This window comes from Barbus barbus (genome assembly GCF_936440315.1).
Source record: "Barbus barbus genome assembly, chromosome: 28".
NCBI classification, from domain to species: Eukaryota; Metazoa; Chordata; class Actinopteri; order Cypriniformes; family Cyprinidae; genus Barbus; species Barbus barbus.
The window spans coordinates 26,392,553-26,536,731 of NC_136756.1; the positions used below are offsets into that span (position 1 = coordinate 26,392,553).

General features: G+C 36.2%; 10 protein-coding genes and 1 pseudogene across 14 annotated transcripts in view; 6 read left to right on the forward strand and 5 right to left on the reverse strand.

Moving 5' to 3' along the window:
- Positions 1 to 605: 605 nt before the first annotated feature.
- Positions 606 to 27,488, reverse strand: LOC306848456 (sodium- and chloride-dependent taurine transporter-like). Its single transcript, XM_079383012.1, has 14 exons — positions 27,329 to 27,488; positions 22,593 to 22,822; positions 21,408 to 21,542; positions 10,553 to 10,796; positions 10,327 to 10,459; positions 8,845 to 8,979; positions 8,639 to 8,742; positions 8,428 to 8,552; positions 6,365 to 6,477; positions 4,254 to 4,391; positions 4,077 to 4,179; positions 2,570 to 2,670; positions 2,312 to 2,482; positions 606 to 1,393 (listed from the first exon to the last, which is right to left on the reverse strand). The coding sequence occupies exons 2-14, from the start codon at positions 22,819 to 22,821 to the stop codon at positions 1,238 to 1,240; spliced, it is 1,887 nt and encodes a 628-aa protein (XP_079239138.1). The 5' UTR covers position 22,822; positions 27,329 to 27,488; the 3' UTR covers positions 606 to 1,237.
- Positions 27,489 to 34,535: 7,047 nt separating this feature from the next.
- Positions 34,536 to 45,334, reverse strand: LOC306847929 (ankyrin repeat and BTB/POZ domain-containing protein 1-like). The gene is made up of 12 exons (XM_079382177.1): positions 45,065 to 45,334; positions 43,913 to 43,975; positions 43,761 to 43,816; positions 42,693 to 42,837; positions 42,454 to 42,613; positions 41,208 to 41,253; positions 41,010 to 41,126; positions 39,984 to 40,096; positions 38,105 to 38,203; positions 37,729 to 37,896; positions 36,717 to 36,917; positions 34,536 to 35,805 (listed from the first exon to the last, which is right to left on the reverse strand). The coding sequence occupies exons 1-12, from the start codon at positions 45,118 to 45,120 to the stop codon at positions 35,599 to 35,601; spliced, it is 1,431 nt and encodes a 476-aa protein (XP_079238303.1). The 5' UTR covers positions 45,121 to 45,334; the 3' UTR covers positions 34,536 to 35,598.
- Positions 45,335 to 46,899: 1,565 nt separating this feature from the next.
- LOC306848829 (keratin, type II cytoskeletal 8-like) lies at positions 46,900 to 50,473 on the forward strand (the record flags this gene model as incomplete). The annotated part of the gene is made up of 8 exons (XM_079383581.1): positions 46,900 to 47,121; positions 47,568 to 47,776; positions 48,491 to 48,551; positions 48,643 to 48,738; positions 48,825 to 48,989; positions 49,185 to 49,310; positions 49,488 to 49,708; positions 50,035 to 50,473. 8 exons carry the CDS (start codon positions 46,900 to 46,902, stop codon positions 50,045 to 50,047), a joined length of 1,113 nt encoding a protein of 370 aa, XP_079239707.1. The 3' UTR covers positions 50,048 to 50,473.
- Positions 50,474 to 56,619: 6,146 nt separating this feature from the next.
- LOC306848830 (NACHT, LRR and PYD domains-containing protein 3-like) lies at positions 56,620 to 62,887 on the forward strand (annotated as a pseudogene). The gene is made up of 6 exons: positions 56,620 to 58,174; positions 59,029 to 59,190; positions 60,046 to 60,084; positions 62,000 to 62,173; positions 62,278 to 62,445; positions 62,809 to 62,887. The product of its transcript is annotated as an NACHT, LRR and PYD domains-containing protein 3-like (transcript).
- Positions 62,888 to 62,955: 68 nt separating this feature from the next.
- Positions 62,956 to 72,326, reverse strand: LOC306847982 (glycerol-3-phosphate dehydrogenase [NAD(+)], cytoplasmic-like). The gene is made up of 8 exons (XM_079382263.1): positions 72,220 to 72,326; positions 70,861 to 71,038; positions 69,484 to 69,624; positions 69,197 to 69,335; positions 68,991 to 69,103; positions 66,062 to 66,298; positions 63,927 to 64,033; positions 62,956 to 63,840 (listed from the first exon to the last, which is right to left on the reverse strand). Exons 1-8 carry the CDS (start codon positions 72,261 to 72,263, stop codon positions 63,744 to 63,746), a joined length of 1,056 nt encoding a protein of 351 aa, XP_079238389.1. The 5' UTR covers positions 72,264 to 72,326; the 3' UTR covers positions 62,956 to 63,743.
- A 2,753-nt stretch (positions 72,327 to 75,079) lies between these two features.
- LOC306848642 (acid-sensing ion channel 1A-like) lies at positions 75,080 to 98,711 on the reverse strand (the record flags this gene model as incomplete). Its single annotated transcript, XM_079383303.1, is given in 12 exon segments — positions 75,080 to 75,199; positions 75,676 to 75,755; positions 76,267 to 76,358; positions 77,463 to 77,616; positions 77,719 to 77,775; positions 81,715 to 81,865; positions 81,938 to 82,065; positions 82,143 to 82,290; positions 91,644 to 91,839; positions 96,310 to 96,707; positions 98,432 to 98,492; positions 98,494 to 98,711. Coding segments are annotated over 12 exon segments (1,590 nt in total). The 5' UTR covers positions 98,499 to 98,711.
- A 4,737-nt stretch (positions 98,712 to 103,448) lies between these two features.
- LOC306848337 (WD repeat-containing protein 13-like) lies at positions 103,449 to 111,394 on the forward strand. Of its 3 annotated transcripts, none has more exons than XM_079382821.1 (10): positions 103,449 to 103,479; positions 104,474 to 104,553; positions 104,685 to 105,008; positions 105,214 to 105,323; positions 105,553 to 105,683; positions 106,986 to 107,293; positions 109,160 to 109,340; positions 109,452 to 109,593; positions 109,678 to 109,796; positions 110,795 to 111,394. In XM_079382821.1, exons 3-10 carry the CDS (start codon positions 104,955 to 104,957, stop codon positions 110,977 to 110,979), a joined length of 1,230 nt encoding a protein of 409 aa, XP_079238947.1. In that variant the 5' UTR covers positions 103,449 to 103,479; positions 104,474 to 104,553; positions 104,685 to 104,954; the 3' UTR covers positions 110,980 to 111,394. The 3 variants fall into 3 exon arrangements, with proteins under 3 accessions (XP_079238947.1, XP_079238945.1, XP_079238946.1); XM_079382819.1 differs by having other exon boundaries at positions 104,685 to 104,916; XM_079382820.1 differs by having other exon boundaries at positions 103,455 to 103,479; positions 104,454 to 104,553; positions 104,685 to 104,916.
- Positions 111,395 to 111,761: 367 nt separating this feature from the next.
- LOC306847835 (ankyrin repeat and SOCS box protein 6-like) lies at positions 111,762 to 116,046 on the forward strand. 2 transcript variants are annotated; one of them, XM_079382018.1, is made up of 7 exons: positions 111,762 to 111,811; positions 112,325 to 112,458; positions 112,534 to 112,706; positions 112,787 to 112,893; positions 113,037 to 113,145; positions 113,230 to 113,316; positions 113,935 to 116,046. In XM_079382018.1, exons 1-7 carry the CDS (start codon positions 111,779 to 111,781, stop codon positions 114,663 to 114,665), a joined length of 1,374 nt encoding a protein of 457 aa, XP_079238144.1. In that variant the 5' UTR covers positions 111,762 to 111,778; the 3' UTR covers positions 114,666 to 116,046. The 2 variants fall into 2 exon arrangements, with proteins under 2 accessions (XP_079238144.1, XP_079238145.1); XM_079382019.1 differs by having other exon boundaries at positions 111,799 to 111,933.
- A 5,963-nt stretch (positions 116,047 to 122,009) lies between these two features.
- On the forward strand, positions 122,010 to 134,249 carry LOC306847827 (NLR family CARD domain-containing protein 3-like). Its single transcript, XM_079382009.1, has 7 exons — positions 122,010 to 122,089; positions 122,917 to 123,034; positions 125,023 to 126,858; positions 127,495 to 127,668; positions 128,197 to 128,370; positions 128,569 to 128,615; positions 132,267 to 134,249. Exons 2-7 carry the CDS (start codon positions 122,919 to 122,921, stop codon positions 132,788 to 132,790), a joined length of 2,871 nt encoding a protein of 956 aa, XP_079238135.1. The 5' UTR covers positions 122,010 to 122,089; positions 122,917 to 122,918; the 3' UTR covers positions 132,791 to 134,249.
- Positions 133,963 to 137,975, forward strand: LOC306847828 (neurofilament light polypeptide-like). Its single transcript, XM_079382010.1, has 4 exons — positions 133,963 to 136,139; positions 136,385 to 136,509; positions 136,667 to 136,992; positions 137,255 to 137,975. The coding sequence occupies exons 1-4, from the start codon at positions 135,108 to 135,110 to the stop codon at positions 137,518 to 137,520; spliced, it is 1,749 nt and encodes a 582-aa protein (XP_079238136.1). The 5' UTR covers positions 133,963 to 135,107; the 3' UTR covers positions 137,521 to 137,975.
- A 3,525-nt stretch (positions 137,976 to 141,500) lies between these two features.
- LOC306848066 (neurofilament medium polypeptide-like) overlaps positions 141,501 to 144,179 on the reverse strand; it is a gene marked incomplete at both ends in the record, with an annotated part of 3,034 nt that continues 355 nt past the window's right edge. The window contains 3 exons of the mRNA XM_079382391.1: positions 141,501 to 142,515; positions 142,590 to 142,714; positions 143,533 to 144,179. The exon at positions 143,533 to 144,179 is cut by the window's right edge and continues 355 nt beyond it. Of these exons, the coding sequence (XP_079238517.1) occupies positions 141,501 to 142,515; positions 142,590 to 142,714; positions 143,533 to 144,179 (1,787 nt within the window). The remainder of the gene's footprint in view (positions 142,516 to 142,589; positions 142,715 to 143,532) is intronic.

Here is a 144,179-nt window from a genome sequence, read left to right on the forward strand (position 1 = left end):
GTTCAAGGAGAGACGAAAGGACAGAGCGTTAAGGTTTGCTTATGTCTTACGTGTTTGTGCATGTCTGTGCACAGCATCCGCTCAGAGCGGAGGTACATTCATTTTTCTTCAAGACAAAGAACATTTAAGAACCTCATCGAAAAAAGAGTTACTGCCACAACCACTGACAGACGTCATAATGTAGCTTATGTCACATTTAGTTTGTTGCTGTTTTACAGTAATTCTTTTTCTAAAAATGAAGCTAAAACTCACTCTCTCTGCTGATGAATTGAGTCCTAACCAGGTGCGACACAATAAAAGTCCTCACAAAAACTAAAACGCCATGCAAAGCGATAAAATCAGAATATAATCAATGATTTATGTATGTAAATCTATGCGGAGCAGGATTTTGGACCAATCAGATTTCACTGTGACATTGCATTCATTTATTTGAGTGGTATTCAAGAATATTATAAAAACAAAGCAGCCAATATTTATTTTTGGTATGGCCCAGAACTGAAATTATTGATGATTTTATAAACCTATTTCAAAATTTTGTTTTAGATTTAGTGTGAACAGTATTCACAATTAATCTAAAACTATAAAATTATAATTTTTTTTTTTTTACAAAAAGGGTATCTATGTATATCATATCAAATTAATTAAAATCTGAATGAATTTTTAAAGAAAGTAGAAATTTTCCTGATTTTAAGGCTTTTTATAATACATTTATTATTGAAGAGAAGTAGAAAAATCTGAATTCACTTAAAAATAAAATAAAATAATGACGTTTAATTAACATTTAAGATGATTGGAATAAAAAGCACATTAAAAAATATTATTCTATTCAGAGTGACAGGACCAAAGTAGAAAGCAAAATGTCTCATTGTGGCTGTTTAGGATCAAAACTCTGATTGATATGAAAGAAATCGTAATGCAGTGAGCAGTAAATCCTGTGTCGCTCCTGGTTAGGATGTGGTTTAATGTGAAACTACAGATTAAACAAACGCCCCAGACGGCTAAAGCTCACATCAGGTTATTACAATATCAGCATTAATGCTAATACCATTGATTACAATCAGAATACAAATCCTACATGGCAAAAAAGATATATCGATATAAGATAATTTCATAAAAACGCACTAGTGCAGAGCGAGAGAGAGGAATGGTGGGGAAGGGAGCGGGACAACAGGAAAAACGGGATCTCCCATAGGAGAGGACAGGAGCGGGAGAATATGGGAATCTCTCTTAGAGAGCCTCACATAGTAGTTTCTACGATGGTGTGGCTGTGTTTGGTGAAGGTGTGGATGCCGTTGGGGTCCAGCGGGTGAAGCAGCTCGCTGTTCTTCAGGCTGTACTCCTTCGGGCGAGAGCTCGCGCCTCCTTTAACCGGCGCCGCCACGGCTTTGATCCGCTGAACACAATGCATTATTTGATATGAATTAATACAAATTATAAATGCAGTGACACTTTTAGATGATAGCTAATAATTGCTGATGTTATGGCCCAGAACTGAACAGCATTCAATTGAATCTAAATCCTTTTTTTGTTTTGTTTGTTTGTAAAACCAGTATCTATATTTACAATACCAACTTAATTCAAATATATTCACAGACTTTTTGTTTATTTATTTATTTTTTAATTACATGTATTTTTTCTTAAGAATTTTGAAAATTGTAAAAAGTTTAATAAAATTTAAATAAAAAAATAAAAAGCCATAAGTTATTATAATAGATTATTTTAAATGAGACTGACTCTATTTATTATTATACCAAAGTAATTAAAATATTCTTTAAAAAATTTAAATATGCTTTTTGTCATATTTTTATTAAACTTTCTTTATACATTTATTATATAGGTGAAGTAGACAATGTTTTTTTCTTAAAAATTAAGAGAAAATTAAAGAAAATTTTTAAATATATATTTAATAAAATATAATATATAATGGAATAGAACTATTATATATAAATATAGAATAGCTTAATATAATACATCCTTTAAAACTAGAATGGCTGTTTCTCTGTGAACAATACAATAGTCAGAATTAACTTTTTAAAGAAAGTTTAAGAAACAGTCAAATAAAATTTAAATAAAACCCTTAAGCTATTATATTATACTTTAAATGTACTGAATGTAAATTACATTTTTACATATACCTTTTATAATATAAAATAGATACTTTTATATATACCTTTTTTTTTAATCATCCTAGGAGATACAAATGTTTCGCCCTAACTTGAGAATCATCCTAATGTCACAGATATATTGTAATTTTCTAATAAAAATATGATCAAAATGCCAATAGATGTGTATGTTCTCATGACTTTCTCACCTCTATCAGGGAGCCGTCTGATTGGATGATTTTGATGACGACCATCATCGGGATGCAAATCATAGAAGTCAGCGCAAGAGCCCAACCCAAACCAATGGACCAATCAGGATACTCGTAAAACTTGTTATAGGTGAGCGGCTTGTATTTCACCAATGAAAAGACAAAACAACCCTGAAATGGAACAAAATGAGAATAATCAAAAACCATTGCTGCTGGCCATATTTCTCAAGCAAAAGTTGCGTTCTTTCTCACACTTACCACACAAAGGACGGGAGTGATCAGCATCCAGCTCCATTTCATCCAGCTGTTGGGTCTGTAGCCAATCATGTCCTCTATAGCATCGTAGAAATTATCAGCCCCTGCAAACACACACATGCAGTCAAGATTAGTGCTGTGATCTTTATTACGCCGATTTCATGTGGGGCCAGTCATGGATGGAAAACAGAGATGCGAAATAAGCCCAGAGGACTGATGTGATTATATAAGACTAAATAAGATTATATAAGATTCATCTCAACCAACACTGTTAGACTGCTGATTGAGCAACATTAATGAGCTTAATGCATAGATCACAAGAGGCATGACGCTACAAATGAGCTCGGGATTAATGCTGTAAACACAAGTGACCGCAGCATCTGTTTTTAAAGAGACACCTGTTTAATAATAGTGTGTGTTTATGATTGTTTACAGTGTTTTATTACATGACTCTTTAAGGCCACAAATACCTTGAAACCTTGGTGATTTTTATGATCATTTGTGTATCTGGGTATCTGATGCATAATGCCCATAAGCTCTTTTATGTACCAACATGATGATTTTAGCTTATAATTTATATTAATACAGCAGCATTCAAAATTTGAGGTCAGTAAGATTTTTCCAATGTTTTTGAAAGTCACTTACACTCATCAAGACTGCATTATCTGATCAAACATACAGTTAAAAAAACAACAATATTGTGAAATATTACAATTTAATGTTTTAATATATTTTAAAATTAGGAATTCATTCCTCCTAGCAACCACCAAGACCATTTATTTGAAAAAGAAATCTTTTGTAACATTATAAATGCCTTTATAAAAATCAATTTATAACATCCTTACTGAATAAAATGATTTATATTTCGTTTAAAAAAATCTTATTGTCCCCAAACTTTTGAATGGTAGTGTATTTAAGGGAATTTTTAAAAACCTGCAATTTAATTTTTTCCCCTCTATTATTGAAACCCCATGAGCACTAGTGTGTGTGTATATATACATACACACACACACACACACACACACACACATATACATATATATATATATATATATATAAGGAATTAAAATTCTCAATATTTTTACTGTATGTATACAAATCACAAATGAACTATACCAAATGAATTACAATATGATTTGAAATATTTCTTTCCTTAAAGCAGAAATTCACAGATTTTAACAGTTTTTTAAATACATGAGTTCTAAAATATAGTCAAAATTAACTTTTTATCTTACATAAGAGAACATTTAAGAAAATTAAATTCAAATAAAAAGTCTGTTGTTATTATACAATATCCTTTAAAACTAGAATGACTCTTTTTCTATAAAATAGATATTTATATAATACCAAATTAACTAAAATATTTTGGACTGATTTCTTTTCTTGAAAAAGTTTTTGAAATTCCCTGATTTTATAGGTAAAGTTGAAAATTCTAAATTTAAGAAAGATGAAATTAAAATCAAAAGCTTATAGTGAAACCCCATCTGGTCGAGCACTAGTGCGTACTTACCGTAAACCCAGGCTACTGCAACACATTCAAAGAATGCAACCCAGAGAAGGCACACACCGCTGGCGGCGTAGTAGTCAAACAGCTGGAAGACGTACATGCCACCCTGAGAGACACAGACACACATTCAGCCGCAGATCAACGCAACACACTCATGCGTCTCCGTCCGCTCTCTCTTACTTTAGTGACCATGGTGAGTCCCAGCAGGTAACTGATGACGCAGATTACAGCGATGAAGATTTCTCTCCGGTATCCCTTCCTTAGGAGGGATGGGTACAGGTCCACCAGAGAGGTGATCTGACCCTCCACTTCTACAAACTGATGGGAGAAAACACACACACACACACACACACACAAGGATGGAACCGATTCAAGAAGTACCAGCGTTATTTGAGAATTATTTATGTACTATTGTAGTTTTCATCAATATTTTCTATCATTTTTATATTTTCAGTTTTAACATTTTAATTTAAGTTTGGTGTTTTGGTAGTTTTTATTACTTTATTTATTTTACTTTTTTTATATTTAAGTTTTTGTAATTTTAGTACTTAAACGTCCTGATTACAGTTAGTTACATGTTTTTATATTTTCAGTTTTAATTTTAGTTTTAGTGCATTTGTAATTTTCAGTACTGTTTGTTTTTTATATTTCCATTCAGCTTATTTATTTCAGTTAGTTTACTTATTTTCAGTTGTCATTTTAATTTTAGTAATTTTGTTATGCGCTTTTGTTAATTTGATTACTTTTTTAAATGTCTATTTAGCTGAAATGTATTTATTAAATTTTTAGTCATTTTATTTATTTCTAATTTTTGTTTTTAGTCCAATATTTATTTTATTTTGTTTCATTTCAGCTTTAATTCAGTGAACGAAAACGACTAAATTGTGATAAGTGATAGGTACTTGTGTACAAACCAGCGTGACACTGAAACTGAAAATGCTTTCTGAAAAAATATATAAGCAGCTGTAATGACCTGCCACTGGTCACTTGTTGTGTTTGTTTGGAGACATATATTGTATATATTCTATGAAAAACCACTGAGCATGGAATAGAGAGGTTTTGTCATATATTGCTATATCATGTTGTGCCTGGTTGAGGCCTGGCGCGACTACTGTTATAAAGACGCGTTCACACTGACTGATGTACAGAACAATGTGACCATTTAACTTTATGTAAATGAGAAGTGATGTGATTTGGACAATACCAATGTTTGTGACGCAGAGGTCATGTGATGCACTGGATACTGCAGACCAGTACAGATGCCAGACCATCAGTACAGCATTGTTAGTTTTTACAGTTTTTGTTTCAATCATAGTTTTTGCATTTTGACAAAAATATGTCATATTCATTCATTTCAGTGCTCTGACTGAAATGGCATATAATTTTAGTTGACATAGTAAATGACAAAAATGTCAAACAGTAACAACCTTTAAAAAGCATAAACATTAAACAAAAAATGTTAAACTCAGCCATGCTTAAACTTTAAAACGATGTGTTTTTTGAACCTTGAACTACGTAAACACATTGCATTACACCAAATAATGTTCTTTTTAGCAACATCATATGACCCCTTTAATGGGACAAGCCTCTTGAAGTCATCTGTGGTAAAGTGTCCTAATGAACAAACAATAGTGACATTTGACCCTGAACTGTGGAAAATCAAAACATGCGTGCAGCCTAAGGGATAATAAATCTTTTTTGACATCTTTGCCTTCTGCAGAGCGAATGACATTAATAATAATGGCACCCTTATTTATGTCCACACTGTTGTTGCTCTGTGTTTTGCTTGTGTGTGTGATGTAGGTGTAATTTCACACACACATACGCAAAAGCAAATGTGATCCACCGCTGGCTTTTCAGCAAGTCATATGAGACTGGGATACCTTCAGCGTCTCGTGATATGTGAGTGTGAGGGTGTGTTTGTGGGAGGGAGCCCAAAATATAGCGGCGTAATTCCTTGACGCTGGCGCACAGCCGCAGAGAGATGATGTTTCACATCAGGACTCAACGCTATGCTGTAAAGTTCTGATCTGCTGGCTTAACCATCTCAATGTTTGCAGTCTTTCATTCCAACACCAAGACACTCATATGTCACACCACCCAGAGGACATTTTCATTACTCAGAGACTTAATGGAGTTTCCAATTATGTTTCAGTGGCAAGTTCACCCAAAAATGACTTCTATCTTCTTTTGTGTTCAGCAGAAGAAATTAAGTAATTTTTGGGTGAACTACAGCTTTAATTTAATTGCAGCAGGAAGTGTAGGTGTGTGTTTGTGTGTGTTCATCTAACCTGACTGTCTAGGCCCAGCAGCAGAAGCATTATGAAGAAAAGTATGGCCCAGACCGTCGGCAGTGGCATCATTGTGACGGCCTTTGGATACGCGATGAAGGCCAGACCAGGACCTGAGAAACGCAGAAAGAAAGACATGTGGTAAAGAAAAGCCTATAACATGACATACTAGCAGACTCTCAAAAGAAAGGGAAGAAAACTTATTATACAAATATTATATATATATATATATATATATATATATATATATATATATATATATATATATATAATATTATATACTGTATACTGTAAAAAACATACATTTATATTATAGATAAAAAATTATAAGATACATTTATAAATGTGTGTATATATACATACAGTGCCTTTAGAAAGTCTTCATACCCCTTCATTTTTCTCACATTTTGTTATGTGTTATGTTAAACTGCTTTAAATAAGTTTTTTTCCACAAAAATCTACACCCCACTCACCATAATGACAAAGCAAAAACCAGATTTATCACAACTTTGCAAATTTATTAAAAAGGAAACACTGAAAAAATGACATTGCACAAGTCTTAAGGGTCTTCATACCCTTAACTCAAAACTTAAATCACTTTGGCAACAATTACAGCCTCAGGTCTTTTGAGGTATAATGCAACAAGTTTTGCACATCTGCATTTTTTTGTTTTTTTTGCCATTCTTCTCTTTAGATCATCTCAAGCTCTGTCGGGTTGGCTGGGGACCATCGGTGGACAGCCATTTATAGGTTTCTCCAAAGAAGTCTGATTGGTTCCAAGTTCCAGCTCTGGCTGGGCCACTCGAGGATGTTCACAGAGTCGTCCCTAAGCCACTCCTGCACTGTATTGGCTGTGCGCGTAGGGTGACTGTCCTGTTGGAAGGTGAACTTTCAGCCCAGTCTGAGGTTCTGAGTGATCTTAACCAGGTTTTCATTAAAGATATCTCTGTAATTAGCTGCATCCGTCTTCTCTGATCACTTCTCCAGTCCCTGGCGCTGAAAAACACCCTCACTGCATGATGCTGCCGCCACCATGCTTCACCTTTGGGATGGTATTATGCAGGTGATAACCAGTGCTTGGTTTCCCTCAGACATGAATAAGGAATTGAGGTTCATCAGACCAGAGAGTTATTTGGGTGTATTTTTGTAAATTCCAGTCATGGTTTCATGTATCTTTACTGAGAAGCTTGAGTTTGGTCACTTTGCCATCAAGCTCAGATTGTTAGAGTGTCATCGGGTGATGTTTGTCCTTCTGTAAGTTTCTCCAATCTCCATATAAGATCATGGAGCTCAACCAGAGTGACCATCAGTGTCTTGATCACCTCTCTAACCAGGCCCTTCTCCTTCGATTGCTCAGTTTGGCCAGGAGGCTAGATCTAGTAAGAGTCCTGATTGTTTCAAACTTCATCCATTAAGGATTATGGAGGCCAAATGCTCCTGTGAACCTTCAACACAGCAGAATTTTTTTGGAGTCTTCCCCAGATCTGTCTCAACACAATCCTGTCTCTCAGCTCTGCAGGCCATTCCTTTGACCTTATGGCTTAGTTTTTGTTCTGACATCCATTTCCGCTGTTAAACTTTATATAGACAGGTGTGTGTGCCTTTCCAAGTCATGTCCAATCAACTGAATTTGCCACAGGTTAACTCCAGTCGGAGTACAGAAACATCTCAAAGACGATCCAGTGAAACTAGAATGCTCCTGATCTAAATTTCAAGTGTCAAAGCAAAGGGTATGAAGACTTGTGCAATGTCATTTTTTCAGTGTTTCCTTTTTAATACATTTGTGAAGTTGTGATAAATCCGGGTTTTTGCTTTGTCATTATGGTGAGTAGGGTGTAGATTTATGTGGGAAAAAAAGTATATGTGATATGCACATGCTGTTGTTTTTGTTTTTTTATCTGAGACAATAATTTACATTCTGTGCTGACTGACACGGTGCCTGTCGAAAGAGCTTCATATAACATATAGCACATAAGATCAATGTCAATCATAAATGGACTTTCTCCCTCTCATTCCAAGAATTCTGTGTGAGCAGGTTGGTGACCTTTGACCCTGATCATTACCTGACTCGGCCACATCGGCGATGGCCACACCCTGCTCCTGTGCCATGAACCCCAGGACGGAGAAGATGGCAAAGCCTGACACGAAACTGGTACCGCTGTTCAGGCATCCGAGCAGCATGCAGTCCCTGGACACACACACACACACAATGTTTGTAGAATAAATAGACAGCATATAGCTATAAACATGCATTTAAAACATACGAGTCCTCACCTGTAACAGTTATACTTGTACTTGTTGTAGCTTCCCAGCGATGTCATCGCACCAAGACAAATAGCATATGAGAAAAAGATCTGAGTGCCTGCATCAATCCACACCTACACCGGTCCACAGAGACAGAGATTGCAGTTTGCTTCATCACATTTCCTTTAAATGAAAAACAACACTGCACAAACATTTCTTTCTGTGTGTTTCAGTACCTCAGGGTCTTTTAGGCGGGTCAGATTGGGGTAAAGGTAAAACTTGATGCCCTCGGCGGCACCAGGCAGAGTCACACCGCGAACCAGCAGCACAATCAGCATGAGGAAAGGAAACGTCGCTGTGAAATAGACCACCTACAGACAGACCGAGAAGAGGCCAGAGGGTTCGTGGATTTCCATAATGAATATAAAATAATTATACACCTACGTAAGGCACAAATGAAACCCGCAGAGAGCTACAAACTTTGAAAGGAAGGCTTGTGAACGTGCACATTAATTGGGTCTTCTTCACGAAACACGAGCAGAATGGATTTCTGTGTAATTCGCTCATAAAATCATTTTTTCCACGAAGTGCTGCATTGAATTGAATTTTACAGAGAATTTACACAGAAATCGGTTCTGCTCGTGTTTCATGAATGGGGCTCAGTGTGTGTCTGCGATTATAATCCCACACAGTTTCTAGACTGAAAAGAGAACACCAATCTACAGATATTATCATGTGCACCACCAAAACCTGCCTATCTAGTTCATTTTAGTAGATTGTATAAAGCCTTGGTTATCTTGAAATATCAGCTGTGACTTTTCACATGATGTGGTTGTATTTTTAATTAGAAAACATTTTAAAGGTTTGTTATAGACCCTGTTTTTGTGGAGTTTTTTTTTTTTCTTAAAAAGAAATGTTCAGCAAGCAGTAAAGAAGTATGTTTCACAAGATATTTCAAATGCTGTTCCTTTGAACTTTTTATTCCATAAAAATCTTAAATATTAAGCGGCACAACTGTTTTCACGATAAATAATAATAATAATTGTTTCTTGAGCAGCAAATCAGCATATTAAATGATTTCTAAAGGATCATGTGACACTGAAGACTGCAGTAATGATGCTGAAAATTCAGCGCTGCATCACAGGAATAAATTACTTTTTATATTATATTCAAATAGAACACAGTTATTTTGAATTGTAATAATAATTCACAATATTTCTGTTTTTCCAGTATTTTTGATTAAATAAACCCAGCCTTGGTGAGCCAAAATGTGTCTTATTTCACTTACTTCCTGTTACAATGGGCAATAGAGGAACAACAGGAAAGAAAGCTGCTTAGAAATTGGGTTTCTAAGTATTCAATATATGTTAAATTTCAAAGAATCCGATTTTGCTGTTCTTTGCTACTTCTGTAATTAAACACTTGCTAGGATTTCAAATGAACCAAGGAATTAGGACGTACTGAAAATTGGGGGAGCCATCTTTACTTATGAATATTAATTATTTCTGATTTATTGAAAGGCAAAGGTTATAGCTCGCATGTTGCTGGCAACACTCATTTGGCTTCTACTTGGTCATTTTATGTGGTTGGCTACAATTTTCACTCTTGAAACATAATGACCATTTCTCAAAATGTGGCGGAACAAACTTAAGCATTTCTAAAAGTATAATGGACTGCTTTGTGACGATGTAGTGGAACGTTCTCGTCCTCTCGCTCACCTTGCCGGTGGATTTGACTCCTTTCCAGATGCAGAAGAAGCAGATGATCCAGACGGCCAGCAGGCACAGCGCCAGCTCCCACTTCAGACCGCCGACCTCGTCGATCCCTGAAGAAATGCTGAGGACGTTCCGCCTGCAGGTGACATGAGAGTGATGAGAATGGGCGCAGAGCGTCTGTCCCGTACACACAGCCTCAGGACAACACTCCCACGCGCTCGATACTCACTCCCAGAATTCGGTGACCGGCGAGGTGAGGTTGGTGAGGTTGGTGATGTTGGCGGAGAGCCAGAGGCTTTTGTTCTTGCGGACGGTGTCCTCCACACAGTTTGCGGTGTTCCAGCTGTGTCTGCAGCGGGCCCAGGGCAGCTCGTGCTGGAAACACTGCAGCAGGTAGTACAGACCCCACGCCAGGATCACGATGTAGTAGATGTTCAACAGAGACACGATCACGATCGAAGCGTAGCCGATTCCTGATGCACATACAGAACACAAGTCAATAAGAAAGCAAAACTCACCCTGTTTGCTTTCACAGTCTATCAGTGTTTACTCTAAATTACTTCCTTGATTTGGTCATAATTATACATAAATTACATCTACATGTATATATAGGTTTTTTTGTATCTAAATATACATAAATTATATTATATAGAAATTTATTTGCACTATCGTTCAAAAGTTTGGGGTTGGTACGATTTTTTTTTTAATGATGCTCAACAAGGCTGCATCAAAAATACAGTAAAAACAGAAATATATATAAAAAAAAATACAATTTTAAATTGTTTATGCATAGGGTTTAATGGATCAGGACCATACCCTGATAAATAAAATCAAGTCTCACCCTGCATCATATTTCCCTCAGAAATGTCACATTATGAAAGTAAAACACCTATAAATTGGACTATCTATCTTGTCAGCAGATGCTTGTTCTCTAAGCAATCTGTAGTGCTGTCCTGGAACTAACAGTCCCGATGGACTAACCAGACCAACACAAACCAACAATGGCTCATCAAACCATTAGACTGCCAGTACTAGAGCTGCTCAGAGATGAGAAGACAAGCGCCTTGACTTTGTAACGGTGGTGCCTCCCCTGGCTTTCTACCAGATTAATTTTCATTTAAGTTTTTAAGTTCGGGCGCCAGACAAAGATAAAACTTTGTCAATTTTTTCCTCCGGATAGCTCAGAATTAAAAACCACTGATTACAAAAGATGCAGTCTGGGAGACAATGAAGCACATACCAAGAACCCATAGTTCATGTTCAAAAGTGTACATTTAATTCCTTCGACAATGAATTTTATCCACCAGACACATAATATTAATCCTTGTCATTTACACTACACCATAAACAAAAACAAAACAATGCACCATTCACCAATTTCTTTCCAGAGGATGACGAAAACTCAGTCCCACACGAGCCACTGGCAAGTTTAAGCGCACTTCAATATTTTTCAAAAACAGTTCAAAATGGGAGAAAAAAAACAACAACAACAATCCCGTTCAAAAAAAAAAAACATAATAAAAAAAACTGCTTATGAGCGTGAACAAATATGTAACTGTACGTGCGGTGCAAAAAGTCATGTATGTATGGCGTTTGTGTTTGGGGTGAGTGCATGGGATTTGTACCACGTTTTCCTGGACTTCGTCTTCGCTCGAAATTCCCGGATTTTTCTGGAGAGTACCTTTTGTTTGCGCAATAGATCCCAGAACGATCACTGTGGCGTCAAACCCACGGAAGCACAAACCCGTGCCGGCAGCTGGACCAGAGATACGGCATGTAACCATATCAGCCACTCATACTCCGGCTTCGTTGTCCGCTTCAGGAAATCAAACCACCTGTTCCGTTCACTGCTACTTGTTTCCCCTTTTCGATCTCCGTAGCAGAACGAATTCACTCGTGCATCGGCAGATCACAGCAAAAGAGCACACAGCAATAGAGCACACAGCCACCCACACCCTCTTACGCCACCTCTCATAACGAGCCACGCTCTCACATCAGGTGCGCTGGAAACGCACTCGCACCACCTCTGCTGTCGTCACATCCCTTCGTCACTTCTCCATTCCCCTTTTAAACAGTCAATGTCAATTTGCTGTCGAGACAACCAGTTAATTAGTGGCTACACGTTACGTTTCGCCACATTCCCCCCCCTTTGGAAAAACAACACATAAGTGTTGACTAGAATCCCAAGAAATCTTCCTCATCTGAGGACTCCAGGAATATCTCCTGCAATTTCTTCTGCTCTCTCAACTCCAACTCCTCTGCTGTGGGAAAACAGGGCTTTAGGTTGCACACATTCACTATTCGCACATCCTCTCCTGAGGATTCCAGTGCTACTCTGTAATTCAGTGATCCCATCTGTTGGACGATCCGATATGGGCCCTTCCACTTTGGGGCTAACTTGGCACTGAAATGGCGTTTAGCACTGGATTGTGGAAAATTCCGGACCCAGACTCGATCTTTCTCATGGAAGAATAGATCTCGTCTGTTTTTGTTGTAGTTTCGTAACTGTCTGGTCTGTGCTTTCTTACAGTTCTCCTTGGCCTTCCTTTGAAGTTCTGACAATTGGTACACAACGTCATATGAAGGACCAGAGGGAGTAAGATTGCATCCATGCAAAATTTTGTCTAATGGACTGTGGATTTTCCTACCCAGATGGAGCTCAGCAGGTGACATTCCAATAGATTCCTGAACAGCAGTGTTGATAGCAAAACGTAGTTCTGGTAAATAATGATCCCAACTCCTATGATTGTCTTCTACATAGGCAGATACCATTTGCTTCAAGGTTCTATTTACTCTTTCAGTCATGTTGGTTTGTGGATGGTAAGCTGTGGTTCGTTTAGGGATCACACTCCATTGGCTACATAGTGCAGTGAAGAGGGATGAGGCGAATTGTGTTCCTTGGTCTGACAAAATGTAATCAGGCACACCCCATCTGGTAAGTATTTCTTTCCTCAGAATTTCAGCAATGGCTGATGCTGTGGCATGTTTCAGAGGAAACAGCTCTACCCATCGGGTAAAGTAGTCTACAAAGACGAGCAGGTATTCATATTGTTTGGAACTTTTAGGTAATGGTCCCATGATATCTACACCAAGCATCTCACTTGGCCTTGAAGTGATAATGGGTTGCATTTTACCAGCAGGTTTCCTATTGTCACCCTTTATGGTTTGACATTTAATGCAGTTCTTGACATATCTTTTTACGTCAGTCCACATACCTTGCCAATATGCAACATCTTGCACTCTTTTGTAGGTTTTAAAGATACCAAGATGACCACTCAACGGGTTGGAATGGTAATACTGAAGAAGGGTGGACACCAGACTCTGAGGTATAACTACCCGATACCGACTCTTACCTTCTGACAGGTGAGTGATGTGGTATAACTTGTCTTCCAACACTGCATACTGTCCGTTTTCAGGAGTTTGATGCTCTGCTAAAAGCTGAAAAACCTTAGTGATTTCAGAATCATTATGTTGTTCACTCCAGATAGTTTCAGGAGAAATTGGGAATACCGAATCCTCTCTCTTATTCGTGTACATATTACACTCAGGTACATTATGTACTCGAGAAAGAGCATCGGGGGCAACATTCAACATTCCCTTCCGGTATTCCAACACAAAATCAAACCTTTGTAGTCGAAGTGCCCATCGAATGAGTCGACTGGTTGTTTTGGTGGAATTCATTACCCACTGTAGAGAAGAATGATCTGTGACAACGGTAAACAGTCGATGCTCCAGATAGTGTTGCCACTTCTCAAGAGCCCAGACTACAGCAAGGCACTCTTTCTCTGTAGTGGAGTAATTTATTTCAGCTTTATTCAAGCTACGACTGGCATACGCAATCACCTGTTCACTGCCTTGTTCTTTTCGTTGAGTCAGGATAGCGCCTAATCCATTATCACTTGCATCAGTATATACAGTGAATGGCAACTGCAACTGTGGATGACCCAGAACTGGTGGTGATGAAAGACAAGCTTTCAAGTGATCAAAGGCTTGTTGACATTGATGCGTCCACTGGAATGACTTGTTTTTTTTCTTCAGAGCATTGAGCGGTTCAGCAATCTGAGAGAAGTTTGGCACGAATCGGTGATACCAGCCGGCTAATCCCAGGAATCGTTGGACTTCCTTAAGATTCTTCGGGACTGGATAAGTATGAATAGCCTCTACTTTGCTTGAATCAGCAGTCACTCCTTGACTGTTGACAACATGACCCAGGAAGAAAATCTCATGAAGACAGAGTTTGCATTTTCTCAGGTTCAGTGTTAAACCAGCAGACTGCAACTTTTCCAAAACGACCTGAATGTCTGCAAAGTGTTGTTCCATCGTGGAAGAATAAATGATAATGTCGTCAATGTAGACGAAACATATGACTCCCAACAATTCCCTTAAGACAATTTCCATAAGTCGCTGGAACGTTGCTGGTGCATTTTTAAGTCCAAAAGGCATAACATTAAAATGATATAGCCCACCTGACGTGATGAATGCGGTCTTCTGTTTGCTTGCCGGTTCCATCGGAACTTGCCAATACCCACTGTTGAGATCCAAAGTTGAGAATATTGTTGCACCAGAGAGGGATTCCAGAATTTCTGTGATGTTTGGTAGTGGATATGCATCACATTCAGTGATAGCATTGACTTTCCGATAGTCAACACAGAACCTGAGACTTCCGTCCTTTTTTGGTACTAGGACGACTGGTGAGGACCAAGCAGAATATGATGGTTCAATAATACCAGCATTCAACATGTCTTTAATGTGCTCTTTAACTATAGTTTGCTTGACAGGTGAGAGTCGATAGGGACGCTGTTTAATAGGCACTTGCTGATGAAGGTACAGACAATGTTCCAGAACATTAGTTCGTCCTGGTCGAAGGGTGCATACAGTGGAGTAGAATTCCAGGATCTGGCGAAGCTGATTGTCTTCGTTGATTGGCAAGTTAGCTTCTTTGATCAATCTGTCAATCCAAACTAGATCCTCAGCAAGTGTAGAAACCATATCTCTTGATACTATTATAGGTAAGGGTGGTGGAACAGCACTTAGAAGGGTCAGATTCTGTTGAGATCTGGTTAACTGCTGGGGGCTCAATGAGTTCAGAGAATAATGTGTTCTGCTTGCCGGAATACTAGCAGGTCCTGGTTGGAAATAGTATTCAGTTCCAGGAGCACTCTTAAAGAAATATTTTCCCTCAGCAATATTAAGTTGAATTTCACTGAGGAAGATAAAATCCAGACCCAAGACAGTTGCATAGGTCAAAGATGTTGAGGTGAGTACTACTGCACGTGTTTTAAAACTCTGATTATGCAGTGTTATCAAAAGGTTGATCCATCCCATGGGAACTTCAGCTTGACCATTTGCCAAATAGAGGGGTCCAGAAGTCCACGGTTGAAGACTTTCTTGCGGGGTAAGTTCCTTCCACAAGCTCTCATGCAAAAGGGTGTAACTGGCTCCGGTGTCAAGAATGGCTTTTCCTTTCCAGGTACCAATGTTTATTGGAATAACCAGTTGTTGGGGTACTGTGCCTTGAATGCTATTGGTGACATGTTTCTTTTTAAAAGGAAATGCACTCTTTATAGCTGAAACCGCATTATTAGTGGATAAACCTGCAGAATTGTGATTCGGTAGATGTGATTTAGATCTCTTACTTTGAGAAGATTGCATTTGTGGGAATGATTGGGTGACGGATGAAGTGAAATGCGGACAGGTTCCTGGGGAATGATGTCCTTTACAACGCCAGCACTGAACTGCAGCCTTGTCCGATTGCCGGTTTAGAGATGTTTGTGGTGAGACAGATTGCGGTTTATAAGGTAAACTGCTTTCATACCGTTTTTGCTGCTCATAGTCCTTCTCAATTTGATGTCCTAGTTTCACCAACTCCTCTACGGTGAATACTCTGCTGCGGAGCTGACTGGCAAGGTGAGGTTTAATGTTTTTCAGAATCATCTTTACTATTTCGTTTTCAGTCAAGTTTGATTTCCATCTCTTGCACAAAGCTCTGTAACAAAAAGCAAAGTCTCTAATAGGTTCATTCTCTCCTTGAGTTCTTGTTCTCACCCTTTCCGCCAACTCATCTTCATAGTCCTCCGTGAGAAACGCAGAAAGAAAACCAGCCTCAAATTCAGTCCAGGTGAATACGGAGGCACGTGCAACTTCCCACCAATCGCGAGCAGTTCCATACAGGACTGTGCGAAATGTAGCTAAAAGATCTGCCTCTGCTAAAGGATGCAATGCCAGAAAATCGTGACATCGAGTCAGATAGTTTAATGGGTCAGTATCATCAGTTGGTTTTCCAAATGTGGGGAAGGTGAGTTTTAGATAATCCCTTTTAGTTATAGAAGAGGGGATATCTGCAATAGTAGATACTGGGCTTAATGAGGCTTGCACACTAATAGATGAAACTCCTGGTTGAGGTTGAGAAGTTGTCAACTCTTTGATCGGTGTTTGAAGATCTTTAGATAGACCTAAATGCAACTTTTGAGTGTCCCTGCACAAGTCATCCATTTGGGTTTTACATTGATGAAACTCTTTTGTGAGCTGCTGTTGATCGTCTTTCAGACTCTGAAAAGTGACTTTAAGATCCTGCTGAACTTCTGATTGAAACTGCTGGATAAGGAAATGAACTTCAGACACAAGAGTAGCCCCACTTTTGTTTAATTCCTCTGTGATGACGCGGTGTGTGACTTTAGTCCATTGATCCATCTCGGTCTCCATCTTTTGTTGGTTATCAGCAATGCACTTGAACAACTGTTTCTGATTGTCCTCCATCGTAGCGATTGCAGTTGACATTTGAGTTGAATGATAAACAAACTGATCTTTTACCTCTTGGGTGAATTCTGAAACTGTGGTCTCCTGTCGCTGAAAGGATTTCTTTACTGTGTCCAAGTCTTCTTGTACTCGTTTCATCAGTTGTTGTATCCCTTTTCCAGGTGTTTGTAACTCACGTGGTAACTCCTGTTGCCCCACAGATGAAGACAACTCAGGAGTGGTACAAATCTGCATGGGACTTGCATTCGGGTCCCAGGTGAGATGTTGTATTGGAGTACTGCCAGACCGAATGGATGACACAACCTGCACTTGGGTACCCGATTGCGATGTTTGAGTGTAATTTGGGGAATATGCTCGAGAGATAATAGGGACTGGTGGCTGCCAGCTGGGAGTTTCCACTTCAGGTACTTCCATCTCAACAAATGTTGAGGGGGAAGATGTATTAGACATGTCAGTATGTCAGTGTGTGAGGGAAAAAATTAAAATCAGTAGATAATCAATGGTCTTTGGGTCTTGTTTTTTGGGGTCAAAATAACAAACAGTGTCAAAAATAATAAACTTGGGCAAAACAAAAGTCACGTTTCAACTATGAACCAAAAAAAAAAATTTGACAATGCACCTCAAGTCCAATAGGCAACAACAAAATGGTAAAGATCACCCTCAAACTTAGCAGTTCAATTTTACAAATGTACAACATTCACAGCAAACCACTTTGAAGTGTTTTTGTAAGCATTAAACTCAGTTGCACAATTTTAGCTGCACAGTACACATTCACCATAGGCATGATTCAAAAGTTCATACCAACCCCCAAGTTCACAATTCGTTTGGCAGATCAAAATGAAGTGCAGATTTCAGAAATTTATACACATTTTTTTTTTTTTTTTTTTTAAACACTTTAAATTCAATACGCAGGTTACATTTTCAAAGCTTAATGTGATTCACTCTCCCCAGACTTCAAAAACAACCTATACATTCTTGAAATGTTAATTTCTTAGGATGTCTGTTTAATTTTAGTTCAAGGTCCCTGTTTGGGCGCCAATTCTGTAACGGTGGTGCCTCCCCTGGCTTTCTACCAGATTAATTTTCATTTAAGTTTTTAAGTTCGGGCGCCAGACAAAGATAAAACTTTGTCAATTTTTTCCTCCGGATAGCTCAGAATTAAAAACCACTGATTACAAAAGATGCAGTCTGGGAGACAATGAAGCACATACCAAGAACCCATAGTTCATGTTCAAAAGTGTACATTTAATTCCTTCGACAATGAATTTTATCCACCAGACACATAATATTAATCCTTGTCATTTACACTACACCATAAACAAAAACAAAACAATGCACCATTCACCAATTTCTTTCCAGAGGATGACGAAAACTCAGTCCCACACGAGCCACTGGCAAGTTTAAGCGCACTTCAATATTTTTCAAAAACAGTTCAAAATGGGAGAAAAAAAACAACAACAACAATCCCGTTCAAAAAAAAAAAACATAATAAAAAAAACTGCTTATGAGCGTGAACAAATATGTAACTGTACGTGCGGTGCAAAAAGTCATGTATGTATGGCGTTTGTGTTTGGGGTGAGTGCATGGGATTTGTACCACGTTTTCCTGGACTTCGTCTTCGCTCGAAATTCCCGGATTTTTCTGGAGAGTACCTTTTGTTTGCGCAATAGATCCCAGAACGATCACTGTGGCGTCAAACCCACGGAAGCACAAACCCGTGCCGGCAGCTGGACCAGAGATACGGCATGTAACCATATCAGCCACTCATACTCCGGCTTCGTTGTCCGCTTCAGGAAATCAAACCACCTGTTCCGTTCACTGCTACTTGTTTCCCCTTTTCGATCTCCGTAGCAGAACGAATTCACTCGTGCATCGGCAGATCACAGCAAAAGAGCACACAGCAATAGAGCACACAGCCACCCACACCCTCTTACGCCACCTCTCATAACGAGCCACGCTCTCACATCAGGTGCGCTGGAAACGCACTCGCACCACCTCTGCTGTCGTCACATCCCTTCGTCACTTCTCCATTCCCCTTTTAAACAGTCAATGTCAATTTGCTGTCGAGACAACCAGTTAATTAGTGGCTACACGTTACGTTTCGCCACAACTTGCATTGCATGTAACCTCTCTTTGCATTAGCGATATGAATGATACCTCACATTATGCGGTCTGTTGACGAGATGTGCCACATCTAAGCAGAGCGGAGCACAACATGAGACTTTATGAGATGGAGAGCCACTGTTCTCTCTGAGGGCCCTGCTGTGTGTTAATGAGTCAAACACAGCTGAAGCGATTCCATTCTCAGAGCAATGAAGCTTCACCTGTTGACTCTGACACTGCGGCTGAAATCATATTTTTAGTGTTAGGGCTGAGGGCAGTCAAAGGGCTGAATGCCAGTTTTATGCTATAATTAATACAAAGTGCCACAACCCTGCTCCGTGGTGCCAGGAGCCATTGTGACAGCTGACAACAGAATGCCAATCGTGCGTTTGAGTATTCAAGAGCAGGACTTCACCGTAGATGCATGTTCAAGAGAGAACAGTCAGCTGCCGCTGAGACTTATCATTGGGTGAAAGGGGACAATGGGCTCACGGTGGCAGGAAATATCACTCCTTTGCGCTGTATGTGCTAAATAAAGCCCAGCCACGTGAGCGACGTGCCCGTGCAAGTGTGTATATAGAGGTCAGGCACTAAATTAATAAAAATATCTCCTAAGACAGGGCTTTTGAAAATGAGGCCCAGGGACTCCCAGGGGTCCACAAGGGATTGCTGTGGGTCCATGGAAACGTTTAAAGAAAAGCAGAGTGAATAACTAACTAAATAAATAATAGGTTAACTGATTGAATTAATTAATTAATTTGATTTTATTTAAATAAATAATCCTTTATTAATATATTTTGTTTAAATAAAATAAAAACATATTAAATTAATTTGGATTTAAATCAAATAAATGTGAATTAAAAAAAAATAAGTATTAGAATTATACATTTGAATAAAATAAATAAAATGTGTTTTAAATACATAACTAAATAAACTAAATATTTGGATTATAAATAAATACATTTAAATATGATTAAAGTAAATAAAATTTGATTTAAATAAATAAAATATCAGATAAATTAAATATGATTTAAATAAATAAAAACAAGAAAAGCAATAGGATTAACTAACTAAATAAATTGGATTAAATATACAGTTTTATTTAAATAAAGTAAAAGTTAAAATAATTAAAATGTAAATAAATTAAATAAATTTTACATTTGATTAAAATTAATTGATTAAAATAAATAAATACAATTTGATTTAAATAACAGAATAAATACAATAATTTGATTTAAAATAAATGCATTTAAAAATTAGTAAAGTAAACAATGTTTGATTTAAATAAAATCAATCTGTTAAAAATAAATTAATAAACAAAATTCATATATTTTAATAAAATTGTTTTTTTTTCTAATAAATAAAAATAAAAAGGCAGTGTAAAAATGTAAAATACATACGATTGAACTAACTAACCAGTAATAATAACTAAATAAATAAATGTTTGATTAAAATAAAAAATGAAATTTGATTTAAATAAAAATGTAAAAAACAATTACAAATGAATACAAATAAGAGTAATAAGATAGCGAACTAAATAAATTGGATTCAAATAAAAATTATTACATTAAAATTAAATAAAAATATCTAAAAGATTGAAAACCTTCCTGTCCTGTTGTTTCTCATTGTTTCAATCGTTTCTGCTCTTAACACAACCAAGATTTTGGCTCCTGAGCTAAGACGAGACCCCATCGCAAGCATCTCAGTCACCTCTCACTGCTGTTGCCATGGAGATCAGAATACATGTCCAAATGAGGAGCGGGGTGTTAGTCACAGCGCTCTGAAGCACAGAGCGGCTCAAAGCAAACAAATCATGGGGAATTAAATGCACATGTAGTGTGTGTGTGTGTGTGTTTGTACGAGTGACCCCATCCCGCACACACACACACAGATAAGAACATGACAATGCGTTTCAAAAGAACACATCATCATCTAGTGTTACCTAGCAACCGCATCAGATGCTGAAAGCAGGTCAGAGTGAAGATGCTTTAACGAGCCACTTCAGCAGCCAATCAGACTCGAAGCGCATCGCAGTAACGGCCGTGCCGATTGGTCGACGCTGCTGCGAGGGACCGCAACTAGCCCGCAGGGGGATGGGAGCATTATGAAATATGATTTATGCTGATTAAAATGTGCTTGAGCCCGATGAGTCATTAAATATCATCAAAGTCAGACTGTCTCGTCCTCTCTCTCTCACTCGCTCTCGATCCGTCCGTTTGTCTCACCGGTGAAAATGGGGCAGAGTTTCCCCCAGCAGGTGATTCCTCCCTCAGAGGTGAACTGGCCGAGCGCCACCTCCAGAAAGAAGACGGGCAAACCTCCGCCAAACAGAAATATGAAGTAGGGGATGAGAAATGCACCTGGAAACACCAACACAAGATAAGGCAGGCATTACACAGACTCAGCAAAGAAAGCCACATTACAGGAAGCGAAATTACCAGAAACACAAAATCAGCAAAAATTATGTTTGTATTACAATGGAAAAGTATCACTAAAATTACAATTTATATTACTGTACTGTTTAAAAAATACACATTTTTTGTATTATTAAAGCACTTTAATAAAAATACAAGCTTCTCATTTTTTTGCATATTATGCAAAAATGATGGTAATATTGTAGTATAATAATAATACAACAGTATGTCACAGATGCTATTGAAAGCGTTTAACTGGTATTGAATCTGCAAGCTGTGATTTCATTGTTAACTAAAAATCATTTCTGTTAATTGGAATAAAGCTGAAATAAAATACAAATACCAAATGGAAAACATAAACTTAAAAAACTTGCCTTGACAGTTGCCATGGCAACTAACTAAAATGACAAAAAAATAAAAATTACTAAAGGTGAAATAAATAAAACCTAAATGGAAATTAAAATAAAATTCTAAAAGCACATAACAAAATTACTAATAAAATTTAAATTAAAAATATTAAAAGCTAATTCTAAATATTAATAAATACAATTGTGCATAAATAATACTATATATATTAATACTAATATAGTATTATATATTTATTAGCACAGAACAGAATACAATATATTAATATTTGAACTGTTCTATCTTTTTGGAATAGGAACAGATTTGCTCAAAGGTTTTAAAGCAATAGCTCACCCAAAAATAAAAGTCATGAAAGTCATTGGCTACCGGCAACTGTTTGGCTACCAAATTTCTTCCAAATATCTTCATTTGTGCTCAACAGAAGAAAGAAACTATTGTGATAGAAGAGTTTTAGAACAACTTGAGAGTGAGCAAATGATGACAGACGTTTTATTTTTGGGTGAACTATCCCTTTAATGTCACAAGACTATGTTTGCATGTGACATTAGCCACTATTTACAGTACACAAAGACTGAAAAGTGTTACCTCAAACATATTTTGTTGACATATTAAACACATAAACGCCCTCACCTCCGCCATTCTTGTAGCAGAGGTACGGGAAACGCCAAACGTTGCCTAAACCGACAAAACCTCCGGCCACAGAGAGCACGAAATCCAGCTTGCTGGCCCATTTCTCCCGCTGTGGCGCTTTGCCCTCCGCCTCGTCTTCAGCACGCGTGCCAGGACTCTTACCGGGAGACGGCTTCAGCGTGTCCTTATGGAAATCTTTGAGACACTGCAACTTTTCCTTCTGTGCCATACTGAGAACCAGAGAGGAGAAGGGGTTGAGAATGATCTATGCTACCGATCAAAAGAATATGCATTAAATTAATAAAGTGACAGCAAAGACATTTATGTTACAAAATATTTATATTTAATAAATGCTGTTTTTTGAACTTTATATTCATCAAAGAATCCTGAAGAAAAATATTAAGCAAATTAAACCGTTTTCAACATTAATAATAAGTAGAAATGTTTCTTAGATATCAGAATGATTTCTGAAGGATCATGTGACACTGGAGTAATGATGCTGAAAATTCATCATCGCTTCACAGAAATAAATTACATGTAAACATATATTAACATAGAAAACAGTTATTTTAAATAGTAAAATAATTTCACAACATTACTGTTTTTACTGTATTTCTCATCAAATAAATGGAGCCATGGTGACTTCTTTTAAAAGGCATTAAAAAATTTTTACAGACCCCAAATGTCTAAACAGTGGTGTATCATAAATATATATTTATATGTGTAACTGAGCTGGAGAACCTTCATGAAGACCCACGAGGATAGAATAAATCTCATAACAGATAAATAAACAGAAAATCTGAGCTATGAATTCACATCCACTGAGACTGTGCAATGCATGTACTGTTACATAAGACAGATCTAGAAGCAAAAGCTCAAAGAAAATTAGCAAATCTTAATGCTGACTGCTCCAAAGCTCATGCAAAACATTCCTAGGAATCATTTGGATAACAGAGAAGCCTCGAGAACTAATATGTACACAACTATGTAAAGTGTGAATGATACATACAGAAAATCGATATTTTTATCAGCAGCACATGACTTATTAACATCCTCTTTTCTAATCCTATTCCTATTTATCTAAGGATAAGCTTTCTGATGAAGTCTGGACAGATACGGCAGTTGTATTGCTCCTGTAAATCTTGAAATGTTTCCATTTTGCATTTGTTTCATTATTAATGATATTATCAGCACAAAAATACAAAATTGAGTTAAAAATGCATGAATTTGAAAATGTCTAGTCTTGGTCACTCTTCTTTACGCTATATAAACAAAATGCGATGATCGTGTTCTCCAGCATGATTTCAGATGATCCCAAGAGCATATTAAGCTTTGAAATATGAATTATTCCCCAGCTAACAGGAAATGTTCACACGACTTTGGCTAACATTTTTTAAAAGTTATATAATGTTCTTAAAGTACTGTTTATGGAACATTCTTATAATCGTATTAATATTTGTGACCCTGGACCACAAAACCAGTCTTAAGTGTCAATTTTTCGAAATTGAGATTTATACATCATCTGAAAGTTGAATAAATAATCTTTTCATTGATGTATGGTTTGTTAGGATAGGACAATATTTGGCTGAGATACAACTATTTGAAAATCTGGAATCTGAGGGTGCAAAAAAATCTAAATATTGATAAAATCTCCTTTAAAGTTGTTCAAATTAAGTTCTTAGCAATGCATATTACTAATCAGAAATGAAGTTTTGATATATTTAGGGTAAGAATTTTACAAAATATCTTCATGGAACACGATCTTTACCTAATATCCTAATGATTTTTTTGGCATAAAAGAAAAATCAATAATTTTGACCCATACAATGTATTTTTGGCTATTGCTACAAATATACCCCAGAGACTTAAGACTGCTTTTGTGCTTCAGGGTCACATTTGTTATATGTTCCTGTAACATTGAAAGAAAACATTCTGAGATTAACATTCTCGGAATATCCTTATGATATTAATAGTACTTGAACATTCTAAAAATGTTTTTATAACCTTTACATAATGTTCTAATTACGACAAGAAAACTGTACATTTTAATTTTCTTAGAATATTAAAAACAAACATTCAAATAATGCTATATTTTGGGTGAAAATAATGTTAGAATGTTTAAATGTCAAGAAAAATTTAAACATTCTATTTAAAATATAAATATAAAATATCAAACAATTTAACGGATTTATGATGCTGTTGACCATTGAAACGCGTCATCACAGTCAAAAGGGTCCATTAGGTTTTGAATCTTGAGTTCTTTCAACATCAGATTCCAACGAGCCATTAAATCTCAAAAAGTCCATTTTATTTCATCTGGAAAACAAGCAATGTGTCAATTCATTGTGAAATAAAACTGATAAGAACTCACACCAATAAGTGGAATGGGACTGGTTCGTCTGGTCACTTGAGTGTCAAAAAAGCTAGACTCATACGAGTCAGACGCCCTTGTGTCAGTGTAGCTTTGGCCATGAGCAAAGAAATACTGCAGGGTCACAGCTCAGCTTATCTCGGTCACCATCAGCCTCTTTCAACCTTCCTTAACCCCAATAATGACCTTCTAAACATGTCCGTATCTCTCATTAGCCTTCATATAGATAACCACGGATGGCTCACTATCAACAGCAGCCATAAAAGCATGTTTAATCAAGCAATGCCGTGAGCAGAGAAGAAAGAGCAGAGATTATGTATCAGAAGGCCACAACAACAGACAGCTGCAACTTAACCATGTCTGGATATTCAGCTGTGAAGGTTACAAATTACACTCTATCTGAAACACAAATTGGATGTATTAAAATACTCAAAGCATGTGGAAAGGGGATAAAAATATGGTCTAATGCTCTAATTATACCCATAAGCCAACAAAGGAAAACGCATAAAGCAAATGGGATATTATAAACTGAAATGACAACATTTAATCTAAAGCCATTATCTATGATGGAAGGTCATTTACTCTAATGTTAGTTCATTGTTGTCTAGTCATTCAAACAATGCTGTTTAAAAACAACAGAAGAAAACTATACCAACTTTGCACAATGCAAAATCAGTAAAGGTTAGGGATACAAAAGAACCAGATTTAGAACACGGTGCAATGATATTACAGTATTTTTTTGTGGTATTTTACCACATATTGTTGCAATACCGTGGTCTCTGAAGTACATGAATATGGCAGTCATAAATAACAAATAATATTCCCCTAATAACTTTCACTAATGTTTTATTTTTATTTTTTATGTTAGGAATAAATCTTGAAATAATGTTTATGGAACGTTCTTATAACATTATTAATATTTGATATACTTTATCGTGATGTTAAGAGGAAATGTTCTGAAAAAAAATGGGTGTTTTAAAAAAATTGATAATTAGAATGTAAAAAAATATATAATTCTCATGTTTTCAAAATAATAAAATGTAATGTTCCTGTAATGCTCGCACAACCAAATGGATAAATATAGAAATGGAGGTTTTGGACGTTTTCATAGCAGTTTCTAAAATGTTTTTTAAAACATTGATCGAATATTCAAATAACGTTCTTAATACAACGTTATTAATTCTTAATGCATTAACAAACTGGGCGTTAAAAAAACACGCAATATATAATTTTCATAGCTTAATATTTCTTCAAACATAGTTTTTCTAGCTGGGAATCAAGTGTATGGCACAGCCAGTACTTTTCTGAGGAGAAAGTGCAAAGCACTGTTTCTGCAAGGTCATCTCATGTCATGCATTATAAAACTAAATCTGTCTGCTCTCAAAATTAAAACCTGAAAAATATTCCGCTCGCTCGAGCGTCGCAGGTGCCCTAATTCTCTGGCGCGCGCTCCTGATTAAATTACATTTTTATGCGTGTTTAATTTGGAAACCCCAGCTACGGAATAAATTATAAAACCCCTAAACAAGTTTTTAGGATATTGCAAGTTCGCATGACAAACACGGGCATTGCACGAGCCACAATAAAAGGCTGCGCGTGCGGACACACCTAACTCTCATTCATCTCTAATGCATATCCATCAGCGAGGGTTTTGCATTGAACACACTAGACCAATAATGGACAAGATAAGAAGTTAAATTATTGGCAGTGCCCCAATAACCTACATTGTGTCTGTGCGGTGTTACATGAACCCAGATGACATGTTTGAGACAGATCTGTCTCCAGTGTTTACATGCAGGAGCAGAGCAGGATAAATTCACATTAACCTACATTTTTATTGAGCTGTTAGTCTGTGATGGTCCTGAGGGTGCTGTCACAAGCCTTTCGCTGGTACACTGTTAACCAGTACTTATAATTCATCTTTAAATACGGTGCATCTAAAATAAATTGATTGCATTTAATATTTAATGACACCATGCTTCCAAAAGCCTGTGAGCACGTGCACAAGACACATAGCTTCCAATACAATACCAGAAGCATATTACATTTTAGGAACAGTGTTTCTGTATTATATTCTAATTAGAAATGTTGAATGGCAAAACAGTTTAAAGTATTTTCCAATTCAAAGCAGAGACCATATATTGTTCTTTGATAAAAATAAATGCGTTAATTAAAAAAAAAAAAAGTCTAGACATAAAGGTGCGCTTCTCAAAGATGGAAATCAGAGTGAGTATTAATGTAACATTTTAATCTAAAAAATGACCGTATATCCGACAAAAATAAACGAGTACTTGAGATGTAGGCTACATAAAGATGCTCTTAAAGATACAGTTCAGCCTCCACTGACCTGTAAGGTGTCACTCACCTGACAATGCAATTTCTTGCTCAAATCCGTGTCTTGTTCTTTTGTCTTCTCCTACAAAGCGAGGGAAATAATCTTTACGCCCTCTCCCCCCGACTTCTGTCTTATATGCGAGCGCATGTAATAACGGAGAGAGTGGAAAAACACCAGGCTCTCGTGCAACAGGAGCGTTTCTTAAAGAGACAAGCACACGCTCGCATCGCATCGCGTCGCGCCACTGTTGCTTGGTAATGTGTTTATATGATAAGACACCAGCAGGGGGCACAGAAAGCTGCATCCACCATCGAGTCTTATGCACGCATGCATCACATAATATCATATATTAATGCATATTTAAAGCTGGCTTAGTTTGCAAAGATTAGTACCTGACATACTAAACCAAAATCCATTAAATCACAAACGACTGTGATTAGTCTGCGCTTAGCGGCGCTGAGAAAAGTAACAGTTATCACGTGATAACTGCGTGCGTCCAGGCTACTGTCTGAACGGTGATTTACATCTGAATAATGGTGCTGAAAACATTCTTATCCGTTTAATCAAAGAGCACCGAGTTAAGAGTTAAAAATAACATTACATATTCAGACGCGTCCAAACAAGCCAATCATATGCATGCATTTACTGACTAAACCCCGCCCATTCAACCCCCTTTCATATAGATTGCCCTTCTCTTGTATTTCTACACCTCACAGGATGAAGACAGCTGTTTGCGTCACTATACTGGCAGCAAAGCCTCATTCTCACATGCCATTCCATCATAAGTCCTCGATGACTGACAAACCATGCATTTTTTCCAATGTGTTTTTATGTTCCAGTCTGTATGCCAAAGCAAAATCTCCAGATGCTATGTGAGGTCACATGAAGGGGTCAGTGGCCTTGTGAGGGGATAATCTACTCAAAATGTCAGGCTCAACTTAGAGAGAGAGTAAGAAAAAAAAGGGCGTATGTTCAAAGTCTGATTGTATGGCAACAATGCTGAGCTAATCGTGTCTGCCGATCACAGCAAAGCCAAAAGATTGTGATCCTTGGTGGTGTTTTTCCATAAAGCTAGTGTGCCACAATGCCTTCGCATGTCCTCATTATCGTCCTTTAATAAAATCTTATGTTTGCGTGATCACAATCCAAGGTCACGGATATCAAGGTCTGTTATTATGGCATTTGAAGCTATTGCAGAGCATTTGTGCTCTTATAAAGAGTTTGGTCACCCAAATTCATGACATACACATGTGTGAGATTGTCTGCAGACAGATGGCCTGTCCAAGTGTCCACACTGTGCTGATCACGCTACGAGACGACAGCCTCTCACTGCTTCATTTCTATTTTTTTCCCACATACATGCAGTGCATGTAGATGTACATGCCACAAACATGTGACAATATCCAATCTGTCAATGCACAAATGTGTTAAATACTTTAGGAAACAATATATTGTTGTGAGAATTTAGTATCAAAAATGCTTGTTGAACGGTCAGAATACACTGTGATGCAATATTAATATAGCCTATAAACCAACTTAAAATGACATGCTTCTTAAAAAAAAACCTAATTTGCACTGTAGCATCTAAAATACTTAGCTCATAATTTTCTATTTCATGTAAATCAACCAACTTAAAATTACATGCATTGCCTGTTCAAATACAATTTATTAACTAAAAACCTTTGTTCAAAATACACTGTGTATATTATACAGCTCATAATTGTAAGAATTTAAATAATTTTTAATACATTAATCATCATAAATTGGCATTACATACATTTTAACTATAGCATCAAAAATACTTGAACTTTCAGAATACACTTTGATTATATATTTTATGGCTCATAATTGTATATTTCACTTTTAAATGAAGTAATTTGAAATGACACTGCCTCGTTAAAAACACAATTAACCAGCTTAAAATGACATGTGCTGCCTTTCTTAATTAATCAATACAAAATAAAAAAGTTTTATCTGAAATACTTGTTGAACAGCCAGAATACATTATACACCTGTTACACAGCTTATAACTGTTGATTTAATATTTAAATAATACAATGTTAACATATCAACCAACTGAATGGTCTGTGATTATATACTGTAATTATATATCTCATAATTGTACATAATATATCAACCAACTTAAAATGACATGCACTACCTTTTTCACTCTTGTCATTTTAAAATACTTGTTGAATAGCCAAATTACACTGTAAAACTGTAATATGGTATTATGGTAATATCCAACCTAAATTGACATGTATTGCCTTTTTAAATATAAAAATTTACTGTATGTTAAGGTAACTTGTGCAGTTAATCAGTCAACAAGTTTTCATTTTACAATCTTTTTCTAATAAAATGACATTTTTAAAGCATACTTCTAGAAAATTAACAAACAACATTTTTAATTCAAATGTACCTAATACCAATGCACAGCAAATTTGAATGTGTTTTGTGCACAGTCTTTTTTATTGAAATTTGAAAATGGGTCCCTTTTCTTTTATTCTCATTTCCGATTTTTTATGATTTTAGACTTTTTTTGTCTTTATCTTCTTTATGCATTTTGAATGACCGGCATTAAGACAGTGTTGTGCACCATTAAGACGATGTTGAAGTCAACAAGAATTCTAATAGTTCCCAGCAAGAGTATGTGAGTGTTTAGTGTGATGGTGAACGGGGTTGCCAGGTTTCCTTGCCGGTCTCTGGAGCCGCTGGTCACCCAGGAGGAGATTAAAGAGCGAGGTAATGGAACGGGTGGTTTTTTTATCCATGCCAAAATAATAGCAGTAAATCAGCTCAGCTCCAGAGTGCTGAGTCCAGCTGTATTCGGCTTGTGTAACGCTGACATTTGCATGTGATGAGATCTCTTTCCCTACATTTAATTGAAATCTAAGCAGCGGTATGCAAAGAGCTCATTGTTACTTGTTATGGGTGCTGTCATTAGATTCCCGGTGTCGTGTGGCTGGATTTGCGGTAATAGTTTTGATAGAGATTTTGGAGCTGTATTTTATGGACAAGTGAAGCAGGTGGACTATGGGAAGAGTCATGTGCCCCACAGTAAGCCTCTTTCACCCTCACATGCACTCTGTTTGTGTCACAGGGCAGCTGGGGAATACTGAAAGATTTCATTCACACGCTGACACACGCAAGCCAAAACGTAAAATACTCATTAAACTGCCATGAGACTGTGTCATACACATAGACTGACGCATGCTGTGCTCGATTTAAACTCTTTGAACAATGCAGGAGAACTACGACACTTCAACCTCCCAACAATGCTTTGATCGCAGCAGGAAATACATTCATGGAAAGTGAGTCTCGACCAGGGGTTTGTTGGAAAGAATGTGTGATTAAACCTATAAAACAGAAACTTAGCAGATTAAAATAAGCAGTCTGAATTAATATCATGCTTTCTTCGGTTTCCTTTAAAGGCATGAAAGGCCAAATATGTAAATGTGTCTCTATTTGGTCTGTTTTTCTCCCATGTATTTTATTAATACACATAATAATTTTGATATGGGAATGGATTCAAAAGGTTTAATTTTGATGTAGGGGTACTTCAGCCATACTGAAGACACTGAAATGTTGGGAAATATGCTCGTTTTCTTCTCAAGGACACTCGGTACTTCTGTAAGCTGCAGGAGCACTTACGTGTGACATTTTGGATATTTGTTTAACATTTGATTAGTATTTAAGCATTACGGATATTTGCCTAGACTTTGACCTGCCATTCTCCTTTCATTTTGACAGAAAATATGGCTACAATGGTAATACTGTGTAAAGGAAACATACATACTTTAGCAGAGTTAAATAAACAAGAAAACTCTGAACCTCACTTATATCAATCTCTAATGACCCCTCAAAATATTTGAAACTTAAATAAAAAATGTATTTAATTGTTATATTCTTATATTTTACACATTTATATTATATATCAATATAAAATAAAAAATAAATATTATTTTTATACAAAATAATGAATACAAATATTTTTAATAATATAAAATATTATAATAATTTATGTATATTATATAAATATACATGTATTTACAAAAATGTAATATTATTTAATATTAAATAATGAAATCATTTAAATATAAAAAATCTTAAAATGAATGTTTAATTAATAATATAAAATAATATTACACTGTAATGTATATGTAAATATATTATTTTATAAAAAAAAATCCAATCTATTATATATATAATGTTCTTATAATCATTTTCATTTTAAAATTTGTGATTTTTTTACATGAGTTTTTATTCATTTTATTTCAGTGTTACTTTTTATTTTAGCACATCGAGCTAAACTAAACGAAAACCAGAATTGTTGCTTAAGCAATTTATTTTATTTGAAGTAACAATGGTTTTTTTATGTAAACTGTACAAAATGTTCAGCATCATTAGTGTTCAGTGTGTCATGAAACTTCAGGAATCATTAGGCCTATAATATACTGCTTATTTTAGATTTTAATAATATTCTATTTTGATCAAATAAATGCAGCCTTGGTGAGCAAAAGAGACTTCATTCAAAGACATTATAAAGCCTAATTATTCCAAACCAGACTTAATTCATTTTACTAGTGTATTTACATATAGGCCTACCCCAAAACTCATTCATAGACAATGTAAAGATCTTCAGCTGTGCATACGCTATAACATACTCACATATTAGTAATAGCACATATTACCGTCTCAATCATCCAAATGTGCTTGTGGAGGTTTATTATTCCTCTTGATGTGAGATGACATCAGTAGATGTGGCCTGAGCTCAGCGCGTGCTGTGAAGCGGTTCTGATCTGAGGTCTGTGGGTGTAGTTTGATCACCGTGGATCTAGTTAGTATCTTCACGGTAAAGATCCAGCACTGCCAGGTTATTAGGGATTCACGGCGTGCCGGTGACTCAGGGATCACAAACACACACGGCTCTCAGGATAGATGTCAGAGAAACGCGATGCTGCTCTGACAGGCCTTCATCCCTCACTTGAGTCGGTTGTCATGGTGATTCTGCCTCCTGTTGCCTGGAGAAACATGAAAACCCAGACTGAAGCTTTGACAAGTTATGAAACTCCAGCAAACGAGTATTTTAGATTAGTTTTCACAGGTTTATAAGCTATTAGGACCACGTAGGGACATATTTGCTCATTTAAGAAATTTCTGCGTTCGTTCTCTCAAACATTTTAGGAGGAAATTGCTACTCATGCTCCAAATTTCGGACAATCCCTGGTAATTTTAAACGCACCAAATCAAATGTGTTATCTCTATCTTATCTCTATGTGCAATTACTGATATGAGCAAACGTTTGGGAAGTCCAGTTATGTAACATTTACAACTGATATGACACTTTATAACATAAATGTGTGATGAAAACGCAATAAATATATATATATATATATATATATATATATATATATATATAATCTTTTTTTGTTTTCTTTTACATTTTAGTTTTTTTATTATTAACAATATCAGAAAAAAACAAATATTAGAACAAGAACATTTAATAATTAAATAATAAAAAAAAACATTCAATAAATAAACTGTATACAGTCATACAGTTATAAAATCATTTTACAATGATAGATTTTTTTTTATTATTAGATTGGATGTTTTTGAGGCTTTTTTATTGGAGGAGATTCTTTGAAGTTCTGAGTAAAGTAAAAGTAAATCAGAAGTGAATATTTTATAATTAGGTTTTCCCATCATACAAATAAAGTCCAGGGCATCCTCTAGCTCCCTACGGTCAGAAACCACCTTAACCTTAAAGAGAAAGAGGACCTTAACTGTAGAAATGTTACATAGACGAATGATTACAAGAAGTACTGAAATTTGAAGCCAGAATTGTTTAGTATAAGGACAGAAATAGACTAAACGTGAGAGAGATTCTTCCTCCTCTTGGCAAAAAGAGCAGAGTGGAGAAAGATTTAGTATGAAGTTACTTAAATATTTGTTGCAGGGGTAATAATGATGAATAATTTTAAAATGAACTTCTGAAAACGCGATAAATATGGAACAGATCCAAGTAATCAGAAGCTTGTCCTTCAGTGCCATTGTGAAGTTGGAGTTGGACTGATACACAGCGCCTGCAGGACATAAATCAAAGATAGGTCAGATATTTCCAAATACTGAGAGATCAAAACCTCTGGGACCACACTGAACATTTGGGCTCTTAATTCAGATTTGGGAATAAAAAAAATTATGAGGATAAAAAAAAAAACAATAAATAAAAATAAATCAATCAATAATATACACTATTTCTAGATTTATTTTTCTGAGTGATGCTGTCAGGAGAAAACACCTATTAACATATTTTTTAACTAAAAAAAATCTACTTTTTATTCAATACGCTGACAATACAATTTATAATAATGCATTTGTATTAAATTAAAAAACAATTTCTAGGTCCAAATGTAAAAACATCATTAAAGAATAAAAGGAAGAAAAAACCCACTAATATACTGTGAAAATTATGCTTTTTTTAAACTTAATATATTTTCAGCTCTATACTCAATCTACTTATAAGATTTGTATTAATAAATATGTAAACACATTTGGTTGTGTTGATGCAAAAACACAAAAAACACTAATATACTCTGAATATTGTTTTTTTTACACTATATTTTCAAATTTTCACTCAAAATATATTGATAGCATTTGTAATAATTTTGCATTCAATTAAAGAAAATTTGGTTTACAAAATTGACCTAGAATTTTCGTGTTGCTGTCATTAAAGCACAAGAAAAAATACTAACATACTATGAAATATTTTGTTTTTAACTATATTTTTAACTTAAATACTATTAAATGTAAAAAAAAGTATGTAAAAATGTAAATAAATTTGGCTTGAGTGTTGCTGTCAAAAACATTGATGTATTCTTGTAATTTTTCTACTCAAAATATTTTAAACTTTTCACTTTTTTTTCACATACATTTTTAAAAAGACATACTAATATGCAATTTTTTACTCGGTATATTTTCAATGTATCACTCAAAATATACTGATCATAACATTTGTACTAATAAATATGTATTATAAAAAATACTTTTCATTGACAAAATTTGTAATAAACAAATTTGGCTTGAGTGTTGCTGTTATTAAAGCAAAAACTAATATACTAATAGAAATTTCTAGTTATAATAGACATTTGTATTACATTTAAAAATGCAGAATGGAATTTTTTCCCCCAGTGTTCTCTTCTCAGACTTCTCCGAAGGTAAATCAAACAGACCCACAAGTAATATGTACATTAAATAATATTTATATTTGCTCACGTATGTACATCCCATTCAGTCAGAGCATCCCACAATACATCATAGGAAAGGAAACGGCAATGCCAACGCATCAGCTGGTAAATGGACACTTCATGAAAGTTCATCCACAAGTCTCCTGTGTGGCATTTTCTCCTGAGCACCCCCCGTTCAGAAACAAACATACACAAACTGACCAAGTGCTGCTGAGCAAATGAGCACAGGATATGCTTTAAGACCGGCGTAAAATACAATAAATAAAAGGCTATGAAATAAAATCAAAGCAATGCAGGAAAAAAAGCAAAGCAAAAATGTTTAGGTGGACAAATATTAAATACTTAAGGAGCATGTATCCTGATTATATGATTGAGTAATGATATGCAAATATTGCATGCATATTACCAGAAGTCTGTGGATGCAAAGCTGGATAACTTCTATTATCAGTGCTGGAAGATACATTTGTAAGTGAACACACATTTCAAGGCATAAATAATTATCTATCTGCTTGAACAAATGGCAAAATATCCCACAAACTCAAGAGAGAACGCAAGTGAAATCCTTTGTAATTCATTCTTGGATCAAAATTGGACGATTTTAGAATTGTCAGTTCTATCACGAGCACCTAATATTTGAACATCTCAAAAAGGATTATTTTTAAATGCACTCCTTTTCTTAAATTTGACAAATTAATCATTGGCTCAAATCATATTCGGTGATGTAACAGCATTGTTTTGACTCTGACACTTCACAACTTAAAGTTTCCTATAAAGCTTGTTAAATATTCTGCTACATCTGTCATGATGCATGTGGAAGAATATCACAAAGATATAAGGCTCACTACCGGTGAAATGTCAAGCTTTCATCTCTTTTTGTTCATAAAAATAAACAACTAAAGACAGGAAGCTTCACTGCAATGTGACTCACACTGACTCCATATATGCATGTTTTTGGTTCGAATCGACCATATTAGTTTGTTACTGCTAATATGGTGCCAGTTTGCTACGGATTATTTGTGCATGTAAAGCATTTGGTTTTCGTGTTAGTTGTGTTTCTTAGCACTCCAGCCCGATGCTGGCCAGCAGGAGCTCCAGGGCGCTGAGTTTCTGGTTGGCCTCCTCGATGGCGCTGTACGTCTGAACGTTACTGGCGATGTGGAAACGGATCTCGTCTACCAGAGGGATGGAATCAGTTTCCTGCCTGGCGGCCACATTCCCAGCATCCTCTCTGATCATATCAGCAAACTCTGGCCTTTCCACCAGCTGAAACAAACATCACTTCATTATCTCCTTAATCCATGTTGAAAATATAATTTGGCATTCAAAACATCTGTAATGTGACATATTTTCAAGTGAAACTGAGCAGTCAGTGGAAAATAGGGCAGGAGTTCATTTCATATGGAGACTATTACACGCCTGATTTAGTTTAATTGCTTGTGTTTTTTTTGTGTGAAAAAAAAAAATATTTATTCAATATATATATTTCTTTTCATATTAAAAACTATTTTTATACATTAATATTACATAAATATATATTTATATAAACTTAAACATCATTCATATATGAAATTATTTCCATTTAAAAATATTTTTACATTAAAAGTATTCATTTCTTTCTTTTTATTTAGAATTAATATTTTTTTTACATTAAAAGTATTAATTTCTTTTTATTTGGACTTAATATTTATAATATAATTTATAAAAATGTAAAAATATATATTTAATATCAAATTAAATATTATTTTTACATATTTATATACAAAGTATAAATAAATGGAATTACATTTAAATTTATATTACAATTTTATATAATGTATCTTTTTTTAAATATTTACAATATTTAAAAAATTCTATTTATATCCTATAAATATATATTAATATAGAATTAGATATTAATAATAATGCATTTTTATATTTAAAATAATTTAAAATATATTAAAAAATATATATTTAAAAATAAAAATTTACATTTACATAAATTATGTCTAAATATTTTTTTAATTAAATTAATATATATTAAATCATTTACTTTTTATAATTAAAATTCAAGATATTTTTTAAATAATATTAAAATTATTGGATGAGTGCTTCACAATAACACCAGGTGCATAAATTATGAATGTAAATCAGGTGAATTATGATCATAAGCAGCATATTTGTGAATGAACACATACCCGCTCTATGATCTTGGCCATGTATTCAGTGCACTGGTCCTCCAGCCGCGAGAGCCGGAACAGTTTGGCTGTCTTCCACATGTGCAGCACGTTCTCCTCGTTGAGCAGCACAGCCAGAGTCCTGCCACACAGACGCTTCAGACCCGGTAACAGGTACATGTCAGCCACACACAGAACCTCATACACGTTCTCATGAGAGAGCTGGAAAAAAACAACCACAAAGGCTCCATTATTAGAACATCTGACAGATCGCTGCATTTATGAAGCTAATGAACACGATGAAACAAGATGACTCGCCTTAAAGGGACTTGAAACGGAGGGTGAAAAACTGTCCTGTAAAACTATATTATGCTTGTTTAAGGTGAAAGAAACCTGGACTGACATTGTCAATAATTTTCAGGAAGAAAAAAGTACAAGAACATGCCCTTATAAAGTGTGCTCTAATCATAAAAAATTTTAAAAAAGTAAATATAGGTTAAAATAAAATTAAAATATTCATATTGAATTTTTTATATATTCATATTTTAAATGTAACTGTTTTAATTTTCATATTTTCAATTCTCTTTAATTTTTGAAATATTTATATTTACCTTTATTTTTATTTATTATTTTAGGTACTTTAGTATTTTAATTTTATTTCAGCTTTACTTCAATTAATTTATTAATATTTTGACTTATTTGGGGATTTTCGGTTTGTTTTTGAATTTCAGTAATTTTATTATGTGCCTTTGTAATTTTATTAGTTTTTATATTTCTACTTAGCACTCAACACTTTTATTTTATTGTATTTTACTTCTGCTTTATTTCACTGAACTCATAACGGTTTTCATTTTAGTCAACAATGATAGATATCGGGTTGTTTTATGCCAGAACTACACAAACTTTTATTTGTAAGCCTTATGTTTGTAGAAAATTTAGTTGAATAACTTTCTTGTCGCACAATCCTCCACTGATGGGATGGGTCTTGATTGTTGAGTTTTAGTGTTTATTGTATGTTAGTGTTTGTGTGTACCTGAGTGTTATCACTGTAGATGTAGTAAAGGATTCTTGTAAACAGATCGTGAGACACATCATGAAGGGTGATGACAGGAATGCTGGGAAGAGTCTGCAGAGTTTCACCCTCGCTGAAATGATCCTCCAACAGGGCCTTAAAATAATCACTACGACCACAGAAAAACGCCTGCGCACATAAACACAAACATATTTCATCTGCACAAATGTGCTTTTCAATCAAGCCACAAATAGAATATTAAAGCACAACCATCATACTAATAATTCACTAAAAATATAGCCAAGAGGTATTAGATTGATATATTTATTTGCATGTGGGATGCCACTAAAATCGTCCTTCCTACAAAACTCTGGGATCATGAGTGTTAAACACTGACCTTATGACACAGGAAGTCATAGCCCTCCACCCGGAAGCAGATGTCAGGGTAACTCGGAAAACTATCAGTTAGATCGAAAGGAAGCTGACCGTATCCAACCTAAAGATCAAACAGCAAGAGTTTTAATCAGTACAGTAATATTGTGAACTATTAATACAATTTAAAATAACTGTTTTCTATTTGAATGTTTTTAAATGTCATTTATTCCTGTGATGCAAAGATACATTTTCAGCATCATTACTCCAGTCTTCAGTGTCACATGATCCTCCAGAAATCATTCTAATAATTGCTGCTCAAGAAACATTTGTGATTATCAACAATGTTAAAGGGGTCATATGATGCTTTTGTATTTGGTGTAACAATTTTTGGTGTTATTTTTCAAATACTGTACATTATTGTAGGTCCTCTATGCCCCGCCTCTCTCAAAAGCGTCATTTTTTACAAACTCCCTCCTTCCGACAAGCGCAGTCTGCTCTGATTGGCCAACTGGCAAAGTGCATTGTGATTGGCCGAACACCGCAAGCACTTGTCGGAAATGTAACGCCCCTTTCCATAATCACAAGCTTCATCTTTCAAAATAAATGTAAAAAAGACACAGTGATGATGCTCGTATGTGATTGGACCCAAGCTGCAATTAAGACAGCTGACTCTCTCTTTCTGTCTCTCACACACACACACACACACACACACACACATACACGATGCGCAAAACTCTGTATTTGAACAGAAAATAGCAAATACTAAACTAATAACAAAACATACTTGCAGTCGCTGATTCAGAAGGGCCAGAGTGTCATAGCAAAGTCAGAATTACCTCATGAAACGGTCGTCCATAAAATGCGTTGTGATAACATCTGGCTTGTGCTGCTCTGTTGTAAGTAATCTTAATAATTCCTAAATGCATCTACTTTCAGAAGGCCAAATAAAGTGCTTTTGCTTTCGCCTAGAAACACACAGTGTCTCCCTGACACAGCTTCTTCAACACTCTTGCGGTTACTGAAACCACGCCGCCTTTGCTTGTGTGAACATTTGGGCAGCATTATGCAAATATTTCCACATCGTGACGTAGACATGTGGGGGTGCGTTTAAATGAGCCGTTTTAGGGGGGCGTCGCAGAGTCTTAACTTTGATAAAGAATATCTCTTTGGTTTTGAGACTTCAGTCTTTGCAACTTCAGGGATCTTATCTATGCATAAACAGCTTGTAACACTCCAAGGAGAAAGGAAAATTGAAATCACATCATATGACCCCTTTAAAAACATTTGTGCTGCTTAATATGTTTGTGAAAACCTTGTTTTCAAGATTGATTGATAAATAGAAAGAACAGCAATTATTTGAAACAGAAATCTTTAGTATCGTCTCTACTGTCACTTTTAATCAATTTAATGTGTCCTTGCTGAATAAAAGTATTGATTTATTTCCAAACAAATACAAATCATCCTAACCCCAATGTTTGAACATTAGTGTATGGAGTCTTACATTTTAATTTCTAAATCCATAAAATCAAATACAGTTTTTTTGTAAGTTTTTAAAAACTATGTCTAGAAACTCATCTCCACCGGATGTGCAGTTCAAGAGAAAATTGGAAAGATTTTTTTTTTTTACCCCAAATACTAAAGACAATTTTCACAACAGTATTTATAGGTCCTTAAGGCAAATTTGTTCTCCATGAAGAGATGGAGCCTCATGTGAAAAGCCTCCAGCTCCAACAGGGCAGCAGGAACTGGCATTTAAATATTATGAATTAAACCACTAGTTGCTAGGCAACCGCACATCCCATAATTACATTTTTAAAAATGCAAGCAGCCACAGACCCTTCACATATGAATTTTCACCCTAGGGATAAAAGGTTATAGTTGGACTGGGTGCATCCTCTCACCCGCAGCTCAGCAGGAAGTGCGCTGTCAGCCAGCAGAGCCATTCCATCCTGCAGCTGAAAGTCATGAGGATCCAGAGTCAACACCTTCACACACGTCCCGGGCTTATTAGACACTGCCAGACAGAGAACAAGGGAGCTGAGAAGTCAAGATTTGTTTTAACGAATCAGTTGGTTCACCAAATAGTTTACCTAAAATCCTGAAATTTGATTTTTTTGTAGGAAATAAATAAATCTTACAAAATAAATACTGCTGAGGATTTTCTGTAGTGTTTTTTTTTAAATTATGCTATCATCACACTATTTTATTTATTCATTTTAAACATGGTTCAACATCTTATCCATTAAGTAATGTTAATGGATAAGGTTTCATTAAATAATATTAAACAATATTTTGTGCAAGATAAATACTAATCTAATTTCTTGAATAAATCATAGCTGCATTAAAATCAGAAAAATACTACTTCTCATAAATACACTACTGTTCAAAACTGATAGAAGTTCAAAGGAAATTATTACTTTTATTCATCAAAGATGCATTTGATTAAATTGATCAAAAGTGACAGTAAAGACATGTTACAAAAGATTTCTAATTCAAATAAACACTGTTCTTTTGAACTTCCTAGTCATCAAAGAATCCTAAAAAATTATTTGCACAAATATATGAACTGTTTTCAACACTGATAATAATCAGACATGTTTCTTGAGTAGCTTATCAGCATATTCGAATGATTTCTGAAGGATCATGTGACAGACTGTTTTGAATCACAGGAATAACTTATAATTTAAAATAGAAAACTATTATTTTAATTTTAAATTGAAATAATACTTGCTAATTTTTACTGATCAAATAAATACGGCCTCGGTGAGCAGAAGAGACTTCTTTTAAAAACAGTAGTATTGCTTTAATGCAGTTTTCTACTTTTTGTTAACACCTTGCAGTGAAGCTAATTATTCTTCAAGGTGTACATTAACATGAATCATTATGAGTTTCACAACGCTGTCACATGAACTAGACCGGCTCCTCACCAAACTCATAAACCTGTTTGCACTTCACTTCCAGCTCCTCAATCAGCTCGCTGATCTTGCACTGTTTGGCCAAACGCTTGCAGTCCTCCACGTAATTCACATCTATATCCAAACGGCCTGGAAAAAGACAGCACGTGGTGAAGAACAACACTGTCAGCCAGCAGAGTACTAACACCACCTACAAACTCTGATGCTCACCAGTGTAGAAATACTGCATGATTGCACCAAATGCAGCAGGGTTGACCTGGAAAAGGAAATTAAAATTGACACATTAGGATCATGAGAGTTTGAAGCATGCTGAAGTAAAAGGTTATAAGAGAGAAAAGACTGTTCTTCTTCATTTAACACAACCCTGGGGAGAAGATAATTAAAGCAGCCCAAGAAGATGTGAACAGTAGCATTAACACCTTTAGAAGAAAACATGATGAACATTAAAAAAAAACTATGCTTTCACTTTTTCTTGATTCCTCTTTAAATTATGTCTGAAATGTTGTATTATAAGCACTTCGTGTTTATTTGCCTTCCCTTTATAATGAATTGCTTACTGTATTCCTCATTTGTACTGTAAGTCACTTTAGATAAAAGCATCTGCGAAATTAATAAATGTAAATATAACATATGATTTCATGTTTCATCCTAAATTATAAAAAGGTGGCATAATTTACTATTCAGAAAAAAGTGACATTTCCCAATTTTTTTTTATTTCTATGAAAGTATGAAAAAGTATGCATCACAAATAATATGCCATCTGGGCTCCTTTGACATAATATTATTTGTATGGAAGCCTGTTTATGCCACAGAATAAAAAATAAAAAAGGTAATTGAGTTTATATCTCTTCATATCTCAGAATTATGGCATATAAATTCAGAACTGTGAAATATAAACTGGCAATTGCAAGAAAAAAGTCAGAATTCTTGGATGAAAAGTCACAATTACATGTGATTGTTTTATTCTGTGAAGTCAGAATTGCAAGATGTAAAGTCATTGCAAGCTATACACTCAAAATTGTGAGGAAAAAAGTCCGAATTATGAGATATAAATTTAAAATCGCAAGATATAAAAAAAGATTCTGAGAAAAAAAGTCTGAATTGTGAGAGAAAAATCACGATTACATTTAGTTTTAATTCTGTAGTGTAAACAAGTCAGAATTGTGAGATAAAAAGTCACAGTAACCTTTTTTTTTAATAAAAAAAAACTAAAAAAATCAAAACAGAAATGTGAGACGTAAACTCAATTTTGAGAAAAAAGTCTGAACTCCAAAATATAAACTTGTGAGATGTAAACTTGGAATTGCAAGATAAAAGTCACATTTGCGAGTTCTCACTATTCTCAGAAAAAAATCAAAAGAAAGCCGAAATTGTGAAATAATGGGCTTCCATGTGGCACAGAATGGATAGTATGCAGACAGTGAAAGTGATGTGTGTGTAGAGAAACAGCGCCTACCAGTGGATGTTTGAGGGTAATGTCACACTTCCCCTTCCACTTGGTCTCCAGCATGTGGGCAAAGTATTCTGATCGGGCACTCAAGATACAGCGGTGGGCCTTAAACATCTCACCGTGCACCATAAACGTCACATCGCTGTAGTTTCCCTGCTCCAAAAGCCTGCAAGGGGGAAAAGCACCAATCAGCAAGCTTGTGAAAGTGACCGTGGTTTGTGTTTGTATGTGTTGGTGGTCCTCACGTCTGCAGGAACTGGTCGTAATAGTCTCTCTGCATGGCCTTCGCCGTGATGCGCTTGTACTCTTTGAGCAGGCGGCGGATGGGGTCGCTCAGCGCTCCGTACAGACAGCGCTCGCCATCAAACGTGTTCGCCTCACACTTTGCTCCTGAAACAGCAAACACACTCCTGTAATGCACTTTCACATATACTGGTAATACAGACAGTGCATTTCTTTAAAAAAAAAAAAACATCACTGAGGACAAAAAAATCTATTTGATTTCTAGTGAGACCTATTATATATTATGGATAAACTATTATCTAAAATAAAATTTAACGTAGCATGAAAAGTTAATCAAACATCTTTAGGTCTTGACTGAATACAAATCAAATTAAATTACATAGTCCCGATTTGTGATATAACACGACAGATTGTTTAGCCATGCTCAAATTTTGGTAATAGGGTTACAAATATAAATATATATATATATATTAATAATTGCCAAAAAAAAAAAAAAAGCTCATGAAATTAATTTTACCACCTGAATGTTTTCTGAAGGTTACATGCCTGCTTTCATGGACCATTTGTTGGGTAAAAAAAAAAAAAAAAGAGAAATTTTTTTAGAAAATTCAAGAAAAAAAAAAATTAAGATTTTTTTTGACAAACAAATGTCTTCAGGTCTCAGACGTAACATACATAATCTATTGAAATAAAATAAATTATATTAGCTCTGTACCACACTTGCACACAACCTTCTCATGAAAAAACAAGCAGTGCAGACATATTTTGTTTTTAATGGGAATACAGATTCATTAATAACTACAAGCCAAGATTTAGTCCCAAAATTCTAAACAAAGTTTTTAAGTTCCATCTGAAAGTTTTCTATAGGTTGCACACCTGTTTACTATTTGTTGAAAAAAAAAAAAAAAAGTTTTTTTTTAAATGAAAGATTTATAGAATTACTTTTTTTTTTTTTTTTTCAAATGTGTACGTGTTTCATGCTTTATTTTGTACCATAATTGTGCAAATCCATCTATACAGTACAGGTTATAATGCCCTGTTTATGTATGAATTATCATTATAGCATTTACCGTTGGCAAGCAGGTACTGCACCAGCTCTTCATGTCCACAGAGACATGCATAATACCTGAAGACAAAGACAGAGAGAGATATCAGGCAGAGGCTTCATTACAACACGCACTGCAGACAATAAAAGGAAATACGTCTAAGTGAGCAGTCTTACAGAGGTGTGCTGTCCCACTTATCTCTGATGTTCAGTTCTACATCCCTCTGTTCAACCAGGTATCTGGAGAAGATGGAAAAAACATCAAAAGATAAAGCAGAGACCAGATACATTACAACCAACATAATAGCAAAAAATCATTAAATACAGTAAATCCAGTATGTGGGCCAATACAGTGACAACACGTTATCTGTCAGACTCACATGCTTTTCCGTCTAATTCTGAGGCCACACGGGGTGTCTGACTATTTCACAACATTACTTCCAAACAAACTGAAAAAACCCTGATATCTTACAGTGTTACAAGCATATCCATTAATATATGCAGTCTCACAAGATTACATAGGAAATGCACATTTGATTAAATATAAAGACTATTTTAGTTTTTATTTAAATAATAGATTTGGTAAACTGTGCATATTTGCTTCTATATTCATATTCTGCATCTATAGACAATAAAAGATAATACAGGTCAATTAAATGCATTCAGATATGCAATATCCACAAACTATATAGACTAATCAGCTTTGCCCTAGATATGCACATATGTACATGCAGCAAAAATATAGCACATTTGTTTACATTAGTACATACAGTATCTAAACTCAGATTTTTATATGAATAAACATATCAAATCTACTTAGGTTTTGTTTTAGTTAAGCATATGCAATGTTTAGATCAGTGCTTCCCAAACCTGTCCTGTGCATTTTGTATGTCTCCCTTATCTAACACACCTGATTCAACTCATCAGGTCGTTAGTAGAGGCTGCAAGACAGGAATTGGGTGTTTCTGATGAGGGAGACAGGTTTGGGAAGCACTGGTCTAGATCATTTAATACAAATTCGAAATGCATGTGTTTATATAAAGCATATATGTAGCCCATAGTGACATGTGCACATTAATCTAAAGATTGTAAAGTGATGCATATTCGTTCAGTTATGATTAAATATTATCTATAGGAATTTTAGGTCAGTGCATGTAAATCAGAGACTAGAGATTAGGCAAATTAATTTCCATATGCATATCTCGTGTATATCTACTCTACTGTATATATATGCATATAAAATATATTGAGAATAAACAGGCTATGCATATTTGTCCACATGTGAAACTTCAACCCAAAACAACAACAAGAAGCCATCAGCTGTCTGACCTCACTCTGGCAATGTCGCCCTTTCTGCAGCTTGAAAACAGATCAACAGCGTCCATCTGCGCGGCGGTAAAGCTTCTCTGAAATGCATTGAAACGGCCTGTCTCACAGACAGGATGGGCTCTGAACAGAAGTAACGCGGAGCCTGTTTCCAAGTGCAGTTCGCGATGTCTGCTGTTTCTTCTCGCACTGAGAAAGCTCAATAAACGTAAACAGGAAGCAGATTTGTGTACGTACTGTTGAGCTTTGCGTGCGTCTCAACAGCGCCCTCTAAAGGACCGGGCTGGAATATAAACAGTGGCTCCAGTGAACTACATGTTTATCAAACACATCATATTCCATTTGAATTATTATACTTTGTGCTACCCCGAGTAATAAAATTAAATTGGATTTGTGCATTTGATTGATCATTAATACAGAATTTGATTTATTATTTTAGTAGGCTATAATTAATATCTAATATAGTTTTTATATATTACTTTTTAGTTTTTTTAATTAGTTTTTAAATATGTCTATATAGTTTTAGTTTTGAGGTTGAGTTTTAGTTATTTGACTACTTCAACTTAAGTACTCAAACAAAAAGTAAGTTGAAAAAATAAATACGTTTCGTATATTTTATTTTATTTCAGTTAATGTTTATTTCATTTGATTGATGGAAAAAAAACTTCATACATTGCAAACATAAGAATATACGGTAATACTTAAAGACTTTACGTGTAATGCATTATTAAGGGTTATTAAATGGTTATAATTATTCATAACACGCAGTATGGGCTGCACCCAGCATTTGTGTTAAAAACAAAATAACCCAGCATTTTTTACTGTTGCAATACATTGTATCTTGTTGTAAATAATTATAACAGAATTTAAAATGCATAGTGTAAGAATGAATCGATTGTTATATTATTTTAACTGTGGTTACAATTATTCATTAGACTGTACAATGCATTGCAAGGCATAACTAATGCATATATACATATACATAATACATTATAAATTAATGATTAAAGAATTAAATATTTTAACAATTAAAGTTAATTTTTAAAAAAACTACTTTTTACTTAATTTTTTTATTATTTATTGTAAAATTATTGTGGCGAGAACTAATTTCTCATTAAACTGAACATTAAATGGTGCAGACAAAAAAATAATAATTTATCTTATATTCTCAGGCAGCATATATAAATGAATCATTTAAAATTGCTCATGTACATAACAACAGATAAACATATTTGTTGTGAAATTGTGTGTACATAAATGGCCTTCTATCATTAAAAAGAAAAAAAAACTGAAAAAGCGTTACACTACTGCAAATATATATACAAATATATAAACGCAAAACTTATTCAATACTGAATTGAATCAACTGCATTGAAACAATAAAGTAATTATTTCACTAAATCAAATTATTATTATTATTTTATTTTTTTTTGTGCATGAACGCAATATGCCACCAAAAATCATACAATATTAAGGAATGACTCAAAACAGCACATTCAGCTATTGCAGCCCTACTTTGCATTCATCACATATTTCAGACAATCAGGAACAGGAAATATTCTCATAATCAAAGGTAGATCCCTTGAAGTGTCTGTGAATGGTAGTTCTGCTCGTCGTTTCAGTTGCGTGAGCGTGCATGAATGTGGAGTGTTTGCTCTGGATGAGTGGTGGGCTGAACAGGTTTTTCAGAGTGAGGAATGCTGGTATTTTCTCATTTATACACAAAAGCACACCCACCTGTCAGCGTATAAGTAGCCGAGTTCTCAGGAAGTACCACCTGTCTTCCTGTCATCCCTCTGTAAAACACCTCCTCATCTCTCTCTGTCTGTCTGTCCATCATGAGCTCCTCCAGCAATAGCTTCAGCAGCCGTTCAGTGGGCTCGCACCCCCGAGCCGGGAACGTGCCTCCAGCTGCAGTCCCCATCAGGCCTGTTTCCGTTAACACAAGCCTCCTGACTCCCGTGGATCTTCAGCTGGACCCTGACCTGCATGCTGTGCGGATCCAGGAGAAAGAAGAGATCAAAACTCTCAACAATCGCTTTGCCTCCTTCATCGACAAGGTGAGACTTCTCTCTACCTGTTTCACTCTGCTTATCACTCATATCTATCTATCTATCTATCTATCTATCTATCTATCTATCTATCTATCTATCTATCTATCTATCTATCTATCTATCTATCTATCTATCTATAGATAAGAAAAACATGTGTCTTCTATAGAGTATCAGCAGAGATCTCAACTGTTTAAACTGTGCTCAGATTAGCCGAAACTATCAGAAATCTGAGATTTCAATATGAACTCAAATATTTCTCATTCCGTTCTCACAAGATCAAATGATCTGAGCTGCTATCCACATTCATTTTATTCTTACTGTATGACAGCTATTGTCTGTTGTGTGTGTATTTTATTACTCCTACGTCAAAGTTGATACTTAAATGAAACATAACTCTCAGTTATGTTGTAAGAGCAATATTTGAGCATAAAAATGTGTTTTGTTTTTTACAGGTCCGTAATTTAGAGCAGGAGAACAAGGTTTTGGAGACTAAATGGCAGCTGCTACAGAAGGAGACCGAACCCGAGTCTAAGCTGGAGCCCATGCTGAAGTCCTACATCACTTCCCTGCGCGCACAGCTGGAGCGGGTGATCAAAGACCATGAACACCTGGACGCTGAGCTCAGGAATGTCCACACACAGGTTGAGGAACAAAAACAAAGGTCTGTAATCACACACTTCATCTTCAGTCTTGAGCCCGACTCGAAACCTGACATTAGTGTTCAGTTTTAGAACAGAGCTAAGTCTCAGTATTCTTCAAGTCTCGGTCAATATTGAATATTATTTCAGATTTAAATGTAAAATCATGTAAACAACAACAACATTCCTCACAATCATTTACCACGATAACCACAGTTTCACACTAGTATGCCAAGAAATGCATTATAATATGTTAAGAATGTGTCAATTTAATCTATTCTTACTGCAGTATCCATCACTGTCATCAAAAAAGAAAATAAAAATACAGAAAGATTCTAAAACATTTTTACATGGTTTGAAGATTCAATACACTGTTATATTTTTAATACAACTATACTGTTAATATAGTAATATTATTAATTAACAGTTGTGATATTGTACCCATATTTATAGCCACCATTATAATATATAAATATAATTTAATGTAATTCATGTAATTATCAATATATTAATATTTTTCATGAATATAAATTATAACATTTTTGAATGAGTTTAAATATTTTCAGTTTTATATTTTAGTAGCTAATTTTATGTTTAGTAGCTTTTTTATTCATTTTTGTTGCTTTTAGGATTTCTATGTAATTTTTTTAGATTTTTTTTTCAGCTCAAATAATTAATAACAACGTTGAGTGAAGTTAACAAGATTTGTATGACAAAATTCAGTTTTCCTTCAACAGGTATGAAGATGAGATTGACAACAGAAACAAAGCTGAAAATGAGTTTGTTCTTCTGAAGAAGGTAAGACAAATGTATTTGCAGAAGATTATGAATAATGATAATATGCCAAGGATCTGCCAAGCTAACAGGTACACTGTACATGTCCTGACAGGATGTGGATAAAACATACTTGTATAAAAATGCCTTGGAAGATAAAATAACAGCAATCCTGGAAGACCTGAACTTTTTCAAGAGCTTCTATGAACAGGTAATGCAAACTCAGATGCATGAGTGAAGCAGCTGAACATCCTGAGATTAATCGGAGGACTTGACTTCACCTCTCTTTCTCTGTAGGAGCTGCGTGAGCTGCAGGCTGATATGAAGGACACGTCCGTTGTGGTGCAGATGGACAACAGCAGGCAGCTGAACATGGAGAAGATCCTCGCTGATGTGAAGAGCCAGCATGAGGAGATTTCAGCATGCAGTCGAAAGGAAGCTGAGGCCTGGTATAAGAACAAGGTGAAGATCACACCTCTGACTTTTTGAGACTTTTCTGACTTTTCTGACTCTGACTGAGTAGCTGTTGGAGCCTTAAGCAACCTGCTTATTATTTCCTGCAGGTTCTCATGTCTTAAACTAACGAGTAAGATTGTATTATTAATATATTTTATTTGTGCATAAAATATATTCATATGTCTGTGTTTTCCTCCACAGTTTGACTTGATTTCATCACAGGCTAAACAGTGTAACACTGACCTGAAAGATAATAAAGGTGCAATAGCTGATTTGAAAAGGCAGATAAAGCGACTGCAAAATGAGATAGCCTCAGCTAAATCACAGGTAAGATAATATTCATCTGTTCATTAGAGCAATTATTGGTGTCTGCTGTTGAACACCTGGGCAAACATGAGCATCCGCAGCAAACACACTGATAACTTTCTGTACTGTCTCAGATCTGTAAATGGACGTAAACAGCTTGTACAGTGACACTGTTTTAATTCTCTGAAATCATTACAGCGTGAGAGCGTGGAGGACCAAATCAAAGAGGCGGAGAGTTGCGGTGAGGAGGCGGTGCTTGATGCGAAAGAACAAATCAAAGCACTGGAGGACGCACTGCAGAAAGCCAAATGCGAAATGACCAGACACATTCGAGACTACCAGGAGCTGATGAATGTCAAACTGGCTCTGGATATTGAGATTGCCACTTACAAGAAACTACTGGAAGGAGAAGAGAACAGGTGAAGCTGTAGGGCTTCAGCAATTAACTAAGAGTTTAAAATAAAGTATTTGACTTCTGATTAATTTTAGTATTATTTATTTTAATATTTGTATTATATTCATATTATTATCTTAGTATATAATTAATCTATTATGTATTATTATAATTATTGAATATAAATATTTAAAGTTTTATTGCAATATATTAATCATTTTATTTTAAATGTTTTTTTTGTATACATTTCATTATATAAATTATGAATTAACTGAAAAAAGTGGTCAAAAGTAGGTAAAAGTGAAAGGTAAGAAGATAATAACTCAGTAAATCTGATCTCTTTCCCATCAGGCTTGGACGATAGTCCACTGTAAACATCCATCCAGCCCATAAACGCTGATGAACAGCAAGTATCTGATTGTCACGTCATCTCATCCCTGCTTGTCAATGCTGAATAAAGATTAGTAGCGAGCAACTGAAAAAAAAGAAGAAAATAAATCATGTTGAAAAAAAAAAAATTATATTCTGTTTTTTGCTTTCACGGCCTGCTCATACATAAAATAGTTTTTTTTTATGTTCTCAATGTTTTATTATAATTAACTGAACTCATTGTTTTCTTTTAGTCAAATTATTAGTACCTGCATGAATTATTTTTGCTGTTTTTTGATTGATTGATTTGCCCTTGTCCCAGACTCTGACTTGTAATCTTTTTTAAATTGTAAAATGTAATTAATAATGCAAAAATAAATGTATCAATAAAAATGTAGGGATGTTTAATGCAGTAAACTCGAAAGGCAGGGGTGAAGTGTGTCATTTTGTCTTCAAAGAGAGAAACAGGCCTGATCGGATTCCAAGGAAAGTAGCTAATGCTGAAACAACAACACCCCCTCGACACTTTTACAAACACACAACCATGATGAAAGATAACACATTTTTCAATTTTCTCATGTGACTGACTGACTCCTCCTATTCACGCCAACAAAAACACAGGGCAACATAAACAGCTAAACAACCATCTACAGTAATTGAAACTGTGAAATATTGATAGGGACATGTCATAGCATCCCTACCAAATCCTTTGCCCTTGAAAATTATAACAAGAGATGTCTGACTTTGGAAACTATAATTCTCTCCTTAAATATGAAGAGGGCAAGCAACAGATTCATAAATTAATCCAAATTTCACAAAAAGCTTATGGACATAAATAATAAGTCAGACATTGAAATGAGTTGCTGTTTTTGTCACTCTTCTGAGGAAGATTCATTTACTTCTTTTAGTAAATGTACCCACAAAGACAAATTTTTGGTCAGAATTTTTAATGTTCATCCAATCTCATTTTGTAAGAGACTTTTCTTTCTGTTTTAAAGATGTTTTCTTTGGATTGTTTGGCTACTCGAAAGAGACTATAGGAAAATATAACTTATATTTAAGCTAAATTTCACAATTTCTAACCCTTTTTTTATTCAAAGTTGATCTCAATATTCAACCTGTGACCTCTTAAAGGTGAAAAAAGGTAACTATACAAATACCATGGTTGTAGTATATACAAATTAACCTATTTTTTGCTACACTACCCATAGTTTAAACATGGTATTTGTAGTAAATATGTGGTTATACAAAAAAGGTCGCTACACTTCTACTATAGTAAAACCATAGTTAATTTTTTCTTAGGGCATTTGTATTTGTGTATACTTTCTTTCTTGTTTCTTTTTTATAACTGCACTGCCATAATGTTTTGATGTTTTGTACTGTTTAATAATCAATTTTTTTTTATAAAAAATAAAGCGTTACGATATGCTCTCCAAAGTCTCGATCTAAATCAAAAGATTGACAAACCCGCACCGAAGTCCCGATCTGAATCATATGATTCGCGCTCCCTGCTCTGAAATTCCAATCTAAAGCAAATTAGTTGCGTTATGCTCTCTTAAGTCCTGATCTGAATCAAAAGATTTACGAACCCGCACCGAAGTCCTGATCTGAATCAAAAGATTTACGAACCCGCACCGAAGTCCTGATCTGAATCAAAAGATTTACGAACCCGCACCGAAGTCCTGATCTGAATCAAATGATTCACGATCCGCACTTTATATTGAAGTTTCAATATAAAGAAATGATTTGTGATATATGCTCCAAAGTCCCACACATACATCACGGAGACGTCTATTTGACGTCTGCATTTACATCTGGAAGATGTATTTTTTGCTCATTTGGAGATTTCCTTTCAGATGTCAAATAGACGTTTATTAGATGTGTAGGTAAAACTGACATCTTACATCTGTCAGATGTTTCTACACAGCAGATGCTTTCCAGATCAAGTGATCTTTAACAGACATCTTGCAGACGTATGTGTCTGTGTGCTATCTGGGACATGAAGTTCTGATCTAAATCAAATAATTTGCGAACCCACTCAAAGTCCCAATCAAACTGATTCGCGAACCCATATTGAAGTCCCGATCTGAATCAAATTATTTGCGATACGCGATCCAATTAGAGTGCTTCGAATGTGAATAATTTTGCGACAATAGTTTAACAGATTCAGAGTTTTGAAAAACTCCATTTCACCATTTATCACAACATGTGCTTTTCAAAATCATCCCTGCAAACAAGCCTGCGGTGGCCCTTTACGGGCCCACTTAGGGCTAGCCTAAGGGCCCCCAGCGGGCTGCCAGCCCAGGGCCTCTGAGACTTTGCTCATTGGCAAAATGTTGGCCCCTTAGTGCTGGCCCTGCACGGGAACCCCTCACTATATATGCCCACACAGGGCCGGCACTACAACAATAAATCTGTTTCACTATAAATACTTTTTAGCTACTATAACTTAAGTCTTTGGGAAAAACTTAGTTATATGGCTGAAATGGAGGCAGTCACCACATAATTAATGTCTGTTTTGTCAAAAATGTATGGTAGTCAAAGGATTTCAAATCAATGGATTTATTAAATACAAAATACAAAACATTCAATTCAGGTTAATACAGCTAATTTAACACGCTGAAAGAGACTAAAATATAATCTATACAAATATAAAAATACTACAAATGAACAAAAATAAAAAATATAAAATTATTACGTTGACCTCTGCTGAAAATATGTTTTGATGTGCTAAACGGTATTCATTGGCAAAGCTCTTCCCCCGAGGTCTCTGGACTAGACAGCAGACGGTGGTAGTACTCCTTTCGTCCACCCGCTCTGTCTCTAGAATTCTTCAATAACACCTTTATCTCACTCTCAACTTCAGAATGCAGCTGAGAGGGGCATTTTCAAACAGCCTCTGAACAGCAAATCGGCCTAAATCAGGGATCCTCAAATCTGGCTCATTAAACTCACTTTCTGGCAGAGTTTAGCTCCAACTTTGATCAAACTCACCTATCTGTGATTTTCTTAATGACCCTGAAGACATTGATTGGCATGCTCAGGTGTGTTTGATTAGGGTTCGAGCTAAATTGTGTTGGAATGAATCATGAGCACCAGACGCATAACTCACTTTCTCGTTCCCCTGATTAAAGGAGTAAGGTGAAGCTGCAGGCCCGAAGGCCCAACTGCACGCTCAGACCTGCACGCTCACAGCAGCACTTCCAGAACTATCGGTTTTTTAGACAGTGTCTCCTGCTGTTTGGATGAACATTTGTTTTGTAGCGTGTGTACCGTAATAATTTCCAACATTATAAAACTGCTAGCAAGTAGCAACATCGGACACGTGAGTAAGGTTATTAATTTTATTAAAGCGATTCCTGAAAATGACCAGGTTTTATGGCATAAATCAATGTGACATCTTATTACACCAACAAACGAATAGCATATTTTAGTATTTAATGATAGTTTAGATAGAAAATAAGCTGTGAATTTAGTTCTCCCCAGTTATTTTCAAACACATGGTGCATGACCTATTATTGCTAGCTTAGTCAGTGTTTGATTTGATCAAAATTAGTGTCGAAAGATGGCATTATTTTATAATATTTACAGCTTGCTCTTATTTTCTGTGTTATTGCACCATTCTGGGATACTTAATGTTTTGTAACAAAATAAAAAACGTAAAAATGTTAAAATAAATGTATACTATATAATAAAATGTATTATTTGTAACATTTTAGTACTATGTAGGTCTACTGTACATATTACTGTATTAACTACTATTATTTCATACTAATATTACTACTACATATACTATTAGTAGTAGTATGTGTAAGAAAAATAATATTGCACGTTCTTTTTATTGTATTTTACAAATCTCAAGTGCTACCACAGACAATAACAGTAACACAATAACAGTGTAACAATTAGAAATAAGTTCTGTAATAATTGCAAATAAGATCTTTGGAATAAAATGCGGCCTTGAGTTTATTTTCATCAAAATATCAAATAATCTGCGTAGAATTGACAATATGAGCTCTGTTGGGTTGTCTAAATAATTTGCGTGTTTTTTTTTTTTGTTTTTTTTTTTTCCAGATGGTTTATTTGTACACGCCATCATTCATGGCCTTCGCGAGCTGCAGGGCTTGTCTTGGCAGGAGGTTGAAGAGGTGTTCCTCCAGGGCCCCGTTTATTACTCAAGGTATGTTTTCAATTTTTGTTTGTACAAAAACTGTTGGATTTTTGTGTTACACAACATTTCTGACAACAGCATTTATCTTTGCTTTTAGTGAAGTTGACAGAAGAATTGCTTGAGAAATGAAAAATCTCCCTAAAGAATACTAAAGAATGTGATAAATCTTTAATAATTAGGAAAACAATAAATGACTATGAAAATATTTAAGGAACTGAACAATTTCTATTTACAAATACAATTAATAAAAATAAACCAGACTTAATGCATTAAATCATAACCTAGTGTGTGTCATATTTTATATAATAATGCATTCAGTCATAGCGTAATATTTTATAGTAGAAAAAGTGTAAATTGCAATCTATCAGCAATTGAATTCAGGTTAGGTAATCTTATCTAATCAGGTTAGATAATCTTCCAAACAGCAGTTGGCTCTGTCTGAAAACACGATAGTTCTGGAAGTGCTGGTCTGGGCCTGCAGCTTCATAATGTTGGGGGATTGAACAGCATCGTCTGTCAGAAACACAGCACTCCATTAACTGCAGGATGTCTCACCATGTCAGGATCTGCAGCCATGCACTGCGAGATTTCATATGGTGAGCAAACTTTGAGTTTAAAACCTCAACTGTTTGTTGTTTAGCATGATGTTTAGTTTATGAGTTCAAATTCTAATAGAATTGGCAACAGACTACATGAAGTTGTTGGCTCATTTTTAATTATAGGAATGGCATGAATTTACTACAAGTCTACAAGTCTTCAGTGTTTCTCCTCAAAACTCTTTCAGAACTTTTGAGTGTTTGTAATAACTTTATATTCCGACCTAATGTAGATTTTGTAATAGCCTATGTCGCAAATGTATTTTGTAGCATTTTACAGATAAACACGTTTAAGCATTTCTAATTTATTCTTTTAAAAATACCCCAAAATGCATGGATGGATGGATGTATGTTTTATTTATTTTTTCCTTTTTATTCGAAATATTTCCAAACGTGTTAACTATATTATGAAATATCGCAATTCTCAAATATGTGTAAGTAAATGCGTTTTGCACCTTTATAGATTGTTCAATAAATGGTGATGGGCAAAGTAGACTAATAGTGTAATCTATTAACTACACATAAAAACCCGAGTTTTTACTTAAGTACCAGATATGGGTGTCATGACATAAAACGTTTTTTTTTAATTTTTTTATACAAACATGACTTCGTATTTAATGTGAATTTAATAATAACAATATTGTAAGTTACTAATTATAACACTTTTATTTTACAGAGAGTATAAAGAACATTTACATTATCAAATAATATTTTCTTTCAGTCTAGCCAGAGTTTAGGCACTCTCAAAAACTCCCATTAAAATCACTAAAGCTGTTTACACTGTGAAATGAATAGCTTACATTCCTAAGCGATTAAGTGATCAAAACCCGTTTCAGATGACTCATCCGATCGCCTGAGGGGGCACTTGCCCCTCACTTTGAATAGGCATGACTCCTCTGAGTCATCAATCTTGTAAAAGGGAGAGGCAGACCGTTGTTGAAGTTCATTCTTGTCAGATTACTAAATTAATGGAAATTAATAGAAATGATGCTTCTGTTGAAATACCACGAAGTAAACGTGTGAATGGCAATAATCATCCAATGTGCACACTTTTAGACTAAAAGCCCAAATGGATGCTGAATAGTGGAGCCCTTTAGTAGTGCTAACAAACGATTAATCGCATCCAAAATAAGAGTTTTTGTTTGCATAACGTGTGTGTACTGTGTATATTTATTATGCATATATAAATACACATACAGTATATATTTTGAAAATATTTCCATGTATATTTATATTATATATAAATATTTAATATGGGAACATAACATTTTTCTTAAATATGTGCATGCATGTATTTATATATACACAATAAACATACACAACACACACACATTATGTAAACAAAAACTTTTATTTTGGATTAATATAATTTATTCGTTGTTTGAATAACCGTGGAAATGAAATTGTTACAATTAATACGCCTAAATTACAATGTTTTTTTGTGATCACGTTAAAATATTTTTAATATGACCAAATTTGTATTTAAACAAGTAGATAATGGGTGTCATTATCTACTTGTTTAAAAAGACAGGTTTATGATGTGCATTATCGGATTACAATAACATTAGTTGGGTTAACCTTTGCCTATAGAGAATAAATAAATAAATATATATATATATATATATATATATATTATTATTTTTTTAATTTTATAAACAAATTTAAATTTCAGTTCTGCTACCTGAATTAAAAATAAATTATAGATAGATAAATAAATTATAGATAGATAGAATGACATGATTTATTTGAAGTACGTCTTCATTAATTCTTAACATTTATTTTTCCACAGATCTGCAGTAAATGCATAAGGAGACTCTGAGAAACACTGTGCTGAACTCAACTCTGCCCAATTCTCTTTTGGGAGGTCAACCTATGCGAGAGGTGATCCAGAGAGGCCACTACACGCCCCTCTCAGCAAGTGCGTACGAGGTCATCCGTGGATGGGTTAAGAGAGGAGATTGGGAAGCTTTAGAGGATGTCATATCTCGAGAGTTTGCTCCAGGATCTGAAGGCCATAGGCTGGTTCTTTATGGTGATGTTGGAATGGGTAAGACTACAGCAGTAGAGAAGATCATTTGGGATTGGACGACAGTAACGTGCCTGCAACATTATATGCTCCTCATGCGTTTGCCTGTTTGGGAGCTGGCTGCTCTTGGAGGGAAAGCAGAGAGTTTGCAGAGCATGCTGGGTCGCATGCACACTCACATCTCCACAGAGACTCTCGCTGGAGCTCTACAGAGGCCTCAGTCTCTTCTTCTTGTGCTTGATGGACTGGAGCAATTGCAGCACCTTCTATGCACTCCATCGCCCTCATCCAGTCTGATTAGTGACGTACAACAAGAAGCGACCGGCTCCTTGCTGTACAGTCTGCTTCACGGATCTTTGCTTGCTGAAGCTTCAATGCTGATCACGTCCCGAGAGCAAGTCGAGTCTTTGAGATGTTTTGAGGTGGTCGGGTTCTCCCAGACCCAGAGGAGAATGTTCTTCCAGCAGTTCTTTGGCGATGGTGGTCAAGCAGAGAGACTTTTTCGCCAATGTGAGCAGGCTTTGGGAGTGTATGAGCAGTGTTTTCGTCCGGCCTTCTGCTGGACGCTTTGCAATGTGTTAAAAACTCAGAGAGTAAAAATGCCCCACCTGAGACTCTTACTCACCTGCTCAGCATTATTACACACACGCTCCTGCAAAAACAGAAGATGCATGCAAAACAAACCAGAGCGCTTGTGTCCAGTTTGGGAAAACTAACCAATCCGGTTTGCTCCTACAGTGACGTCACATCCTGTGGCCTGTGTTCTTTTCTGCACCACCCCTTGCTTTCTGCTTTCTTGTGCATCAATGGTGATGTCACTTCCTCTGATACCACATTCTCCTTCCTGTCTCCCGTGATGCATGAGTTCTTATCGGCTGCCTCCTTTTATCTCAACCAGTCCGTGCAGGAGATCTCAGACAAGCGCTCGGATCTGTACTACACATTTCTAGCAGGACTGTCAGACTCAGTCCAGCTTAAACCAATAGCAGACTCTGTGGGAAAGTTTGATGAAAGCCAAATATCTGCATTCTCTCAGTGGTTGGTGGGAATGGTTTCTAGGGTGCTTCCAGATGTTTATGCAACAAAGCACTTTGGTGTTTTTCGGCTTCTGCATCATGCACATAACTCATCTCTGGTCAAAGAAAGCATTAGTAAGACCCAGTGGAGGCATGTGTCATATGGCTCCATGCAGGAGCCCGACTGCGCTGCGCTGTCATATGTCGTGAGTTGCGTAGGAGAGATGGAGCATATGAACCTGTACGGAGCAGAACTAACAGGCGAACAGGTCAAGAGACTTATACCAGCGTTACGGCTGTCAAAAAGCATTGGGTGAGTCTGACATTTTAAATATGCACATTGCACTACTAGATGCGTTTATAACTTTTTTTGCTTTAATTAGGCTATTCTTGATGACCTCGCAAAGAACTTACAAGGGAATTGTACCTGACATCAAAAGCTCAGGTTTGGAATGCGAACTTAAAGGTATAGGGTTCTTATAAAATATACAAACTTACAAAACCATTCAAAAGTTTAGGGTTGGTAATATTATTAAAAAAAAAAAGTTTTTGAAAGAAGTCTCTTCTGATTACCAAGGCTGCATTTATTTAATTACAAATAAAATAAAATTTAATATTGTGAAATATTATTACAATTTAAAATGACTGTTTTCTATTTGAATATATTGTAAAATGTAATTTATTCCTGTGATGCAAAGCTGAATTTTCAGCATCATTACTCCAGTCTTCAGTGTCACATGATCCTTCAGAAATCATTCTAATATGCCAATGTGCTGCTCAAGAAACATTCCATACTATGATTCATATTTGTTAGTCATAAATTAAACGGTTAAGACACAGGTAAGATTTCTGCACTCAAAACATGATGGCATAGTAGTTTACTAATCATATTTTTAAAATGAATTTAATTTTTTTTCCATGTATTTTTCAAAAGGACGAATATAGTTAAAATATGGCTAGCTGTGGAACAAGCGGTAATTAATTAGTTTAAATGTATGAGACTGAAATAAATAAAATGTATAAATGTAAAAACAAAGAATTAACTTCCAAAAAAAAATCTTACTGATCCCAAGTTTGTTTTTAATTTATTTTTTAATATAAAAACAAAAATTCTATTTTTGTCCTTATTAAAGTCAGTGGGGTTCAGTGTGTTATTTATCCTGTCAGTCTGTCACAGAGTCGTCTCAGTTTGACTGCCATCACCCACCTGTCAACAGCACTGGCTGAGGGACGGGTGAAAACGCTGGATCTTTCACACTCCACGTTGGAAAAAGAGTCGGTCAAACCCCTCTGCCACGCACTCAAACGCTCCACGCTGGAGTCGCTTAAGTAAGGTGATTTTTTTTTTTTTTTTATTTATTTTTTTTTTTTTTATGTATGTGACGTTATCAGATAGGACCATATCGTATTGGGAATTGAACTGTGATTCAAACCTGCGTCTTTTATGTGGAGAGCTTGTGTGCTATTGCTGTGCCATGGCTCCACCAGTAATCTACGTCTTTGGTACACTGGGTTAAAACATTCTTTGGATGACCATATGTCCTCTTTTTCACAGATATATCCTGGCTGCATGGCCGTAGCCAGGGTTTGAAAATTAGTGAGGTCTGGGGTGGGGGGAACTGTGCTATAATAACCCCTACAAATACAATTCATTATATACACTATGCCATTTTTGCCCAGTCTCTTTCTTATTGTTGAATCATGAACACCTTAATTGAGGCCTGCAGTTCTTTAGATGTTGTTCTGAGTTCTTTTATGACCTCCTGGATGAGTCGTTGCACTCTTCGAGTAATTTTGGTAGGCTGGCCACTCCTGGGAAGGTTCACCACTGTGATGAAGCAAGTACCACGACTCGCTTCAGGGGGAGGGGAAAAGGGAACGTGAGTCCGTGAAAATACAAAAAACGATGGCTCACTCGCACAGCACTGTCGTGCAGGGTGTAATTTATTTACAGTGCTAATAATCCAAAAGGTCCACAGTGAAGAATATATACAGGTGTGCACAAAAATATACCAAAGTAACAACAAACAGAAAAATAAAGATGAAACTATATTTACAAACACGCACTGTATCCACAATATACAAAAAATAAGGTTATATATAAAAAACAGTGCTACCACTGTAACACTCTCGCCGACTTGGTTAACAAGCAACTGTGTGTGAGTCTGGCCTCCCTTTTTATAGGCCAGACTCCGCCCCTTCTTTGGCATCAGTCACCAACAGGTAAGTATTCAGGTATGTTTACTCATTTTATATTCCCCACACTTCTAACATTCATTAAATCTTCACTATATAATAATTATTTACCGGTAATAATTCAAATACACATATTCATCATTATTGAAACACATAAGCACATAAATAATTAACACATAATTTACACATAACCCTGTTACAAACAGACGATGATTTCGCTGGTTTCCGGTGGCACTGCACCAGCGGTGAGAAGTTTGAGGGGCTAAAGACTCTCCAAGGACCACAGCTGGAGAATTGCACAAAAAGGTTGAGTCTCGGGGTCAGAAAACCTTAAAAAAAAATTCAAACAGCCCCTACATCACCACATGTTGTTTGGGCGGGCTTCAAGAAAAGAAAATGATTTCACCAAAAAACAATCTCCAACATATTCAGTTGTCAGACATAAGTGGAACTTCAAATGGGACCGGCTTCTATGGTCAGATCAAAATTGAGCTTTTTAGCAGCAAACACTCAAGATGGGTTTGGTGAACACAGGGATAAACAGTACCCCATGTGTACAATGAAATATACTGCTGTATTTTTGATGTTGTGGGCCTATATTACTGCTGGAGGTCCTGGACATCTTGTTTAGACACATGGCATCATGGATTCTATCAAATACCAACAGATAAAAAATCAATAAGTTACTGACTCCTTTAGAAATCTTATAATGAGCCATGTTTGGCTCTTCCAACCTGACAATAATCCAAAAACAAATCTTAAAAACAACACAAAAATGGGTCGCTGGGAATAAAACCAAGCTTCTGCTAGCCATTTCAGTTTTCTGACTCTCTGCACCCTGTAGAAAATGAGTGGCGTGAACTGAAGAGGAGAAGCACCGTCATGGAGCTGTGAATCTGAAGGATCTGGAGAGATTCTGGGTGAAGGAATGGTCTCTGATCTCTTGTCAGGTGTTCTCTAACCTCATCAGGCATTATAGGAGAACACTCCTATACTATTTTGGCAAATGGATGTTTCAGAAAGTATTGAATAAAAGGGTACACTCTTAAAAATAAAGGTGCTTCAAAAGGTTCTTCAAGCGATACCATAGAAGAACCATTTTTGGTTCCACAAAGAAAAATTCAGTCAAAGGTTCTTTAAAGAACCATCTCTTTCTTACCTTTTTAACCTTCTTTCACCATAAAGAAACTTTTGTGAAGCAGAAAGGTTCTTCAGATGTTCAAGGTTCTTTATGGAACCATTTAGACAAAAAGGTTCTTCTATGGCATCGTGAAGCACCTTTATTTTTAAGAGTATACCATTAATTGTGTCCAGTGTGTATTAGTTCTTTACTTTACTTCCATTTAGTTTGAAAATGGAAGTAAAGAATGTTACAAAAGATTTTTATTTCAAATAAATGCCCTATTTTCTAACTTTCTGTTCATCAAAGAATTCTGAAAAAAAAATGCACACTGTTTTCAGCATAAATAATAATATGAAATGTTTTTTGATCAGCAAATCAAAACACTAAAGACTGGAGTAATGATGCTGAAAATTCAGCTTTATCATCACCGGAATATATTACATTCAAAAATATATTAAAATAGAAAACAGTTGTTTAAAATTGTAATAATATTTCACAATATTCAACTGTATTTATAATCAAATATATGCAGACTTGGTGAGCGTAATACTTCTTTCAAAAACATTAAAACATCTAGATGACTGCAAACATTTGTTTTGCAGAGAAAATGTTGTTTCTGAGTCAAGAATGTTAATGCATTTTAATAAAAGGTTATGGAAACAATCATTTAAACTACTTTAAAATAAGATGCAGTGACGAATCATGCACAGTAAGACTAGGGACATTTACGTTTATGAAGGAAATAAATTTCAGTGCCATGCTGAAGTTCCAGGGGGCTTGATTATGTGAAATCTAAGCAGTGAGTGTGTTTTGGCGTAGAATGAGCAGATGTGAGCTAACCAAGGAGGTGTTTGGAGCGCTGGGGAGTATTTTGACGTCTGGTGTGTCAAAGCTCGTCAGTCTCTCGGTAGCAGTGAACGATGTGGGCGATGCTGGAGCCAAACACATGTGGGAGGCACTGAGACACAAACACTGCAAACTACAGCACCTGGAGTGAGTAAAATCCTCATACACATGCCCTCAGTAGCAGCTAACACAATTAGAGACTGACTGAAACACATTGATTGAATTGTCCCCGTCTCGTCTTGTTTCTTCAGTCTGGAGATGGTGTCGCTCACAGACGCTTGCGTCGAGGAGTTATGTGAATCTGTTGCTGCCTGTAGCACTTTAATGACTCTCATCCTAAAGAGCAACGTCATGACCGACTCCTCCGTTCCACGACTGGTCAAATTAATGCAGGGCCGTCCGCTAATGACCGAGCTAAAGTAAGTTCAGTCCATAAATGTACATTCAGAAATATAATATATTTTAGTTTTTAAATGCATTTGTGTATTTTTTGTGTTCATAAAAGTATAAAAATAAATGTTTAAATGTATTTTTAAATTATATAATAAAATGTAATAGTTTTAAAATATATTTTAAAATATATAAAATGATGTATGTATATATATTTACATTAATAAAAAAATAATAAAAAAATATCAAAAAGTACATTTAAAAAAATTATTTATTACGCTGTAAAACATATTTTTTAACATATATTTTGGCCAAATATACCTTATGATCTTGTCACATCTCAATATGATCTACTTCATGTGATGACATTATTTTTCTCTTATTTTTTCCAGTCTGAAGTATAATGACATCAGTGAAGATGTTTTTGAGTTGATGGACACATGCCCAAATATCGTTTACTAAAGAAACGCATCTCGGGTTGGATCACCTGCATATTTATCTGCATAAATATATTTTGTTTTTAAAATAGATGCATGCTTCAAGTATAAAAATGCTTTTATTAATGCATATTCTATTCCATTTTATTCCTTAGACCAAAAGACAAAGTGACTCCCTCTAGTGGCCTGTTTACAGTTTTATACAATGGCCCCATCAAGAATGAATGTCTTTGCATCTGTAACCAAGTATAATAAAAATAAGTATTCGTATAGGAAATGCATATTTAAAAAAAAATCACAAAATTCATATTTCATTCATTCATTTTTAATTGCGTCTTAAGTGTTCAGATACTTTTTGGGGCCACTGTATTCAGACTGTCATGTCTGGTTCTTACGCATACTGTACAGCCCTCAAAATACTATTTATTTCACAAAACGATTGTCTGAAAGAACTAGACAGCTAGAGCTCACAGATAACAGTGATTTATTTCACATTACATATAGAGAACATTAATTTCAGTGTGACTTTGAGAACCGTTTCACTCTGAATGGATGGTAACCGCTTTAGTGGCACTTAAAGAGGAGCGCTCAGACTGACATTTGAGGCTTTTCTGCAGAATAAAGTGGCTGAAAGTACACCGCCGCTGGATGGATTCATAAAAATGAGCAGCAGCTATGACCAAACCTGAGAGAGCATCCTTGTGTGACTTTGGTCACTCTTAATGTAACACCCTGCTGAACAGACCGAATGCTGCTTCTGTTTGACAAAGTTGGTTAAGAAAGTATTATCTAGTTAAGAACTAGATAACAAGAGCAATGCTATTTCGTTCAGCAGGGCTCACATATAAACCACACTCACACATACTCTGTACTGCAGCTCCGTTCTTCTTTCACTGATGTTCTGGATGATTTTGCAGGCAGTGGATGAACTCGGTAACAGGCCGACCCTCGTAACAGATCCCGTACACAGCATTAAAAAGAGGAAATCTGTGGGAAGAGAAAACAAATTGTTTTTAATATGTTTGGTCTTGGGCACAAGAGGTTTGGATCTGTAATGAAAGTTTGAGTCTTACCTGTCCAGTACACCTTTGATTTGAAGTATGGTGTGAACTTCAGCGGCCGTGGCTGGACCCTGTAGTTTCTGACCATTCAACATTTCCTTTTCAAGCTCTTCAAGAGACTGAAACACAGAGAATCGAATGACTAGTGTAAATATACTGAAAAAATTGTTTACTTTATTTGCTCTATTGTTTTTTTGAAATGTTATTTGACCTTTTTTCCCTATTCTCATTATGCACTGACTAAACTACATATTGTTTTGGAAGTGCAAATGCACCCTTTTTGCTAAACTGAAAATAGAATTGAAATACATTTTTGGGCGAAGATAAAAAAAATGTTTTACATCTTTGCTGGTCTCATATATTAAATACTTGGCAACACACATTGCACCTTTTTTTTTTTTTTTGTACCAGGCTAATTTGAATAAGATTCCGTATACAGTAATCTCAACTCTGTTTGACTCATTTTATTATATTTAATTATTTTAAATATATTATACATATTTTATTATATTTATCAATTCTGCAGGCCCCCCCTCCAAAAGAAGAAAAATTTGAAAAGACTTCAAATTGTGTCAGTCTGATTATAAGAGTTATTTTATATAACTGAGATACTATTATAGGTTTTATCAATATTTTGAATGGTTTTTATTAATATTCTGAAATATTTATCATTTTAGTTGAAGTTTTAGTAATTTGTGCATTTTTAGTTTTTTTGTTTTACTTTGGTATTTTAGTACATCAAGTTTAACTAAATTAAAATGCTGTCTTGTCAACTAGCTAAAATATATATATTTTAACATTTCATTTCACATTTACTTTATTTCAAATAATCCAAATGTTTTTTTTTTTTAATGGTTTCACTTTTAGTTTCAGTGTTAACTATAATTATCCCGAACTGTGATGTGCCAAATTTAAAGGAACACTCCACTTTTTTTGGAATGACAAAGAAAATGAAAAGTTTAAATTTTTTTTTAGGCCGATATGGATGGGAAATATACTCTCATTCCAGCGTAATAATCAAGGAACTTTGCTGCCGCCCCATGGGTAGTCCCCAGCTATTTCATAACTAGTTACCTAGCTTGGGACTACTTTCAGGCACTGTGTAATATCACTGCGCCTGCTGCACCCATGGTGCGGCAGCAAAGTTCCTTGATTATTACGCCGGAATGAGAGTATAGTTCCTAGCCATATCGGCCTAAAAAAATCTAAACTTTTCATTTCCGTCAGTCTTAGTACACACCCACATGGAAAGAACCTATATGAGGATATATGCGCATATATGAAACCTATATGCAGTATATATGCACATATATGATAACATATATGCTGCATATATGCCACATATAGGCAAAATTGAGGTGCATATATGTGCATATAAAGGCCATATAGGTCTCCTGTATTGCTTCTTTATATCCACATATAAGCCCTATATGTACATGTAAATGTAAATTTCGACATTTTGGGCTTTTATTTATGTTGTCTAGCAGCTATGGATTTTAATAATTTTACTAATATATAGGTAAACATATAGGTGCATATATGCACACACATATATATACATGCATATATGTACCTATATAGGTACATGTATGCACGTATATGTGTACATATATGTGCATATATGTACATATATGTACATATATTATAGGAAAACGACCAATTTTATATATGTCACATATATTAAAAACATATATCAAAACCTATATTAAAACATATATGTTTATATAGGTTATTTCCGTGTGGGACACAATGTAACTACAGAAGGGTCAAGTTTTAAATAGGAAAAATATTGAAACTCTTTTGTCACTTTTGAGCGAGGTGCTAATGGTCTAATCAGATTCAATGATCTATGCTAAGCTACGTTAAAATTGCTACCACCAGACCCGGAGATCTGCTGAATGGATTAAAAAACGGTAAAACTCAACTGCTTAACTCCACCTGTTTCCAAAAAAAGTGGAGTGTTCCTTTAAATATGTAGGCTGTAAGTATGAATAATTTTGATAACTTCCACTTTAAAAATACTTTCTGACACAAAGCTATTGTATAAGACTTGAAATACAGAGCTTGAGTCATATATGTTGCACATATCCTAATAAAGTTAAATGTTTAATTTCTGTGTGAATTGTCTTTATGTTTTGGTGTCTCACCTTGCCAGTCTTGGCAAAAGCCTCTGCAACTTTCCGGTTTCGTCCTCCGTAGCATGTAGTAATGAGATCAGCGACACCACAGCTCTCCAAGAAAGTAGCAGGAGACACCGAGCCGGTGTTGCAGAACAACCGAGCAAAGCTGATCATCTCCATGAGACCCAGTCTGATCACCGCAGCCTTCGTATTGTCACCAAAACCCAACCCGTCACAGAAACCTGCTCCCACTGCCACTATGTTCTGTAGGAAGACACAGAGGGTCTAAATGTCTGAGCTGAGTTCAGAGCTGGATTACAACAAATCTGATGTTTGGAAAGGTCCCATGATACTATATTTTATGGTGCTTGTGTTCTTTCAGTGCACTATGAAGCTTGTTTGGTTGACGTCAGCTGACATTAGGGTCAGTAAATGATGACATTCATTAATGAATGAACAATCTGTTCATTTAACTCTGCAAGCAAACAAACTTCAGAAGCAGTGTTTTCTCCTGTAGCTCAAACAGCAGAGCATGGCAAACCTAGCATGACACCAAAGTCATGGGTTTGATTTCCAGGGAATGCATAAACTGGCAAAAATGTCTACATTGAATGCAATGTAAGTTGCTTTGGACAAAATGTCTGCCAAATGCATAAATGTACATGTCATGTATTTATATTTACCAAAAATTCCCTAAAAGGCAAAATATGACCTTTAAATACAAAATATTAATGTAGAAAAAAAGAATATATAAAATGTAATGTTTAGTATCATTAATAATAAACCCAATAAAATATTTGGACACTTAAGCCTTAACTGAAACAGTTACTTTTGTTATCTAATATTAAAACAATACGAAAATATTAAAACAGTACAAAAATAATTATTTGAAAAGAAGTACATGTTAGCTGAAATAAATTAAAATATAAACTTATTTTTATTTAAGCTTTTCTTAAGTTGCAATACTTAACTAAAATTAAATAATATAGACATTTAAAAAAAATTAAAATGAAATGAAATTGTTAACATTTAAACTAAAATGAAAGTAAAAACAGAAAATCTATAAATAAAATATAAATTGATTATATTTAAAGAAAGATGGCAAAAGCACACTTTCAAGAAACATTTGAAAGAATAACTTTGTTAGTGGCAGTTTTACTTAAGAATTATTTATATATTATGATATTTATATTTTTAATTAGATTTTAATTTGTTTAATATTATATTTTAATATTTCTATTTAGCTTTATTTTTATTTTGGTTTTAAGTTTTGTTTTTACTAATATATACATATAATATAAAATATACTTATATATGTGCCTATAATATAAAAATACAATAGTTCCATATATACATATAATTTAAACTTTAATTATTTTTAATACAATACTGCTAATTTAATGGTCAATGAATGTGGACCTTTCAGCTTGATTGTTTTGTGTTTATACATCATGCTTCAAACAATAACCCGCTGTATTTACAGCAGAAGAGAACGTTAATAGACTGTAAAACTGACATCTCACACTTGCCAAATTAAAGCTGCAGTCCGTAAATTTTGCCTCGTTGTCGCCATCTCTGTTTGAAAACCTGGAATTGCAGTTACTTGCTGAATTATCTTCCTTGCGTGGGGTTGTGAGTCGCCACGGCTCCGGCGCGGATGAATCTAATGTTTTGAGTCAAATCACCTTTATTTATAGCGCTTTTAACAATACAGATTGTGTCAAAGCACTTAACCGTACCAAATTGGAGGATAGAGTGTCAGTAATGTATAGAAATAAGATTAAACACTTAATTTTCAGTTAAGGCATTTCATTATTGAATTCAGAGATGTCATTGTCTAGCTCAGTTTAGTTCAAATAGTATCTGCGAAATCAAATTGACGATAATTGCTAGAAATTAAGTGTCCCCAACTGAGCAAGCCAGAGGCGACAGCGGCAAGGAACCAAAAGTTTGGTTGAGGAGTATGTTTGGCTGTCCGTCACAGATGTTAGTCTACGTCTTGGAATATATGACCAAATAAGAATTTTCACCATATATTGCCATCTGAACAAGTAACAAGTCTGCCACGTTTGTTCTGACCAACTGAGGAACAACGCATTACAATAAATCGCGCTACCAATGGTGATTAAATCTAACGATTGGTTAGTTCATATCACATCAAACCGTGCAAAGTATTGTTATTTTTATACTTTATTCTCAAATGTTGTTAATATTAACAACATCAGCATTGCGTGACAATGGGTATAGTGTGTATTAGCGTGTAGTTTTCAATTTCTGTACAGTCTAATCTAACTGTCATACCATTCAAATTTCATATTAAGAAATTATTTTAACCCAAAAAGCAAATTATGCTCCCTTCGTGCTGATTTCTTTAAAATACAAATCTTGTGTAATCCCAGGCTATCTGTAATCAGAAGCACGTTTAAAACAGGAATATAATTTAATTTCATAAACGCGTAATCCTTTCTGGATTACAATCTGCCATCAAAATGATACATTTAATTATTCTAGCTGCTGTGAGAAAAGGCTATAAACGATCTGCTACCTGCAGGATCCTCACGTGCGATAACCTAGTAGCCGGGACAACTTCTTTATGTTTACAGACGTGACGTAATGACGCAGCAGCATGCTCGAGTTTCCCACGAAAACCTACCCGTACCACTCAAATGAGAAAACATTACTATAAGCTAACCGTTGTGAATCGGGCTGAAGTAAGGCGATAGTTTTGAACACTGGTTGGTTATGTCCTTGCTCAAATATTGATTTCGGATCATTTTTAAGTCCAGCTTTAAGACAGACCAGTATTATTACTGCGGTTGATAAAACAACTGCAACATTGCATGCAATGTCAAGCTAAAAATAGATTTAACCGAATATCACCCATGTGAATTGTTTACATATCCACTGCTTTGACTGTTTTGTGAGGGGTAAAATGAAGAAGTGTGAATGCGCAAACCTTCAGAGCACCACAGATCTCAACCACATCTGCTTCCTGTACGACCGTGACCCGGAAGTGATGCGTCTGCATGAGCTCCTTAAGCAAGGCCCCTTGAACTTGATCCCTGCAGCCTTACAAACATAAGACATACAAATGCATATAATCACCCGAAACACAAAAACGGACTAATCTGACATATTCACATAGCTTTTCATCAGCCTCACCAATGGTGGTTTCACAGAATTTCTCATCCGCCACCTCATTGGCGATATTTGCTCCCATCAACACACTCATCTTGATGCCCAGCTTCTCGTGAATAACCTCTGAGATCAGCTTCAGTCCGTCCGGGCCTTCATCCACCCCCTAAACCGACCACATGCAGAGTCATTGTTTGCTGTCTGTCTAATGTCTTGTGATCTTAGAAAGCAACTATCCTCTTGTTTCCCTACGAAAGACTGATGAGTAAGAGAGAAAACAGTACACAGTGCATATATTGACGAGTGTACGGGACCTTGATGAGTGACATTCCTAGCGCGTCCGGTTTGATTTTGCCCTTCATGGTGTCACAGACACGGCCGATGAACTGATGTGGAATCACAAAGAGCAGTATATCAGCGCTCTTGGCAGCGTCGAGCAGATCTGGCACCGCCACCTGTGAGCGCGAGAGAGAGAGGGTAATTGAGAGAAGAGTCTGTTTGATACTGAATGATGAAACCTGGAGAAACATGCATGCACTCAATATATTCACTATATGACTATATACAGTATGGTGCTCTGTTTTGTGTGACTGACATGTTGGCTGAGTTTGGGTCCACATCAAGCCAAAACCTCCTTGTTCACAAACAAATCCTTTTGGTTACTGTACCGTGTCTCTGTTGCATCTGCCAATGGTTTTCTAGGCCTCTAGCCCAGTCCTCTAGTGAACCTAGTTAGGCCGAAGCATTTGGCTGACTCTCCACCATTTGGACTACAGGTCATAACGATGGAGAAACCACATGCAGCTTCGTCAGCTTCTTATTAGTTGCTTGAGTGCAAATGGATGGGTTCCGTTGGAAAGCAAAGCAAAGCAGCAAGTGCCTCCCGGAGGTTTTGGGGGAGACTCTAGTGGCTCAGCACTCTTCTCCAGTCTTCTGCATTGTGTGTAACTTCCTCTAAAGCAACTATTTGCTGTTATAACAATTTTCCAGGCAAAACATGACATTTCTGTTTGTGTGGTTGAAACGTGTGGCTGAATATATATATATAATTTTATTATATATTTCATTATATTATTTTATATAACAATGCAAGTAAAATGAGTAACTTATATATGTATGTAGTGAGTATTTTTATGATACAATATATTATTGTATAATTTATTAATTAATATTACAATAATTTATATTAATTATATTAATAATAAATAATAATAATAATGCATTCTATTAATATATATTCATACAATATTATTTTATTTATTATATAAGAAACTAAGTATTCAAATAAAACAAGTACCTTTTTATTATTTACTATATATACAGTATATATATATTATAAAATAATGTATTCTTTATATATATATATTTCTATACATTTTATGCAAAATAACCCATATTTGCTTCAAAATATATGATTGCAACTTACAACAGTTTCTTACAACAGCTATTTATTATTATTATTATTTATATATTTTTATCATATTAAAATAATATATTATATATAATATACAAGTTATATACAACAACTGATATATATATACGTATGCATTTAGTATTTTATTATATAAGTATGCAAGTAAAACTATTGTTTTATTTTTATAATAGAATATATTATTTTATTAGACATTATTTATTAAATATATTTATATATAATAAATGATATGATCAAGTGTAAGATGCAAGTTTCTTACAACATTCTCCGGAAGCTTGTGTCCAGGCAAATACTTGACGTTCTCGTGGTCTGTGTTTATGATCTCTGTGAGTTTACGTCCGTTCACTGTCTCTTCAAACACCCACATATTAACCGTGGAGTCAAACTTTGAATTATTCCTTGCATTTGTGCCAACTATCTTAGCAATAGCAGAACCCCTGCGGACATGAGCGAAAGAGAGAAAGTTAATTATGTGAAAGGTTGCATGCAATATTACAATACTGTGAGTGAACACTGTGGGGTGAAATGTAACCAAGGACTTCACTCTCATTACAAACTCTGGGATCTCGCACCAAAAGGTACGTTTGCATTCCAAGGGACAGTGATGATAGTGATCAAAGCCTGTTGTGTAAGATCAGACGGTCAGTCTACTCGAGTAAAAGTGGGGGTTAACTAGTCTCTGTTTTAGTTTAGGTCAGTTTGATCCCAAACAAGGATCACTGTAGTGCAAAATACCCAGAAATAACCATTTTGTTTGGGGAAATGAATTATTTTGGGTTGGTAATGTGTGTAAACACTGAATTTAGATTTAACTAGAAACATTTCCTCTGTATATGCATTCACAAAGTTGATAAAAAATCCAATATGACTCTTAACTGGATGTATAAACATAAACTTGTATTGTTGTTACATAAACTACTACTTTTGGAATCTTGTTTAGTGTGACCATAAATAGGTGGTTTTAAAGGAACAGTAGCCCATTTCAAAGATTTCAAGCTCATGAAAGTCTCTAAATTATCAGCAGATCATATTTACCTTAATAAATGTCTATCAATGTGCACATTATTAAAATCCAAAAAGTTTAAGGAAGAGTCCCAGACAATCCTACAGTGAATATTTTTCATGCATTGTAATATTATACACATTTCTGCAGCTGTCAGTACATTAAAAAAAAATTAGAATTGGACATAATACTGAAGCACAGATGTGGTCAGACGTTAGTTAGCTGAAACTTATGGAACATAAATACTGAACCTAACCAGTGTGACTGACTGGAACATGTGTCCTACTTGGGTTTGCATTGCAGCAATGTAACAAATGCCTCATGTAAACAGTGATAAATAGTATTCAAGTCGGTCCAAAAGCACATTCACAGCAGTTGAACAGAACTTCTGAAGTGGATCTCATATTGTGCAACAAAAACTACATTGTATATATCAGTATAATCTCTATTAATAAGTCTGCTGTTATGCCCTTTCAAATGTCATAACCTTAAACTTGTTATAGCATGTGATTCATTAAGGGATTGTTTCAAGTTTAAACTAACAGTCTCATGCTGTCATAAGATCCTAAATGCCTACAGCTCAAACAGTCATTTCTAAAAGATGAAAAATGTTACCAGTTCCCAGAGCCGACGATGCAAACTTTTTTTGGACTTGACATTGCGCTGAGACACTTCACCAGATCCTTCGCTGAATTACAGACTCAGACCTGTCAATCAAACCTGCCCCGTGAGCGCACACTCGAGTGTTTTGTCCGTGAAGCCACGCCCCCGGCCGCTATTGGCCACTCAGATGGCGAAAATTCTGTTGACTCCGCCTATTATCAACTAGTGGGTGTGATTACGGATTCTCCAAAGCATGTGATTCACTTTTTAACGTTAAAAAGAGCAGGGGTGAGTAACTTAATTCAATACTAAGGTTATAAATATATAATATTACCATTTTATAGTAAAATATAGTAAAATAGTATTATTTTAGTAATAAGTATATAAAGTAAAAAGTTGTGTCAATAAATACAGTATGTACATGACCAGTTTTCATAATGTTTTATGCACTGACACAAACTTTCATATTCTCAGCCGGACATAATGACACACACTCAAAGCCAAGCTGTAACTTGACACTCAGCAAAAACAACACAGTTAGAGTACAATGCTGGATTTGTTTGCTAGCTTAAGGACTGATTGTAAAGCTTAAAATCTATTTTTAGCATGAGCAATCAATAAGTTATAAAGTGAGATGGGAAGCATAAAGTAGACACGCAACCCTGTCACGAACGGGAATTGTGATGCATTGTAATGCTCCTACAAATATGCTTCATGCAGACTATAATTTCTTCTTTTCTTTATCTTTTGATTGAAATGCGAGACATTTTTGTGAGATTCGGCCACACATGGAAGTAAAAGATCAACTGATTCATCAGAATAGGAGTTTAACAAAGGAACTGAGTGGCTTAAGATGGCAAAGTGCCCTTTGAACAATAGACTCCCCTGTTAAGGAATAAATGGAATGCCAGAAGTTCTCGGGGGCCAAAGGTCAAAGTTCCATGAGAGAAGGATATCGGCTCAGGACAGGAATTCCTCGATTCAAAAAGAGCTTATGGATTTTTTGGAGAGTTAAAACCTTTGTGTTAATTCAGAATTATTTATTTAGTATTAATTCATATTTTTAATTGTTTTTACAGAATTCAAAATATTAATTAACTTTAATTTTATGTTTTATTTCAATTTTAGTTCATGTTTTAGAAATTTTGTTGAATTTTTTTTAAATTTGTTTCAGTTTTAGTAATTTTAATGCTTAAACTTATTTCAGTTGCCAAGGCAACAAACTGGCCCAATATTACATCTTAAGTTGTACAGACACTCACACAGAAATATTCCAGGCAGGCAGGTAAGCAAGACATAATTTTATGCATGATTATTCATTAAAAAAAAACATTTTATTACAGCCACATGATAAACATCAAAATAACACAGAAATGTATCAGTTGAAAAAGTTTGATTTACATATTAATACTGTTGATATTTGACAATCCTGATTTTGTAGGAAATACTGAAAATTGATTGCTTGGTTTTCTGAAAAGAAACCAGACCAGAATCTTCTGTATATGAGATAAATATTGTGTCTAAAATGTAAATCTGACATGAAAAACAATTCATAAACTACCATAGTCCACAACAAATCACTGCGTACTATCTGCTGGCATTTGACACATCTTTCTAATGCATCAGAGGCTTAAAAATACTTCATTTCCTGTTTAAAAATATCTGCCACCCCGTTGCTCCAACTTTTCCTCATCCATTCCAGAAATGATCACATGTGATATATACATGCACAAAGACACACTTACAAACAGTCAAACACATCCATGCACTTGCAGTCAAGCTTGCGCGCACACACACACACACACCAATGGCACACAACGTTAACAGACGCATATACAGACATGCACACACATCCCAGCTCTCGAAACAAACATGACACTGCAGACAGAAGCCTTAGAGAGCTCACATGCACCCCTGGGAATATCTAGGGTTAGCCTCTCTCTGATCTGACATGGGCCGGTGATATCATGCTCACATCATGTAGCACCCACAGGCCTTCAAAAAAAGAGTTCACTCAAAAATGAAAATTAGCTGAAAATGTTGTCAACTTATAGGCCATGCAACATTTAGATGAGTTTGTTTTTTCATGGGATCAGATTTGAAGAAATGTAGCATTACATCACTTGATCACCAATGGATCCTCTGCAGTGAATGGGAGTCCAAACAGCTAATAAAAAGCCATCTTCATGATGGATTAGTTTCATACAAACACAGCTTTTCACTTCACAAAACATCCATTGATAGACTGGAGTGGTGTGGGTTTGATGTTTTTAGGTGTTTAGACTCTCATTCTGACGGCACCCATTTACTGCCGAGTATTTCCAAATCTGTTGTGATGAAGAAACAAACTCATCTACATCTTGGATATCCTGAAGGCGAGTGAATTTTAAAGCAAATTTATATTTTTGGGTTAAATATTCCTTTTAGACTGGTGTTCCCTCATGTTATGGTGTTCCCTTGTGTAATGAATCGCCGGTCATGATGCATTTACAGCCATATAATAGCCATTAAGATGCACAGAATTAATACAATATGACACATACAGAACCCTTCAAGCTAGTGGACGCAATTCTGCCGCAAAAGGCCAGGCACACATAGATCCAACCATTTAATTAATATTAAACATTTTTGACATTCCTGCCCTATAGAGACATAATCAAAAGCAGCTTATTCAGAAAACCACAAAACATTTTTGGAAAAATCCTAGAAAATCACACAGGCATAATAGAGAGAGAGAGAGAGTACAACCACAAGATGCCAGAACAATCCGTAGAAAACACAACCGTGCTGGTGTTGTGATGCCATCCGCTAAAATGTAGAACATAATCTGACTATGACTGGCAGGCAAACAGCTGGAATTTCTGCGGGAATGTTAATGGAATTTACTGACGTGACATTTGACATCATCCAGGCCGAGTACAGTGCCGTGATCAGTGTTGTTGTTGTTGTGATGTTTCTTGTCGGAGCAACGGCACAACCTGTATTTCATTACCTTGACCGACAAAAAGAAAGACAAAAAGATGTGACGTTGTCTTTGAAGAGTTAGTTCACTCCATCACTCCATCCTCATATTATTGCGAACAACCATTTTTCCAGGATTCTTTGCTCAATAGAAAGACAAAAGATCTTTACTGTCACTTTCAGTCAATTTAATGCATCATCGCTAATTAAAAGTATTAATTTCTTTTAAAAACAACTTTTATGGACCCCAAACTTTTGAATGGTAGTGTATTAAAGCTTGGCATATTGCAATGGGTAATGCAGCAAGAGATGTTTGGTGAATAGCGACTTTCTGCAGAAAAATCTGTGGTCCACAGAAGAAAGAAAGTCATTTGGGTTGTCATGAATGTCTTGAGGGTAACAGGATTTCAAATATTCTTTTTGGTAGACTATAAAAAAAGTTACTACACAAATCCCAGCAGAAATGTTAATGACAGAACAGCCATACACATACGTTATATATCTTACCTCATAAAGGTAGTCAAAAAGCTCCAAAATCGTAAGAATACTGGCTCCAATGAACAGCCCCATCTGTCCTCCGATATCACCTACCAACACAGAAACACACACACACATTGAGCTGAAAGGATGTACAAACATTCACATTTCTTCAAGAAAAACTAAGAGGTGAAAAACCTATTGCCACAATTTTCGGGTGTTGCTATACATTCGCTAAGATGTTTTATCTCACAGGTCTGTGATATTCTCTGTAGATATTACCTCTAATTCATTGTACACTAGCATTCAAAAGTTTGATTTCGGTATGATTTTGAGAGAAAGGATGCATTAAATTGATCAAAAGTGACATTTATAATGTTACAAAAGATTTCTATTTCAAATAAATGCTATTCTATTCATCAAAAAAACCTGAAAAACTGTATCAATTTCCAAATCAGCATATTAGAATGATTTCTGAAGCATCATGTGACACTGAAGACCGCAGATTTCAGCTTTGCATCACAGGAATAAATTACTATTTAAAATACATTCATATAAAATTACAATATTACAATAATATTTACTCTATAACACACTGTAGGCTATATAGTTTTTACTTACCCAACAGACCAGCCACCTCATAGGCTTTCCTCTGCTCAATGGTTTCATAGTTCAGAGCCTCAAAGAACACGTCCAGCACTAGAACATTCTCCCTGACAACACACACAACACGGTTTAGCATGAATTTAACAGTCCAGTATGGCAAATTACAAATTAAAATGCTAAAGTAAGACATTATCCAACACTTCTGTCTTTTGCTTCCCCTAAAGCAAACACTTCCCTTCCTAATGGTTAGAGAGTCGGACTCGTAATCCAAAGGTTGCGGGTTCGAGTCTCGGGCCGGCAGGAATTGTAGGTGGGGGGAGTGAATGTACAGCGCTCTCTCCACCCTCAATACCACGACTGAGGTGCCCTTGAGCAAGGCACCGAACCCCCAACTGCTCCCCGGGCACCGCAGCATAAATTACTGCCCACTGCTCCGGGTGTGTGTTCATGGTGTGTGTGTGTTCACTGCTGTGTGTGTGTGCACGTTGGATGGGTTAAATGCAGAGCACGAATTCCGAGTATGGGTCACCATACTTGGCCGTATGTCACTTCACTTTTTGAAAATGCACAGCACACTGTAGTCACTGGTATCTACACAGTTAATCGGTTAAGGGTGCAGTATGTAACCCGGCTAAAATGGGTGCTGCAATCTAAATTTAAAATACTGGAGATCGTTGTTTCTCCCGCACCCTTCTCCTCAGACTCAACACTAACACGGGCTGCCAGATTACAGACACGCAACAGGAACGAGCACAACTGACAATGGATGGACTGTAAATTGATGAGTTGATTTATCCATGTTTTATTATGCGTCTGAGCTTTTTAGATGGACGCCAAGGCTTTTAGGTCTGGTAGAATCTGTAATCTCTAACTCAGTTCTCCAATACGTAATTTCTTTCACCAACTGGCAACCTGAGGTGTCGAAAAACTATTGGTTAACCTGGCATTGGAAGGAACCACGCAGACCAAAACAGACAATTCGACACATTTCTAAGTAGACATTTCACACATTTCTGTGGCATTGTTTTTCAGAGAAACAAGTAGGCCTATGTGAACTACGTATGTTTTCTAAATATCTGTAAACATGGCATTTTTGTGTTTTAGTACAGTCAAGAAATTACATACAGCACCTTTAAGAAATGTTTGAAACAGTGTCACTGTGATGGAAAACAGGTACCACTGTATGCACTCAATGCTTATGAAACACTCACGTTATGTATTTCTCAGATTTGCTGTACTTCTTTGCGAGATATTTGACCGAGGCTTTGCTGGGGATCTTGACGAAAGACAGCTCTTTATTGTAGCGCGTGATGTTGCACGGAGTCTCGCATGAGCAGTAGTCGCTGTCTTTCTCCACCAGGAAATCTGTGCAACGAGATCAATTATAGCACTGCAAACATTAAAACATGGCTCATCTGAAAGATAAACTGTGTTTATGACACTGATTCGTGATAAAAGTTAACTTACCTAGTGCTGGATGTGCACATTCTTTATAGAGCACAGGAGTGCAGTACTGCGCATCACCTGCAGGGGCAGTAAATGTCTAAGTATCAATATTGGGATAAAAATCAATTCTGTCATCATTTTCTCCCTGGTGTTGTTCCAAATCTCGTGTTGTATTTATTTTGTGTAAATGTTTTGACTTAATTGATGTTTCTAATACAAAGCTGCTGTGAGGCTTCAGAAGACATGGAGTATAGTTCATAATTCACTTCCATTATATGAAGAAGAAAACATTGTATAAAACAAACTACACAAAAGAAAAAGGTCATATGGGCTTGGATGGACATTAGGGTGATTAAATGGCAGAGTTTTTATTTCCTGTGTGAACTTTGTGTTCAAAATTATCAAAAGGTGACTATTAATACAGTTTTTGTACATTGAAATAAAGCTGAAATAAAATAAAAAGTAAAATGAAATAAAAATAATAGATGAAAAATGCAACCTTAGCAACTAACTGAAGTTTAAGTATTAAAATCATGAAAACTAAACCTGAAATAAAAATAAAGCTAAATAGAAAATATATAATAAGCAATATATTTATATATATAAATTGTAACCACTGTACAGTAAAGGTTTCACTAGTTAACATGAACTAACAATGAATAATAATTATAAAGCATTTATTTAGCATTCATTTTTATTTATTTATTTAGTTAGTTAATCCCAAAACTTACTAATACATTACTAAAATCAAAAGTTGTATTTGTCAGTATTAATTTGCATAGTGACAAAATAAAATAAATAAATACAGACAAAATATTAAATTTTAATTGAACTGAAATCACCAAATAGCGACAAACCAAACAAACAAATATAGACAAAAGATTACTTTTAAGTGAACTAAAATAGTGATTAAATAGTGCTTAAACAAACAAACAAACACATACATACTGACTAAGTATTCTGTTTTAAGTGCACCGAAATCACCAAAATAAATGATTAATTACTGACTAAATATTTATTTTTAAGTGAACTAAAAATCATCCAAATAGTGACAAAATAAATTAATAAATACTGACAAAATATTTGCTTAAAATAGTGGCAAAATAAATTAAATGCATACTAAGAAAGTACTTAAATCACAAATTGGTGACAAAATAAATCAATAAATATTCATTTCAAGCTCTTTAAGGGAGAAATTCAAGCAATAGATTCAGGTAGGGGTTTTTTAGGAAGCTCTCCAAGCCTTTAACTAATGCACTGTGAACTAACATGAACATTTTTATAACTACAATAAATACATCGCTCATTATTAGTTCATGTTAGTTAATGCATTAACTAATGTTTACAAATCAGACCTTACTGTAAAGTGTTACCAAAAAACTAATAAAATGTCAAAAGCACAAAACAAAATAACTAAACAGACTAAAAATTGAAATGAAAACTGAAAATATAAAAATAAACTCAAAATAGAAGTACTATAATGCCATACAGATAATACTTCAATAACACTAGTTCATAAATGCACATGTAAAATCAAATAAATAAGTTTGGCTACATTTAGTAAAATCATAAGATTTGTAACATTTAGTAAAATCATAAGATCAAACATTATTAACACACAATTCATGTTCAATTCATATGAAATATTAAAACCTCCTATTATCTTCATTTTTTACCGTTTTCTTGCGCATCATAACAAATATTCAATGGCCAGAGTCCTTACTGCAGATATAAATTGCCACGAGTTAAAATCCCACACTAATATATGTTAATTTAGCTTTTTGTAATCAACTAAATTGCATTTCAGTGCCAGTGGCGGTTTAACAGGAGCAGGTTTAATTTGGTTTCACTGGCTTGATTAACTTGATCTCAAAGCAGCTGGGAACTCTGCTTTTTAGAGGCAGATACTTAAGTACTTATACAAGTACACATTAAAATACCTGCTAGTATGTTATAAATGTGACTATTAATAACAATTACTGTATCTATAAATGTGTGTAAGCACAATCATTAAAGACTTTGTTTGTGTGGTTTCAGATCCATTATATAAATGCTTCAAACTGACTGAAAATGAACTTTGTCATTATCAAGTGAGAAAACGATAACGTATTATTTTTATATACTATTTGTATTTAGTAATGTGTTGAATTGGCTTTTATTTTTATATTTTACATTTGATTTTAGTCATTTTATGTGCTCTTGTAATTTTATAAATTTTTGTAATATTTATATATAGTTTTAAATGATTTTTTATTTCAGTTTTTGTTTAAGCAATTTGAGTACTTCAGCTTATTTCAGTTTTTCAACCAGTTTGAAATCATTTCTAATTTCTGCGTTTGCTAATATTTAGCTTTTATTTTATTTCAGCATTATTTAAATGATCAAAATCGCTTTAATAGTTTTAGTTAACAGTAACAACACTGATAACAGAAGACACTGATGTTTTAGTATTATTTATATATTACAGTATTTGTTGAAATTTAGAATTTATTTTTACATTTTTTATTTCCTATTTGCATTTTAGGTTTTCATAATTTTATTATGTACTTTTGTCATTTTTATTATCTTTTTTATATATTTGTAGCTTGTGGTATATTGCTTTTGATTTCATTTTATTTTTGTAATCTTAGTAATTCAGTATTTCAGTTAGCTGCTAAGAAAACTTTTCTAATTTTCATTTAAGTTTCAGTTTTTCATCTAATATTTATATTCTATTTCAGCTTTATTTCAATTACCAAATTTGTTTTTAAAGGGGTCATATGATGTTGCTAAAAAGAACATTATTTTGTGTATTTGGTGTGTTTACGCGGTTTGAGGTTCAAAAAACCCATTATTTTCCACATACTGTACATTATTGTTGCTCCTCTATGCTCCGCCTTTCTGAAACACGTCGATTTTTACAAAGCTCATCATTCTGAGAAGTGAGGTGTGCTCTGATTGGCCAGCTATCCAGTGCATTGTGATTGGCCGAATACCTCAAGCGTGTGACGGAAATGTTACGTCCCTTGCCGTATTGTGATGCCGTGTCCCGGCACAACGAGACAAAAACAATAAAACCCATTAAAAAAAAGAGGCATTTATTGCATTCAGTGAGGACATAATTACTGATTATAATAACTCATACAGACTTTTTATGCGTTGCGCTGCGTAAATATAACACCATGTCTCCAATTGTGATCGTAGAAACGCCAAACAAGCACTACTTTACACCGCTCAAACCTCGCGTTTGAATAGTTAATAGCAAATTCTTTAAATATCCAAACGTACTTACAGGCTGCGAGTCAGAAGCGACAGTCCTTGCCCCACTTTATAGTAGGCTAACTTTACTCTCTGCCAGGTTCAGGACACAGTCCTCTGTAAAATGCGCTGCACACACTCCAATATTTGCGCTGTACTGTTCTGGAACAGTGTTGTAAATATAACTTTAGTTATTTTTAGTTGTGTACTCATTTGGAAGGCCAAACAAAGTACTTTTGCTTTCACAATGAAACACACAGCATCTCTACGACATGGTGGCGGCGGCAACAACACTACAGCGAGAATAAAAGTTACGCCTTCTTTCTTTGCGTATATGTTTGGGTGGTGTTATGCAAATCTTCCCACGCCGTGACGTAGACATGTGGGGGCGTGTTTGAATGAGCCGTTTTAGGGGGGCGTGGACAAGTCTTAACTTTTATAAAAAATATCTCTTTGGGTTTGAGAGTTTAATCTTTGTAACTTTACAGATCTTATATATGCACAACAGCTTGTAACACTCCAAAGACAAAGGAAAACATGAAATCGCATCATATGACCCCTATAATTGTTTAAAAATAACAAAACTGACAGACAGTGGATAAAGCCATCATGTAAAGCGATTTGAGAATTTCACAGTACAAACAACAAATGAACCTGTTCACCATGATGGACTCTTCTGAATTGTGTCATTACAGTAACTGCAGTATTAGAGTAAAATGCTTTTAATGTTGTACTGCTGAGTGAATGTGAAGTGCTGCTGTAATCAGTGCAGTGACTCACCAGGCATATGCACCATACGACATTTGCAGTTTTCCACCAAGTAGCGCGTCTCGCAGTCTGTTCGACAGGCGCTGATGCTGTACACATTGAAGTAATCGGAGCTCGGCGGAGTCGACTTGCAACTGCCCCATGGAGCAGGAAGATACACCAGCTGAAAAATAAATAGTACTAGTGTAAAAACAACAACCAATCAATTTAAAGTGCGTATTAACATGACACCCACTCGCTGCTCTTGGCAAGAAACGAACGTCTGGAATCCTGGTGCAACTCCGAAGCCTAGCTGATCTATAAACGGAGGCTCGTCCTGACTGTGAATCTGAACTTTGATTCCCGCCTCAAACGACGAGTCGTCTGTGAGAGAAAAAAGAGAGAGTGAGAGGAAGAATATAGGAGTAGTGTGCATCTGTTTGTCCCTCACGCAGTCTCACCTGTCTCTCCCCACACAGGTAAATATTCATCCTGCTGAATGTCCAGCATGATCTCCAGGCCGTTTCCCATCCCTCCCTTCACGCTGACCAGCGGCGCACCGGTGTTACCCGAATTAAAGGTGTAACACTTCCCATAATGCGTGAACACCTGAAAATACACAGAAGAATGTGGGTGGTGATGGCGCAGTGGATAAGACACATGCCTTTGGTGTGAGAGACCCGGGTTCGAATCCACTGTGAGACACCAATGTGTCCCTGAGCAAGACACTTAACCCCTAGTTGCTCCAGAGGCGTGCGACCTCTGACATATATAGCAATTGTAAGTCGCTTTGGATAAAAGAGTCAGCTAAATGAATAAATGTAAATGTACTGGGCCAATGATTTAGAAACAACGCACGCACTAGACTGTTCATTCAGTGCCATTTCTTACAGAAAAACTTTTATTTGACATAATTTGAAGACAATGTGAGAGATGCTTGCCTGTGCAAAAGTCTGCCTGAGTGTTTCTTTTTCACTATTTATCTCTAAATACATAAATTAATAAATAATATACCTAACCAGATGGTTCATATAATACAGTAACTAAAATGTATAAATAAAAATACATTTTATATAATATATTTGGTATTTTTATACTGATACTATTCAAATGTTTAGGGTTGCTAAGTCTCTTCTGCTCACCAAGGCTGCATTTATTGGACCAAAAATACAGTAAATTGTAATTATTATATTCTGAAATATTATTACAATTTTAAATGTTCTATTTATATTAGGGATGCACGATATTATCGGACCGATATCGAAATCGGCCGATAATGACTTTAAATGTAAATATCGGCATCGGCCTGACATGCAAAATTATGCCGATATGTCTTGCCGATAAGGGGAAGGGGTTAACTCGCATGTGCTCAGGGTGTGCTAGCGATTAGATCACGTCAGCAATGTGGCTCATTCTTGAAGCAAAGTTTTGTCTGAATGATGAATAGATTGACTGTTTTGGATCGCTGCATTTAATGTGTGAAGGCATGTACAGAATGACGCGTTCGGTGTGGGATAGAGTAAACAGTTATAGCACAAGCAGGGGCAGCAGTGACAGCCTCCCCCAGGTCCTAATGCCCGTTCGGTAAGTAGTTTTAATAGTAGGGGCGCAGTTGGCCTACTTCTAATTAAATTAAAAGTAAAATAGCCTACACAAATAACATTTAGACTGTGTTTCTGATTAAATAAAGCAGTAATTGATGTAATAAAATAAGTATGTTTTGATTTAATGGTCAGAAGCTATAGCTTACATGAAAAAAAAAAATCACAAACATGACACTTGTAAATTAAATAATTTTATATATACTGATTTATTCATTAATGTGTAACGTTTCATTTTTTAAACAAATCATGAGCTCTAAAAGATTTTCAGAATTTTTACAACTCTTTTGTTTTAGACCATCTACAAATGTTAAATCTTAAAATAAAATATTAGGGTTAACACTGCATCTTTCTGGGGGAAAAAATGCAGCGATTGATATAGTTGATTTATATTTATTTTCAAAGCTTCAATGTACTGTTAAAAAAACCTTTATTATTTTTTATTTAATTCTAATAAATAAGTTCTTGTTAAAAACTAACCAAAATTAATAATATTTTGCTTATAATTTCTGCACAGGAGAGACTTGGTGTTGTTTCCAAACAAAAGAAAATATATCGGTATCGGCATCGATATCGGCCAAAATGAGTTAAAAAATATCGGCATATCGAATATCGGCAGAATTCCAATATCGTGCATCCCTAATTTATATTCTATTTGTATTTATTTTGAAATAGAATTTATTTCTGTGATGCAAAGCTGAATTTTCAGCAGCCATTGCTCCAGTATCACATGATTTATTGGTCAATAAACATTTCTTTTTATTATCAATGTTGAAATAAAACAGTTGTGCTGCTTCATATTTCAGCATTTATTTGAAATGGAATTTTTTTGTAACAATACAAATGTATTTTACTGTCACTTTTAATCATTTTAATGTGTCCTTGGCAACTGTAGCCTATTTTGCACAGATTATTTGGTCAAGATAACCTTTTAATAATAACTTTTGTAATGTGAGACAAATAAATAATGATTTCTACTCAAGATTTTCGACTGGCTCTCAGCTGCTTTTGCTTCCAGACTGATATTATATTACACATTACATTACCTGAAACAATACAAATATTTGTTTGCATACAGATATTAAGATTTCCACAATATTTAATCTTGCAGCTTCACAGGCCAAATAAGCACAATCTTAACATGACAGTTGCATTGTATTCATTTTTATTGTATTCATTTTTAGTTTTCCCCTGCTGTCAGAAAAGACTGAATGAAATAAAGAGATATTACAGGAGTTGTAACAATTCTGTATACTGCTAATAAAACATCCTATTCTTGAAAACTGACACGAGACATAAACAACGAGAGAGCAGGAGAGGAATAAAAAATGAAAAGTTCATTGTAGCCCTGCTGAAAATTATTAAAGGGAGCCGGTTCCTATGGAAACAGAGACCCGAGTGTGAAAAACACAGAAACGCTCGCACGAACACACACCAGACTCGCTGTGTTCTCTTTGATTCGTTAATTAAACATTTAACGTGTTAAGAAAACTGTTATTTTATTTCAGAATATGACTATTTGTAATGTCATTTTTAAACAAATAAACGCAGCCTTGGTGAGTAAGAGTCTTTCAAAAGCATTAAAGAAATCTGTTCCCAGATTTGCCAAAATACTCATTTAAGCAAACAATCTTAAGAGATCTCAATATGATCTCAAACATTTCTCATCAAATTCTTCCAAGACGAAATGATTTGAGTGTCTATCCAGTGATTTTATAGCTGTATACTCCTACAGTGTGTCAAAAATGGTCTTATTTGTGTCTACTTTTTATTTTACGAAGAAATAGAGGAAACATCTCAGACATTTCTGAGCAATGCAAATCCTCTGGAGCGGTCTTGAAATGTGTTTTTAACTCTACATACAGACACAACATCCTAAAAATACCGCATTCATGGCACAAGATAGCGAGATGCATTATAACAGTTCAAACACATCCATTTAGCTCATGTTCACATAGAAAAATACCTAAAAAACTGAAAAGAAGAAACATTCTGCAGTTTAACATCACTCAAGAACCTTAATGCACAAATGTATACTGACATCTCACTCTGTCAGCTCATTCTGCTAAAAATAAATCTTCTGCTAAGATCATCCAGCCTTGTCAAACTGAAAAGCGGCACTGTTTTCCTGGTTTGGGGCACTTGTCAGCTAGGCCAGTTTGGGAAACCAGCTAAATCAGCACAAACCACCTTAGGCAGTTTTGTTCATCAGGACGGGATCAGATTTGTTGTCTAAAGGCACAAACCCCGTAGCAGTTTTTTTCCCCTTTCAATCTGTTTGACTGCCTGAATCATGGCTATGTGTGATCAGCGGGTCCTCATGAGGGCAGGTCTGCCCAACACAGCCGCCTGATTTAAATCCCTGGTGCATGAGAGACCTGTACGCCGCAGGAGCTGAGGACAAATGATTACACCAGTAAAACAGCAGAGAGAAAGATAGATGGAGGACACTGGCATGGCGAGAAACAGACTGATCTGGAAGATCATGTCCACTGGCTGATAAACTGAAAACAAGACACACTGCATCTCAAGAATAAAAGCTTTGGGGGATATTTATCCACAAAACTTCAGTATGATTGACTGTTAAAAAGTCGTGGGTGGTTACCATTACATTGCTATGCAGTTGATAGTGTGCTAAGATGTTGCTAGATGTTTTTTTAACGGCTCAAGTCAAATTAAGTGTAGCTGAGTTTGTTTCTTCATAGGAACAGATTTGGAGAAATGTAACATTATATCACTTGCTTGTCAATGGCTCTTCTGCAGTGAATGGGTGCCGTCAGAATGAGAGTCCAAACAGCTGATAAAAACATCACAATAATCCACACCAGTCCAGTCCATCAGTTAACATCTTGTGAATGAAAAGCTGTGTTTGTAAGAAACGAATCCATCATTTAGGTGTTTTTAATTTCAAACTGTTGCTTCTGGCTAAAATCTGAGTCTTTATCCCTAATATAACTTTCTCCAATGTAAAGCTGTCTTATCTGAATCAGGAGAGAAATCTGTACAGATCAGACCCAGTTTACAAGCAAAAACAGTCCAAAACAAATATTTTGATGTGAGAGGACAACAGGGGATGGACTTTATGGATAAAGGATTCATATTTTGGTCAGAAGCAATGGTTTACATTTAATGTCCTAATGATGGATTTGTTTGTTACAAACACGCAGCTTTTCACTTCACAATACATTAATTGATGGACGAGTGGTGTGGATTACTTGTAGATTACTGTGATGTATTTATCAGCTGTTTGGACTCTCACGGCACCCATTCACTGCAGAGGATCCGTTGGTGAGCAAGTGATGTAATGCTACATTTCTTCAAATCTGTTCTAATGAAGAAACAAACTCATCTACATCTTGGACAACCTGAGGGCAAGCAAATTTCCAGCAAATATTCATTTTTGGATGAACTATTCCTTTAAATAATGGGACCTTATCGTAAAGCATTGCCATTTATCACCAACAATACTTTTCATCCCTAGGCAAAACAGTGTGGTTGCTTAGAAAAGTAATAGCACACCTCTCCTTGATATGTCACATAAATAAAAAACAACCTACAACCACCAGAATACCCTTACATTTGCATAGCAACACTTAGAACACCCTAGCAACTGGATAACAATATCTTATTATCGTGGCATTGACTGGCATTGCACAAGCAAGCAGCACTCACTTCTGAAAATCTGCAAACTGTTCTTTGCATGAATTATTGCATCAGCATCACATGCAAAGTAAAAACTTTGGAAAAAAATGTCAGTTCTTTATTTTGTAACTACTAACTCTTTAATGTACGTCTTAAAAGCATTTTAATGGGTAATTGTGTTAAAGATGCATAGATTAGTCAGCTAGTGTTTAATAGCCTGTGCATTTCTCATTGGTCTTCATTCTTTATGCAAACACCCCCCACCGCCATCATCCGGTCTCTCCTTCGGCAACACTCTGGAGCCCAATTAGCTGTCATGATTAGCTGTAAACATCATTTATGTGGGGTGGGAGCACAGACGGCATGCAAAGGCACTTTAATCCCCATCTCATTACCATGTGAGATTATTCATTGCACAATAATTTATTAATCTGTGATTGAAGATCTGAAACATTGACTTTGGTTATTAAATCAATCTCCGTACAGAAAAGGGGACGTGTGTGACTGTGATCTGTTCTTTTTCTCATGCAGCTCTATATTTTATTACATGTCGGCTAGTATTTTATGGTTTCTCTTATGCTTTCCAAGGTTGCATTTATTTGATGCAAAATAAAGCAAAATTGTGAAATATTATAACAATTTAAAATAACTGTTTTATGTTTGAATATATTTTAAAAAGGTCATTTATTCCTGTGATTCAATGCTGAATTTCCAGTATCATTCAGTGTCACATGATCCTTCAGAAATCATTCTAATATGCTGATTTGCTGCACAAGAATCATTTCTTATTATTATTATTAATGTTGAAAACAGTTGTGCCGCGTCATATTTTTGTGGAAACTGAGATACATTTTTTCAAGTTTCTTCAATAAATAGAAGATTCAAAAGAACTGATTTTTTGTAACATTCTAAATGTCTTTACTGTCACTTTTGATCGATTGAATTGATCCGTTCAACCTTATTATTGTTACTTACTTGTTTTCCCACCATGTTTTTCAAAGAGTCCAAATTACGTTAATTGTTGGGTGTTAGAATTTTAAATAGTATCACAGTTTTAGAAATGGCGGGAAATTTGTGCGATAACAGATCAATTATTGCACAAATGTGACACTAAATATTACATTTTGAAATTATTAAAATAAGAACTTATTTTAAAAAGTTCTATTATAATACAATTATTAAAATAAGAACTTATAAAAGAACTTGTAGTAAAAAAAATTCAATTCAACAGAGTACATAAAATTATGACTATCACCTTAATTATATGTTGTCTGCACTATGTTTGTACTTTCTGTACTGGAAGCTCCTAACACCAAGACGAATTCCTTGTGTGTGCAAACACACTTGGCAATAAAGCTCTTTCTGATTCTGATTCTGATTCTGATTCTGATTCTGATTCTGATGACACAGAAATTACGAATACGGAACAGAAAATCAAGACCTCTGTTGACAGACCAAGAAAATCATCAGATATATACTGTATATATTTTTTTTAAAGAACTAGCTACTTTTGTGAAAACTTAGACAAGATTTCTGCCTTCAGTGATTAAAAAATAAATAAATAAAAATTCACCAAGTTCACCCTATTTGTGGAAAGTGCCAAATTAAACAGTTTGGAGAGTATAAACAACATTAGAGCCAAATGACTTTCGTCATCAAGGCCAATGAAGCAAGCAATTCCCCTCCCAGAACGAAACCCATCACGCATTTAATTGTAGCTACGCAGGGATGAAAACCACAAAATAGAGCCGACTGGCCGTGAAGACAGAGGAGACCCATCTCTCCAATTCCATTAACAATTACAAAAAGTCTGGTGCACTTCACTGGGCTATTTTTTCCCAAAGCACCGAGTCAGTAAAGACAGAGATAAAGAATAGACTGTCCCAGACACTCACACATCACACACTCTCACACATCACACCAAATCTAATATTTAACACTGACCTATTTTAAAGGCTGCAGGCTATTTTGAACCCGCTGTGGGAGTTTTTAAAGCTGGAGCAAACGTGTTTGTAGGCTTTCTTCAAAAGCCTGGCATGGAAGGTGAGCTAAAGTCATCGGGGAATAAGAAACACGCAGAGGTTTTGGGAGACTCTTTGCTCATCAGGGAACTACTAATGCTGTTATACAAGCATTTATATTTAGAGATGGAAAAATCCCTGTACAATATGCTCATGTTGGCATTTGGGTAAGTAGGGCATTATCACCAACACACACACACACACACACACACACACACACACACACACACAAGACTTCAGATGCTTCAGACGAGGATGGGGGGTTCAGTTCCACATGCCGCCATGAAAACTTGGAGAGAAACATGGTTACGTCATCAAAGCAACCTTTTCAGCACCATTGTACTCTTAGTGTCATAGTGAACTCTTGCTCCGACGGTTTCATATGGTAATACCATGGTACACTGATATATAGTATTGAATCATTACCACATGCATGTATCATGGTATTATATGCATGGCAAGTACACTGTAAAAAGAGATTTTTCAAGGTTGTAAATAAAACAAAAGATTGCTGGAATAGGTTTTAGAAGAAGAGCCTTTAGAGCAAGAGATGAATGGTTCAGGTGCCGCTTGAACTGAGGCTCTACAGCAAACGGTCACGGCAAATAAAGAGCCATAAACGGTATTCATAGTTTGAATTTCTTAAAAAAAAAAAAAGACAAAATTTGAAAGCTGAGGCTTTGTTTTGTTGTGTCTGCTGTGTCTTGTCTGTCGGCGTTGTCAGTTTCCTTTTTGCTCCGCAATGTATTTTCACTGTGTGAGAACATGGTGTGTGGCGTGAGAGCGGCATGGCTTGTCGGACATTAACTAAAGGGGCTTTGCGAAGGATCAATTCAAACTTTTATATTCAATTTAATCCTGAGTTTATATCTCGTAATTTAGATTTACTCTTCGTAATTCTGAGTTTATATCTCACAATTCAGTCTTTTTCCCTCACGATTCTGAGTTTACATCTCGTAACGTAGACAATTTTCTTACAATTCTATTTATATCTTGCAATTTTGACTTATTCCTTGCAATTCGGAGTTTATATCTCAGAATTCTGACTTTATTCCCAAAATTCTTATGAGATTTACATCTCATAATGCAGAAAATTCTCACAAGATTATATCTCGCAATTCAGATTTTTCCACAAAATCTTAATTTATATCTCACAATTCAGACATATTTGTACCAATTCTGAGTTTCTCTCTCATAATTCTGACTTTATTCCCAAAATTCTGTTTATATCTCAATTCAGACATTTTCTTTCGCAATTTTGAGTTTATATCTTTTTTCTCACAATTATTATTTTATATCTAACACTTCAGCCTTTTTTTTGCAATTCTGAGTTTTTTCCCCCAAATCTGACAATTCAGAGGAAAAAAGTCAGAATTTCATTATTAATTCATTGTTACTGGTTTACTTTCTTTGTAAATATTTGTAAAAAGTAATTTCTGAGTTAAAACTGTCTCAAAGTAAACATACACCAATTTCTTTTCAATGCGCTTAAAAGACTGCATTCTACAGGCACAAAAAACATGGTATTTATTTTTATTTTCTGCTGCAGTGTTCGGGTCAACAGTTCAAATTTAAACTTATTGCAGTTCAGATTTGACACACTTTAATTTGCATTCCTGTAGTTCAATTGGAAGCGCCTGGTACTAGCACTGCTAAGGTCATGGGTTTGATTCCCAGAAAACAGCTCACAGATCAAATGTACCCCTTGTAAGGACCTTCATTTGCTTTTGACAAAAGTATCTGCCACACACATAAATGCATGTGCCCTGGCAAACATTTGAATTTACTATCTTTTTTAAAGCTGTACAGAAGATTTTCTGGGCAAAGATAAACAAAACTGTGTTCTTTCCTAACACGATTCACTACGGAAAGCCTACAGTATGAAAATATATATTTTGCATGTTTTTGTCTTTTAAAGAATATAAATTTCTGCTACTATTCTGATGGATACTTTTTTTTTCTTCAGATAATGCATCAAACCATCAGAAAAAAACAACAACAACTCCACAAGCCACAACTGGTGATGGAAAGACTTGTCTTTTGAACTTTCGTGATCTTTTGAATTCATTCACTGATAAAAGTAAGAAATGTTTCTAAGATGCAAATCAGCATATTAGAACGATTTCTGAAGGATCATGTGACACTGAAGACTTTACTGTATTTTTAAACAAATAAACGCAGCCATGCTGACTTCTTTCAAAAACATTTAAAAAAAATTTACCGACCCCAAAATTTTGAACCATATTGTACAAATTTAAATTTCAATGCACTTCTACTCACACAACAGCTGCTCTGCACGCAACTGAACTGAATTGACAGTTCTGGCCAAACCTCTCTCACATTAGCCTCAGGCCATCACGCCATCCTTATAGTTGAGCTCTGGTTGTACCATGTAGCCGGACACATAAAAGGGTATTTTTTTTGGTGCTTTTTGATAGCGTTGCTGAAATGAAAGCCATAAAACAACTCAACAGCACAATGTGAACCCTGGGAAATCTCGAGAACTACAAACTTCATTCCAGCGGCGTAAATGATTGGACTGTCAAATATCACACCCCAGCATTTGGCTGAAACCTAGAAAAAGCCTCCAGCGCTCCAAGAGATTCGCATCAAATAAATACACCAGGGCTGCAGAATGGGACTTGAAATGAAAAGAGCTCAAAGAAATCTATCACTGTGCATCCTTAGAGTGCCTCACCACGCTGAAGTCTTCGGGTCGACACGGAGCACCTCTGAACTGGCAGGACAGCAGCATGTCTTTTATGTCGTGTCCTGTTCTATTATAGAACTCCCACATGTTGAAAGGTCGCGGCTTGAAGGAGCGAAAGTTTGCTTTGCTCTTGAGAACCTCCATCACGCTTTCTTCAACCAGGTGAGCGTCCCGAATCTCATGTCTATAGAGACAGGCAACAAAAAAACAGATGAACATGAGAGTGCACTTTTAAAAATAAATAGGTTTTATTGCAGCGCTGCCATAGAAGAACCATTTTTGTTTCCCAAAAGAACCTTTCAATAAGCTTAGTGTGAAGAACATTTCACCTTTTAAACTATAAAGAACCTTTAGAGCAATGAAAAAGTTCCATGGATATTAAAGCTTTTATTTGTCAAGCTGTCAAACTTAGTGCAAAATGCATTGCTTAAATTAACTTTTTATTAAGAGTTTGCTTGTTTGTGTTTAACGTCATGCCAGCTTCTGTGGATATTTTCATGGTGATAAAAATGTATGGCTTAATTATATCAGATTTTTACTATTTATTTTCACTAAAACCTATAAAGCTGTATTTTGCTTAACTCTCTTCAAGAAAGATAACTGAATAAAAACATTCTCTCACAGGGTTAAAACCAGCACAATGCTTCATGGGTTTTGGCAGAGAGAGCATGTTGGAGGATCTTCTCCTAGTATTGAAAACTTGACCTATTCTAAAGTGGTGGGTATAAACAAACTGCTCCCATCAGTTGGAAAATCTTTTTCCAACATTGGAGCTAATTTCATGGATTAATTTTATTCATTGTATATAGATCTTTTTATTAACCCTAGTATTTAAAATGCATTCATTTCATACTAAGTATAGTTCAGATCTATTAAAGGGGTCATCAGATGCCCATTTTCCACAAGTTGATATGATTCTTTTGGGGTTTTAATGAAAAGTCTATAACATACTTTGATTAAAATTTTTCAGTGGCAGTGTAAAGCAACAAACCCTGGCAAAAACAGCTCTATTCAGAGCAAGCCGTTTTCTTGCATGCCACTTTAAATGCAAATGAGCTCTGCTCATTCCACCCCTCTCTTCCGAGCCGCTCTCTGAGAGACGGTAAACTTTAGCCGCATTCATTGTGAAACTTGCTAACTAGCACGTTATTAGGAAAGGCGATTTGAAAAGATTAATAAAAAATAATGTATACTCACTTCTTCTCTAGGTGAGGCTGGATCACGAATGATTCGCACGAACAAACGTATTTAGGTAGATCAGAAGGGGCATTCCCTTCAAAAACAAACGTAATCCACTGCATCTTCAGCGGCTCAGATGTCAGGAGTAAATGACGACTGCTATGTCCATTATTACATCCAACAACAAAACATCTCAATCGCTTAGGAGACATTCTTGTCTACATCTGCTCCAGCGTCGAAACAATGGCAGACTAATGACAGCTCACTCAGGACGGGTCTAAGGTAAGACACCAGTCCAGTCTATCAATCAACTATCGTGGGAGGGATTAAAAAACCCCCATCTTTTTATCATTATAGGGTGGTTGTGTACACACACTGCCAACACACATGTATGTTCACACAACATGTAAAAGTGCATTTCACATCCGATGACCCCTTTAAAATATTTACTGCCATATCACTTGAAACTTACTGATATAACAATTATAATTAAACATCACATGGAGTACTACTTGTGCACAATGCACATTTCTTAATATTAAGCCTAAAACGTGTTTTAATGTCACTATTGATGAGGATTGCTTAATATTTGAATAATATTGGTCTTTAAATGCAAGATATTTAAAGTTTACCTGAAGTATACTTGAAAAAGCTCCACTTTAGCACAATCAGATATACTTCAGTTAATCTTTAGTTGGACTTCAGCTCTACTTCTGCACAATTAAAGCATATTAAGCACAAAATTAGTTTAAGTATACCAGTTTAGTATACCAAAATTAAAACTGCAGGGTATTTTTTATCAAGCACTTATATATGCAAATATATTTGTAGTATACTTAGCATGAAAATAATAAATGTATTTCAAATACATTTTAGTATATTCATTTTTCACTAGGGAAGAGTTTACCTGCTGAAATTGACAGCTTAATAAGACAGTCTAATGTGGTCTGTAGCTGTCCACCAAACCAGTTTCCATGAGTCAGGATGGTCTGGTTTTATGGTTTCAGAGCAGTTTTGTCAGCTGGTCAACATGGAAGACCAGCTAAACCCGTTTAAACCAGCTAAGCCAAGCAAACCACTTAAGCCTGGTTTAAGCTTTCTAATTTTAAAATGTATATTAGTCATCTTATTATGAAATATTACTTCATGCATTATTTATTTCATAATTCTCAATCGAAATGTTCATTGTGAAATGACAGACATTTTTCATACGTTTTTCAAAATATCTTCTGTGTTCCAAGAAAGGAAGTTATGCAAATCATTAACTAAAGTTATTAAAAAGCTTTTTGTTAACTGAAATAAAGCTGAAATAAAATATATACATTAGATAGTGGAAAACTACTAAAAATTAAGTTATAATTCAAATGAAAACTGAACGTACAAAAATAAACGCTAATTAACATTAATACAAATTAAATTGTATATAAATAATACTAAAATAACACTAGGATGTAAGTCACATTATGGAAGAAAAGAGCTGTCATTCTTCAGAAATTCTTCAGCTTTTTTTGTGTTCCACAGAAGAAAGGAAGTCAGGTTTGAGTAAATTATGACACAACAGGTGCTATAAAAATAAAGAAAGACTTTAGAGGCAAACTCTAGATTGAATCTCAATTTGACTACACCCATAACTGATCCCAAATAATGGCACAATGTCAACATTTATTTTGTGCCCTTGATGCAGCAAAGCTGTGCATGTTCTTTTCAGCTGTCCTTTCAGGAAGATGAATAGTCAAGGTTAATTCTCTGTAAACATGTCGAAAAGTGCCACACTAGACCAAATACAGAATAAAATTGAGAAAAAGAAAGACAGTGTGTGTGTGTCACTGTGCAGAAGCACTTGGAATGCAGAAGCAGGCATGACTGAAGTCCAATTCAAACCCACATCACATCACAGCTGCCGGGTAACACTGCAGTAACTAAATCACGACTTCCTGAAGCCAGATGGAAGCCGATACTGATGCTCATGCCAAAGATTTCATTTTACTTAAACATTTTAATATGGGAGTTGCACCTCAGCAATTCAGAAAAGACCTGTATAATCTGATGATACCCGATCTACATGTCTCTTAAAAATAAAGGTTCTTTATTTGCATTTATGGTTCCGTAAAGAACCTTTAGCATCCAGTGAACCTTTCCACTGGACAAAAGTTTCTTTATATTAGTAAAATTTGTTGAAAATTTACTCAGGCCATCCAAGATGTTTGATGAGTTTGTTTTTTCAACAGAACAGATTTGGAGAAATTTAGCATTACATCACTTGCCCACCAGTGGATCCTCTGCAGTGAATGGGTGCCGTCAGAATGAGAGTCCAAACAGCTGACAAAACATCACAAAAATACACACAAGTCATCTTATTAAGCAAAAAACAGTGTCTTTGTGATAAAAACACGTGTTTCTGGCTAAAATATGAGTCCTCTATCAATACAATTCCTTCCTTTAGTGAAAAAGTCATATCATCTGAATCAGAAGAGAAACATGCTCAGATAAAGCACTGTTCACAAGCCAAAACAGTCCTAAATTATTATGTTGGTAGATTGTGATGTTAGAGGATTGTGAAGTGAAGTGAAGTGACATTCAGCCAAGTATGGTGACCCATACTCGGAATTCGTGCTCTGCATTTAACCCATCCAACGTGCACACACACAGCAGTGAACACACACACACCGTGAACACACACCCGGAGCAGTGGGCAGCCATTTATGCTGCAGTACCCGGGGAGCAGTTGGGGGTTCGGTGCCTTGCTCAAGTGCACCTCAGTCGTGGTATTGAGGGTGGCGAGAGCGCTGGACATTCACTCCCCCCACCTACAATTCCTGCCGGCCCGAGACTCGAACCCGCAACCTTTGGATTACGAGTCCAACTCTCTGACCATTAGGCCATGACTTCCCCAAAAAATTGTGATGTGAGAGTCAGCTGTTTGGACTCTCATTCTGACGGCACCCATTCACTGCAGAGGATCCATTGGTGAGCAAGTTATGGAATACTAAATTTCTTCAAATCCATTCTGATCTACAAACTCATCTACATCTTGGATGGCGTGAGGAATGGCCTTAACTCTTGGGTGAACTATTCCTTTTGATCACTGATTTCTTTGTGAAATCAAAAATGGTTCTTCTATGGCATCGCTGCAAAACCCCTACTGGAAGCTTTATTTTTAAGAGTGCACTTTCCACGATTAAAAAATGAACAATAATCAGACTGCATCTTTCAATTTGCCAAAAAAGCACTTAGGATGAAGAGGCAAGGAGCGACAGGAATATATACAATATCATGAGTTCAGCATCAGGGACTCTCCAGAGCTCTGCATTTTCATTTCCGCTCCTCAAGTTCAATAAAAACACGCTAATCATTTACACTCCAATGTGCTTGTGCATTCATGCAGGGAATATGAGAGCATAATCTACTGAGCGAGTGACTCATGCTCATTATTAAAACTTAACCACAGCCCCTCGACTGATACACATTCACCAACCTAGAGTTGAGCAGAGCCAGCAGCTCGCCTGCGTGGTAAAGGTCGTTACGTGTGATCCTGCTGAAGCGGATGGAGTTGAGATTGCAGATCGTCACCGCTGGGAAAATCATCACGGGCGTTGTGATCTCGTCCAGCTTGGTGACGTGAGGGTACTCCAGGTAGAACTGAATCCGATCGACACAGACGTACATGAGAAAGGTCAGTGAGCTGAGGAAAAACACAACCCAGAGGCAGCATTTGGCCGTGATCTTCTCATAGGAGAAGATATGAGAGATGCCGTGTAGAGTCGAGGTGTGAGCGAACACTTGGAGGGGAGGCGGCTGGTCGTAATCAAGGTCCATAGGTTCCACTTTAAGATCCATCACTGATGTCTTCATCGCAGTTCTTCTACTGCAAAGCTGCGAAACTCTCCCTAAGACATTAAAAACAGAGACACACATTTTACTTCAATAGTTCTTGTGATCATAAGTGAGTCATCATTCAGCAAAGATGTCATTTTGGGATGAAACTATTAAGCTGGGCTGGAAAATCCCACAAGGGTTGATTTGTGAAATGTCACTATTTTGACAGTGTATTTTAGTGCGATTAATTTACCATCATAGCTTTTTTTTTTATGAGTTTTTTACATTTTTATTGAATGTTTTAGAATTTTTTTTACATGCTTTTAAATGAAAAATTTAGCTTTAATTATTTTTTAAGTCATTTTAGTACTTCCAGTACCTTGGATTCCAAGTTAACATTTCAAATTTTCATTTAAGCTTTTCATTTTATTTTTCAGTTTTCAATATTCATTTTAGTTCATGTTTTAGTCATTTTACTATATGATTGTCATTTTTAATAGTTTTTTTAACATTTATAGTTATCTTTCATTTATTTTTAGCTTTAAGTACTTTGAGTACTTCAAATTCAACTTATTTCAGTTAGATTCCAAGGCAACATTTCTCAAGTTTTTCATCTAATATTATATTTTATTCATTTTTTATTTTCATATTTTATTATATAATATTTTATTTAATATTTTATTTCAGTTGTATTTCCCAAAATGATTTTAGACCGTGAATTGTCATTTCTCATCACAGACAATAAATGATTCTGTTCACTATATTTTAAGATTACATTTTGCATCTTATATTAATATTTTATAACTGATTAAAGAAAATAAAAACGGTTTTATTTTTAATCAACAATAACATGGTGACTCTCAGAGGACTGTCTGTAAGAAGTGAAATGACACAATCTTGCCATCTCATCTCCCAATATCAGGGGTCTTCAACAGGGGGCTATCAATTATTGTCTGCAGCAGAAATGTAGTAAAATTAAAACATAATGTACAAGCATAAGACACTGTACATCCATGCTTCTTCTCTGTATATAGTTCAGACACCTACAGAGAGCTTGTAAAGGGCAATTTGCTGCCTACGCCAAGTTCCCAATAGCATTTAATTACAGTCTACAGACCAGCTGACAGGAAAATCTCATAATCAGAACAACATATTGCAGCCTCAAATCAAATATGTTTTCATAAAGACAACTAGAGCCTTGGCATTCATTTGTGACATTGTTTTCATAACAATTAAGCAGGCAACTGTTCTCATAAACATAATGCAAAATAAGAATAGATAGATAGATAGATAGATAGATAGATAGATAGATAGATAGATAGATAGATAGATAGATAGATAGGTTTCAGTTGTAAAATAGGCTTATGTATAAATAGTTTATGTTTAATTAGTAAAATTCAAATATAATGCGTACAGGACAATTCTCATTACTGCATTAAAATCTAATGAGAATCATCAACGAGAATAAAAACTCAAAAGCTAAACATCTGCGCTCATTTAAATAAATAAAAAATTGTGAGTGAAAGCTTAATTTTCACAAAAAAGTCACAACCCCCAAAAATAATAATAGTAAGCTACAAAAAAATCTTCCTATTAATTTTTAGGGTGAAATGCGAGCCGGACTTGTTTTCGTGAGAAGCACAGAGTCTCAGGTGAAACGCGCCAAATCACGATTCGATGTTTCGGCTCGTTACATTGTGTCACTCAACAGAATCCCACAGACGGTCAAAGCGCGACAGTGACTGGAACAGAAGCGTCACTTGTAGCACACGAGCGTTTACCTGAAGCACTTCAGAAGAAAGATGCTGGACCTGAAACCCAACCCCAGTTATCCGAACATTTCTCCATCGTTTGCGCAGAAATCAGCCGATGCCGCCGTCCATCCGACAGACTGAAGGAAAGCCATATCTGTGAGGAAATGATGCTTCGCGCGCTGGATGCTCTCGTGTGACGATCCTGAAGCTCTAATGGAGGAAGCCAAGGATCGTGAGTGTAAGAGAGAGAGAGAGAGAGAAAGAGAGAGAGAGAGAGAGAGGGTTGGTAGGAGGGAGTTTTGTGGGCGTGAACCCACACAATTATGAATCCATAGTAGGCCTATATAAGAAAATGTACCATAATCGTATTACATGTACCATGGTAATGCCAGGGTTTCAGAACAAGTACCTACTATGGCAATATCATAAATAATAAAGCATCATGAAAGTAGCCTACTGCGACTATAGCGTGCAGTAATGGTATCATTACGTTGACACCTATATCCACGTACCATGGGATCTACATGGTACTCCATAGTACTATAATTACACATGTCTAAAATACTATGATAGTACTATGGCAGCAAACATGGTACTTTTTGGGCACATTTTAAGTATAGCCTATTTTGTTTTTTGGATACCATGGTATTCCATATACCCTGGAGTATGCAAATGCTATGGTATAGTACATAGTAATTGAGTATCAAAAGAATATGGTACATTATAGAATACTGTGTTAATATTATGGTATTTTGGGCTTGTTTTTGTAATATTGTAGCCTATTTTGTTTATTGGACATGTACCGTGGTAATACCGTGGTATTCTATTATGTAGCCTACCTTGGAGTATGTAAATACCATGGTACAGTGCATAAATAAAGTTATTTAGTATTGTAGTACAGTATATGGTACTTCATATAATATAATAGAATAGAATAAAAGTTTGAGCCAGTATACCGGTTTATACAGCTCTGACCATCGCATGACATCTTTGGTTAAATGGCCACATATCATAGCATTGCTGCTGTCAGTAAATATTCATTACTTGAGATTAAATATGAATGGCATATTTTTTTTGGAGTGCATCCCGAGTGAAATGCTCACTCTGACAGGTTTATGGCTCTGCATATGTGGCTCTGCATATATGATCACACACTCACAATCTGTCTGATGTGGTTAAGTCGAGGGAAAAATGACGTTCTGCTTTCTGACATTCCATAAAGCAGAAGCACTGTATAGTCAAATACTGGAGTACATTTAATATGCTTTATTTCCAGAACCAACAAAACCCCTGATCTAGTTAAAAGACTACATGCACCTCCTAAAACACTTGTTCTCTGCCACAAATATATCCTATGGGTTTGCTGCCTCAGCCTAAAACAGTATTACAAACATGCTTTATATTCCCTGAGTGCTGTCTCTAATGCATGGTTACACCACACATATTTCTCTCTGCTGTCTAGGCCAGATGTTGGAGCACATGGGGCCGGTCAAAGCAAGAGTCTACATGTCTAATCCTTCAAATGTGCTATAAATAAAACAAACTTGGAACATTTTGTTATAGAATTATGTAGCTATAAAATTGATTGCATGAGGAATTGAGATTGTTTGAATACATGTCAAACAGCATAAAATTATAATTGAACCTATTAATTTCCTTTAGTACATGCTCCTGGTTTTGTTGCAAATGATTTATTAGTGTACATCTTATAAAAAAAAGCCTTTTGTAATTTTCACAGTCTTTCATCAGTATACACACCAGGATGCATTCAACTGATCAAAAGTGACACTAAAGAGATTTATAATAAAAATGTAATCTACTTAATAAATGCTGTTGTTTTTAACTTTATATTTATCAAATGATTTTCATTAAGATTTCCCCCCCAAAAGGAAACAACTTTTTTTTCTTAAACATTGATAATAATTAGAAATGCTTCTTGAGCAGCAAATCAGTGCATTTGTATCAAATTGAAAACGGTAATTTTAAATTAGAATACAAATGATAAATAATATTAATATTAAATTATAATATGAAATAGTATTGTAATCATAATAATGAGCATGAGACTACTTTCAAAGACATTTAAAAATCTTAATGGCCACAAACTTTTGAATAGTATTGTGTGTAAATAAATAAATAATTAGATTTAAAAATCAGTCAAAACTTCAAATTATGGCCAGTGTAGGAAATCATGTTTATTTGTAAATCAGTTCATTTATGTACAGCACAGCTGAGATCTATGACATGGCCGAAGTCAAATGAACAGATGAGGGCGGGGAGTCTTTATATTGGCCCAACTTCAAATGAGCAAATCACCATTGTTATTCAAACGTGAGACCCATGTGAGGAGGTACAGAAGGGACAGACTACGGTGGCGTAGGCCAACCTCTGTCTAGTGACGGTCAGATGGATGCTGGTGATTGGCTGGGTGGTGGGAGGAGCAAACCTTAGCCCTGCCTACCCCGGGGGCCCCCATGCTTGCATCGACAAGAGCCCAGGAGAGTCTCCAGAGCCAGCTTCACGAAGGCCTGGAAATTATTGCTTCTCTCCCTTCGGCTGTCCTGCGAGGGGAAGACACAGAGACAGATACCTTGACTGGAAACATACAGCAAGTGCAATTAAATCCACTTGTCCCTGAGAGCAAGAAATGTGCAATCTTCTCTCTCATTTGTGTCAAGATAACGTATAGTGTTTCTCCCACACACTAAATATCGTTTGACACTTTATTCTATTGTAATCAATCAAACATTTACTTTCATAAGCCATAAAAAGCATTTTACATTTCAGATATTTGTGGTGTTATTTTTGCTATGCATCTAAAATGCCTTTTTTCTCTTGTGTCTTCTATGCTCTTGCCAGTATTTACCTCCTTGCTTTTTGGCATCGTCTCCTTTCTGATCATCTTTCTTCGGCTGCTCCTTAGGACTCTGAGGTTGCTACAGGGAAAGATAAATAAATAAATAAAATTCAATTTCAAAAGAAAGCATTTAAAGATCTCAGTTATCCCAACTAACAAAAGTATTTTCTAATAGCGTTTTGCTAACGTTCCTATTAAGTTATGAAAACATTATGTCTAAATATTCTTTCAATATTTAAAATGACCGTTATTTAATATATCTAAAAAAAATTTCTTGGTAAAGTGAATGTTAGAGAAAACTTTGAGAGCATGTCCCATTTATCATTGTGCAAACATTATAAGAATGTTTCTTTTGAATCATATATTCTGAAAGAAGTAGTAACAATGTTTAACAACGTTCCATGAAAAATGTATAAATAACGTTTTTGTGTGAACATTAAAGACCAACAGCTTTAAATGAACGTATTACTATTACTGGAAGAACATTTAAAGATCTAAGTTATTGCATGTTTTAAGAATGTTCTCCTAATTTTCTCATTAAGTTATGAAAACGTTATTTCGGAATGTTCCATTCATCATTTTGCAAACATTATATGAAAGTTACTTTTGAATGTTCTCTGATCATTCTGAAACAAGTAAGTAATATCATTTAAAAAAAGTTTCAGAAAAAGACATTCCACGAACAATGTATTTCTGTGCACGTTATTAAAGACCAGAAAACTTTAGATGAACATTCTGTGAATGCTACTGGAAGAATGTTTAAAGAACTCAGTTAACCCAGCGAATAAAGGTTAGTTTTAAGAAAACTGTGCAAACATTATAGGAACGGTTCTATTTAATGTTCTCTGACCATCCTGAAACAAGCAGTAACGTTTAATAAAACATTTTAGATTTTTGCGAAAGTTATTAAAGCCCAGCGAACGTTCTATTAATGTTACTGGAAGAACACTTTTTCCAAACATTTGAGAGAACCTTAGAACATTAGCCAAAACTTACAGTGACTGATTCTGAGCAGGCTTTATGAATTATGCATGTGTAATTTTCCAATATGTGCAGTGGGTCTGCTGTGGGCAATTTTTACCTTTGTGGTGGATTTCTTGTCCGCCTTGTTACCTGTTAAATGTTCAAATATTCAGGATATTATTTTATGCATGCCTGGCTTAATCTACTAATATTATTATCACGGCAGTTTTGCATATCATAAGAAATCATAAAAAAAAAATCTGCATATTTCATGCTTTGCTTCAATATCTACCTTTTGTTCCAGGCATTTTGGCTGAGCTCCAAAGTCCTTGTGTCCTTTTAGAATAAGCAGTGCTGAGGCGCTGGTGCGACCCTCATTTATGGCCCCGGCCACTGAATGACTCCATGTTCAGGCCCCCTTCGGAAAAGAGCATCAGGAACAAGCAAAGAGCCCCGTCAGCTGTGCCTCTGCACTGTCCTGCCATGGGCCTCTGCTGAGCTCAGGTGAAATCATGGATATGTGTATATAGCTTTTGTACAGTTAATCCTTTAATTTTGCTGAACACAGATCAATAGTTGTCTCCCACAGCCTTTCCCTCAACACAGATATACTTACTAATTTTTGAGATCTGAAATGCAGGTTACAAGACTCGGATACCACTTCTGATGCTTTATGTTATAGTTTTACAATGTTGTATCTTCATTATAGATGTAGTGAAGAATTGACTAAGAATTGTATTGACATGCACAAAGCAAAATGTTTAGACATATCTAAACCTGGCACAAATCAAATCAAATAATAATAATAAAAAAGGTGTTAATAATATAAATATGTAAAATTAAAAATAGGCTAAATCTGGTTTAGAAAATAATGGAATCCCTGCTTTACATTTTTAGTTACATATTTAAATATGTGTTTGTATATTAATATGGATATTTGTAGTTTGTGAACACTTCTCATGAGACATTTGTCTGTTGAACTTGAGATACTTTTCTGATGGTATATTGACTGATTCTAAATGCACTAAAATAAATGTAAGGAAAACACTGCTGTTTACTGTAGGCTACCTACATGTACACATCAAATTTCGTGGCCAAGTGACACAGCAGGACCTGTCCATCTTCAACATCATACAAATCATAGGACAGTTTCATCACACGCTGGAATCAGCAGGATCAGCTGTTTGAAGGGCGGGTCGGTCACGTGATCACGCCACTTCCTTCAGACAGAATGAACCGGTGAGAGTCTCGCACGGTAGGTGTCCTTTAGATACAAAATTATGCATGACATTACGTTTCAGTAAGTTTAACCCATTCAGAAATTGTTATTAGCGAAATATTATAGCCACAGGCTGACTGACACGATATTTTAGGAGGATTGTTAATCGGTGTGTAAAGGCTGTTGTTGTTAGCATCTCTGCTAACTGTGGCTAATGCGTCAAAAATAAACGATTTGTTTATGCTGTGCATAAATATGAATCATTTTTTGTTCTTATATATTTCTTATAAACGTTGTGCTTACGTTAGTCATGTTGTATTGTGCTAGTGTGTTGGATACTTGTACTATTAAACTTTTTTTGGTTTATTTGTTTACAAAATATGTTTTAGGACTGTTAATGTGTGCATTTAAGGTATTAATGAAATACGTTTAACGTGTTTTTTACGTTTGCATTCCCTAAATTTAGTCATTTCATTCTACTTTCCAAAGAAATCAAGACATGAATTGCTTTTTTTTGTCATAAATGTATGTATATTATTATTATTTTTTTTTTTTTTTTCTAAAAATAATTGTTGTCAAGTTAATTAAACGTAAATCTTTCCAGATAACATTTTAACATTTTGTTTTAGTAAAATGACAATGCAAAAGCCAAATATTTCATTTTTGGAAACAATTATTTAATTGACTTTATTCTTAATAATATAGCATAGAATAGTTTCCTTCCACTATAGGATTTTGCACATAAAATATGCAGCTGCCTTTATTTTTGTAAATGCATATTTATTATATTTAGAGTCTCTCATAAGGGAATCGCCATATTTGAGGGTCCTTAACTTCAAAAAGTTTGAAAACCTTTAAATTAAATTAATTGCATTTATTGTTTATATTTAGGGTCATTAGTGTTATTTTATGAAAACTTGTATCATATCTCAACTGAACTGAATGATACAAATAATGTTTTGACATCTTTAGTTGCTTTATATATATTAGTTTTTTTAACACTATAACAGTGTATTTGTGTCTCTTGCAGCTCTTGTGTTTCCTGCATCTCTCTGTGTTTGTGGATCTCATGGCTGCTGTTTGGCAGCAGGTGCTGGCAGTGGATGCAAGGTGTGTACATGATTATCATTGGAGCAGGACTCCATGTATTTATATGTACATTTTTGACGTGTAGAGCCTAATCATGTGTTATATTATTCTTTATTTTCTGTCTTTCTGCCTCTTTTTGTTTTTTTCCTCAGGTACAATGCTTACCGCACACCTACGTTCCCCCAGTTCCGCACGCAGTACATCCGCCGGCGCAGCCAGCTGCTCCGCGAGAATGCCAAGTGTGGCTTTGAGCCGGGGCTGCGCAGGCAGTATCTGCGTCTGCGCAGTCAGTTGCTCGCCCTGCGTTACGGGCCTCTGTCAGAGCAGAGCAGCTTCAGAGCCAGCAGTGTGCGCAGTTCCCGCACCACACTGGATCGCATGGAGGTTAGGTGCATTCAGAAACAGGGAAAAGGGTTCGAGAAATGCGGATAAGGAGTTCTGGGCTGAAATATGCCCCACAAAAACACAGACAGAGGGCAAGATAGAACATCTATATAGTCCTTGATATAAATAGCAATCCAGATCCAGGTCATTGTGTTGTGTGAGAGCTGCAGTGCATGTAGTTTGCGAGCATGATGGGCTTTATGTTGCTGAAGTGCTAAACTCTAAAATCATCCTTTATTACTGGCTGCTTTTCTCTTTTCGTGGTCGTTTTTATCCTCTTTTCTGTCTTTCAATCAGGACTTCGAGGAGGATCCCAGGGCTCAGGGTGCCAGAGGCCACCGGAGATCAGTAAGTCGTGGTTCATACCAGCTGCAAGCCCAGATGAACAGGGCGGTGTATGATGAAAGGTAAAGACCACTAAGTTCTTCATCTGACAAAAGTTATGAAATGTATAATGTTTTGTGAGAAAGTGTGACATACTTAAGCAAAATAGGTACTATTTGTTGAATCAGCATTCCAAAATTAGTAAGAAACAAGTATTGGATTTCATTAAGCAAATATGATGCTGGGTATTATTACCGTTTTGTGCACTGTGTATCGGTATGAATAATTCTCTGGTTTTATCTTATATGCTAGGCCTCCAGGTAGTCTGGTGCCCACCTCGGTTGCAGAAGCCAGTCGGGCCATGGCAGGTGACACCACCCTCAGTGAGAACTACGCCTTTGCCGGCATGCACCACATCTTTGACCAGCATGTCGACTCAGCTGGTGAGTGAGCTGTCAATGACACGACAAAAGGCGGTGACCAATAAAAATTAGGGTGAAAAAATGTCAATACCTAAAAAAGCCTATTTAATTTAAAAATAGTAAATAACAAATGCTGCATGCCACAGATTTATCAACATAATACTTAATAAATTAGAAATAAATAATTTGAAAATGATGCAGTATGAACAAATATTTGATCTAGATGACAAAATAAATAAATAAAATAAACAGATTTGTACTTTAGACAGCGACTGCTTCCTTTTTTCCCCAAGGAACATGTGGAAAAGTTGGAAAATTTAGGAGTGCATTTAAAAAAAAGTTATAAAAAGGACTTTGACACACATGCTCATAAATACATTTTACAGTTTGCACACATCTATTTTTAGTCACAAATGTGAGTGAAAAGCTTACACTGTTGAGACCTGAAACCTATTATAGTTATAAGTGAAGTGACATTCAGCCAAGTATGGTGACCCATACTCGGAATTCGTGCTCTGCATTTAACCCATCCAACGTGCACACACACAGCAGTGAACACACACCCGGAGCAGTGGGCAGCCATTTATGCTGCAGCGACCGGGGAGCAGTTGGGGGTTCGGTGCCTTGCTCAAGGGCACCTCAGTCGTGGTATTGAGGGTGGAGAGAGCGCTGTACATTCACTCCCCCCACCTACAATTCCTGCCGGCCGGAGACTCGAACCCGCAACCTTTGGATTACAAGTCCGACTCTCTAACCATTAGGTCACGACTTCCCCTATAAAACTTTTTTCTATATAAAAGTCTTGACACTTTAGTGCTCTCTTCCACCTTCAGTAACGAGGGCACCACAGCAAAGAAAAAACAGGCTGCCAGCTGCTGTGGGTGTGTGCACTTGGATGGGTTAAATGCAGAGCACAAATTCTGAGTATGGCACACCATACTTGGCCACGTCTCACGTCACTTTCACTTATCAGCCAAACAATGACCAAAAAAAATGAAAAAAATTACCAAAAAAAAAAAAAAGCAGTGACTGGATTGCTATTTCTTTTTAAATATTGTTTGATTTATATTTTTGTAAAATTTTTGCTTCGCCACATCTGCTAAATGACAGATCTGATACTTTGGTATACATCCAATCTGCACCTTAGACATAACCATATTTAGATGAATGCTTCATCTAGACCAGCATTTTGACCAAGAAGCAATTTTAATCCTTTTCCTTTGCAGTTGCATTACCACTGGCCTGCTTCAGTGCATGGCAGTGCTGGCTCAGAACTGTTGTTTTACCCTCTCATTTGAACCTGTTACTATTTTATCTCCTCAGTTCCTCGATTACAGTTTGCCAATGATGATAAACACCTCCTTGCCTGCTGCTCGTTGGATGGGACATTGTCAATCATGACGTTGTCTCCGCCTCCACCAACTGTAAAGGTGACACTAAAGGGCCATGCTGGTCCCGTGACTGACTTCGCCTGGTCGCTTAGCAATGACATCATTGTGTCCACGTCAAAAGACGGCACTCTGCGCATCTGGAACACAGAGGATGGACGCTGCATCCGAGAGGTGGCCGACCCAGAGGGCAGTGAGCTGCTGTGCTGCACTTTTCAGCCCATGAACAACAACCTGACTGTGGTAAGTCCAAATGCCAGCCGTTTGTGTTTCCTCTGTACACCTCCATTTAAAAGATCAGGTCAGTAAGATTCTTAAATATTTTTTAAGGAAGTCTCTTATGCTCTAATCTGATCAAAATACAGAATTAGAGCATAAAAAAAGAGTAATATTGTGAATTGTGAATCATTTTTTCCCCCTGTTTTAATGTATTTTAAAATGTAATTTATTCCTGTGATGCAAAGCTGAATTTTCAGCATCATTACTCCAGTCTTCAGCATCTCACAGTCTTTCAGAAATCAATCTAATATGCTGATTTGCTGCTCTCGAAACATTTCTTATTATTGTCATATTTTGAAAACAGCAGAGCCACAAAATATTTTTGTAGAAACCACAATGAGTATTTTTTGGTGAATATAAAGTTAGAAAGGGATTATTCAAGGTGACAGAGGATATGGAATTGTTTATGCTGATGAAACACTGCAGACTGCTGTAACAAATACCATCAGCCCTTTCAGTAATCCTATTAGGGTGTGAAATTAACATGCGCCACCAGCCAAAAAGAGTAATTTGTGTGCAGTGATGGGAAATTTTACTTACCCACCAACCACTGTGGTAGACCTATAAAATATATCTGAATGACATTTGACAAGAAATGCAATTGATGGATTGATTATATCTCTTATACTTTCTTTTTTATGTGGCTTTTAAAGCAAGTTTGTCTTGTATGTGAACACTCCATCTAAATTCAGACAATCTCAGGAGGTGCTATGAGTTTGATTTATAACATGCATTGTCAACACAAAATAAGTTGAAGAATAACTTTTGTATGGTTGTTAGGTTTACTTGATTACCCATGCATCTGTTTTTAGAAAAATTGTCATAAAATGTGAGGAAAAAATGATGATTTTAAAATTGATGCATCAGGATTTTAAAGCCCGTTCACACCAAGCGCGATAAAGATAATGATATTAGCGTCCACACCAGCGAATGATATCGTCTGTTTATTCTAAGCGCACGTGCGTCTGCTGCTTTAAATTCTCGAGCTCGTTATAGCATGATTGATTCTGATTGGCTGTCAGTGTTTTTATCGTTCATCAGCTGGAAAAAAAACGTTCTGGAAGTGATTCCAACGATATTGTTTCTCTGTGCCTTTACCATTATAGTTGTGGTGTGGACGCTGCTATTCTTTAATACTGAGAACGATTTTTAGAACTATATCTTTATCATTATCGTGCTTGGTGTGAACGGGGCTTTAGAAAGGTTTATTTGTTCATATCTTAATCATTGTATTGAAACTACAGAGCATTGATCATAAAACTAAGCATTTAAAAATCATGTTACAATAGGAAAATATTAGGAGAGATAGCGTGGCAAGTGATATTTATATGCATTTTATATGAGTAGTCTGCTATGCTATTATAATTATCTCATTAATTTACATTAGATTTACATCAGAATGCCATCTTACATTAATTAATCTTTTTGGCCATATGAATATCATATATAAAAATAGCATAAATCAATGTCATAAATTACAATTGCATATTTTGATTGATTTGGACCACATCTCATACTATGAGCCATGAACACATGCAAACTTTTTTTTTTAGATTTTGTCTAAATAAATAATTTGATAATTATCAATGTCAGGCTTTTCAGGGTTAATAAATACCCCAACAGAGATTCATTGTACTTCTGAAGAAATATTAAAAAATATTCACTCTCTCAGTGACATCTGTAATCTAAATATTTGCTTTTATACAATGCTGCATTATAAACTAAAATTACTGATTGCAGCTTTAACCAAGACCAAAAAAGATGATTTTGCTGTGAAGTGTTTTCAGTTGATATGATGCATCAAATGTGTCCTTGATTGGCTGTCCCCAGGTTGGCAACAGTAAACACCACCTGCAGGTGGTGAACATCTCCACTGGGAAGAAAGTGAAAGGAGGCTCCAGTAAACTCACCGGTCGGGTGCTTTCTCTCTCGTTTGATGCTCCAGGGAGAATCCTGTGGGCTGGTGATGACAGGGGGAGCATTTTCTCCTTCCTCTTTGACATGGCCACAGGTACAGTGCAAATATATTTTCTTGCATAAAGCATGAGTGGAAAATCAGGTCAACATAATATAGATGAGAGTATAGTTTCTATGTTGTAAAGCTGAGGTTCTTTTTCCACAGGAAAACTGACCAAAGCTAAGAGACTGGTGGTGAATGAGGGCAGCCCTATCTCCAGCATCTCAGCCCGCTCGTGGATCAGTCGAGAGGCACGGGATCCGTCGCTGCTCGTCAACGCATGTGTCAACAATCTACAGCTCTACAGGTTAGAATGCACCTACAGCAACTCAGATTGTTACTTTCTCTTGACTGAGATGATTATTGATCAGTGCGGAACTGGTGTTGACAGGGTTGTGGATAATGAGGGGACTCTACAGCTGAAGAGGTGTTTCCCCATTCAACACGGATCCCAACCGCTGCACAGCATCTTCTGTCCTCTCATGTCCTTCAGACAGGGAGCCTGTGTTGGTAAGACCGCAATCATCATATTACAGGCAATTTCTGTCTGTTCTGTGTGTTATATATTCACTACTGTTCCAAAGCTTTGGGTTGGCATGATTTTGAAATGTTTTTGAAAGAAGGCTGCATTTATTTGATGAAAAATACAGTAAAACTACTGTTTTGTGAAATATTATTACAATTTAAAATAAGTGTTTTCTATTTCAATATATTTTAAAATGTAGTTTGTTCCTGTGATGCAACGCTAAATTTTCAGCATCATTACTGCACTTTTCGTTCCATTGACCTCCATTCATATATGCAAATGCGTCAGACCGGAAATGCAAGCTTGTGCAAAAAGTTTTGCATTTCGCTGCATGCCAAAGTTCAAGCTTTGTGAACTCTGACCTGCCTCACGTGAAGCCGCGTGACCAACAGCAGATCGATACGTCACAGCATGACCTCGTAACTGAATTAAAAGAACATAAATCTAAAACTGCAGCGCCACTGCAGGAAAGTGGAGTAGATTGTATATTTTTACATTTCAGATGTATTATGAATTGTTGTTGAATTTAAGTTTTTAAAAAGACGTTGCTCAGCGTGATGTCATATCACGATCGTTGCAGCATTCGAAACAGTTCCGCATGCTCAGCTTAATATGCTGATTTGCTGCTCAAGTAAATAATAATTTCTTATTGTTGATGTTGAAAACAGCTGTGCTGCTTCATATTTAATTGAATATTAAGTTCAAAACAACACCAATTATTCAAAATAGAAGTCTTTTATAACATTTAAAAGCCTTTACTGTCACTTATGATCAAATTAATTAATTAAAAAATCTTTTGAATCATTTGTTTTTAAGTTGGCATCATGTTAATGACAAACTTTTGGAATCAATTTTCTGTTTGAATGGCACATCACAATCACTTATGAGGTTCCTTTTCAGTTAGGATGTTGCCTATGTAGGCAGCTCACTATGTTTTGGAACAAAGCCAAAGTGAGTGAATCCTGCTCTTTCCCTCTTGTAGTCACTGGCAGTGAGGATGCATGCGTCTACTTTTTCGACGTCGAACGCAACACTAAGGCCATCGTTAACAAGCTGCAGGGCCACAGCGGGCCCGTCCTGGACGTGAGCTTCAACTGCGACGAAAGCCTGCTGGCCTCCTCTGACACCACCGGAATGGTGATCATCTGGAGACGAGAGCAGAAGTAACCACGGCAACTCCAAGCTTTCGCTACCTTGGCAACAGCATCTTCCGTGCAGGCTGGCTTGAATCATGTGCAATGAAACCCCTACTGTAAATGTCAAGATGACTAGTGTTTTGAGTGAGTCTGAACTAAATCACGTGGACCATGAAAGAATCTTTGTTTTAGGGCTGATGTTTCTGTTTTTGGTTTTGTGGGACATGTTGCTTGTTTGTGGAATTCACTAGTGCTTTGTGGTCATAAATGTGCAACTTAAGAGAGGAGATATTAATATAATACTTTGTTCACCTTCGTGCATTGTGTGAGAATGAGAACGTTGAGTCTGCGTGTCACTGAAGTTGTGTTGGCTTGCACAATAACACTACTGTATTTATGCCTTGTTGAACTCAATAAATTTAATCGCGCTAGCTAAATTAAGCTACATTTGGTCTTTCTGTTTTCCTTCATATTTTGTTGTCATGTTTTTTGGATGTATATTTTTCACTTTTAAAGATTGAAGCACGTGTTTGATGAAAACCTAGTTGTATTTCAAATTTGAATATGAATAGGCCTCCTCAAGTGAATAATATTATTGAACTTTACCCTGTGTTAATACAGTTTGCAATATTTCTTTAATATATCTTAAGTATTTTTGATTGTAAATATGATTTTTGGTGACTTGAGAGACTTGTTTCACATGAAAGACTAATCTCGTTGCTATTTATTTGAAATGAACGTTCATTAATTATTCAGAAGCCCACGTTCCTGCGTGTGCTTTTATTTTGAAAAGGAATAAATTATCTTACGACAGTTACTTTCGCTGTAACATGTGGGAGGAACTACTTCCGGTTCTACAGTGGGTAAGTTAAGGAATAACAAACATAAGAATTAAACGCAAATTATGAATTATATTTAAATTACAAAGATTTCCGGGAGCTTTGATTACACATGAATCATAAAGAAAGCGGTAGACAGCTAGCAGGCAAGTAAAGATCCCACATAAAACAAGAACAATAAGAATAAATCTGCTTCATAGGTTTATTTTCTGCTAATTCAGACGTTATAATTTTTAAGACATCTTATAAGGTGTTACATTAATGTATATTTTCATTCATGTGAATATTCTGCTCTTTCAGAGGTGTGGTCCATCTGATAAACTGAGTCTCTTCTGAATGTGCATTATTTCAAAACGAGGATTCAGTTATTGTTTCTTATAATTATAGCCTTACTATATATTTATACATAACTACTACATACCATAATTGCTCCATAAAGAATTTATAACATTGTTTAATTGATCTGTGTTGTATAAAATTGTGTAAAGTTATATATGTTATGCTTTTCTGTTTACATGTGTCTGTGCTGTTTTACAGCGTGAGGAGATCGTGGCACAAAGGGAACAGACTATGCCTTTCCTGCACGGCTTCAGGAGGATCGTGTACGAGTACCAGCCGCTGGTGGATGCTGTGATGTGTGTCCTGGGAATAGAAGGAGAAAACCAGCGCAGGTCAGCAAACCACCTGCGTTTTAAAGATGATGACAGAATTGTATGAACTGCATTTTAACATCCTGCATTTGACAGGCAAGATGATGAAGAAAGCCTCTCTGGGGCTCTTGTGGAGCTGCTGGACAGAGAGTCTCAGTCTCCCGTCTTCATGGAGGGAATCAGTTATTCTCTGTTTCGAGTGGCTGATCTCGGGTTGGTCAGCGTGGCACAGGTGCTTCTGCGTTACGGAGCTGATCTCAACTTTGAAGGTTTGTGGATGTTTGTGTGATTCTGATAAACCTCATTATAATCATGGAAACGTAATCAGACCCTTTTCTTATGGATCCAGACCCTGTATCGTACTACAACCCCTTACACATCGCCGTGTTGAGGAACAAGCCAGACATGGTGCAGATGCTGATATCTCACGGAGCTGAAATCGAAAAGAGGGACAGGGTGAGAATTTATGCAATTTTCATAAATTTTCACATTTTATTCATTGTAATTTTGGTTTATTTTGAATACAGACATTTTCTACATTTTATGTCTATTTTATATATTACAGGCATTTTAAAAAAAACTTTTTGTCTGTGCAACAGATTCATGAAAGCAGCCCTCTTGATTTGGCCAGCGAGGAGGTGGATAAGCTGCTGTGTCTGCGTGTGCTTCTGGATTTGGGTGCTGATGTGAATGCAAAAGACAAGAACGGTATTTCAGCTCAATTAACTAATAAAATAGAACGTTATAATAGAATGGTTTCTTATTATATGCTACACATGCTTGCTTTCACAGGAAAAACTGCACTGCTTCATGCTCTGGCCAGCAGTGATGGACTCACAGTCAATAATGTGGACAATATACAGCTGCTTCTAGACAGAGGTGCTTCACTGTGCATGTAAAACATCAGCTAGAGAATTGCTAGAGAAAAGTTTTATTCAGAAATTTTTATTAATAGGTGTTTTAAAAATGGTTTCACCATGGAAGATGGCATTTCTTTCAAATATTAAACAAAGATTTTATATAGTTATAATTGCAATGTTGAAAGAAGTTTAATTTGTATAATTTCATATATAAATATGAACATATATTTTCATATATATATATATATATATGAACATATGAACATATAATAAAAAAAAATTAAAACTATATACACAAACATACATACACACACACACACACACACACACACATATATATATAATGCGTAACCTTTTATACAAATTATTACTCCCCACAAAATATATATATATATATATATATATATATATAATTTTATATAATGTTATTTAAAAAAAATGTTAAATAATTTTTTTTTTACACACACAGTAATTATTTTATTTGATATGTTTAATTATATTTTTATTCATTGTGTTTTTTATTTTTTAACAGCTTTTTTTTTTTTACATTATACATGTTTTTTTAAAGGCATTTTTAAAAATATTAATTTATTGCTTGTTGTTAATGCTATAATCGTGTTTTTTTAATCCCTTGCAGGTGCAGATGTGAACGCCACCACACATGATGGGGAGACCCCCATGTCCTCGCTCACGTTCCTGGTGAAGGAGGCTCTGGACAGCAGCGCGGAGGATGCGAAGGAGATCGGGCACTTCTGTACCCGGGTGGCACATCTTCTGATCAGCCACGGAGCCGATCCCAGCTGCTGCTTGAACGCTACCGACGGGGAAGTGTGGGAACAGTCACTAACCTACAGTAGTCTGGAGAACTTCGACTTGCTATTTCCCCTGACTGCGCTTCTCCTCCAGCATGGCGCTTCCTTCGTCTGCTCTCACCACAGTACCTCCTACTGGACGGGTCAGCAGTTGATATTCACACGTCTCGCTGAAGCTCTCCGGGAAGCTTTAGATGCTGCCGAGGCTGCTGATGTTTTAGCTAAAGCTGAAGTGCTGTTGGATCTGGCCAGGATCTGCTCTCCGGTCGTTCCTCCCCTCTTCCCTCGCTCACAACTGCCCGTGCTGGACCAGGCCTCTACCCATCAGCCCCTGCTGGAGCTCTACAGCAGGCTAGAGGAGCAAGAAACGCGGCCGCTGCCACTGAGGTGCCTTTGCAGGAGACTCATCCGCCGTTGTCTGCAGCCCTGGCCCTTTGAGGAGAAGGTGAAAGCCCTGCCACTTCCAGACAGACTGAAGGACTCACTGCTCCCAGAGAACAGCTGGAGGGACAGAGCTGGCTGGGACAGATTCAAACCTCGACGTTCTCCACGCTGAGAAACACTGTTTATGTGTGTGCTTGTAAATATGGAGCCCTTAATGACCACTGCATTCATTAAAACTAAGATAAAAGATACTCTGTGCCTGCCTCCTTTGATCGACATGCAGAACGATCATTTTCCTGGTGATCTGAGAGTGAGAAATGAATAAAAACTATATGAAAAAGTGTTATAAATGTCATGCAAATGATGTGACTTGGTGTTTTCTGTGTCAAAATGAGAACTTTATTACACATTACCAGGTAATTTTCTCTCAATTTTGTAGTTTCTGTATATCTTTCAGTATGAAAATTGATAATTGTTTACAGTTTAATCTTTAATATCATGTACAGCTTCACTGCCGTATGTGCATTTTTTCCCCCCATTTTTTTGGTGTGTGTTGTGTGTTTATATTTAAGCTTGATTTGGAGTTGCTGATTGGAATCAAATCCATCTACATTTTCTTTATGATGATTTATGTGATACTCCGGATGTGCCTTAACAAGATCAACTTTGTAGTTGTAGTATTAAAGAAATGTTTGAATCTCTTTCATTGTACAGTGTGAATATATAATATAGTTTGGAGCTGCTGAAATGTGAGTGGTGTGCTCACACTGAGAATTCCAACAAGAAGTGTAAATGCAATCTGTGCTGATAAAAGAGATAAAACTATTTTCTGACATCAATAGATTAGTGTTATTTTTCCAATTTTTACCTAAAATAGGGTGTTCTGAGCATTAGTTGTGAGTACACATAATGTAATGGCTGTTTTTATTCATACTCGTAGCCAGAGGGCGGCCTCATGCAGAAACTCCACAAGTGAGACTTACAGAAGTAATAGAACTTATGCTGTTCCAGGAAATCCCTTATATGGACAAAATAATTCAATATCAACAAATGTTCTCTTGGTTTGACAACAGGTTTTTTCATGCTGTGGTAAATTTTTTAGCTGGGCAGACCGATTTTTTTCATATATGTCTCACTGTACAGCTCTGTAAAACAACTATTAATCTACTATGCTGACTGTTTTGCTTCATGGATTTCGAATACTTGAAGAAATTAAGTTATTAAACATTTTATTTGGGAAGTTAAATAAACGCTTCAATGTGGCAATATTTGTTTTTAATTAATTATATAGAATTCCAAGCACCACAAAACTGCTGGTACCCACAGCCATTTACAGAGGGAACGTGCTTTATTTTGAGTTCAAAAATTTAAAATACAATGATAATGTATTTACAATGAACAATGTATTCATAACTATCAAATATATGATGTACATGACATATAAAAACAAAATGCCAAATAAATATTATAAAATATGCAATGAAAGTAGTGTTCCCTGGAGTTGTGTCCATAAAAATCATTTATTTTGAAATAAAAATCACACTGATGACATCACTTGACTTCCTTCTTCCTATTTCCTGACGATCTATGAAAAAAGGCTCATAATAAGTCCACTGTCTCTTTTCAGTTATCATAAATTTTCTAATTTATCTCATGATTTCATATGAAGCTTTTAGTTGAAGTCACTGGTATGACCTACTTTATTGTTAGGGAATTGTAAAAAACTAGAATACAAATGGATTAAACTATTTAATTTAGTGAGTGAGATTGACAACATGTGGTTTGATACCTTGTAGCAGACTTTTTGTAAAATGCATTTTGCATGAAATTTGTCACTGGTGTTACCTTCCTTATGGGTAACAACAGTGAAGATCAGTTTATGTTCTTTTACCAACTGCTTTCACTAATTGCCAAATGTAACAATTTAGTCTCATATATTAATTATAATTGAAGAATAAGGATCTTTGGTCTAATGTATGTCACTGGTGATTCATTGTGTCACTGGTGTTACCATGTTTTTTTGTCTGTCACATTAAATAAAATGTGGCACATGTGGCATGATAATAATTTTACATCCATTGAATTCTGCTACACTCGAGAGTTAAGATTTAAAGGATTGCATCATAACTTGATTATTACTATTTGGTGGACATTTTGAGCCTCAATTAGCATATTAGCTTACAACAAAGTGTGACTAGCTACATAGTTAGCCTGCTTGTTGAAGAGAATTTGTAAGCAAACTCAGACGAAAATTTGTCACTTGAAAAGTCACGAATTTATTCAGCTCATCCGTTGAAATTCCCAACACTAAAAAGACAAAAAATCTGTTGTCCTGATGTCACTGAAGGGGATGGCCTTTTCTTAAAGGCGGATTCCCCAATACGACAGGGTGGACATCCATTCAAGGGACATGGACAAACTCTTCTTTTTTATTAAATAAATATATTGTTTTTATTACCAAATGATCAATATACTCAAATTGGGTTTAACAAAAATGTAACAAAATATTAAAAGAGAATACATTTTTTTAATTCTATGACTATGTTCTACTCTATTTGAATGAGAGTAGAATATAGTCAAGTCATAAAATAAAAAAAACAAAACCAAAATCTTTGTTGACCCACTGCTGCGAGACGAACAGGCAGGCTTCCGGCAAAACAGATCCTGCACGGATCAGATTGCAACGCTTCGCATCATAGTTGAGCAGTCACTGGAATGGAACTCCCCATTGGACATCAATTTTGTCGACTATGAAAAAGCATTCGATAGCGTGGCTCGAGAGACCCTCTGGAAGCTCCTTAGGTTTTACGGCATTCCAACAAATATGGCCAACCTAATCAGGAACTCCTACTATGGCATGTCCTGCAGGGTTATCAATGGAGGGCAGCTTACCAACAGCTTCCAGGTGCGAAGCGGAGTCCGACAAGGATGCTTGTTGTCGCTGTTCCTCTTCCTACTGGTCGTTGACTGGATAATGAAGTCGTCCACTGGTGGGCGCAGGAACGGGATCCAATGGACTTTGTGGAAACAGCTAGATGACTTGGAATTTGCAGATGATCTTGCCCTCCTTTCACAAAGTCAAAAGCAGATGCAAGAGAAGATAAACCTTGTGGCATTTATGTAATCACAAATTGGCGTCAATATCCACAAAGACAAGAGCAAGATTCTGAAGGTCAATACCACCAGTACAGAGCCAATCATTCTGAATGGAATTCCCGTGAAAGAAGTGCAGTCCTTCACCTACCTGGGTAGCATCATAGACCAACAGGGCTGCACAGACGCAGATGTTAAGGCAAGGATTGACAAAGCAAGAGCGATCCAACTGTTCAATTCCAACGTGAAAACAGTCTTACTGTATGGAGCAGAGACCTGGAGGACGACAAAGACCACCCTCAGGAAAATCCAGACCTTCATCAACAGCTGCCTCAGATTCTCCAGATCCGCTGGCCTGACACCATCAGTAACGGCAACCTTTGGGAGAGAACCTGCCAACTTCCTACTGAGGAAGAAATCAGGAAGAGGAGATGGGGCTGGATAGGCCATACCTTGCGCAAACCCCTAACACAAATCACCAGGCAGGCACTGAGGTGGAACCCTCAGGGAAAGTGCAGAGGCCATCCAAGAAAAATCTGGCGGCGTGATCTTGAAGATGACACCACAAAGATGGGTTATACCTGGCAACAGCTGGAGAGAATGGCCCAGGACAGTGGACTCTGACAAGCATCCTCTTATACAAAACTAAAAAAATCTAGAAAATGTATCTAAAAAGTCAAGTAATGCTTTTGTTATGAATATAAATGCTTAGCCTAATATAACACACCCTTTCATAGTTATGTACAGTTTACCAAAAGGCACCCTACAGTGATATTGACCCGTATGCAAACAGGTAAATTGAACATAATGTAGTTTTTAAATTAACTTAGGCTATAAATGATAACATTTCTATTTGTTAAAATATATTAAATTAGGCTACACAGTGGCTGTCATAACATGTTTAATAACTGATTAATTTAAACATACATTAAATAATTAAGACTAACAGATAAAGTAAAATTTTACAAATATCACAGCCATATCACCCTGCAGCCCAAGACTGCTTCCCACGAAGCTAAGCAGGGCTGAGCCTGGTCAGTACCTGGATGGGAGACCACCTGGGAAAACTAGGTTGCTGTTGGAAGAGGTGTTAGTGAGGTCAGCAGGGGGTGCTCACCCTGCAGTTTGTGTGGGTCCTAACGCCCCAGTATAGTGACGGGGACACTATACTGTCAAAAAGCACCATCTTTCGGATGAAAAGTTAAACCAAGGTCCTGACTCTCTGTGGTCATTAAAAATCCCATGACACTCATCATAAAGAGTAGGGGTGTAACCCCGGTGGCCTGGCCAAATTGCCTCCACTGGCACCTATCTATCATGGCCTCCTAATAATCCCCATACACTTGATTGGCTCTATCTCTCTCTCCTCTCCACCTTTAGCTGGTGTGTGGGGAGCGCACTGGCGCCGTTGTGCTGTGGCTGCCGTAGCATCATCCAAGTGAATGCTGCACACTGGTGGTGGTTGAGAAGAGACCCCCCATATGATTGCAAAGCGCTTGGGCCTACTTATAGCAATCCACAATAAAGCGCTATATAAATGCTTCATTCATTCATTCATTCATTCATTCAAATATAGTGTAATATTTTGCGAAATGCTCTTTTCTAGACTTAATTTCTCTGGTGAACTGGCGAGCTGTAATGACATGCTTGACATTTTGTGATTGAGCGATTGGTATGGGTTGTTAATTCATGTTTATTTGTGTTAAAACTAGTAGTAAACTGCTAAAGTCCGCACAAGTCTGCGGCGTGAAACGGCTCACACACGAGAACCGGAGCTGAATGTGGCCACTCTAGTCAATGCTTGTCCCAGAATCGAGGCATTTATACAGCGATCTGTCATGCCACATCAAAGACGGTCAAAACGCCATTCATTGTTTAAAATTTATTGTTTGGAAAAAAATGCTGTATTTCCGAAAGGCTATGTGTACCGTCACACCCCTAATACAAAGGAGTGGAATTTTTTTTTGCCCTTTCCTGATTTAATTTTAAATTTTTTGCATGTCGCACTTGAATGATTCAGATCATAAAACAAATTTTAATATTACACAAAGATGATCTGAGTAAAAATACAAAATGCAGTTTTGAAATAATGATTTCATTTATTAAGGGAAAAATCCTGTCCAAACCTGCCTGTCACACACATGAAAAAGTAATTGCCCCCTAAATCTAATAACTGGTTGTGCCACCCTTTTGCAGCAACAACTGGAATCAAGCCTTTGCGATAACTGGCAATGAGTCTTTGAGGAATTTTGGCCCGCTTTTCTTTGCAGAATTGTTTTAATTCAGCCACATTGGAGGGTTTTCGAGCATGAATGGACTGTTTAAGGTCATGCCACAGCATCTCAATTGGATTTAAGCCCGGACTTTGACTTGGCCACTCCAAAACCCTAATTTTGTTTTTCTTGAGCCATTCAGAGGTGGACTTGCTGGTGTGTTTGGGATCATTGTCCTGCTGCATAACCCAAGTGCATTTGAGCTTGAGGTCACAAATTGACGGCCGGACATTCTCCTTCAGGATCCATCAACTATGGCAAGTTGTCCAGGTCCTGAAGCTGCAAAGCAGCCCCAGACCATCACACGACCACCACCATGTTTGACTGTTGGTATGACGCTCTTTTTATGAAATGCTGTGTTGGTTTTACGCCAGATGTAACGGGACACACACCTTCCAAAAAATTAAACTTTTGTCACATCAGTCCACAGAATATTTGCCCAAAAGTCTTGGGGATAATCAAGACATTTTTTGGCAAATGTGAGATGAGCCTTTGTGTTCTTTTTGGTCAGCAGTGGCTTTTGACTTGGAACTCTCCCATGGATGCCATTTTTGCCCAGTCTCTTTCTTATTGTTGAATCATGAACACTGACCTTAATTGAGGCAAGTGAGGCCTGCAGTTCTTTATATGTTTTTCTGGGTTCACTGTAAAAAATCCAACTGCACATTTTTCAAATTACAAAATCTTTTGAGTCTCAAATACTAAAAAATGCAATTTTCTTGAAACTACATAAAACCCCTTGTCAGTCCAACACAATTACCCCAAATGTTGTCCCAACTAGTCAAACACAGTTGTCTGAACAAATATTTTCATATTGTTGAAACATTAAGGCTTTGTGAGTTTCCAGCATGCATTGCAGCATAAATAAATTATGCAGTTACTGTTATAGGATTATTGTTTTGCTGTTTGCTGACTTCTTTTAAACATGTTTTGTTGTTGTTTTGTCATCATTGTTAGTTATTTTTTGTACGGTGATGAAAAGAGCTCATTTGTTGATTGCCATCATTCTTGTGGTTAGTGTGTCTGGTTTTGAGGCCTAGAGTATGTTCAACCAGTGTCCAATGTCCATTTGCTGGATAACTTAGTCTTGTAGGTTGTTTTACAAGCAAAGACTGTGTTGTCTACATATTTAGACTAAGTTATCCATTAAGGTTGATCACTTGTAAATAAATAAAGTCAATAATGGGGTGACTTTTTCACATTCTTTTTTTCTTCCAGGAAACAGAAAACAAAATTAATTACCTCAACGATAGTAAATGTTGTTTCAGTTGTTGTGACAATATTTTTTCTATTAACAAAATAAGACAATCACCATTGCATGAACAAACAAATTTACGTCGGCTAAACAAAGTATCTTTACTGAGAAAAAAAAAAATTGTTGTTGCGCTCTTGGAGTTATTTCGGTAGGCCGGCCAATTCATTTGAATCATTTGAGTGCATAGGATGATATATACGATGACTGAATGTTTATAATCAGTTTGATGTCTGATTCCTTTATGTTACTGCATCTGAATGGTTCTAAAAATTGTGAACAGCAAATGAAATACTGGACAATTCACACTGTTGATATTTGAAATCAACACCCATACAAAGTAACAGGGATGACAGGATACACATTCTTCAGCACACTGCGCATATTTGTTCAAATATACTGATCTGGTTCAATTATTAGGCAAGGAAGATGATCAGATCTTGATCTTTCTGTGAGCATCTGAATCCAGATCTTGATGCTGAAATTTGGTTTCACTTTCTTGAATATTGCAAGACTGGGGTGCGGGCCTACAGTCATCTTGCTGCTCTTGTTTTTAATTGAATTTACATGGATGCATTATTGACAATGAGTTATGGGGAATAAAAGTGTTTTATTGAGCCGATTTTGCAGAATGATCCTTCAGTGAAAGGAGCATATACACCCGTACTGCTGATTGGTTAAGAGTCTTTTGTTGCTCAGTCTAAACAGCTTTGTTTTTTTCTCATATTTACACAGCCAAGACTATGTACAAACAGCATATTTTTTCAGCACACACACACACACACACACACACAAACAGAGAGCTAGCAAATATTCACAAAATTACCACTACCTGGCTATATGTTTCACAAAATACGGAAGTCAGTTGAGCATAACCCTCATTAAAACCAAAACCGAAAGTAACAGATTGAAAGCTGTTTTTCATCGACGTTTAGTTTTGGACAGGGCTGAGGATCAAAAGAGTGATAGAAATTCCCAGTAAGTTCGTTTTCTCATTGTCTGATAGCACACGTACATCTAACATTACATGTGTTTGATGTCAAATTTAAAACTGCACTGTTGCAGTAGATATTCAAACAAAGTGAATATCTCCATCTCACTTGATTTTCATGGTATTGTGGAATTTAATTTCTAAATGTTTGTTTCCCTACTTTTTAAAGATTTATTAAACTTTTCAAGATGTTTTCAAGAAGATATAGCACGTAACAAGAAAAACCTCTTTGTAAACAAAAAATGGAGGTGGAGAATGTTAACGTCATTAGCACTTTCAATTCTAGAACTCTAATTTTATCCAAAGTACCAATTCACTTAGAAAAAATAAATTTGACAAAGAACCTAAAATAGTGTTTTTGTGGGCCCTTTCATTTTATTTTTTATTTCATTCTAGTTTATAGATAGAAGCCTACAATGTTTTCCATAGATTATAAGTAATTTTGGGAAAATCAAAAGTTTCATTAAAAGTTTTTAATGAGCAATAATTAATAACAAAATTACAAAAACTTACTGAGCTTAAATTAGACTAACGTTGCACTTTTTTTTTTCTTGCAACACTGTTATAACCCTGTTCCAGTGTAGTATTTTATGTTTTTAATGATTTAAATTTGGTATATTTAATTTAGGTGTTTATTGTAATGTTTATTGGTATGCTCTAAAATCACACAAATCGGGTTTTAAACTTTGCAGTATTTATATATGTTCTAAACTTTTGTAACAGGGTTTGAAAAAAAATGCAAATCTAAAATCAAACAGCTTATATAGAATTTATTCTAATTTCATGTGGTTGACATGTTCTAACCTTTTGAAAGATATGGAAGTAGAGGCGAAGAGACGGAAAAGAGGATCTCTACAACCCAGCAATGTGTCACTGAGCAGTATTCTCATTCCACCTAAATTCAGTGATGGCTCAGTGCCCTTTGACCCCAGGTAAGACTAGGCGCAGCTTCTATAAATTGCTGCATTTTGCAGGGAATAAAGAAACTAATTGAAATGTTTACATTTCATTTGTTGACTCCCCCAGGTATGATATAGGACAATTGTCAGCATTGTGGCATATGCTCAAATGCATTCAAAGCTAATATACAGTATATTGCTGTTTGATATATACTGTATATATATTTTAAATAAAACTATATTAAGGGTGTTCCCCTAGGATTTTCTGAGACTATGCAAATACAACTGCATTGTTTTACTTTTTGTGATTCTGTTGTTGAAAATGACTTTAAAATAGTATTAAAATATTGTGAACCAAGTATCTTTTGTCTCATCTCGTGAGCTAAGTACATTGTCACACCCCTAGTGTTGATAAGCAGTGATATAGCTCATAATTTTCAAAAGTGTATGATATAGCTTTCATTCTTCAGGTCAATCATAAGGAATAAGGAAAGTGATATCTTTGTCATAGTATCCTTTCAAATGTTAAAGTTGCCACAGTCATTGCATGCTTTGCGTGTGCTGTATTTTATTTGTACCATTTTGTTGTATTAGTTTATTAATTAGAATTTGAAAGATAACAATGATGTTGTTTGATAAGTGAGATCTCTGATTTTAGCCCTTGAAAACCAAAAAGTAGTGCTTGAAAAGTCCAGTTTCCAGTTCTTGGAGCATTTTATTGTTTTTGTTGTTGTTAATTGAACTGAACTGTAGTTTTCTGTAGTAAATTGTCTTTGTATATTTCCTATTTTATATTAATTACCTAGTATTTAATTTACCATTATTTAACCATTTCAGTAGTCTGAGCCTAGTTACTAGTTAGTTTCAAGGAAAATCATTCAAATAATGCTTTTTTTGGTTTGCTTGCCAAATAACCCTGCGTATAGGTCCACCCCCGCAACCAAACCCCCACCCGGGAAATAACTTCAGGCTCAGGATTTATTATTTTTTTGCTTTAACCCCTGCTGCATTGATTTGTACAAATTAGTTGAACATGTGTCTCACATTAACCATAATGCATTTTATTTTTTGTAGCAAGCCAAACAATTTCAATTGAATAATTATACATTTTGTTATTAATTCTAGGATATTACTTTTGTAATGCAACTGTGTAAAATAACAATATTCTTAATAAATTGACTTTACAGTAGTAAACCTACAATACTTATGTACAATACGTAATTTTCCTCAATTAACAGTAAACTCGTATTGCATGCAAAGACAGAGTGTGCTGCATTTACTCTGAAACAAGCCTTTCCAAGACACTGAAAACAATGTATCATGAGCTGTACGCATGTAAATGAACACATTGCTGCACTTTACTATGCAGCACAACAGACTATAAACATTTAATTGATATGGCAGCCTATTGTGATTTCTTTCCTTTTGCGTTTTGAAAAGTTTTACATACAGATGACAACATTGTTAAATGATCTCGTTCACATGGATCCATGAAAACTACTAAAAACGCTGTATTGTGCATACCAGGCCAGTAGTTGGCGATGTGACTTTGTAAAGAAAAACTACGAGCAGATGCACATATGCATTTCCATAGATTGAACATGTAATAGACATGACGTCACCGTTTCACAAATTCACATGTTAGCAGTTTACAAAAAATATAACGCTATTGTTTTCGAAAACTTGCACTTTGGAAAACTTTTTCAAAAGTTTGCATCTACAGACCCCCAAAAAACCATTGTCGTGTAAATGAATGGGCAAAACACAGTTTTCGGTTTTAAGTGAAAAATGGGGTCATGTAAACATCCGCTAAGACATATTGCAATTTCAAACTGATTCAAATTGGAAATGTGGTGGGGCAAAATAGACGGTGGTGGCTAATTAATAGAAAACACTGGTGTTTATTTTTATTATATCTCTAATTATTGTTTGTTGTATTACATATTTTGCACTTATAAAAACAGTAAAATTACTCCACTAATATCTTCAGATTGTAATCAAGAAATGTGTTTTTTCTTTAGTGTGGAGAGAGGTGCTCAGTCCAAATCCAGTCCTGCTGGTTCTCCTCCCCACAACACTGTAACAGTTGATTTTCTCAAGGAAAGACACAAAATAAGCATGAAGAGCAAGTATGAGATCTTATCTGAGGGAATTCAATTACAAGAGAATAAAACCTTCCTGAACAGCATTTACACACAGCTCTACATCAGAGAGGGAGAGAGTGACAGGGTGAATGAAGAACATGAGATCTTACAGAAGGAGACAAATTACAAGATGCTCCAAGAGACTCCGGTTGACTGCAATAACATCTTTAAACTTCTGCCAGGAAGTGAAAAGCAGAAAAAAGTCAAAATCAAGACTGTTCTTACTAGCGGCATCGCTGGAATTGGAAAATCAGTCTCTGTGCAGAAGTTCATTCTGGACTGGGCGGAGGGAAAAGCCAATCAGGATGTAGATTTTATGTTTGTCGTTACATTTCGAGAGCTGAACTTATTTAACGATCAACAATACAGTCTTTTCAAACTTCTGGTGGACTTTTATCCTGAACTTCAAGATCTGGACTCAAAAATTCTTGAGGAGTGTAAAGTTGTATTCATCTTTGATGGCCTGGATGAAAGTAGAATTACACTGATGTTTTCAGAAAATGAGAATGTTTCTGATGTGAATGAGTCTTCATCAGTGGGTGTGTTGATGTCAAATCTCATCAGAGGAGAGATGCTTCCCAATGCTCTCATCTGGATCACCTCCAGACCAGCAGCATCCAGTCTGATCCCCTCCAAATACATCAACCGTCTGACAGAAATTCATGGATTCAGTGATCCTCAGAAGGAGGAATATTTCAGAAAGAGAATCAGCGATAAGCATCAAGCCAGCAGAATTATCTCACACATTAGAAGATTAAGAAGCCTCCACATCATGTGTCACATACCCGTCTTCTGCTGGATCTCAGCCACTGTGCTTCAAAACCTCCTGAAACAAAATAACAGTGCAGAAATCCCTAAAACTCTGACTGAGATGTACATCCACTTCCTGCTCACTCAGATGAACATGAGGAATCAGAAGTATGAAGAGACTTGTGGGAGAGATCTAGAGGAACTCCTGCAGTCCAACAAAGAGAAGATTGTGAAACTTGCTGGACTGGCTTTCAAGCAGCTGAGGAAGGGCAATGTGATGTTTTATGAGGAGGACCTGACAGACAGCGGCATAGATGCCACTGACATCATAGTGTATTCTGGGATTTGCACTGAGATCTTTAAGGAGGAATCTGTGATTCATCAGAGGAAAGTCTACTGCTTCATACATCTGAGCTTTCAGGAGTTTCTCGCTGCGTTTTATGTTTTCTACAGCTTTATAAATGACACTTCAGATGCTCTGAAAGTGTTTGATTTGCTCCCAAATTTCTATAAAGGAGCGATAGATGTGGCTCTTCAGAGTGAGAATGGACACTTGGATCTTTTCTTGCGGTTCCTGCTGGGCATCTCGCTGGAGTCCAATCAGAGACTCCTACAGGGTCTGCTGACACACACCGAGAAGAGCTCTGAGAGCATCAGGACAACCGCAGCTTACATTAAAGACAAAATCAAACAGGAACAGGGTCTCTCGGCTGACAGATCCATCAACCTTCTTCTCTGTTTGCTGGAGATGAATGATCAGACTCTGGTTAGAGAGATTCTGGAGTTTCTGAAATCAGACAAAGACTCACAGAATAAACTGTCTCCGTCTCACTGCTCAGCGATCGCCTATATGCTCCAGATGTCAGACGAAGTTCTAGAGGAGCTGGACCTCAAGAAATACAACACATCAGATGAGGGCAGAAGGAGACTGGTACCGGCTGTGATAAACTGCAGAAAAGCAAAGTAAAGAGTCAAATATCAATTTGCTTCAAGTGAATTCTGTTGAGTGTGTTTCTGTTGCAATTTAAGGCAATCCATTCTAGTAGGACTGCTTCAGTGTGGCAATATCATATATATGTACACACACAGCAGTTCAAAAGTTTTAAACAAGTTTCTTCTGCTCATCAAGGCTACACTTATTTGATCAAAGCTAAATTTTTAGCAGCCATAACTTAGTCTTTATTGTCACATGATCCTTCAGAAATCATACTTATATGTTGATTTATTATCAGTTCTGGAAATGGTTGTGCTGCTTTATAATGTTTTTGTTTTTGGAATCAGTGATACTTTTTTCAGGATTTAGATTTTTTGGTGAATAAAATTTAAAAGCATTTATTCAAAATAGAAATCTTTTCTAACAATAAAAGCCTTTACCATCACTTTTGATCAATTTGACACATCCTTGCTGAATAAAAGTATTAATTTCTTTTAGAAATAAATAAAGAAAAAAATTTACTGACCCCAAACTTTTGAACAGCAGTGTCTTTGTTACAAATTATTTCTGTTTTAAATATGTATATGTGTATATATAATTGACTATTAACATCCTGTTCCAAATGTCCATTACTTCAACTGAAATGGTGTTTTACTCTCTTTCAGTCTTGCCTGCTGTAATCTCACAGATCAGTGCTGTGAAATCGTGGCATCAGTTCTACAATCATTAAACTCGCCCCTCAGAGAGCTGGACCTGAGTAACAATGACCTGCAGGACGCTGGTGTGAAGCTCATCTGTGCCGGACTGAAGAGTCCAAACTGTCCGCTGGAGATACTGAGGTAAGAGTAATACCTGGAGTATGCTTTGTCTTTATGTCTGCCATTATGCCTGTGTGCACTCACTGCTTTGTGATATTTTACTTGACCTGCAGAGGACAGCACTGAGTTATCTTAATACTCACAATTAACTTCTGAACTTCTTCCATTGTTTTTATGGCCATTTTCCATCTTCTTTGAGTACTTTTAAAAAAACAGCAGCCCGGCTGTGACTATTGATAGCTGGTGGATCCACCGATAAGTGCATTTGTGTTCAGACAGGCAAATAAGGCTAGATAACGTAGACTTCATAGTCCCTTTACATGTATACTCTGCGTGAGATGTAATCGTAAACATCTCTGAAACATACTTTTGGCTCTTTGGTGTTTAGTAAGTTGAAGTTCCGATAAATGATTCTTGCCAGAATACATTTGCAATAAACTCGTCAGTATTAATAGATATTTTTCTTTTATCATCATAGCATTCAATATTCTAATGCAGTTCTTATGCAACCAGAAATCACAACATCACTTTTAATTATTCTTCATCTAGGTTATCTGGTTGTATGGTGACAGAGGAAGGCTGTTGTTATCTGGCTTCAGCTCTCAATTCAGACACTTCACACCTTAGAGAGCTGGATCTGAGCTACAATCACCCAGGAGAAGCAGGAGTCGAGATGTTTTCTGCTTTGTTAGAAAATCCAGACTGCAAACTGGAGAAACTCAAGTATGTTGGGTTTTATGGCACATTTTTTTGAGAGACTTGTTTGCCATCTCTACCTGATAAATGTTGATCCAGCTCTTTGTTTTGATTCTGATTCAGATTTTTGTCTGATTCTGATAATTATTGATGCAGCTCTTTGTTTTTTAAAAACAGATGTGAGAAATTAGTCTTAAAATAACTTTTTTTGTTTGTATTTTATAGTTCAGACCATTTTGGAGATTTCAGGATCAAACCAGGACTACAAAAATGTAGGTTCTTTCTCTTTCACACACATTTAACATACAGTGCCCTCCACTAATATTAGCACCCTTGATAAATATGAGCAAAGGTGGCTGTGAAAATAAATCTGCATTGTTTATCCTTTTGATCTTTCATTCAAAAAATTGACAAAATTCTAACCTATCATTGAAGTAAAACAATTGAAAGTGGGGAGAAAATCTCATGATGAAATAAATGTTTTTCTCCAATGAATGTTGGCCGCAATTATTGGCACCCCTAGAAATTCTTAAGAGTCAAATATCTCTGAAGTATATTCCCATTCATATTTACATTTTTTTAGCACACCAGGGTGACTAAGACCATTGTCCAGCCATGACTTCCTGTTCCACAGGATTATAAATATGAGGAACACAAATTCCCTTAATCATCATTCACAAGGAGTAAAACCTGAGAATATATTTCTGATGTGCAGAAAAAGATTGTTGAGCATCACAAAATAGAAAGTGGCTGTAAGAAAGAGTTTAAGCATTGAAAATCCCCATTTCCACCATCAGGGTAATAACTTAGAGGTTACAATCAACTAAAGATGTTAAAAATCTGTCTGGAAGAGGATGTGTGTTTTACCATGGCTGTCCCTGTCCTTTGACCTGAACCCTATAGAAAATGAGCGGGGTGAACTGAAGAGAAGGCTAACATGGAGCTGTGAATCTGAAGGATCTGGAGATATTCTGTATGAAGAATATGGTCTCTGATCTCTTATCAGGTGTCCTCTAAACTCTTCAGGCATTATAGGAGAAAACTCAGAGCTGTTACCCTGGGAAAAGGATGTTTGCAATAATTGGGTGCCAATAATTGTGGCCAACATGAACAAGAGAAAGCATTTATTTCACAATGAGGTTTTCCCCCCACTTTCAATTGCTTTACTTCAATGATAGGTTGGAATTTTGTGAATTTTTTGAATGAAAGATAAAAAGGATAAACAATGCAGATATATTTTCACAGCCACCTTTGCTCATATTTTCCAAGGGTGCCAATATTAGTGGAGGGCACTGTACATATTAGTATAATCTATATCAGGGGTTTTCAAAGTGTGGAGCACATGCTTCTTTCCACCTGCATGCTGATAACAAACACCTGAAGCACATGCACTAAACTCGTCTATCATTTCTCCTGCTTAGCCCATTGTGAAAGAACGGTCAAATGCACACCCTTGTGTGTCAAAATACCCATCTTGGTAAGCATTCACATAAACGTAGTTGGTTATGTCTTAGGTCAATGTAAACAGTAGGAAGAAAATTGGATGTGTGTCAATTCATAGCTTTCAGTCGTGTGACTGGCTCGAAGACTTGGAGGGCAAAACATCCATAGAACTGCAGCACAAGAGTCTCAAATATTCATGTTTCCCAGCCGCAAATATTTAGATCACCTCTCAAAAGAATAAAACAAAGGTATTTCTGATCAAAATGCAAGTTTTGGCCATTTGCAATCCATATTAAGCACCCACGGCAGTATTTCAATCATAAACAGTGCGACAAAACTTTATAAAAACACTTAAAGTACCGTAATATATTTAAAATGGTAATATTAAAAGATCAAATTCAGTATTCACCATATTAATGATGTATAGTTTACATAGGCAAGCAGATGAGGCCGGAATATGAACGCAATCCGCTTAACGGTGTTTTCCTTCTAATGGTTTTCTATGGGAAGCCATTTAACGTGAAACTTTGCACATTGTGTTTATATTCTGGCTTCATCTTCTTGCCTGTACAATATATTCATCATCAATAAGGTGTTTACTGAATTTCGCCTTTTAATATCTGCGTTTTACTATATTATTACTTGATGCAATCTGTGTAAAAATAACTGGTGGTCAGTGGAGTAAAGCTTCCTTTTGCCCTCCAGGCGAGCGTTCCTATAAGGGTGTGACGTCACGTGAAAACTATCAATATATTGGATCTGTGCATTAGGTCTTAATGTTACAGCAGCCGGTCGGCGCCGATGGCCTTGTGGTTAATGTGCTGATATATAGCACAGTTGTGCTCACAGCAACCTGAGTCCAATTCCTTTGCTGATCCCACTCCCCTTTCTCTTCCTTTCCTGTCATCTCTCTACTGTCCTGTCCATTAAAGCCATAAAAGCCTGACAATATAACTAATATAACTAAAAGTGACAGCAGCCTCCTATACCCACAGCTGTCTATTCTTAACATTAATCAAACAACAAAAGAAAAAGAGAAAATCACTGCTCTTGTCTGAATAGCCTTTGTAGCGTATCTTTTTTTGTACAGTGAGAATTATACAGTTTTTATTTTAATATTTAAAATATATTAACTATATTTTATATTTAACTTTTTTCTGTAAAAAAAATTAATAATATTTTAATTAATTAATAATTAATGAATAATTTCTGTATTATTTCTTACATGAAAAAACACTATTTAATTAGTGTATTTGTTCTGTTTTTTTATTTTTCCTATTGCTCATAATTAGCTTCTTCCTTCTTATTTTATTACTGTTTGTTTACTAAAGTAATTGCTTAAGATATTTTTACTTATATTATTGCTGTGATATTAAAATGGTGATTCTCAAAGTCGAGTAGATTCCATTACTCAGTATTACTGTTGCCTGTTCATTATTTAACATTTCTATTGTGAAACAGTTAAATGTTAGACCGTTAAAAGTCAAATATGAAAAGTTTAGCTACTTCGATCTTTCCTTACACTCTTTAAAACTGAAGTGTCATGCTTAAATTCCTGTTCAGATTTTTTAAACAGAAAATCCCCCTAAAATGGTTGGCACTCATAAACTGCTTTTCCACTGTGGGGCCAGTGTGAGCCAGAGCTAACATAGAGCTAAGCCAATGGCCTTGCACCTCAAGCCTCGAGGCCAAAATCTAGCCATGCTTCCACTATCAGACCAGCACTACTGTAAAACACACTCAACCCCACAATTTCTTCAGCGAGGGGAAAATTAATAAAAACTATATCGTAAAAGGTACGTAACAGAAACGGATGTTTGGTCTTTACATAAAGACATAAAGACTGAAGACCTTTCCTGATCCTGCCACCCCTTCCTCTTCACTTTCTGTCAGATCTTATCTGTCCTATTACATTAAATGCAAAAAAGGAATTTATTTATATGTGTCAGCATGCTTTTTTAATTTAAGCCAGAAAAACAGAGGGAGCTCAGAAAATCTTGAGTTATTTGAGTTAACATGGAGTTATTTGAGTTATATTCATATTAATATATGAAATTTATGACATATGTGGATGCAAAAGTCCGATATCAACAAACACACGGAAGAGACATAACAAATATGAAACCAAATAAATGCACTATTATAGTCATATATGATTTGTCTAAGTCTTCCAAACGGTCTCTGTTATTTTCATAAGCATAACGTGTTTTTATTACAGCGATCGTTTTAAATGATAAGCTCTGCCTTTGAATAGCCAAGGCATTCGGCGGGGCGAAAATCCCTGGCCGTTGGCCCTGAGGAAGCCCTGATGAGTCACGATCAAGCCTCGGAAGTGACAGTAGAAATGTGACTGGCCCTGGCACGCACTAGCATGCTCGCTTTTGGCCCGATGGGCTATTTTGACATTGATGAGACATCGCCTTCAATGTTTATGGTGGTTATGACCCTGTATCTTTTGTTCTAATTTCTCTTGTATTCAGATGCCTGTGATCTTACACTGGATCCAAACACTGCATACTCTCATCTCACTCTGTCTGAGGGGAACAGAAAGGCAACACATGTGGAAGACGAGCAGCCATATCCTGATCATCCAGACAGATTTGAGCACCAGGAGCAGGTTCTGTGTGGAGAAATTCTGTCTGAACGCTGTTACTGGGAGGTTGAGTGGAGTGGGGGAGCTTATGTTGCAGTATCACATAAAGGAAATAAAATAAAGAAAAGAGGGAACGACTGTAGATTTGGGTGGAATAATAAGTCCTGGAGTCTTTTCTGTACTCCTGATGGATATAGTGCCTGGCACGATAACAAGAAAACAGATGCCAATTTCCCGTCAAATCCCTCAAACAGAGTAGCAGTGTATCTGGACAGGCTGGCCGGCACTGTGTCCTTCTACGACGTCTCTGACACACATACTCTCGCACACGTATATACATTCAAAACCAAGTTCACTGAACCGCTCTACGCTGGGTTTGCAGTTTATGGTTCAGTGTTTCTGTCAAGTTGAACATCTCTTCCTATATATATATATACAATGTAATATCACATGAGACAGAGTTAGTTTTTCCCCAAATATCAGCATTATAAACGAGGGCATCACATGAAATATGGTGGATACCGTACTTTCATTTTATATCATTTTCCTTGTTTTTATTGTTGTGATAATCATTTTCTATTCTTAACTGTTTAAAATGAATTTTAATTCAATTTTATATCATTTTAAAAGTTTAAACTGAAGGCTAAAGTAAGTGCTGTGATGGTAAAGCGAATGTGGGCAAAGAAAGACAAGTGTGATGGTTAATCAGTTTCTGGTTAGGAACTGTCTGCAAGCGGAGGGAGTGCGGGAGGGGGAGAGCGATGGGCTCACTCAGATATGAGTGAGGGACACCAGCAGAAGAAAACTGGTGTCATAATTTAGGTACACCTGTAAGTGTAAAGGTGTACGAGTGCACATCTATAGATTGAGAGATATGCACAGTCCAGGACAAAATGCATTCTCTAAGCACTAAGAGCCCTAGAGGCAATTAGAGCATTTGAAGGTATGAATACAGAGAGAATGTGAGACTCTAGAAGGGAGGTTCTAGTCGGGAATTGCTCTACCAACTCTAAATTCCTACCATTACAGACAGGTGCACGCCCCGAGTTTGAGTGAATAGGTCAGATATGATGGTCAAAGTAAGTAGGGGGTGAAGTAGTGGAATAGTTAGGTGTTTTGGAAGGTTTCCCCCCCCCGCTCACTTAGTGTGGAGGAGTTTAAACAAAGCTTGAGAATATTTGTATATTTGTAATAATATTTTAGATTTAATTTGAATTTTTTTATTGCTGTGATCAATATTATTATTATGTTTTTTATGACTATTTTACTTTCTTTCATGTAAAGCATATTGAATTACCATTTTGTATGAAATGTGCTATATAATTTGCGGATATTAAAGCGTCCATTGTATGCACACTTCAGAATCATGCGGGAAGATTGCCTACTCTTTTACATACCATAATTGTTTTTGTCACATACTGTTTTTCGCCTACTATTTGCATACTTCCCTACTGTATAGTAGAGAAGCATGCAAATACAGATGCAGCCACTGACTAGAAACTGCTGTTGCCATAGAAACATTCAGTGTCTTGAGATGCGCGTTTAGGACTTCACTTGCACATTGGCTGGACCATCCTGAAATATAAGCTTTTTTAATTATATTTGAGCACAAGAAACATGTTACATGACAGTTCATTTCAGATTTTGTTGCTGAAATATGTTATTTAGATTTGAGTGAACAAAGACATTATTTAAAAACATTATTTAAAATATTTTATTTGGCTTACTGTCCTCATTCACTGTATTTTTTAGATCTACTAGTATCTTACATTTTTTGGCTTCATTAATTTGTGCACAGTAAAAGATCAAATTTGTCTCCATTCAAGGTCTTTGTTCTTTGTTTGATGTAATAAAACTTGTTGAAATTGTTTCTGGTTGGATTGAGCTTAGACACTGCATGTGTTCAATGAACTCATTTTCAAACACAACTTTGTCTTCTGCCAGTTGCACCTGTCTTTGGCCTGAAATATTGTTTTTAAGAAACCATTTTTTTTTAGGATCCAGTTTTCAGATCCTTCAATGACTCTGCATTGTTTCAATTCACAGTGATGAAAATGTAATATGGATTTTTTTTTCACAATACCTTCAACCACCACTAGAGAGAAGCATTTACTTGTGTTAGTGCTTCTGTTAATGTTTATATCTAGTTTGTAGTCAGATTTGCCATTAGGGCCCAAAGGCCTGTGCAGCTAAATATACACAATTGCACAGACCATTAAAAAAATGACTTTCATACACCCCAATTCCTTTTTTTAAGAATGTGAAAATATGCAGATTTTAGATCTCAGTGCTAGAAACAGTTTAAAGCCTGAAACCTGCCAGGAACTAATGCAAAAGGATTTTGTTTTAAAAGCTCCTTGTGGCCTGTGTCCCCTGTTAACGCTGTACAGGGAAGCCACACATGGCACATTGTGTTTTTCCTCCACAATCTCTTGAAATCTTTGTCCTCATTGCCCTTTTTGCTGTGCTCACTCTCTCGTTCGTTCTCGCATTGCATTGCCAATCCATTTCTGTAATTTCCCCCTCCACTCCCCGAGAACCCATCCCAGTCTGGAGCGGAAGGTAATCGATTCATGCTGACAGTAAAAAGCTCTGCGTCAGAGTCTTGCCTCTTGCTATAAAAAGCCCTGCCAGTGCCACTGCAGCCTCGCAGACCTCTCTCCACAGCAGCAGCAACAGCACTGCGGAAACCGTCTCTGCTCTCTTCTCTCTTCTCTCTTCAACAAACATGAGCTCCTTGAGTTACAACCCCTATCTGCCGTCTGTGCAGCAGAGGAGGGTGGTGGTACGCAGCGGGACGCCCTTCAATGGAAGAAGCAGTCGCTCTCGCTCTCGCTCCGTCTATTCGACCTATTCATCCCCGTCCCGTGCCTCGGTTCTGTCCTCCTCTGCAGGTCTGCGGCTTTCTGCTGCATCGCCAGATCTGGACCTGAGCCAGGCCACTCAGCTGAGCTCGGAGTTCAAAACAGTGCGGACGCAGGAGAGGGCTCAACTTCAGAACCTTAATGACCGCTTCGCCGGCTTCATTGACCGCGTTCATGGCCTGGAGCTCCAGAACCGTAACCTGGAGGCAGAGCTGATGTTATTGCGCCAGAGGCACTGCGAACCCTCCCGTCTCAGGGGGCTGTACGAGCAAGAGGCGAGGGAACTCCGTGCGGCGATAGACGAGGCCCGTAGGGAGCACCAAGCGGCTCAAGGAAGGCATGACCAACTGGAAGAGGCGCTCAAGGCCTTGCAGGGTCACTACGAAGAAGAAATCCTGGCCCGTGAGGAAGCCGAAACACGGCTGGTGGATGCCAGGAAGGGGGCAGACGATGCAACGTTGGCCCGCTCTGAGCTTGAAAAAAGGGCTGACAATCTTCTGGATGAGCTGGCCTTTCTCAAGAGGCTCCATGAAAGTGAAATCGCCGAGCTCCAAGCCCAGGTGCAATACAGCGCCCAGGTGTCCGTTGAGATGGAAGTGGCCAAACCGGACCTCTCTGTAGCTCTTCGAGATATTCGAGGTCAGTATGAGCGCCTGGCACAGCAGAACATCCAGGCTGCGGAGGAGTGGTTCCGTGGGAAGGTGAGCACCATGGGGGACGACACGGCCAAACACACGGAGAACATCCGCACTGCTAAAGACGAGGCTGGGGAGTATCGTCGCCTGCTGAAAGCTCGAGACCTGGAGATCGAAGCATGCCAGGGCTTGAACCAAGCTCTGGAGCGACAATTGCAAGAGGTCGAGGAGAAACAGAGTGCAGAGATCGCTGCCCTACAGGTCAGAATGATAACTACATGTACAATATACATTTATGCATTGGGCAGATGCTTGTATCCAAACTGACTTACATTGCATTCACAGTACACATTTTATCAGTTCTTGCTTTTCCTGGGAATTGAACCCATGACCTTGGCATTGTTAGGGCCATGTCCCACTGTTTCAGCTACTGGAAAGCTAAATACTGCAATTCTGTTCTAAAAAAAGCTAAATTTTGGTCTTTAAATACTTTTTTGCCCGGACAGGACACCATCAGTGACTTGGAGAATGAGCTAAGAACCACGAAGAATGAAATGGCCCGTTACCTCAAAGAATATCAGGACCTTCTCAATGTGAAAATGGCCTTGGACATTGAGATTGCTGCTTACAGGTTAGTAACATCAACAGTTTTGTAGGAAAACATTTGTTGCAACTGATATGTATAATCTATATAACCAAGGCCATAAAATTGGTCAATCAATAGGGTTTTTACATTGATCCCCCAAACTTAAATATACTAGAATATAAGTCTGTTTACATTCCAACAGGAGGCTTTTAGAAGGAGAAGAAACACGCTTCAACGTGGGTGGTATTGGCGGGATCTCCAGTGTGTTTTCTCCCTCCATCGCCGCCACTCCTTCTTTCGGCCGTCCCGTGTTCTCTGTGCAGGCCAGTCTGACCTCTGGCGCCCCCTATCTTCTGGGAACCAGACTGATGAGCTACTCTGCCACACCAGATGAAATAATTGAAGCCAGCAAGGCACAGGAGGCCGGGGCAAGTCCAGAGGAAGAAGAAGAGGAAGAGGAGGAGGAGGTAGAGAAGGAGGAGGAAGAAGAAGAGGGGGAGAAGGAGGAGGAAGAAGAAAAAGAAGCGGGTGAGGATCATTTGTTTTTTAGACATTGTATATAATTTATTTTAATTTAAATTAAATCACTGTTGATTTATTATTGTTTATTGGTGCATATAAATGAAAATGATGATTTTTCAAATGATTTTTCTCTTCATTAATGAGAAAAGTTGATTATAGCTAGATTTTTTAAGTATTTAACATGTATAATCAAAATGCTAAATATAATTTTTGTAACACCCAATCCTATTGCAGTGCTGACATTTGTACCCAATTGTCTCTTTTACAGGTGAAGAGGGAGGAGAGGAAGAAGGTGAGGATGAAGGAGAACAGCAAGAAGAAGAAGGAAAAGAGGCAGAGGAAGATGAAGAAGGAAAAGACGGAGAAGAAGCAGAAGAGGAAGGAGGAAAGGGTGAAGAAGGTGATAAAGAAAAAGGTGAAGTTGAAGAAGAAGTTGAGGCTGAGAAGGATGACGCTGGAAAAGAAGAGGAGAAAAAGAAAGGAGGAGATGAGAAAGAGAGTAAAGATGAGAAAGCCAAGCCAAAAGAGAAGTAAACACACCGGACCAAACCCCCTGGTGCTATCTGGAGGTGATCAAACCTCATGCAATTATCTCACACACGCAGACATCTCAACAACACATTCACTGTGTCCTGCTGATCGATTTAAGATTCAGTTCAAATTAAAAGCAAACCATATACGCAGACAAGAATAATAAATGCAACCATAGAGATCGGCCAAAGCCAGAGTAGCCTATGCATGAAGACATGCCTTACGTTTGCGCTTGGCAGGGAAGTTGCGATTGCAGGTTGCTTGTGTTGTTTCGAATGCCATTTTATTTATTGAAATGCAAATAATATTCTTTGAGCACTGTTTCTGTATGCCTTCAGCATTAATCACACTGTCAACTGCCTATGATAACACAAGTGTGCTTAGTATTCAAAATGCCTTAGACCAGATCCTCAAAGAAAGGCTCATTGCCTACCAATAAAAACTTGACAAACCTCCTTAACTTGGTGCGTTCCTCTGTTGTTGTCTTTTTTCTGCCTATACCAACTATGCAGTATACAATGATATTATGGTATTATGTGACATAGAACAAATGAAGTTATGTGGCATGCATAATTCATCGAGTGGCATCTAGTTTTACTTTGCATTTTTGTCAAATTGTGTGTAAAGTTGGGCCTCTTCGATTAAAGGAATCAGTCACCAAAACTTAAAAATGAGCTAAAATATACTCACCCTCAGGCTGTCCAAGCTGTAGATAAGTTTGTTTCTTCATCTGAATAGATTTGGAGAAATGTAGCATTACATCACTGTAGCATTACATCACTGTAGCATTACATCAGCAATGGATCCTTTGCAGTGAATGGGTGCCGTCAGAATGAGAGTCCAAACAGCTGATATTCACAATATCACAATATTATAATCTGCATGTCCCATGAATTAAAATCGTGTGAAGTGAAAAACTGAGTGTTTGTAAGAAAAAAATCAGTCATTAAGGCATTTTTACCTTCTAGCCCTAATATTACTTTCTCTAGTGAAAAAGTAATTTTGTCTTAATCAGGAGATAACTCTGAACAGATCAAACACAGTTTACAAGCGAAAACAGTCCAAAACAGTCCTAAACAAATATGTGGGTGGATTTTTATGTGAGAGGACAACAGATGATGGGACTTTTCACCAGAGGAATCGTTGTTGTGGACTATGGACTGCTATTTTGAAGCAAAGGTTTTAAATGAAAACACATTAATAATGCATTTGTTTCTTACAAACACAGTTTTTCACTTCATGAGATTTTAACTGATGGACTGGAGTGGTGTGGGTTACTTGTGGATTATTGTGATGTTTTTATCTGCTGTTTTGACTTTCATTCTGACGGCACCCATTCACTGCAAAGGATCCATTGGTGAGCGAGTGATGCAATGCTAAATTTCTCCAAATCTGCTCTGATGAAGAAACAAACTCATCCACATCTTTGATGGCCTGAGGGTGAAGAAATTTTCAGGCAAAATTTCATTTTAGGGTGACCTAATGCTTTAAATTCTGAAAAATTGCTTCCGGTTCATTTGTAATTCCGGAAATGAAAGTTTGAGCACGATGCATTGTGGGATGCAGTATTCCATGTAGTGTGCTCTGTTGCTTGCTGCACATTTTAGGTAATCCATATATTTAAGGCATACAGAAAATGTGCATACTGCATACAATATTTATTGCATATTGCAGAGATGTTCCCTGTTCTCAATCAGGTACATTACAATCCACTAGATCTGCTAGTATGCAGCCATCAACTCCAGTACAGCTGTGCATTGATTATTTATTCATGACAGCTGTAATCAATATAATGCAAGAAACCTCAGAGCTCAGCTAAAGTGATTCACTAGAGTGATGTCGTGACCATTTTGTGCGCATTCAGCACTTGAGCAGCACAGAGCAGAAAGCACAGCTTTGGATTCCCACAGCCATGCACGTATGCATGAGGTGAGTGGTAAAAATCTGAGCTGTTAACCTGAAAGTTGTAGGTTTGAACCCTATAAGAGTTCATCCATGAACTATAACCACTGTGCACTAAGTGTGCCAGCCAAACGCCTTTGTGATACCCCAGTTGTGATCCCAAGCCAAACCCACTGATCAGCACAAATCTGTATTGATGTAATGTTTGCATGGCAGAATTAGTGTTTTTAAGCATGCAAATCCAATTACTGCCCCTTCAGCGACAAATTCAGTTACCCGATGATCCAGAGCACTTGGCTCAAGCTCTAACAAGCCAGTGCAGCACATGTTCTCCATTATCCTAATTGAGAGCTACACACCGATGTCTAGTCACACTAATGGAGGGGGATAGAGACTGGTCTCATTTGAGAAGAAAAATGTGATTAATGTCCATGCCATGATGAAATGTTTGTGAGATTAGTCATGCTTCACTTTTTCGGTCTAGCTGTCATTCTTTGCATTTGCCCATGTAGGAAAAATGAAGGTTTTATTGCCAACTATTAATCTTAGTTTACATGTAAAGGACTTTATCATCTAATGGAAGGATAATCTTTTTTAAAGGAAATTTGTAATCTTAATATTTTTATTATGCAGGAACCATTTTATGAAAGCAGTAAGACTATCAATTTTGTGAATTGTGGGTTGCAGTGGTAACTTTGTGTGACAAAATATAAATGTTTAGGTTTATGTGTGAACTTTCCAACATGAAATTACATTTTTGTGATAATCTTTGTGCTATTTGGTTCTATTAAGAGAAATGAATACTTTTATTCAGCAAGGATGCATTAAATTGATCAAAAGAGACATTTATAACGTTACAAATTGAAATTTCAAATAAATGCAGTTTTTTAAACTTCCTTTTTTATCAATAAATCTGGAAGTAAATGTTGAAAAAACATGGTCTATACAAAATATTAAGCTTTCCAGTGTTATTTTAGTATCATTGATACTATTATAGTTTTTGTTAATATTTTGAATTGGATATTATTTTATATTTCCTGTTATCACTTTAATTTTAAAAGTTTTTATATTGTTTTTTATTTTTGTAATTGATATTATTATTATTTTTTTTAAATGTCTGTAGTTTTTATAAATTTTTATTTATTGGTTTTAGTTTAGGTTATTTTACTTCAAGTTAAACTAAACAGAAATAAGAAATATTGCCTTTAATATTATTTTAGTTAAATGTATTTTTAAGTAACAGACATGATTTTTAGTTAACTCTAATAACCCTGTTGTTTTTCAACATTTACAAGAAATGTTTCTTGAGCAGCAAATCAGCATATGAGAATGATTTCTGAAGGATCATGTGACACTGTGGACTAGAGTCATGAGGCTGAAAATGAAACTTTGAATCACAGGAATAAAATTATATTTTAAAAGGTTTTAAATTGGAAACTTTTACTTTAAATTGTATAAGAGGAGCATAAGAGACTTCTTTCAAAAACACAAATCAACCCCAAGCTTCTGAACAGCAGTGTAGAGTAGCATAAATTCAAACACACTAGGAGTTTTGTAAGGACTTGATGAGCTTTTATTGATGGAGGTGATATTGCAAAGAACAGCACCTTTAGCTTTCACAGTATCATTGTTAACAGCAGTTGTGTTTCATGTCAACAAACCGAGTCCAATCATTGAGTCAGTGCATTATGTCTTAAGGCAAGAAGTATACTAGAAAGACATCATATCATTTTAAATAATGAAATAATGGAGTTTCAGCTCAAAGTGCGCCTGCGAGTGATGATATTATAGCACCATTATTGCCAAACAACTGCTGACGAACTTCACATTCGTGTAAAATCTCTCATCGTTCAAGTCATGAGCAGCATAAATGAACTTGCACTTTAATTCAAACACGCTATAGTTTCTGTTTCAGACGCGACGGCTCAGCATGACTCAGTGCAGCCCTCCAGACCACACATGCAAGTCAATCATTAACACGCATGCAATTATTTTTGCTAGCAGCATCAAATGCCATTTGCTTCAAATAGAATTATTTCTAACAATTGATTATTACTAATTTCCTGTCAAAGTCATTTGCATCAGTCTTTTCCTTTGATTTCCTCCTTTGCCTGTGGACTGACTTTCTCCACTTTCTTGGTGACTTTCTTTTTCTCCTGAGGCTTTTCCTCGGACTTCTTCTCTTTCTCTGTGTCAGGTTTGCTCTCCTTGTCTCCATTGGTGACGGTTTCCACTGTTTTGGTTTGGGCCTCTTCTTTCGGACTGGCTTCTTCTTTGGCTGGGCTTGTCTGGTCTCCGTTGGGAACAGCAACTTCTTTTTCTTCTTCTTTTTCTTGCTGCTTTTCTTCTACTGGGCTTTCCGGTTTCTCCTTTTCTGGTGATTTCTTCTCATCTTCTTCTGAATCGCTCTTTTTGTCGCTCTTCTCTGAATCGGCCTTTGTTTCCTCTCCTCCAGACTCGTCTTTCTTCTCTTCATCTCCTTCGGATTTGGTCTCCTCTTTCTTGTCGTCTTTTTCATCAGCTTCTTCTTTCTCCTCCTCATCATCTTTGGTTTCTTCTTTACTTTCCGCTTCTTGTTCTTCACCACCCTCCTCCTCTTCCTTTCCTTCGTCGTCTTTCTCACTGCCTTCTTTCTCTGCTGATGGAGATTTTTCACCACTCAGTTCTGTCTCCCCAATCACTTCCACTTGTTGTTCCTCTTCCTCCTCACCTTCTTCCGCTTCTTCCCCCTCTTCTGCTTCATCTTCCTCTTCTTTCTCTTCCTCCTCAGCAGCTTCTTCCTCTTCTGCTGTTTCTTCCTCATCTCCTCCTTCTGCCTCTTCCTCTTCTTCGGCCTCAGGAGCAGCTGAACTCACTTTGGCCTCAGTGGCGGCGACAATCTCTTCCTCCTTTTCATCCTCTTCACCCTCACCAGCTTCTTCCGCCACTTCTTTAGCCACCTCTGCCAGATCCTCATCGAGTTCACTCTCTCCTTTGGTCTCCTCGATGATCTCCTCCACTATTTTATGTTTGACCTTAGAGGTTTTATGCTGGCTGTAGGCAAACACAGGGCTTGAAACGGTATGGAAGCGCGTCTCCTCACCCTCCAGCAGTTTCCTACATTTGAGAGAGAAAATTGCCATTAATCAAATCAATGACATGCAAAAGAGCAAAAAGGTACACAACTCTACCTGTAAGCTGCTATTTCAGCATCCAATGCCATCTTGACATTAAGCAGATCTTGATATTCACGAAGATGATGAGCCATTTCCCATTTTGTTCCCTTCAGATCATTTTCCAGTTGATGAATCATTTCCTGTTGAAGCAGGTGCAATAAATTCATTCACAACTTCATTAGATTCCACTTAAAATTAAACAGTAAATGACTAAGTATTGACAAAAAATAAATAAATTAAAAGCTTTTAATAACTTCATTTATAAAAGTTCTCATTTGGAGTAAATGTTCTCTTATTACCCAATGTAGCACCCTACATGACTTGTTTTATAAATTATACCAGATCTGGCTCAAACTAACTCAACAGGCCACAAAAATGAAATCCTGCAGCGCTAGTAAAAAGTATGCGCACTGCTCGTTGCGCATGATTACGCACGCAGTGCGCAAACCACCTGTGAAATAATGGCTGCGGTTCAAGACCTAGTGTGCAGCGTTTTTGGGCCATCCTATATTTTTCAACACAGCCATGTACCTTTACTTCGATTTAAGACATTAGAATCAGAAAATAAATACACCTCAAGAAAAAAACATTATCGTCATATCATGAAAACTGCGTAAAAGCATCCGAAAGCCATTATTTCAAGTGGTTGCGCAACGCGCAACTGCACAGTGTTTACACTTACATCATACTAATACAGCAGGATTTCTGTTTTGAGTTTTTTTTTCCAGATCTGATACAAATCATAGAACAACGAGATCACATTTTAATTCTTTCGAATTCGAATAAAACATTTTATTTAATATATTAATATAATATTAAATATTAAATGTATTTTTATTTGAATAAAACTATGCATAAAATACATAATTGTGTATTTTATTTGTGCTTTTATTTATGAATTAGTTTAATATGTATACATTAATTATTTTAAGTTAAACTTTTTTTTTTATAAACGGACCTGATAACTGGCAACGTCGGTGTTGTGGCGGTCTTCGATATCATGCAGCTGCCTTTCCAAAGAATCTTTGGTGCCACGAATAGCCTCCAGCTCAATGTTCTTGGCTTGGATCTGACGGCGGTAGTCTGCGATCTCGTCCCGTATGGACTTTATAGCATCCTTGTTGTGTTCCGCGGCGTCCGTCAGCATGGCATAGCGGCAATTGAACACCTCTTCAGCCTGCTGGAGGTTCTTGGAGGAGAGCCCGTCCAGTTGAGCACGGATCTCCCGGAGCGCAGAGGTGATGTCGGTCTTCTGGAGGTCCCTCATCTCCACCACCGGCACCTGCGCGGCTTGAAGCTGAGCCAGAAGCTCGTTGATCTCCTCCTCGTGGTTCTGCCGCAAGAAGTCCATTTCGTCCACGAGCGCCTGGACTTTCCTTTCCAACTCCAGCTTCATCAGAAGCGAGTCGTCCTTGTCTTTCTTCATGCCCCGGATCGCAGACTCCATGTGCTCTCTGAGCCTAGCTTCATCTTCGTAGCGCTCCCGGAGCCGCTGCAGATCCTCATCCATGTGGTCCGTTTCGAGCAGCATCTGCGCCTTCTCCTTGTGGAGCTGCTCCAGGGCGCAGCGCAGGTCTTGGAGCTCGCGGTCGTACCCATCGCTTT

Coding starts and splice junctions, on each gene's coding strand:
- LOC306848456 (XM_079383012.1), bottom strand. CDS start 22,821: ATGGCACAGAAGGAAAAGTTGCAGTGTCTCAAAGATTTCCATAAGGAC. Junction 4,180..4,253: donor GACTCACCATGGTCACTAAA/GTAAGAGAGAGC, acceptor TGTGTCTCTCAG/GGTGGCATGTACGTCTTCCA. Junction 2,671..4,076: donor TGCAGTAGCCTGGGTTTACG/GTAAGTACGCAC, acceptor GTGTGTTTGCAG/GGGCTGATAATTTCTACGAT.
- LOC306847929 (XM_079382177.1), bottom strand. CDS start 45,120: ATGGACGCTGTTGATCTGTTTTCAAGCTGCAGAAAGGGCGACATTGCC. Junction 43,817..43,912: donor AAGTGGGACAGCACACCTCT/GTAAGACTGCTC, acceptor CTTTGTCTTCAG/GTATTATGCATGTCTCTGTG. Junction 36,918..37,728: donor TCTACAGTGATAACACTCAG/GTACACACAAAC, acceptor GTTTTTTTCCAG/CTCTCTCATGAGAACGTGTA.
- LOC306847982 (XM_079382263.1), bottom strand. CDS start 72,263: ATGTCAAGTCCAAAAAAAGTTTGCATCGTCGGCTCTGGGAACTG. Junction 69,625..70,860: donor ACAAGCTTCCGGAGAATGTT/GTAAGAAACTTG, acceptor TCGCGCTCACAG/GTGGCGGTGCCAGATCTGCT. Junction 66,299..68,990: donor AGATCTGTGGTGCTCTGAAG/GTTTGCGCATTC, acceptor GTCTTCCTACAG/AACATAGTGGCAGTGGGAGC.
- LOC306848337 (XM_079382819.1), top strand. CDS start 104,513: ATGGCTGCTGTTTGGCAGCAGGTGCTGGCAGTGGATGCAAG. Junction 105,324..105,552: donor AGGGCGGTGTATGATGAAAG/GTAAAGACCACT, acceptor CTTATATGCTAG/GCCTCCAGGTAGTCTGGTGC. Junction 107,294..109,159: donor TGAACAACAACCTGACTGTG/GTAAGTCCAAAT, acceptor GGCTGTCCCCAG/GTTGGCAACAGTAAACACCA.
- LOC306847835 (XM_079382018.1), top strand. CDS start 111,779: ATGTGGGAGGAACTACTTCCGGTTCTACAGTGG. Junction 112,459..112,533: donor GAAGGAGAAAACCAGCGCAG/GTCAGCAAACCA, acceptor TGCATTTGACAG/GCAAGATGATGAAGAAAGCC. Junction 112,707..112,786: donor AGCTGATCTCAACTTTGAAG/GTTTGTGGATGT, acceptor TTATGGATCCAG/ACCCTGTATCGTACTACAAC.
- LOC306847827 (XM_079382009.1), top strand. CDS start 122,919: ATGGAAGTAGAGGCGAAGAGACGGAAAAGAGGATCTCTACAACCCAGC. Junction 126,859..127,494: donor ATAAACTGCAGAAAAGCAAA/GTAAAGAGTCAA, acceptor ACTCTCTTTCAG/TCTTGCCTGCTGTAATCTCA. Junction 128,371..128,568: donor TGCAAACTGGAGAAACTCAA/GTATGTTGGGTT, acceptor TGTATTTTATAG/TTCAGACCATTTTGGAGATT.
- LOC306847828 (XM_079382010.1), top strand. CDS start 135,108: ATGAGCTCCTTGAGTTACAACCCCTATCTGCCGTCTGTGCAGCAGAGG. Junction 136,510..136,666: donor ATTGAGATTGCTGCTTACAG/GTTAGTAACATC, acceptor ACATTCCAACAG/GAGGCTTTTAGAAGGAGAAG. Junction 136,993..137,254: donor GGAAGAAGAAAAAGAAGCGG/GTGAGGATCATT, acceptor TCTCTTTTACAG/GTGAAGAGGGAGGAGAGGAA.